The sequence below is a fragment of the Mesocricetus auratus genome, unplaced genomic scaffold (assembly GCF_017639785.1).
Source record: "Mesocricetus auratus isolate SY011 unplaced genomic scaffold, BCM_Maur_2.0 Super-Scaffold_100013, whole genome shotgun sequence".
In the NCBI taxonomy this organism is placed as follows: Eukaryota; Metazoa; Chordata; class Mammalia; order Rodentia; family Cricetidae; genus Mesocricetus; species Mesocricetus auratus.
The window spans coordinates 37,553,808-37,672,643 of NW_024429196.1; the positions used below are offsets into that span (position 1 = coordinate 37,553,808).

At 43.1% G+C, this 118,836-nt stretch overlaps 2 protein-coding genes and 1 long non-coding RNA gene across 7 annotated transcripts; 1 reads left to right on the plus strand and 2 right to left on the minus strand.

Moving 5' to 3' along the window:
* Positions 1 to 858: 858 nt before the first annotated feature.
* On the minus strand, positions 859 to 45,662 carry LOC121143532. Of its 2 annotated transcripts, XR_005880767.1 has the most exons (4): positions 45,124 to 45,662; positions 34,961 to 35,040; positions 32,861 to 33,054; positions 29,959 to 32,013 (listed from the first exon to the last, which is right to left on the minus strand). It is a non-coding gene; the product is annotated as an uncharacterized LOC121143532 (long non-coding RNA). The 2 variants fall into 2 exon arrangements; XR_005880768.1 differs by lacking the exons at positions 29,959 to 32,013; positions 32,861 to 33,054; positions 34,961 to 35,040 and adding exons at positions 859 to 1,104; positions 2,663 to 2,800.
* Heatr1 (HEAT repeat containing 1) lies at positions 45,595 to 92,543 on the plus strand. 2 transcript variants are annotated; one of them, XM_021228188.2, is made up of 46 exons: positions 45,595 to 45,639; positions 45,794 to 45,922; positions 46,182 to 46,355; positions 46,838 to 47,054; positions 50,442 to 50,583; positions 52,621 to 52,722; positions 53,061 to 53,201; positions 54,068 to 54,279; positions 54,404 to 54,537; positions 55,708 to 55,810; positions 56,664 to 56,774; positions 57,623 to 57,740; positions 58,620 to 58,727; positions 59,334 to 59,429; positions 59,840 to 59,928; positions 61,816 to 62,027; positions 62,299 to 62,420; positions 63,331 to 63,522; positions 64,677 to 64,860; positions 65,000 to 65,136; positions 66,071 to 66,263; positions 69,064 to 69,233; positions 69,613 to 69,771; positions 71,369 to 71,611; positions 71,954 to 72,085; positions 76,178 to 76,281; positions 76,429 to 76,572; positions 77,164 to 77,282; positions 77,376 to 77,497; positions 78,226 to 78,354; positions 79,708 to 79,938; positions 80,768 to 80,894; positions 81,417 to 81,577; positions 83,563 to 83,609; positions 84,219 to 84,342; positions 84,980 to 85,120; positions 85,818 to 86,110; positions 86,761 to 86,911; positions 87,979 to 88,137; positions 88,291 to 88,425; positions 88,565 to 88,669; positions 88,751 to 88,919; positions 89,444 to 89,598; positions 90,118 to 90,276; positions 91,381 to 91,489; positions 92,244 to 92,543. In XM_021228188.2, exons 3-46 carry the CDS (start codon positions 46,214 to 46,216, stop codon positions 92,330 to 92,332), a joined length of 6,432 nt encoding a protein of 2,143 aa, XP_021083847.1. In that variant the 5' UTR covers positions 45,595 to 45,639; positions 45,794 to 45,922; positions 46,182 to 46,213; the 3' UTR covers positions 92,333 to 92,543. The 2 variants fall into 2 exon arrangements, with proteins under 2 accessions (XP_021083847.1, XP_005071842.1); XM_005071785.4 differs by having other exon boundaries at positions 45,794 to 45,912.
* On the minus strand, positions 90,565 to 115,214 carry Lgals8 (galectin 8). Of its 3 annotated transcripts, none has more exons than XM_040755601.1 (9): positions 115,149 to 115,214; positions 109,577 to 109,723; positions 106,520 to 106,608; positions 105,010 to 105,220; positions 103,488 to 103,607; positions 100,997 to 101,023; positions 100,191 to 100,279; positions 98,242 to 98,407; positions 90,565 to 94,690 (listed from the first exon to the last, which is right to left on the minus strand). In XM_040755601.1, exons 2-9 carry the CDS (start codon positions 109,616 to 109,618, stop codon positions 94,541 to 94,543), a joined length of 894 nt encoding a protein of 297 aa, XP_040611535.1. In that variant the 5' UTR covers positions 109,619 to 109,723; positions 115,149 to 115,214; the 3' UTR covers positions 90,565 to 94,540. The 3 variants fall into 3 exon arrangements, with proteins under 3 accessions (XP_040611535.1, XP_012970109.1, XP_021083848.1); XM_013114655.3 differs by lacking the exon at positions 115,149 to 115,214 and adding an exon at positions 111,763 to 111,869; XM_021228189.2 differs by lacking the exon at positions 115,149 to 115,214 and adding an exon at positions 111,555 to 111,712.
* Positions 115,215 to 118,836: the final 3,622 nt, after the last annotated feature.

The window sequence follows — 118,836 nt, forward strand, 5'->3', positions numbered from 1 at the left end:
ACTCCAGAGGCAAGCAGGTGAGTGGCCTTTATCTGCCAGGTCCTCCCACACAACTCTTTGTAAAGGATTTTTTTACTACCCTGTCCAAATTTCAATTGTCTCCTTTGGCTCAAAAACTCCAGGAAAATTTAAATTTACCCCCAAAATACAGCAAATGTCCATGTATAAGGGGTCAATTAAGTTATTTATAGAAAAATCTCTAAACTTAGACATTAATGACTTAGAAATAAAAAGCCAGTTACAAAACTTATTTTGGTTTGTATGTTCACTCATGAACATAGATATCACTCATATAATCACTTGATTAGATACATCAAGTCTGGTATATTAGCTCATGTCTGTAAACTCAGCGCTCGGAAGGCTGATGCTGGAGTATTGCCAGGAGTTGAAGACCAACCTAGTCTACCTAGTGAGTTCTAGGCCAGTCTGAACCACAGAATGAGACCTTGTCTTAAAAAGGAAGAGAAAGAAGGGGGAAGCTAAGATAGAATAAAGAAGAGAAGAGGGAGAAAAAGAGGGAGTAATGAAAGAAGGAAGGGAAGGAAAGGAAAAGTAATAAAATTCTACCCAACTATAAAAAGTCTGTATTTGGAAGAAAACATCCCAACTCATCAACCAACCATGGGGAGGAAGTGGGGGAGGATAGGGGGTGGACAGATTCCAGGCTTTTGTCATTGATTTCAAACAATCTTTACTATTTGTTTTGTTCTGGGTCTAGCACAGGTTACATTTATACTAAATGGCAACATCTCTTACTCCATCTGTGCCCCTGCCAGCTCAGGGAACAATGATTTATCGAGAACTGAACACAGCATCTATCTGAGTAGTTCAAGTTTGCATTTGATGTTTCATCCACCCACAGAGGCTTCTATTGAACTTGCAGTCAGTTAAGATACCTGGGTCCTTTCCCAAACCCAGAAAGAGCGTGGGTAAAGTAACAAAAGATAAAACCAAGCCAATTATTGTTACTTACTGTTGAGAACAAACTTAAAACAACAGGAAATCCTTGACATTTCCGCAGCCTTTGCTATGTCAACCCACCTTCTCTTTTCTGTTGGTGATGTTTATAATTTTTCTTGAGTTGCTTCTGGGTTCACAGCCCCCCTTTAAAAAGAAGAGAAAACATAGGTGGGTGGAGTGCAGACCCGATTTTAATTGCTCTTTGAGGTGCTTTAATTTGTTGGTTTTTTATTTTTATAATTGTATACATGGATGGAATACTTGCCCTAATCTTACAAGTATTCAACGTTAACAGAGATTTGTGACTGCTTCCGGAATTTTTCTATAAATATTGAGGCATAAATACTATTTTCGTAAAGCAAATGCAGTTAAACAATAGTAACTATTGTGCAATTTCCTTTTGGGATGTGACTGTGTATTGGATATCATTCTATGTCATCCCACATGGGTCATTATGGTTTGTGAAATGAGCCCCATGGGCTCATGTGTTCGAGCACTTGGTCCCCAGCTGGTACTGTTTGCAGAAAACTTAGGCGGTAGAGTTTCACTTGAAGGCTATAGTGCATTCCCACTTCCAGCTCTGTGGCTCTGCGGCCAGCAAGTCAGATTCCAAGCTACTGCCACCATGCCTTCCCCACCAGGAGAGACTGGTGTTCTAAGAGCCCACAGGGCAGAATGAATCCTTTCTCCTTTTAGTTCCTTCTGTTGGGTACTTTGTCACCAAGATGGGATGAGTAGCCAATACACAGGTCACACTTTGTATAAGCAACACTGTTGCAGTACTGTTTGTTGACTGTCTCTTTGCCTATTGGCCCTTGTGCGGATAGAGACAGGGGTAAGAACAGTGGTGACAGAGTGGAAAGAAGAAGGAATTACAGTTTATCCTGAAGTTTCACAAGACAGGGAGTTTCCAAAGTCCATCTAATCAAAAGTCATGTTCCCCAGTCTGTCCTGGTTTACTCTTCTGCTGCTGTGTTAAGATCATAACTAGAAGAAGCTCAGGAAGAAAGGGTTTATTTGATCACAGTCCATCACTAAGGGAAGCCAGACCAGGAACTATGAAGGAACGCTGCTTAGTGACTTGTTCCCTGGCTCATGTTATCTAGTCTTTTTATATAACTCATGCCTATCTGCTTAGGAATGGCACCACCCACAGTGGGCTGGGCCCTCCTGCATCAATTTGCAATCAAGAAAATGCCCCACAGACATGCCTACAGAGCTTCTCTCCTCCCAAATTGTGTCAACTTAGCAAAGGTTAGCCACCAGAGTCCCCTATGCCTAGATAGCCATTTGAACCAAGAGATTCTATACAAAGAATGTTGCCATTGTTTCTGCAGATGACCTTAGCATGTTAGCAAGGCCCTATGCCAGATACTCCCAGAAGTCTCCTCCATTTGCTCAGCCCATCCAGATACCAGCTCCATGTCCTGGGTTCCTTCATTTCCTGTATCTGTGTTAGTCCACCAAAGCTTCTGGACTCTTCATCTCTATCTGACTCTATTCCCTTCGTTTTCCATTTTGGCAAATTTAAATATCTGTAGAGGAGACCTTGTCCTTGTTGTAGTTGTCCAAAATCCACCCTGACTAGGTAGCTAGAAGAATATGCTTGTTCCTATGGGCTTATGGCTAGATGGCATTCACTGTTAAATTGTCTATTCAAAAAGATCTTTATTCATTACTGTCCTGTTGCCATGATAAATACCATGATCAAGGCAACTTATAGAAGGCGACTTCTTTGGGAATGTGGTTCCAGCGTGATAACAGTCCATTATAGCAGCAAGCAGTAGGCATGGCAGCAGGAACAGAAGCTGAGTTCACGTCTTGACTTGCAAATGCAAAGCTGAAAGCAAACAAGAAATGACACGAGAGGCTGTTAATCGCATAGCCTGCTCTCAGTGACATACTTTCTGTAGCAGAACTGTACCTCCCATCCCTTTCCCAATGGTGCCACCAACTTACCACCAAGTTTTCAAATTCCTGAGACTACGGGGATTACCTCTTTGTTGAAACCACCACGCCATCTCCATTTGCACCAATTGCTTTATTTGGACAATGTCTGAGATAGACATAGTAGGTTATTTGCTTCTTTGTTTAGTTCTTCGATAATGGGATTTTGTTTAGGCTTTTATAAAGTGTAAAATATAGGTAGGTGAAATGCAGGAAGTCAGAAGACAAAGAACTGAGAATAATGCCATAAGAGGAGGAAGAAAGGGAAGAGGTCAAAGACCTGTACCTAGCCTCACAAGATGTTTAAGAGGGGAGTTTCTGAGAAAAGCATCTGCATGTGACTTCTGTGGCTGTGTGGATGTTATAGAGCACTCTCACAGAAGCCCAGATGGCCAACATCAATTGTTCAGCATACTTTTTTTGTGCAGCCAAAAGACCCAGTGACCATAATATATATGAGTCTGCTGCTATGTAACATGGTGTACTGTTTCACAGTGCACTGTTTGTCCTATAAGTAGAAGTACACTCTAGAATAACAAAAAAAATCATGGAGTAGGAACACTGCCATTTACTATCAAGTGTAATATGTAGTATGCAATTGTATGTTCTACTCTTAACATTATTGATAGCACAGTTACATTATTTACAACAGAATCACTACAACACACCAGTAATGTGTTAGGCTAAGATGATAAAATGACTATTGTATTACTAGGATATAGGAATCTTTTATCTCTCTTATGATCTCATTGGGCCACCATAGGATATATGATCCATTGTTGGCTAGACTGTTATTAAGTGGTACATATATGTATTTTTTAAGTTTGACTAGAACATGGGTAGTAACTAGAATAGTCCCTTAAAAACATCCTTGGAGGTGAAGAGGATAGAGGGAAGGAAGTGGGCCTGAGTGACATTTGGAAGGCAGAAGATATGGATAAGTTTTGATAGATTCTATGGAGGTGCAGGAAAACAGTGGAAGGTCTCAAGGCTTCCTTCTAAATTCCTAACATGTCCAGTGGGTAGACACATCATTCTCTGAGATGACACAGGGAAAAGAGCTCACACGGAAGTATGCAGGAGGGTTGATGGAGACAGAGAATGGTGATTGTAGACATCTTCAACAGTTGCACGCTGTGTTGAGGAACCTGTTCATTCCCAATGAGCAAGCACATGAAGGGAGTATTTTCTCATCTGTGACACAAAACCCGAGAAAAGTGACTTAAGGGAAGAAGGGCTTATTTGGGCTCATGATTTAAAAGTGAAGTTCAGCACAGGGAAGGCATGACAGTGTGGCTCATGCTTGTGGCAGTGGGAACATGAGGCTACCTGTTCACACCTTAGCAGACCAGAAAGCAGAAAGTGCACCAGAGGCTTAGCTGGGAATACAAACTTCAATGTTCACCCCTACAAATCCACTTCCTCCTGGTAGGCCCAACTTACTAAAGATTCTACAATTTCCCAAAACAAACACTACCATCTGAGGATCATGTGTTCAAACATGAAACTCTGGTGGTATTTCATATCCAAGCCATGACTAGCCCAGTTTTAGCCAGGAGAACAATTGGGCTAGAAGAAAGGATTGATTCAGGAAGTATCTGACCTGGTGGATGAGACTGATCATTGAGTACAGGCTGTTTAGGTATGCCCACATACATGAAATTGCAAGCACAGTGCACACTTGTCACTGGTAGAGAGTAGAAACTGCCATTACTTGTTCTAAGTATAAACAGAATACATGGATCTACTGAGTGTAAGGAAAGCCGTTTCTCTTTAGCAGGAGGTCTGAATTTTTACTTTTCTGTATGAGTGACTGCATGTATGTATGTATGTATGTGTGCTACACATGTGCCTAGTGTCCCCAGAGATAGGAAGGGGGCGTTAGATCCCCCTCAAACTGGAGTTACAGATGGTTGGGTGCTGTCAACTGAACCTAGGTCCTCTACAAAAGCAGCAAGTGTTCTTAACGACTGAGCCATCTCTCTAGCCCCTGTTTCTGGTTTGGTGGAATTGCTTGACAGAGGATCTTAGATATACAAAACTAGCTTCAAAATACATATGTAGCTGAGGATAACCTTGAACTCTTGATACCCCTGCCTCCACCTCCTGAGTCCTGGGATTACAGGCATTGTGTCACCACATCCAGTTTTGAAGTGTTGGGAATCAAGCCCGGGGCTTCCTGCATGCCAGGCAAGCACTGTACTACTCCCTGAGCCGTGCCCCAGATCTCTACTTAGTCTTCTTTTCTAGCTTTATTCCTAATCTGGCATTGAGTAACAGATTTTCACTGTCCCTCTTTCATTTGTATACAGATATGCTGGCTCTCTGGAAAGTAATAAAATTGTTAGCAACTTTTATTTCCTTTTTCCAAGAGAAAACTTCAAGCACATCTTTCAAATATCAGTTACACTGTGTGTTGCTTTCTGAGTCTCTCTTTAAGAGCCTGAGATTCTAAATGGAAAGAAGCTGGGCAGTAAAGGAAGCCTGAAGAACACTTACTGCACGGCAATTAAGGGTCTGCTGGGGAGATCCGGCAATGATAAACAGATAAGATGATTCAGGTTTGTAGTAGTTGTCCTAGTGACAGAAAGTCATGTTCCGAGTCCCCCTATAGTTCAATCCTTAAGACAGTTCAACTGAAAATATGACAAATGCTCAGAAGTAAAAGGTCTGATAGAATCTGAGGACTCTTCTAGCAGTGGACGGGTACATTCCCATTTGAAATCTTACTTTATTTTTAAGAATAAAATCATACTTTATTTTATGTATAGCAATATAATTTGTATATTAAATAATTCTATAATAAGATGGTAGGATATATCTTAAAACAGAAGAAAAAAATAAAAATTCAGGTTACAAAGCTCCTCCTCTAATAACAGATTTTTTAAAATCACTGTTTCTAAGTGGGTCAAAGTGACAAATATATCCAGTGACTAGTCATGTCTAATTCCTGTTGCATTAACAGCTGGTAGAATTAAAAAGAACATCCAACTCCCAGTCACTGCTTCAAAGGATAACACTTGTTGGGCTCTTTCAGAAACTTCAAAATGATTCTAACTACTTCAATATACAGAAAGTTGAATTCATAGCCCCAGCATAGGGAATGGGAAGGAGGAGGAAGCAATGCAGAGTCAAAACTAGAAAAAATGCTCACCCAATGTCCTTTTCCATGACCCATGTGTACTTTTCCCTGCACCTGCCCTTCCCCATCACCTGCTATCACCCTCCCGAAGAGTTCTTTCTAAATTGTGTTTTATCCACATCTGCAGTGTTTTATACAGCATAGGCTAGGATCCACATATGAGGGAGTACACGCGGTGCTTTCCTTTCTGGGTTTGGGTCACCTTGTTGAATATTATACTTTGCACTTCACCGAAAAAGCACTTTGTGCTTGGGGGAACTGTCTAAGGTCCAAAGTTCTTCAAGAGCCAAGCATCCTATTTTTGCTATCCACCAATTTTCAGTGTTAGAAAGCAAAATATTTGCTACTTTTCCTGTCTCTGGGACAAAACACCTACAGAAACAATTTAGGGAAAAGATTTATTTTAGTCCACAGTTTCAAAGCAGAGAAGATGTAGCTGCACTCATGGCAGGAGGAGTGACTCAGTAGATATGGCACAGGAATTCCGGGGTTGCTACCCCCCCCCAAGGGGACCAGGAAGAAGAGAAAGATCCTGCTGTAACTGGGACCAAGCAGCGCCCCCAAACAGTACCACAATCTGAGGGCCAAGTGAGCCTGTGCAGGATGTTTCACACTGAAAACATGGCAGAGCTGTAACTTCTAGGTTATATCCGGAATCTTCGGACTCTGTCACTGTGAAGATAAAGATCCTGAGATTGAGTGCTTAAGGTGCCTCCTCAGCTCTAGCCATTATCAGGGGTTGGAGAGGCAGGATGTGGTGGCAGAAGAGAACTGACATCTCAGCCAAGCTGACTCAGGCTCTGGTCCTTCTGGTCTGATTTCAGACAGCTTTTGGTACCACTCTGGGCTAGACATGCAGAAAATGAAAATCCAGGCTTGACAATCTCTAATGCTATTTGAAGTGCAAGCATTTTATGAGGATTAACATTATCTGAACTTTTCTAAAACTCATTCATTCATTTTGTGTGTGTGTGTGTGAGAGAGAGAGAGAGACAGACAGACAGACACAGAGAGAGAAAGAGACAGACAGATAGACACACACAGAGACAGACAGACAGACAGAGAGAACACATGCGGAAGTCAGAGGAAAACTTTTTGGGGATTGGTTCTCTCCTTCTATCGTATGGGTTCCGGGGATCAAAGTGAGGTTGTCAAGCTTATCTGTGAGTGCCTTTACTCACTGAGCCACTCACCAATCCAAACATGATCCTTAACCCAAAAGAGTGTGTGTGTGTGTGTGTGTGTGTGTGTGTGTGTGTGTGTGTGTGTGTGTGTGGTGTGGAGGCCAGAGGACAATTGTGTGAATCGATTCTCTCTTCCTAACATGTGCGTCCTGGAAATCAGACTCAGGTCCATCTGACTTGGCAGCAAATATTTTTACAGCTATCAGTACAGCCCCCCACCTACTTTTGAGATTCATACTTTGCAAATATTTCTCCTATTTGCTGGCTTAACTTCTCTGTGCCTTTTACAGAACAAAGGTGCTTAAATCTTAATGAAACCCAACTTCTATTTTTTCTTCAGTTGTTTGCAATTGTGATGACCTATCTAAAAAATCAATATAACCTAGATTTTCTCCTACTTTATCTTCTAGGAGTTTTACAGTTTAATACTTTATTCTTAAATGTTTGCTACATTTCATTCTTGTTAACATTCAGTATGATCTCCCATATTAATTATTTGTTAGCATTTTATACTCTGTGTTGCTCTCTGGAAATCAGGCTTTTTATCTCATTTTCAGTCTGGCATGATTTTTCATTACTTTCCTGTTGCTATTTCTTTGGTAGGAAGCTACTATAGCATCTGCATTGTTGGCTGCCACTGGTGGTGGTGACTTCTTCAGTCATTAGCATATTATGCAATTAGTAAGTGATTACATTTTCCTCATTTACAAATGAGAAGAGCTCAGGCCCTGAGAGCAATGCACTCACTCAGTGTGTGTCTGACTCCAGGAAGCCAGCACAGCTGAGAAGCTGTGAAGACTCATCCAGGGTCCCTGGGATGCAGCCCTCAAAGAAAGCACAGTGTTCCCAGAGAGTTTGCGCTGGTCTTATGCTATTAATGAAGCTGCCCTCAGCCTTTTTCAGACTAACACATATGGTGACAGGTGGAGGGACTACAAATAGCCTTGGCCTGAGAATGGAAAAAATGATAAGCCATGGCCAAGCCTTCAAAGTGACTTCGTGACAGGAATGCAAGAGGCAGACATGGGGCTGCAGAGCAGCAGGCGTCCCGTGGAGCAGAGAGTCCTTTGGGCTGCACCCACCCTCAGGTCTTCCCACCACTGAGATAGACAGTCCCAAGATGTGAGTTATGGGGTGCTGAGTCCAGTGTGTCTCGTGAATATACTCCTTCCCAGTAATACGTTCCTAAGTCCGTATGGTTCCACCCAAACTGGCCACTCTGTCTGTGTAGAGGGGGTGCACGCCTGTGTGGAGGCACTCATGCATGTTGCTCCTCAGATGCCATCCACCTTTCTTTTTCTTCCTTTCTTTTTGTTTTTGTTTGTTTTTTTGAGACAGGGTTTCTCTGTGTGCCTTTGAAGGCTGTCCTGGAACTAGGTCATGTAGACCAGGCTGGTCTCGAACTCACAGAGATCTGCCTGCCTCTGCCTCCATAGTGCTGGGATTAAAGGCGTGAGCCACCACTGCTAGACTCTTTCTTTTTTTCTTTTTCTTCGTTTTCCTTTTTGAAACAGGCTCTTACTGTTAGAGTTCACATATTAGGCTAGACTGACAGGCTGGTGAGACCTGAGGAACCATCTGTCCTTTCCTCCTCAGCTCCGGGATTACAAGCACACGCCACCATGCTCAGGTAGCATTTCGTTTTGTCCATTTATTTATGTATTTATTTATTTACTTATTTGTTTGGTGTGTGTGTGTGTTCTGGGGATCAAACTCAGGTGGTCAGGCTTGGTGACAAGTATCTTTCCCACTGAGCTATTTTTCCAGTCCCACCAACTTTTTTAAACATGGGCTTTGGGGGTGGAACTTGTCCTTATACTTGCAAGACAAGTACTACAACTATTTTGTCTCTCCCCATCCTCAAATGAGACACTTTGAACAGGACATTTCCTGGGATAACCAGCCTGACTGCTTTAGAGCTGGGATCTGAGGCTACAGGCCCTGGAGGGGAACAACTCCGTCCACCTGTTAGCCAGCTCATGTTACCTGATGGCTGGGTGAGGAGAACGGAGAGGGGATTTAGGAGTCCTGGGTTTAAATCTCAGCTCCACTTGTCGACTCATTGAACACTTCTGGCATTTGGATTTCCTCATTTTTAAAATTGGGATATGATCTGGCTTTACAGGCAAGGTGACTGTGAGTGAATAACCAATGAAAATGAAACGTCTGATACTGTCTCCTCAGCAGGAAGAAGAGCTGAATACAATCCACCCCTCCTCCTGCCTCACCTTGCTCTAGTGTCCTCATAACTAAGGGCGTCTTTATGTGGTTAGGTCACAGGATACCAAAGCCTGATTCTATTCTGAAGTTCATCACATTAGTTGTTGTCTGTGGCAGGGATTGTCGAACTTGAGCATGTGGTATAATCACTTGGGAAAGAGGAAGCAAGCTTGTTAAAACATAGGTGGAGATCTTCCTGTGTACGTCCAAATATGAGTAAGGGGTCACATGTGTGAGGGGGTACACTTGTGGAGGCCAGAGGTCAACCTCTTGTTTCTCAGGAGCAGACTACAGTTTTGCTATTATTTATTTTTATTAGTGTTCATGTGTATGATGTGGGCATTTAAAGGTCCAAGGAAACTTCTAAAGTTGGGTCTGTCCTTCCACCTCTGTGTGGGTTCTTGGCATTGAACTTAGGTCGTCAGGCTTGCACAGGAGGCCCCACTGAGTCATCTTGGCATTGAACTTAGGTCGTCAGGCTTGCACAGGAGGCCCCACTGAGTCATCTTGCTGGCCATGTCCACACTTGGCTTTTATATATGTGGAGGCTGGAGAGCCAAGCTTGGGTCCTCCTGTTTGTATGGCAAACACCTTACCAGCTGAACCATCATCCAGCCCAAAATTGAGCACTTCTGCCAAGTTCCCAACATGCTCCATACTCCTGTCCTGGAATCTGGCTTTACAGCCAGTAGATCTGGGGAGCAAACTAATCAATGGAGGGATGGCTTTGGGTACTTACTCCTGTTCCAGGCATCCTTTTTGTGTGCAACTGGTGCAAGACCAGAGCTCCCTCCCTTCGTCCCAGTGACACAGGACACTCTGATAACTGACAACCTGAGGTCTTCCTTCCACAGCCAGGGCCTCACTCTATGGCCAGGCTTCTCTGGAACTCACTTTATATCCCAGGTTATACCTTCCTGCCTTTCTCTCCTGAATGCACCCTCCCCCCCATCTCACCCTTAAAATCCTTAGTCAAAGTAAGACATTCCTTATTTTTATTTTTCACTGAGCCCTGGCAATTAGTTAGCTGGTTCTATTGGTAGTTTTAGCCATTAAAACAAAACAAACAACAGCAAAACCACCCTTAAGGTAAGTGAGAAATTGTTATTTTCAAAAGGATCCTTAAACATGACTAAGAACCTTCAAGTTACTTCTTCAAGTTACTTCTACCCAAAGAAACCCACTCCCCCTTTTAGTTACCAGTGCCTTAGCTATCAGCTAACCCACCAGGCCAAGGCCTGGATCAAAAACAGGACAGAAGGACAGAGTATGATCTAGTTCCTCCCTCCCTCCCTCCCACCCTCTCTCTCCCTCTCTCTCCCTCTCCCTCTCCCTCTCTCTCTCTCTACCCCTCAAGTCCCAAACAGGCACATCTTCCTTCAGGTCCTCAGCCAACAATGCATGAGCAGGTTTTCCCAGGATTTCTAGCAGAGATGTCTGTATTTTTAAACAGAATACTCCCAGGAAGAAGCACAGTATTATACTTGAAGGTGGAGGCCTTCCCCCTCTAACTCACTGAATATAGAACACTCTTCACCCAGCTGCTCTGCTGCCCTGCCCCAATCCTGTCCTTAAGAGGTTAGAGCCTCAGTGCTTAACCTGGAAACACACCAAGGAAGACTCTCGCAGCACAGCTAAGCTGACGTGAGCAGTCAAGATTGGAGACTCTTACCAACAATCTGAAGACATCCATATCTTTTTTTAGGATGGGTTTTCCTACCCTGGCACTCCTCTCTGGCTTGCTTTCCCTTCAGTCAGAGCTGATAATAGCGCTTGGTTTTATATAGCCCTGGGGTTGTGAGTGTCGACAGCATTGGGAAATATGAACCCCAAAAGCATTTGTATAGCTTCTTCCCAGTGCTTGACATTTCACATATGGAAACAGGCAACCTAGACAAGCTTTACCAGAAGGATATAAAGGACAGGAAATGCATGAGCCATTACCCAAGGTAACATTTATTAGATGTGTTGTTCTTTTGTAAAAGTTTAAAAATTAGGAAAGGCCAAGGTGCGAGATGGAACCGGGACCAACACGATGGAGCACAAGCCATAGAGAGTACATGAACCATGGTTTATCACAGCGGCGGGAGAGCAAGAGGGGGGAGGCAGACATGAGAAACGAGAAGAGGGGGGGTAGAGAGAAAAAGACTTAAGAGTATGGAGAGTGTAAGAGAGTGGAGAGAGTGGAGAGAGTGGAGAGAGAGAAGAGAGTGGAGAGAGCCACCACGAGGAGTTGATCATGTTAAAGGGGAAGCTTGCACATGCGTACTGAGTCATTGCAGTCCCATAACCAGCGATGTATCCATGACACAGTGGCATGCCACTGTGCGTGCCCCGCCTGTTGCCAGGGGGTGGGGTCAGTATGATGCCGGAAGCTCCAACAAGATGTAACAACAACAACAACAAAATCCGATGTGATAGGCAAGGGTCACTAGGACAAACTCACTGAGAGCTAGTGAGTCGGCTAGTATGGGGGATCCTGGTTCTTCCTAGTCAAGACTGCCAGAATGATGGTTTCACAAGACTAGAGAGGAAAAAATGTTAACTTTCACCCACCACGGAGAAACCACTAGAAAAGTAACAAGTGATAGAACCCTCTCCTCACAGTTCCACGGTTTGCAACCAGGAGACAGTAACTAGAATAGGAGACCCCTTCCTTGGCATGCTTCACAGCCACAAGCCAGAAAGTTGTCATCATCCTGGTATAAATCTGTAAAGTCCCTGAAGCAAATGGTGTGCTTTGGGGCCAGGGAGCCCTAAAGAGAGGCTGTGGTCCCTAGGGACATGATGCAAATAGTGTGCCCCGGGGGCTGGGCAGCCCTAAAGAGAGGCTGCAGTCCCTAAGGACCTACAATTGGAGGATCTTAGGCAGATCTGTCACAGAGCTTCTGTCTCCTTTCTAAAAGCTACTACAGGTCATTGTCAAGAATTAACACATGTTGGGGCTGGAGAGATGGCTCAGCTATTAAAACCACTTGTTACTCTTCCAGAGGACCTGGTTTTAATTCCCAGTAACCACATGGTGGCTCACAACCATCTGTAATCTCTCTCTCTCTCTCTCTCTCTCTCTCTCTCTCTCTCTCTCTCTCTCTCTCTCTCTCTCTCTCTCTTTCTCTCTCTCACACACACACACACACACACAAACATATTGCATGTTCATCTTGACAGGACTATGGAAGGACTCCATAAGCCAAGAATTGACATGGCAGCAGGAGCATGGGGTGGCAGAGAAATAAATGCTGGTGTCAGCTGTGAGGAGCCGCCCTCGCTATCGCTATTGCCGTTAGAAGATGGCGCTGACATCCACTGTCAGTTGGAGTTAACTGTCGCTGTCAGTTGGAGTTAACTGTCGCTGTCAGTTGGAGTTAACTGTCGCTGTCAGTTGGAGTTAACTGTCGCTGTCAGTTAGAGTTAACTGTCGCTGTCAGTTGGAGTTAACCGTTTAAACTGTGCCTCTCCCGTGACGTCATCTGGGGTGATGTGCAAACCACCAATCCCGGCTCTACACATCTCACTCGGAGCTCCTAGGCTTATATAAGGGGCTGGGTTTCTTAGCTTGGGGTCTCCCTCTAAGAAGCTGATCATCTATCTCTCAAGATGCATTAAAGCTTTACTGCAGAAGGATCCGAGTGTTCTGCGTCGTTCTTGCTGGCGAGACGGTAGCGCGGGACATCTGGTGCCGAAACCCGGGAACTCTTCAACATCGCCGGCGCCGCGGGAGACCCCTCGGAAAACGGGGCGGATTCAGAACTGCAGGGACGTAGGTTCAGAGAGGTATGCTTTATCCTGAACAACCCTTTCTCGACTTTGGCCTTAGTTTGTCATCACCGTGGGACGGGTCAGTGGAGGCTTTGGTGCTAGTCCTGTTTGTCCTTCTCCTTCATCGTGGCTGGTGCTGACAGAACGGCGCTGTCCGTCTGGCGCTGTCCATCTGGCGCTGTCCATCTGGCGCTGTCAGTCTGGTGCTGTCAGTCTGGTGCTGTCAGTCTGGTGCTGTCAGTCTGGTGCTGTCAGTCTGGTAACGGAGTTGAGCGCGTTTTTTAGATAAGCTGTCAGCGCGATGGGGTCGTCACAGTCAGTGGTTACAGCCTTACAGACTGTGCTAAAACAAAGAGATCTTAAAATTGCACCACGAACACTTCAAAATTTTGTGAAGGAGGTAGATAGAGTGGCACCATGGTATGCTTGTTCCGGGTCCCTCACTGTGGCCTCATGGAACAAGCTAGGTAAAGAACTAGACAGGAAGCATGCAGAAGGAGATCTCTGCTTAGGTACCAAAGCCATTTGGAAGCTAGTTAAAAACTGCTTGGAGGATGAGGCCTGTCACCCTGCTATAATAGAAAGTCAGGGAACCTTAGAGGAAGTTCAGGATAGCATGTCAGAAACTGAACGGAGTGAGAGAATGGGAGCTCGCAAAAGAAAAGACATGTCTAAGAAAAAAGGCCCTCCCCAGGAAGTTAAGAAAGGGGGAGAGAAAGAAGGGAGTTATCATTCACCCCTTAACAAATCTAAGAAAAAGAAAAAGCCAGAATCTAGTCTATACCCTGCAGTAGAGCTAGAAGCCTTGGAGCTAGATAATTCTGATTCTGACACTCTGGATTCTAGCGAAGAAGGTGGTCTAGAGGAGGAGGTGGCACGGTATGAGGAAAAAGATATCACCCTGATAGACACCGGCCACTGAAAACAAAAATGAATGTGAGGCCACCGCCTATAAATCCGGCGGGCTCACGCCTCTCAGCGCCTCCGCCATATGAGCTTCGGCTGAATACTGGTACTGACTCCTTTTTACCTTTAGAGGAACGGAGAAAAATACAAATGGCTTTTCCAGTATTCGAGAATGTGGAAGGCGGAAGAGTACATACCCCCGTAGATTACAATCAAATTAAAGAATTGGCCGAATCCGTTCGTAATTATGGGGTCAATGCTAACTTTACCACATTACAGGTGGAAAGGCTTGCTAATTTTGCCATGACTCCCACTGACTGGCAAACGACAGTGAAAGCAGTGCTTCCCAACATGGGACAATACATGGAATGGAAGGCGCTCTGGTATGATGCAGCCCAGGCACAAGCTAGAGTTAATGCCACGGCTGAAGATGAGAATCAGAGGCAGTGGACATTTGAAATGCTGACAGGTCAGGGTCAACATGCCCTTAATCAAACCAACTACATCTGGGGCGTCTATGGTCAGGTGTCGGCCGCCGCTATTAAAGCATGGAAGGCCCTCACAAAAGGGGAGAGTCCAGTGGACACCTTACAAAGATTGTCCAAGGACCCCAAGAGCCATTTTCAGACTTTGTGGCCAGAATGACAGAGGCCGCCAGTCGCATCTTTGGTGATTCAGAACAAGCTATGCCCCTGATTGAGCAACTTGTCTATGAACAAGCAACCCAGGAATGTCGAGCGGCTATCGCCCTCGCAAAAGCAAAGGTTTACAAGATTGGCTCAGAGTGTGCAGGGAGCTGGGGGACCCCTAACCAATGCAGGACTAGCTGCCGCCATTTTACAAACGCACAGGTATAGAGATTTATCTAATCGAAAAGCTTGTTTTAATTGTGGGAGAATGGGGCACCTTAAGAAAGATTGTCAAGCCCCTGAAAGAACAAGAGAATCGAAGCTTTGCTATCGTTGTGGTAAAGGTTATCATAGGGCTAGCGAATGCAGGTCAGTCCGGGATGTAAAAGGGAGGCTTCTGCCCCCTATTGAAGAATCCAAGGTACCCCAATCAAAAACGGGTCACGGGGCCCATGGTCCCAGGGCCCTCAGAAATATGGGAACCAATTTCAGAAAAGCAATCAAGAGGAAGTAGAGGTTTCCGAGGAACCTCCGGAATGGACTTGCGTGCCGCCTCCGACTTCTTACTCATGCCCCAAATGAATGTTCAACCGGTCCCAGTCCATTCCCTGGACCTTTGCCCCCTGCCACCATTGGGCTTATTCTGGGCCGTGGCTCCTTAACTTTACAGGGACTCATTATATATCCTGGGATTGTTGACCCATATCATAAAGAGGAGATTCAAGTTCTCTGTTCTAGCCCTCGGGGTGTATTTTCTATAAAGCAGGGAGATAGAATTGCACAACTGGTGTTGCTGCCCTCCCTCGGGGATGGAGAAACCTACACTTTACAAAAAAGGGCTATGGGATCTTCTGGAAGTGATTCAGCCTATCTGGCTATACCCCTAAATGAGAGACCTACAATAAAATTGTTAATTAATGGAAAAGAATTTGAAGGGATAATGGATTCGGGAGCAGACAAAAGCATTATTTCACTCCATTGGTGGCCGAAGTCTTGGCCCACTGTTGTTTCATCTCATTCTCTACAAGGTCTTGGATACCAGTCCTCTCCTGCCATCAGTGCCTCAGCCTTAACCTGGCGGGATGCTGAAGGCAAACAGGGATGTTTTACCCCCTATGTGTTGCCACTCCCTGTAAATTTATGGGGACGAGATGTGTTACAAGCCATGGGCATGACCCTAACTAATGAATACTCCCCCAGGCATCAGCCATTATGGCAAAGATGGGGTATACAAATGGTAGAGGCTTGGGTAGGCAAGAACAAGGCAGAATAAAACCCATTACACAACACGGAAATCGGGGTAGAAAAGGACTGGGTTTTATTTAGGGGCCGTTGAGGCTTCACGACCCATACCATGGAAAACAGAGGAGCCGTTATGGGTCTCTCAATGGCCTCTATCCTCTGAAAAATTAGAGGCTGTCACAAGATTAGTGCAAGAACAGGAACGGCTGGGGCATCTAGAGCCTTCTACCTCCCCATGGAATACACCAATTTTTGTTATTAAGAAGAAATCTGGGAAGTGGAGATTACTCCACGACCTGCGGGCCATTAACAATCAGATGCATCTTTTTGGCCCTGTTCAAAGAGGCCTTCCTTTGCTTTCTGCACTTCCTCAAGATTGGAAGCTTATTATTATAGATATTAAGGATTGTTTCTTCTCTATTCCACTTTACCCACGGGATAGACCAAGGTTTGCCTTCACTATCCCTTCTCTTAATCATATGGAACCAGACAAGAGATTTCAGTGGAAGGTACTGCCGCAAGGCATGGCCAATAGCCCAACAATATGTCAGCTATATGTGCAGGAGGCTTTGGAGCCAATTAGGAAGCAATTTACATCTTTAATCGTTATCCATTATATGGACGATATTCTTATTTGTCACAAAGAGTTAGATGTTTTACAAAAGGCTTTTCCCATGCTGGTGGCTGAATTAAAACAGTGGGGATTAGAGATTGCCTCAGAAAAGGTTCAAATTGCAGATACAGGCCTCTTTTTGGGCTCAAAGATTACTCCCAAAAATATAGTTCCTCAGAAAATAGAAATTCGCAAAGACCACTTACAAACATTAAATGATTTTCAGAAACTTCTGGGAGATATAAATTGGTTGAGGCCCTTTTTAAAAATTCCATCTGCTGATCTAAAACCCTCTTCGATCTCCTGGAGGGTGAGCCTCATATCTCCTCACCCAGAAAATTTACCCCTGCCGCCCACCGAGCCTTACAGATGGTGGAAGAGGCCTTACAGGAAGCACAATTACAACGAATTGAGGAGTCACTACCTTTTAATCTGTGTGTTTTTAAGACAGCTCAATTGCCAACTGCAGTCCTGTGGCAACATGGACCATTACTTTGGATTCATCCAAATGCTTCCCCTGCTAAGATTATTGACTGGTACCCTGATGCTGTTGCACAGCTCGCGCTTCGCGGAATAAAAGCAGCTGTTACACATTTTGGCAGGGATCCTGATTCCTTGATTGTGCCTTATACTGCTGCACAAGTTCAGACCTTGGCAGCCACATCTAGTGATTGGGCAGTTTTAGTTACTTCCTTTTCAGGACAAATTGATAATCATTTTCCAAAGCATCCAATTTTACAGTTTGCCCTAAACCAGGCTATAGTGTTTCCACAAGTGACAGCTAAAGACCCACTCCCAGATGGGACTGTGGTGTACACTGATGGATCAAAAACTGGTATGGGAGCTTATGTGGTCAAGGATAGGGTTATATCTAAACAATATAATGAAACTTCACCTCAAGTTGTAGAATGTCTGATAGTACTGGAGGTTCTTGAGGCTTTTCCAGGACCCCTCAATATTGTATCAGATTCCTCTTATGTGGTTAATGCAGTTAATCTCCTTGAGATAGCTGGAATAATAAGATCCTCCAGCAGAGTTGCTAACATCTTTCAGAAGATACAAGCTGCCTTGTTAAATAGGAGATTTCCTGTTTTCATTACCCATGTCCGAGCACATTCTGGACTCCCAGGTCCCATGTCCTTAGGGAATGACTTAGCGGACAAGGCTACAAAGCTGGTGGCCGCTGCCTTGTCTACCCATGCACAAGCAGCAAAAGAATTCCATAAGCGCTTTCATGTGACGGCTGAGACCTTGCGCCGTCGTTTTGCTCTATCCAGGAAAGAGGCTAGGGAAATTGTTACTCAATGCCAGAATTGCTGCGAATTCTTACCTACTCCCCACATGGGAATAAACCCACGTGGCATTAGACCATTGCAGATGTGGCAGATGGATGTTACTCATATTCCCTCTTTTGGAAGGCTTCAATATGTTCATGTTTCTGTTGACACCTGTTCTGGCGTAATGTTTGCCACACCCCTAACAGGGGAAAAGGCCTCATATGTGATTCAACATTGCCTTGAGGCCTGGAGTGCTTGGGGAAAACCCAGAATTTTAAAAACAGACAATGGACCAGCATATACCTCTCAAAAATTCCGACAGTTTTGTCGGCAAATGGATGTTACCCATCTAACTGGCCTACCTTATAACCCTCAAGGACAGGGCATTGTGGAACGTGCCCATCGTACACTCAAATCATATCTGATTAAACAAAAGGGGAGTATTGAGGATGTTCTACCCTCGGTACCAAGAGTTGCTGTATCCATGGCACTTTTTACCCTTAATTTCTTGAACTGTGATGCCCAAGGCCACACTGCGGCTGATCGCCACAGTTTAGAGCCTGATAGGCCAAAAGAAATGGTAAAATGGAAAGATGTCTTGACTGATCTCTGGAAAGGCCCGGATCCTATTCTTATAAGATCCAGGGGAGCTGTGTGTGTTTTTCCACAGGAGGAAGAAAACCCCCTGTGGATCCCTGAAAGACTCACTCGAAGAGCTCCTTCACAACTCCAGAATAAGAAGGATGGAGGCCAAGTGGGTGATGAAGACTCTCCTACTCGGGATGATGGTTCCTAGTATGATGGGAGAGTTACGGTGGGCCATCATGTCTACCTTCCCCCTACCGATGCCAGTGATGCAGAATGCCCAGGTGTTCCCTAGATTTTTCACAAATAATAGAGAGTTGGGGCTTGCCTTTTTGCCTTTAGATCCTCAGATACAGAGTTTTCAGGATGAGAGAACCTTGTCATTAGTAGGAAGCTTGTGCTTTACTGTGATTTCTTCATTAAAGGATAATTTTATTCATATGGATCCAGAAAGATCTAATGCTAATCCTTTTGAATTAATGGAAGCTGTACTGATCTTTCTCCTATGATAGTGAGAAGGGACAGATTACTTTTGATTGGAAAGGGGCATTAGGCAACAGTCTGAGTGAGGGACAGAGCTCTGGATCATCTGATTGGTCCTCCTCCAATGTTAAGTATACCCCTTTTAAGAGAACTAATTATTCAGCTGCCCTTTATTTGGGTTGTGAGTAATGATACCTTAGGTAAGAATCAGAAAGAAATAAATTGTTCTGCTTAGAATTGTTTTTATGCATTATGCTGGGATGCTATTAAGCACCCTTTTGCTTTGGTAATGCGCATGCCTCGATTTATTCCAGCTCCTGTTGAGGCGCCAAGTAATTTGAGTTTGTTTAGGGAAAAGCGAGATTTTTGGGATCTCTGCTATTATTGTGGGCCTGATAGCCACCGCCGCGGTTACTGCTTCGGTTACCGCTCGGCCCTTGCACTTTCTGCCACTGTGCAGACAACTCAAACCATTAATGAACTATAGGCCACTGTGACCATGGTCCTAGATAAACAGGCCACTGCCAATTCTCAGATACAAGGAGGCCTGATGTTGGTAAACCAACAGATTAATTTGGTTCAGGAACAATTGGATATATTGTGGCAGATGGCCAAATTGGGATGTGAACAAAGTTGCCTGGCCTTTGTGTCACTTAGTACAATATGAGAATTTTACAAGAGCAGCTAACCTGTCAAAAGCTCTGTCTCAACATTTATTACAGAATTGGACTTTTGAGTTTGAGCAGACACTCCGTGAGTTGAGAATGGCGATCCTGCAAGTGAATTCGACGCATCTGGATCTTTCTCTGATGGAAGACCTCTCCCCTGGATTTCATCTGCATTTTCTTATTTTAAGGAATGGGTGGGGGTAGGATCATTTAGCCTAGTTCTCTGCTGTGGAATAGTGTTGATGCTTTGGATGGTGTGTACGCTCAGAGCCCAAACAAAAGGAGAAAGTGGTGGTGGCACAAGCACTTGCTGCCTTAGAACACGGAGCATCCCCTGACATTTGGTTAACCATGTTAAAGCAATAGGTCGCTGGCCTCCCAGCTCTTGCACCCCACGAGGCTAGTCTCATTGCACGGGATAGAGTGGGTAGGCTTCAGCAGCCCAAGGAGTTGCAAGGCTAAGCACTGCACAGGAGAGGTCTGCGGTATAACGACTTTCTCCTGGGAGATAAGTCATCTTGCATGAAGGTTCTATGTCATGATCTCCTTCCCCCAGAAAAAAGACATCGGACTGGTCAGGACTTCCTCTGGGGATAAGACCCTGGAGAGGAGCTTTGTACATGTTCCGAATTTGCACATGGGGATTTGACCTCTATCTCCACTCCAAAGTTGTGGGTGTCCTATTGCTTCAAAAATAAATGAATAGGGGGAGATGTGAGGAGCCGCCTCGCTATCGCTATTGCCGTTAGAAGATGGCGCTGACATCCACTGTCAGTTGGAGTTAACTGTCGCTGTCAGTTGGAGTTAACTGTCGCTGTCAGTTGGAGTTAACTGTCGCTGTCAGTTGGAGTTAACTGTCGCTGTCAGTTGGAGTTAACTGTCGCTGTCAGTTGGAGTTAACCGTTTAAACTGTGCCTCTCCCGTGACGTCATCTGGGGTGATGTGCAAACCACCAATCCCGGCTCTACACATCTCACTCGGAGCTCCTAGGCTTATATAAGGGGCTGGGTTTCTTAGCTTGGGGTCTCCCTCTAAGAAGCTGATCATCTATCTCTCAAGATGCATTAAAGCTTTACTGCAGAAGGATCCGAGTGTTCTGCGTCGTTCTTGCTGGCGAGACGGTAGCGCGGGACTTGGGGTCTCCCTCTAAGAAGCTGATCATCTATCTCTCAAGATGCATTAAAGCTTTACTGCAGAAGGATCCGAGTGTTCTGCGTCGTTCTTGCTGGCGAGACGGTAGCGCGGGACAGTCAGCCTTGTTTTATCTTTTCTTCCCTTTTCATTCAGTCCAGGATCCCAGCTCATGGGTTGGTGCTGCCCACGTTTGAAATAGGTCTTACCTCCTCAGTTAAACATCTCTGGAAATGCTTTCACACACACACATACACAGAGATGTATCTCCTAGGTGACTCCAAGCCCAGTCAAGTTCACAATGAAAATTAACTATTATGAAGAACCAAAATTAGCTGGGCATTGATGGCACATACCTTTAATCTCAGCACTTGGGAGGCAGAGGCAGGTGGATCTCTGTGAGTTCAAGACCAGCTTGATCTACAGAGTGAGTTCCAGGACAGCCTCCAAAGCCACAGAGAAACCCTGTCTTGAAAAACAAAACAACAACAACAACAAAACCTCAAAAAATTATCTTGACTATCTTTAGTTCTCTTAGTAATTACTTGCTCTCAACCTCAGCCACTAAGCTAATGTTTTTATGATTATGCAGAAACACCTTTGGAATGTACTACTTAGCAGGACACTAATTTCCACCAATCTTTTTTTAATGGTTTTGATTTGTGGTTTTGCTTTGAGACAGGGTCTCACTATGTAGCTCTGTCTGACCTGGAACTCACTGTATAGAACAGGCTGGTCTCAAAATCACAGAGATCTGCCTGCTGCTTCCCAAGTACTGGGATTAAAGGCATGCACTACTACATCAATCTAACTTTCATCAATCTTACAGCTAAGAAACCAACCAGATAGCATCTGAAATTTTTAGGAGCAATTGGGGAGAAGTAGGTGTCACAAACCTACAGCTGACATCTGAAGAGAGCCACAGGCTTGTGGGACTAAGCACTTAAGCATCAGTCCTGTGCTAGCTTTGGTTGGCATCTGAACAGCATGGATCTATGGGACACAATAGTCTTTGCTTTTCTTATTGCTGTGACAAAACACTTGAAGGCCTTATTTTGACTCATACAGTCCATCACAGCAAGGGAGTTATGATGCAGGAGCTTGAGGCAGCTGGTCACATTGCTCCTGCAGCCAGGAACCAGACAGAGAGGGATGCTGGTGCTCCACCTGCTTTCTTCTTTTTGTCTTCAGTCCAGAACCCGGCCATGGGAAGGTGCCACTCACAGCTATGAGGGGTCTTCCCACCTGGCTAACCTCACTTAGATAATTCTTCATGGCCTTTCCCAGTGGCTTGTCTCCCAAGTACATCTAGATTCTGTTGAGTTCACCATCAATATTAACTATCACTAGCAGCCAACTGCTATGAACAAGGTCTTGGAGAATTGTTTGAGTGTAGGGTGTCAATCCCCCATATGCTGGGTAGCAAAAGTGTTTTATGTAATAGCAAGGGGTTGGAGTGTTTGTCTATAGACGCTCAAGTTGAGGCAAGTGCCAAGGTCAAAGCCCCAGGTTCTGTACATGAGAAGAATAATATGGTTTATATTAAGCAAAAAATGAGAATTCTTACAAACTCTGCTCTTTCCAAAAAATGATCATGCTTGATTTAGAATAAAGTGATATCAACTATATCAAAATAACTGAAACAAAAACACAAACTCTTAAAAACACATTGCTTTGCTAGGTCACACTTAATGGGTTATAAGGATTAAATAAACACTGAATTTCTTAATTCTTTGCCACCAGTGGTAGTTGATATCTGAAGATAGGTGTTCATCAGAAGGTTGTGGTGGTTTGAACAAAAAAGTTCCTCAAGCTTATATATTTGAGCATTGGGTTCCCAGACAGTTGTGCTGTTTTTGAGGGTTATAGAGCCCTAGGGGGTAGAGCCTTGCTGGAGGAAGTACATCACTAGAAATAGGGTTCTGAGGTTTATTGCTGACCCTACTTCCTGTTCTCTCTCTTCACTTCCTGTGTGGGGGTGAACTCTTTGCTATTCAAACATTCTAGAAACCTGGTGCTGGTTTTCTCACAAGAACAGAAGAATGGCTGTTACTGCTGCATCTTGAAATGTCTCCAGCAGACTGTGTTTGAGTACTTGGTTCCCAGCTGGTGATGCTGTTTTGGGAAGTTGCTGAACCATTGGGAGATGGCGCTAGGCTGAGCCTCTGAGATTATACCAGCCTCTAGGTCTGGTCTAGCTCTAAGTTATCTGAGCTACCAAGGTGTGAAGTGTTTCCACCTCATACTCCAGCTGCCATGAACTTCTCCGTGCCTTCCCCACCATTTTAGGGAAACCAGGGACTGAACAAAATCATTCCTCTCTTAAGACATTTTTTTTTATTTTGTCAATTGTTTGTCGCAGTGATAAGTAAAGTAACACATGAGGAAAGGCAAACATATCCTAGTATTTATAGCAAGATAGTTCAGAAGGACTGTAGCTGTAGCTCAGTTGTTTATCCAGCATACAGGAGGCCCTGAGTTCCATCTTTGGCAGTGTACATAATGGTGTGGTGGCAGTTACCTTTAATCTTTACACTTTAGAGGTAGAGACAAGAATATTAGAAATGCAAGGTCATCCTTGGCTACATAGTCAAGGCTAGCTTGACTACATGAGACTTTCATTCAAAAAAAGATAGACAGATAGATAGATAGATAGGTTCAGACCTGGGATCCATATAGTGGAAGGAGAGGACTCCCTCAAGTTGTCCTTTGACATCCACACTCTCACCATGTATCCTGTTCTTTATCCCTCTTCTGTCTCTGTCTCTGTCTCTCTCTCACACACACACACCCACACCCACACACACTTCATCCAGTCAGCCATTGATCAATTAAATGTAATAAAAAGAAAAGAGTACCTGCTATGTTCCCATTTCCACTTTTGGGTTTGATTCTGTATTTATGCAACTAAATGGCCAGATGAAATGTTGTTTTCACAACTAAGAAATTTCTTCTGGGCAGTTCTGTCCTCTATGGGGATTTTTCCTTCTCTGCTTTAAGAATTCAAAGGTCCATGGCTCAAACAAATGTCTACATTTTTGTGCTTTACCTTCTCTTCAAGTCTTTATCCCAACCTCACAGGCAAGGGAGGGCATGGAGCATAACAATGAGCTGGGATGTGGTTGGTGGGAGGATGCCTCTACTTCTGGTTTCCAGCTTTGCTCCAAGCTCCATGTTTTACAAAATTGTTATTTATCACTTTATTTTTGTGTGTATGCGTGTGTATTATTTGTGCTCATATATACATGTGTTTGAGGCCAAGGTTGACATCCGTTATCTTCCTTGGTTGCTCTCTATTTTGGGGATTTTTGTTTGTTTGCTTGCTTGCTTGTTTGGTTTTGGTTTTCCGAGACAGGGTTTTTCTCTCTCTATAACAGTCCCGACTGGTGGAACTCACTCTGTAGACCAGGCTGGCCTTGAACTCAGAGATCCACCTGCTTCTGCCTCAGGTGTGCACCATCAATCACCACCTGGCTCTATGTTATTTTTTGAGACAGGGTCTCTCTCTGAACCTGGAGTTCCCTAATTAGCTAGACTGGCTGGCCAATGGCTCCAGGGATCCACTTGTCTCCACCCTCTCCACAGCTAGGGTTGCAGGTGTGTATCATGTCTGACTTCATGTGGGTCAGAGAGATTGAACTCAGGACTTTGTGCTTGTAAGGCAGACACATTACTGAGTGAGCCATGTCCTCAGGGACCCCACTGCCTTTCATCTGCTTAGCCATCTCTGTTCTGATGACATGGTTGATGACATCCATGTTTACCCACTAAATCTTCACTAGCCCCAAGGCTCAGTGAGTCCTGGGTTCTTAGCCACACTGTTGTCAGCATTTAATTATGTCCACATCATTCACTTTACTCTCAGCCCTTTAGCTGCTTCCTGATAACTGTGAGAAAGTTCACAGGGGCAGCAATGGGCCCAATAGCCAAGAACTTGTGCCACCTCCCAATCTAATTTTCCCTGACGGTTTCTAGGGTCTTCTCAAAACATCAGGGACACTGTGATCACACAGGCAAAGCGTCCTTTGGGATTTGGAGGTAGCAAATATCCTAGTGGTTGCCTCCTCCAAACCCCTAGAACTACATCAACCCCCGCCCCACCCCCACACCCCCACCCCCGCTGGAAAATCTCTGATCCCTGTTGTTAGGAAAGAGGGCAATGAAATTTAAATTTAGCATGTGAGGCTGTGGATCACCCTATCTCTGTTTCTGAGAAACAACTGTTTACTATTCTAACACTCCAGAAACCTGGCAACAGCTCCTGGCTGGCAAGGGTAAGCTCCCCAGCTCGGGAGCAGCTGTGCTTGAAAGCGACCCCTGCCCCGGGGCCCTCCCCACAACACCAGTGGCATGTCTGAGTTAGGAGGGGTCCAGACCTAGAACTTTGAGGGCCACAGAAGGCAGACAGGCCCTATTTTTGATGATCTGCGGATTATTGAGAAAGGAAATTCCAAACAGTCCATGGGGCTCTGTAGGAGATCTCTGTCGCCTGCCATCTCGAGATCCTTGTCTCTCTGATTCTATTTTTGTATTTCCCTCTGAGGGGACGTTTATGGGGCTGAAACTGAAAAGCCATGAAATGGAAGTGGTGGTCGTAAGGAGATGTTCCTGGGTGGGAAAGTGGGGGCTGCCAGGCCTGCTTCCACACTGCAGACGGCGGGAACTCCAGAGCACAGGGACTCCTAATGCTTGGAAATTGAGTATTTAAATACTATTGTCACTTGCTGCAGGGAACTGGGATGTGGGCTACCGTCATATGGGGACTGATGCAAGTTTGTCACTAAGTACCAAGAAACTGCCTTGTTTGCATTTTCGGTTGGCTACATCAACCCCAAACAAAGCCCTCTGCTTACACCCGCCTCTTAAGTCACACACATAGCACGTGATACTAGGTGCTAGAGCAGGGTCATTAGACAGTAGGGGCAAACAGTAATGTTATCTCTACAAGTGACATTCTGGACACGCCATGCCTCGTGATCCCTGAGGCTAAAATGAGACTCCAGCAGTGGGGAGGAATGGAAAGTGGTGACGTGAGCCACCTGAGTGACACTGTAACCTCGGATGATGCTGGTGGCCAGGGCTATATAAGCTGAAGAGGACAGAGCTGAATGCATATGATGATGTCATGAGATGAGGATGCTGGTGTGATTCTCTGTCTTGGGAGTCTTCCCTGGCAAGCCTACTCTCATGGAGAAAGGGAAGTAAGGCTGTACCAACATGTGATGTTGGAAATATGCTTTGGAAGAACATGCTTATGCATTTAAAGGGTGAATTTGTTTTGGTAAAATTTGTCCAGCACAGTACAGCTGCCTATGTATTCACTTTCAACATTTGCACACAGTCAACCAGCCAACATATGCCTATTGTCATACTATGATGAAGGCACTGAAATAGGATTAGACAAGTACATGATGCAAAAACAGACTTGGAACCTTTCCAAAGACAATTCATAAGCTAGCGAGAGGACAAACATGTGAAGAGTCATTTCATGTAGACACATATGTGAGTATTTACAGGCTTGTCTTGCAGGAGAGGGAACACATTAAGGGATACCTATATGAACTGTTCTTACGGAAGATACATCATAGCATTAGTAGAATGCTATTTCCCCTCAGAATTCTGCAAACCAAGGCAGGATTCTAGCACCTTCTTTTTATTTATTTGGTTTTTTTTGAGACAGGGTTTCTCCGTGTAACAGCTATGGCTGTCCTGGAACTTTCTCTGTGGACTAGGCTCACCTCAAACTTAGAGACTCACTTGCCTCTGCCTCATGCGGACTGGGATTAAAGGTATGTGTCACCATTGCCTGGCAACAGTGTCTTTTTAATAGGCAGAAATTTGTTGCTAGTATAACAAAACTAGGGACTGGAGACATGACTCAGTGGTTAAGAGCACTAGCTGCTCTTCCAAAAAACCCAGGTTGAATTCCTGTCACCACATGGTGGCTCACAACCATCTGCAAATCTATTTCCAGGAGATCCTTTGCTCTCTTCTGGTCTATGTAGGCACCAGGCACCTATGGTACACAAACATAAATGCAGCCAAGATATCCAAACACATAAAATAAGATAATAAAAATATAACAAAAAGGTGAGATATGCTAAAAATTAACAAATTCTGTAAGCTTTTAAAAATAGATTTTCATATTATGCCTTTAATTCCAGTACTTGGGAGACAGAGGCAGACAGACCTGAGTGAGTTTGAGGTTGGCCTAGTCCACAAAGTGAGTTCCAGGACACCCAGGGCTATTACACAGAGAAACCCTGTCTCAAAAAAACAAAATACATACATGTGTATTATTTATTTTGTGTGTGTGTGTGTGTGTGTGTGTGTGTGTGTGTGGTGTGTGTGTGTGTGTGTGTGTGCAGGTACACCATGGTGTACAAGTCAGAGGATAAATTGTAGTAGTCCATTCTCTCCTTCCACCTTGTGGGTCAGTTCCAGGATTGAACTCAGGCTGTCAAACTTGGCAAGAAACATCTTTATTCACTGAGCCATCTCCCATGCCCATGACTGATATATTTAAAAATTTTTAAACCTACATTTATTTATTTAGTGTGGGTACGTGTACCACAGTGCTTGTGGAGGTCAGAAGACAACTTACAAGAGACTCAGGATAGGGGTCCCTGAAATCAAACACCTTTACCCAATGAGCCATCTGCCCTGGCCATGAATGATATTTTTTTTTCAGATGTTTGCATAAGGTCAGCAGGCAATACTGTCTTGTCTCACAATGAATTCCACAGGGATAATAAAGAAAAGAAGGCTGTCCTTTAAGAATTAATCATTTGTGAGGTAACCCAGTCACAAAAAGACAAACATGGTATGTACTCACTCATATATGGATTTTAGACATGGATCAGGATAGTGACAGTTTGCACTTCCACTGACAGAGAGTCTGGGAAACAGGAAAGAACCTAAGAGAGATATGCATGGTACCCCAGAGAAGAGGAATGAGGCAAGATCTTCTGAACAGATTGGGAACACGGTGAGGGGTGGGGGGGGGGAGTGGGAGCTGGGAAGAAGAGAGGGGAAGAAGAGGAAGAGAGAGTAGGTCATGGGGGAACAGGAAGGTTGAGTGGGGGGTAGAATAGGGGGAAGAGGGAATCATAGGTTAGAAGGCAGATCTGGCACCAGTGTGACCTCTAGTGATCTAAAGGGATGACACCAACTGGCAAGCTAAACAATAATGGAGAGACCACCTTAAATGGCCATTCCTGATAATGAACTTGATGTCTAAAACCATCCTGGAGCTTTCATCCAGTGACTGAGGGAAGCAGAGGCAAACACCCACAGTTAAACACTGAACAGAACCCATGGAACCCAGTGACAGAGAGAGAGAGGAGCGATGAGCAAATTAGCAAAGAATGGGCTGGCAAAAACAGCAGAGGCAGCTGATCTGAACAGGGGAGAGTTCTTGGACCCCAGACCGACAGCTGGGAGGCCAGAAAGGGACTGATCCAGACCCCCTGAGTGTGAGAGTCAGTGAGGAGGCCTGGGCAACCTATGGGGCGCTGGGTAGTGGATCAGTGTTTATCCCTGGCATACAAACAGACATCGTGTGTCCATAACACAAAGAGGGATGCTCTCTCAGCCTGGACTCTTAGGGGAGTGCCTGGACCCTGCCTTGAGTGAAATGACAGACTCTAGATATCCCCTATGTGGAAGGAATTGGCAATAGGGTGGGAGGCTGGGGGGGATGGTGGGGGAGTGCGGGAGGAGGGGAGGAAGAGGGAACTGGGATTGACATGTAAAGCAAGCTATTTAAAATTAAAATAATAAAATTAAAAAATTTTTAAAAAGATTTAATCATTTGTGACTCTTTGCCCCTGGTTGATTTCTCTTCCACCCCATCCTCTTCCAGGTCTAACTGGGTCTGAATAGGGAAGCTAAATGCAAATCACATACAGCCAAAGTGCAGTGCAGGACCGAGTCTAGCAACTACAGGACAACGGAAATGGGTTGCCATGAGAACACCATTGAAGGAAAAGAAGAGTGTGTTGGCAACTCTCCGTATCACCAAGATCAAATACCTCAAAGAGGCAACTTAGGGGAAGGGCTCCCTGTGGCTCACCATCAGACAGGCTTCAGTATGAAATGTCCTCCACAGGCCCGTGTGTCAGGACACTTGGTCAACAGCTGGAGCTGCTGATCTGGGACATTGGGGCTGAGCTGGTGGAATAGGGAGCCCTGTATTGGTGGTAGTCCTCATGTTCTGGCCATTGTGCTCTCTGTTTTCTGGTTTGCTGAGGTGTGAAGAGTACTTGCTGCATATTCCTGCACCCTGAATTCATGCATGCCTCTCCCTCCATGGTGAACCACACCCTCTCACGCCCTGTTAGTCAAAACCAAGCCCTTCTTCTCTTCAATTGCCTCTGTCAGAGACTTTGTTACTACTGTAAAAGTAAACTGGCGGTGTAGAAGACTGCGATCCTGCCCAGAGGACTGCAGAAACAGACATGGGCTTTTGATTTCCTGTGTTGTGTGTGTCTTTCTCTTGCTTCTGCAATGCACAGTATCTGGTACACCTTTCATTCATTGTGACACACATCCTTTTGCAATCTGGGCCCATTTTCCTATTAGCAGTGTTTGTAACTCTTTTTCATCCCAGCAATACTCCTCCCACCCCCGCCACATTCAAGCCATCACACCACTTCTATTTGTGTTCATGCTACTTCTGTCAATTTTTACTTTTTATATTGTAGCAAATATACATAATAAAAGCCTTTTTTGGGACAGTGTTTCTCTGTGTAGCCTTGGCTGTCCTGGAGCTAGCTAGCTCTGTAGATCAGGCTAGCCTTGAACTCAGAGATCTGCCTGACTCTGCCTCCTGAGTGCTGGGATTAAAGGTATGTGCTACTATACTCAGCTCATAATAAAAATCTAAACTATTACAAGTATAGCTTAGTATTATTAAGTATACTCATGTTATATATCCATTATTACTATCTACCTCATAACTTGTGTGTTATAAAATAATAACATGATCTGAGGAGATGGCCCACGAGTGGTTAAGAGCACTGAGGACCACCAGGGTTTGGTCACAGCATCCACATGGTGGTCCACAACCACCTATAACTCCAGCTCTAGAGGATCCAGTTCTCTTCTCTGGCTTTCATAAACTGCTACACACACATGGTGCATATAGGCACAAACATACACATAAAATAATAAATAATGAATCTTTAAATAAGAACTCATTTCTCCTCCCTGCCCCCCCAGACCCTGACAGCCTCCAGTCTTCACCTGCTTGCTCTTAAAAGAACTTGATTCCTACAGGTGTCCTTGTGAGTGGGATCACAGGATAGTTTTCCCTCTGTATATTAGCCCAGTATCATAGTTTGAATTTCACAGTCTCATGAAATGTCTCCCATAGGCTCGGGTGTTTGGGCACCTAGACCCCAGCAAGTGATGCAGTTTTGGAAGATTTTTTTTGTGACGTGGAGGCTCTCTGGAGGAAATGGGTTACTGGGGGTGGTCTTTGAGATTGTTTTTGACTCACCCTCACTTTCTATTCACTCTCCACTTCCTGTTCTGACAAGATGTGAGGAGGTAAAGAGCCCCAGATCACACTGCTGCCACCAGGGCACCACCTGCCACACTGCCCTTCCCCATACGATGGGCTGTATCACCTCAGATACAGTGAACCCTTCAGTTAATTCCTGTCAGGTATTGATCACAGTAGCATGCAAGTTGTGTCTTGTCACGGGAAGTTAAAATGTGGCAACAGGAACTTTCCACACCGTGATGAAAAATCTCCTTGCAAAGCTCACAAGAATAGCAGGCACCAGTCTAGCATGGTACAGGACTTATGGTCACCCACAGCCCTTCTGCTGCGACCCCACCATTGTTCTGTCAGCTCGTCTTCGCTGTTCTATCATCTCTACACATCCCCTCCAGCGTTCTCCTCCCCGACCCCACAGCGGCTGCACATGAGCTGTGCTCTCCTTAGCAGCTGCTCACCGTGAGATGCTCATTTTGATGACAGTTATCTATGGAAGCCATCTACTTTTCCAGTGCTTTGATAAAGTACCCTGGCAAGAAAGCAACTTAAGGAAGGTGAGGCTTATGTTAGGTGACAGTTTCAGGGTCCAGTTTGTCATGACAATGAAGTCAGAGCAGCTTGAAGCAGCTGGTCACAATGTGTCTGCAGTCTGAAGAGAGCCTTGAACACCTGGAGCTGCTCATCTTCTTTCTCCATCTGTACGATCCAGGATTTCAGCCAGGGAATGGTGCCCCCCACAGGGGGCAGATCCCTTCTCCTCAGTTAATATGATCAAGACCGTCCCCACAGGCCCATCTTTCAGGTGATTCTAGATTGATTCTGTCAAATTGACACAGTAACCATCCTACATAACATGTCAAACCAACTTCAAACGTAACACAGAAACTACTTATTGTTTCTTATGCTTCTGTGAGTTGAATGGACAATAAGATTTTAGTCAGGGCTTGTCTGTGTTGTGATAGTCACTGACATGCTGAGGGTCTTGGCTCTGACCCTCTGCTGGGGAACCTTGGCTCTCCTCATCTATAGCACCAAGAAAGTAGTTCATAAACACCCCTAACTCCAGTTCCAGGGTATCTAACACCCTGTTCTAACTTCTGCATATACATGCTCACAGATAAAACACTCACACACACACACACAATAAAATTAATTAATATAAAACAGACTCCATCACAACCCGATGGAAGAAGTGTGCCAGGACAAAAGAAACTATTGTGTGCCATATTTATGGCAAAATATCCTACCAGGCCCCACTCCCTCTCTTTCCTCGTCTTCTCCCCATCTCGATCCTTGCAGAGTCTCTGTTCCAAACTTGGAGCATCATAGGCCCAGGATTCAGAAACATGCCTGAGTCTCTCTCAATGTGTCTTCAGCTTTACCTTTGACTTCTGTTCTGTGTATGTGGGTTTCCACATTGTTCATGGGAGCTAAACTTGACCTCTTGTCCCTCCTGAAGTAAAGTGACTATTACCATAGTTAATACTTACCAAACTCATTCTCCATATGAGACAAACCTTGGGAGCTCTGTATTATTTCTATTTTGTAAACAAGGTAGCTGAGATCCAGATGTGCCATTGGGAGGCAGGGGCAGCAGTAAATGGCAGCTTTACAACCTGAGCCGGTTGTCTGTGCTAAACCTGTCTGTGTAGCTCTGCTCTGTTCTGAGCAACTTCATTCTTCCTGGCTGTGGTGCTGTGTAGCTTTCATTGTTCACCTGTGCCTGAGGCTACTTTGCATTCCTGGGTCTTCTGCCTGGCATCTGGGTGTAGCACAAAAAATAAAAACCCAGAGACAGATATTGGCTTCAAGCTTCAAGCTGAAAGTAAGAGAAGCAAAGCAGGCAAGCCAGTAGTGTTACCTCTACCAAACTGAAATGGCAATCCTGTTTCCATGAGTCCTCAAAGGCAAATGCTGTCAGATCCTGTCTCCTCCTGCCTTATAGTCTTTTCTCTGCTCCACTGTATCACTCCTGTCTCCACCTCCCCAGTGTTGGGATTAAAGGTGTGAGCTCTGTTACTCTTTACTTTTGTGTAGGCCAGGGAGGCCTTGAACTAACAGAGATCCATCTGCCTGTCTCTTGAGTCCTGGAATTAGAGGTGTGTGCCATCACTGCCTGGCTAGCTAGTGTGGCTGCTGGGTTTAAGCTATGTATCACCATTGCCTGACCTCTATGGCTTGTGGCTAGCTTTGCTTTCTGTACCCTCAGGCAAGCTTTAATAAATCATAAATAATATATCACCACATCTGGGTCTTGCTACATACTAACTGCTGCCTAAGGCTGCCTCTGTCTTTTTTCTCTTTAAATAAAAATTTAAAAAGCATTCTATTAGCATACACATTGTATATAGAAAAATAGAATGCATAGCTTGAAGATTTTTTTCCTCACAAAGTGAGCACATTTTATCACCCAAATCCAGAAAGAGACCATCACAGGAGTCTATAAACCCCTCACCCTGCCTATTAACTTCCTAGCCCTGCTGCACAGGTTAGTTCTTTAAGGGCACTAGCAGTCTTTGACTTTATCACATGTGTAAAATTAAGCCATGTGCGTCCTTCTGTGTCTGATGCCTGTTACTCATCAGGGTGCTCTTGGGAAGCCTAATTACCTGCAGAGCAATGGAGTGTTGGTTCACTGCTGAGCAGGATTCTAATGTGTGGCATTCCAAGAACACGTGTCCATTCTTCTGCTGGATATCTGGCCTGGCTCTGGGTCAAGATGATACAAATGATGCTGTTGTGGGTCTTTTTTAGGCATATCTTCTGGTCATATACATCCATATTTCTGTTCTGAACAGCACACCTGAGAGTTTAAGTAATTGTGAAACAATAATTTAACAAAGTATCTGTACCAATGTGCATTTGTACCAGCAGTGTATTAGATTTTTTTTCTGAGATAGGACCTCACTATGTCATCCTGGCTGACCTGGAACTCTCTAGGTAGATCAGACTGGCCTGAGACTCAGAGATTTGCCTGCCTCTACTTCCTGAGTGCTATGATTAGAGGTGTGAGCTACCATGCCCAGCTCATATGCTAGTCTGTATGTCTCTCTCTCCTGCCTCTCTCCATCTCTCTCTTCTCTTTCTTTTTTCCCCATGGGGATGAAACCTGGGGCTTCATGCATTCTTGAAAAGCACAGAGTTTCAATCCCAGACCCTGCCAATCTCTCTTGTATCAGCCATGCTTGTCAGGTATAGTGAAACCCCACTGTGGCTTTGATTAATGGGCAAAGCCTAATGTAGAGAACATTATTGTTGTTTTAATGACTGTTTAGGTATCTTGCTCATTTTCCTACTGGTGTGTGTGTGTGTGTGTGTGTGTGTGTGTGTGTTTGCCTAGGTCTCAGGAAATGCATATACCTAGAAATGTGCTCAAGATGGACTATACAAGGATTTCTTGTGTTTAAAGAAAAGTCAGCATTCCTTAGGAATTTGTTTTCTGTCTGACAAAAGGAGTCATTTCCCTTGCCCCTGACAGAAGATATATATGGTTCATATATCTATGGCAACTATCAGTATATCAAAGTCCATGCTAACCTCCAGGCTCCCACAGTCCTTATTCACAAGTATGTACTAAACATTTCTTTCTTTCTTTCTTTCTTTCTTTCTTTCTTTCTTTTGGTTTTTCAAGACAGGGTTTCTCTGTGGCTTTGGAGGCTGTCCTGGAACTTGCTCTGTAGACCAGGTTGGCCTCGAACTCATAGAGATCCGCCTGCCTCTGCCTCCCAAGTGCTGGGATTAAAGTGTACTATACATTTCTAACCCATGCTAGCATCCTGACATCTCCCATCCCCAATTCTATCATAAATTCCTAGGCATGCTCCAGCTCACAAGCTTCCCTCCCTAGCTGTTCATCCTCCTTATAACCTGCATGATTTTTCCACTTTCCTAGCACTGGCCATGTCTGGTCTGGTTTTTTTGTTTGTTTGTTTGCTTGTTTTATTCTCTCTGCTCTGGACATTTCCAGAAGCCTCTGGATATTTTCTCTCTCTTGTCCACAATAAAACCTTCCCCCCTAATAATGGAGTGGTCGTTTTAGTAGTTTCGTTATTGCATCCCCTAACATACACACATGCATATGCAAATACACAAACATGCACACATACACGTATGAATATATGTATATAATTTGGGACACTTTCTTAAATATTCTCATCATGAAGCATTTGTTAGGTATATGAATTACAATGATTTTTTCCATATCCTGTAGCTTACCCTCATATACTTTTGTTCTTGCTGTTTTGTTTTTTGTATGCGGGGTTGTTTTTGTTTTTGTTTTGTTTTGTTTTTTGAAACAGGGTCTCATGTATCACAAGCTGGCCTTAAACTTACTATGTAGCCAAAAAGATGTTCTTGAACTTCCGGTCCTCCTGACTTTACGTCTCAAGTGCTGGATTTTCGGCATGCACTACCATGCTGGTTTACAAATTGATATTGATTGAACCCAGAGTCTCATGAATTCTAGGCAAGCACCCTACCAACTGAGCTAATCCTCAGCACCCCTGTATATCTTTTCTTGGTGTCTTGGACAAGCTTATCTTCTAAGTATCATTACTCTTAGATTGTGAGTTGCTGATGTCTACTTCCCAACAGAATTATGCCATTTCCTCTGGGCCCTCTATAATGCTCGCTGATGCCCCTGTCTTCAGGACAACACCTCATATGCACCGAATGCCCTTGGCATTCAATGTGCCTGTTCCGGGACCAACCTTTCCCAAGGGGCAGATCTGGTTTCAGGTTCTGGCACCTTGCAATCTTCTCAGGCTTCTCTGGAGTGGCCAATGGTGTTCTGAAAGTAAGTTTAAGAGGTCTAATCAACCGATTTCTAAGTGAACTTTTGGAATGTTTGACTAGGCGATGGATATTACTGTGTGTTCTAGCTCTTTCTGTCTTACTCATCCAGCATCAGGAACTTCTAACCAAAAAGGGCTGAAACATTAAAGCAGAATTGTGAGTCATTTACTGATTTACATAGTAAGTTCCAAAAAAAGGAGAATATGCATGTTTATTAACTGTATTCATATTTAACAAGATATAACTATATTTTAAAATTTTTGTTTCATTTTAGGTGTATGAGCTTTTTGCCTACATATATGTCTGTGTACCATCTGTATGTCTGGTACCTTGAAAGGCCAGAAGAGGGTATTGGATCCGCTGGAACTGGAGCTACAGAAGGTTGTGAGCTGCCCTGTGAATGCTGAGAAACAAAACCTGGTTCTGTGAAAAGGCTCCGGTGCTCTGAACCACTGAGCCCTCTCTCTGCCCCTGTAACTTAAAAAATCTGACATCCCACACAATAGGATGATAATGGTCTGTTCCTGGCTCTGGAATGTTGGCTTGTTAAAGACTTCCAGAAATAGAATTAGTGCATTAATTGGAATGCACATATGTCAAGCTCCAGACAATTGTTTCTAAATTGCTTCCTAAAGGGTACTAATGACTTACCGTAGTACTGGTAATGTGTTAAAATATATCTTTGTCAGAAACAAGTAATATTACTTTGAATAATATTATTAAATATTGAATGATTATACATTGATAAATATTACAATTAATTAAAATAATTATAATTAGTAAATATTTCTCTCTGTATTTTTCACTTGGACTTTTCCTTTTTTTTCCTGGTTTTTTAAGACAGGGTCTCTCTGTGTAGCCCTGGCTGTCCTGGAACTCACTCTGAGATCAGACTGGCCTCAAATCTAGAGACCCACTTGCCTCTGCCTCCTGAGTGATGGAATTAAAGACTTGCACCACCACCACCCAGCTACTTAAATGTTTTCTAGTTTAGTATATGTAACTAACATTCCTGGCTGTCTTGGAACTTACTCTATAGGCCCGGCTGGCCTTGAACCCAGACATCTGCCTGCTTCTGCCTCCTGAGTACTGAGATTAAAGGTATGGACTGCCATGCCCAGCTTGTATTTAACTTTTTAAAGATATGGAACATATATAATAAACCATTTATTATCCTTAGCTGCCAGTTCTAAAATCTATGTCAGTTCTGGTCTTTCTCAATTAATCAATAATAAACATTTGTTGTGGCACAATTCAACAAAAGTTAACATAGTATGAGACAGAGATAAGAGAAGAAAGGGACTAGGGCTACTCACACCTATAATTTAATGGGTTTGTTTTTTAAATTAATTTTTATTTAAATTAAAAGCAATCTTATTTTACATACCAATCCCAGTTCCCTCTTCCTCCTGTCTGCCCATCTCCCCATCCCCCCCACTCCACCCCCCCATCCACTCCTCAGAGAGGGTGAGACCTCCCATGGGGGATCAACAAAGTCATCATTTGGGGCAGGACCTAGGCCTTCCCTTGTGTATCTAGGCTGAGAGAGTGTCCCTCCATAGGGAATTGGCTCCCAAAGCCCATTAGTGCACTAGGGATATATACTGATTCCACTGCCAGAGGCCTGGTTCTGTCGTATGCATGTTCCCCAGCTGTCAGTCTGGAGTCCGTGAGCTCCCATTTGTTCGGGTCAGCTGTTTCTGTGAGTTTCCCAGCATGGTCTTGACTCATTTGCTCATCACTACTCTACAACTGGATTCAATAAGGTATCTTGTGAGTCTACTGACCACCCAGAGGGTCCGGAAAAGGTGCTTTAGTGCCATCTGCTGGTCTCCAGAGGTATAACTGGTGCCTCTTGCTATTGTGTATTTCCAAATTTTTTTCTTAAAAAACAAACAACAAGGTCAAAACTTAAAATAATTATCTTAAAAGTAAAATATTATATGGATATTGTGAAAATGCCTTTAATCTCAGAACTTGTGAATGGGTGCAGGGATCAAGAATTCAAAGCTAGCCTGGGCTACATAAGACTTGGACTTTTTTTTTTTTTAAGTAAAATATTCCAAAAGTTGGGAAAAGATTTGCTTTCGTGTTTCCATTTTCAATTTATTTTATTGATATTAAGAATTTCCCACAACAATAAACGACCAGAGCCATTAAAACTGATACTGCTGGGTTTTATTGCCAAGCTCTAGTTTTATCTATTGCTTCTACTACTATTATATTTTGAAATATGAGACATTGTATTATTTTTACCATTTTAAAATGTTTTCAACTTCTAGCTCCCTAGAAACTGGTTTCAAAACAGTCTAAAAAGTAATTTTTAGTGACAAGACTATATAGGTGCTCAGATTCATAGTAACATGAATAAATTCTCCATCTTCTAGTTACATATATTTAGCACTTGACCAAAATGTAGACTTTACATTTTGAGTTTACTTTGCTAATGATATTCCTCCTTCTCATTCTTTCTCCCTTTCCTCCTCTCCCTCTCTTCCCTTCTCTTTTCCTCACCTCCCTCCCCTTCTATCTCCTTTCCTTTCTTTTAAAAAACAGCCTCAGTGTCTCAGGGTGCCTTCAACCCTGCTGTGCAGCAGAGGATGAGCTTGAACTCCTAACCCCTCGGCCTCCACTTCTTTGATTACAGGCATGTGTCACTGAGCCCAGTTAATCTCATTTCTTTTTTCAATAATAGATGAAGTTGGGTAGGTAAAAAAAAAAATGTGTCTGAGGCCAAGCCTGACAGCCTGAGTTCTGTCTCCTCAACATTTGCAAAGACTGGCATACTCCCCCACCCCCACACATGTAACAGGGCCCCAGACCTTAGCACAACTGACTCCATGATGGAAGTGGCATTCAGGCTGTAAAACTCAGCATGTAGACAGCACCATCTACCAAAACTAAAACAAAGGTCTAATCCATCCAAGTCCACAGCTCTGGGAAAGTCTCTAATGCACTAACCTTGCTTTTTAGCTTCTGTAGATCCACTTCTGGCTAACTGTTCTTCTTAACAGAGGTGTGTCAACCCAGAACATGGTTTTTGTAGTTAGAAGCTCACCCTGAGAAAGGCTCAGTGCTACACTGGGATCCTGAACACCTAGTGTAGTCTCTGGTCAGCTAATAAAGATTTTTCTATTGCCTTAAGCCTATGTCCAAGAAGTCTTCTCTGGTTATACCCCACAACAATAAACACACAACCATACCCACTCACATACACACTCACACACACATACACGCATATACACTCACACTCACATATACATAAATAAAAGTTTAAAAACAAATGTCTATGTGTTTAAGCTTCTTGGAAGCAGCTATTTTCCTGTCCTCACAAAAGAAGACAGGCTGGATGCTCCTGGGCTTGTGTTTTTCTGGACATGGTCTCAGGCTGCAGGGGTCTTAATTAGTATATTTTAGTGAGAAGGAGGGACTGGGGAACTAGTCACCTTTCCTTTCATAACATAACAGAGTCTGTAATAGTGGAAAACGATTTCTAAGAAGTTTCAAATATCCAGTTTCCAATCTCCCTATGTATTTCTGGCTTATGGTTGTGGATGTACTCAGACATTAAAGTAACATTCCCAGCAATGGGATGCAGCAGCTAAAGAATATTTAGCAATATTAAACAATTAGCATGACTCAACATTAAATAACAAAATTATAATTTATCATTGTGATGTTTCCTAAGATATTATTTATCAAGGACTAAAACTTTAGGTAATTTTATGGAAACTTTTGTCACTATCATCTGTATTTGACTTCTAGGAGAAAGAGATCTTGACATCTTTTATTTCAATTGTGTGAATGTGTGTGTTTGTGCACATGAGTGCAGGTGTCCTGGAGGCCAGAGGAGGGTGCTGGATGCCCTGGAGCTGGTGGGTAGAAATCCTACAAGGTGGGTGCTGGTTACTGAACTCAGGTCCTCCCAAAAGTTGTATGGAGACCTGACAAAAGTAGGGGGAAAGTTCTGTTCTTGTCTTTACAGAAAAACAGAAGCCCATCTTCAAGAAATCAAAAGATATCAAACATATAGATGCCTAAAGAACAGAGGATAGCTATCCAGAAAGAACCATCAAACAAAGAAGCATCTGATTTATGGTATCAATATGTATGCATGGTAAAATCGTTATACTAAACTTTATCTTCTTACTTCCCAGTACAGTCATAGTCCCAGTTCACATAAATATCAAAACTGGCTTTGGGGTTGGATTTGGCCCTCCTTCTCCAAGTTCAAACATGTTGTTTAAATAAAAGTCAGAGTTTCTGTTTCATATCAAAAGGCCGCTTGATGTAAGACAGAAGAAAGCAAAATCTAGGACTACTATTGTCTTAACTCTGTTTTCTCTCTAAAATCCCAATTTCCTTCATACTTATTTTCATCCTTATTGTTACCTTTCCCTGAGTGCTTATGTATTAAAGTTGAACCTTCTGTGCTGATATTAAGTCTTCCACAGTGAACAAAAAATTTCCTAACAGCAATCTTTGGACTTTCCGGAAAGAAGATGGGCCCCCCTTCATTGATTCCACTTGATGTCTTTGAACTAGTAAACACCACCCTAAGACCAGTTTGGGACTATACTGCTCTAGACAATTCCAACTAGCTAGCTGAAATGGTGCACCTTCTTATTACATCGTGACCAGAACTTCAGATAAGAACTTCAGTCAAGCATCTCCTGCCACACAGAGACTAGCTACAAATGTTACGAGACGTTTAGACTTTTCATTGCTTTATTTTTTTTCTACAGGCTCCTATGGAGTCATTGTCACCCCATTTCAGCAGGAAGAAATTCTAAGAAAACGACACCCCCTTTCCCTACAGTTGGAATTAAGGATTTTTTTTCTTCTCTCATTGCTGAGAAAGGGATAATTATCATCTGCTTAGGATTGGTTTTAAGATGTGTAGGGTTGAGTGAGTCTCAGGCTCAGGTATCTCTTTTAGACAAGTATGAGATGGGTATGGTTAGGATGGGATATAGGTAGATTAACATATCTTATTGTGTAATGCAGAAATATTAAGCAACACAAAATAGGGATGTCCTATGATATTTTATTGAGGGAGAAATCACTTACGTGAAAAGCCAAGAAAGCTGAGAACCAAAGGTCCGCAGGCTGCTCTCTGGGCTGCAACCAGAACGCAAAGAGGAAGCATCTCCTCCCCCTTGCTCTTTTATCCCCTGTATGTTCTATGTACCTGTGACCACACCCAAACGGGAGTGAACTAATTTTAGCAACTATTAGCTATAGAAAACTTAAATTATTAGATTCTTGTATGTTGACTGTATAGGGTCTTCTTTCTGTTTACAATGTCTTGCACACAAATATAAAACTAACTTTATGAATATACATTTTGTATATTGATAAAACTCAGGATATTTTATCATATTGCACTTTACAGTTCTACCTCTAGTTAAGACATTTCAGTTCTGTTATTGAGAATTATATATATGTATATAGTTACATTTTTGAAGTCATTGTCTTTGCTAAATTATTTTGGAAGTTTTATCCATTGAGCAACTATGTTTCTCAGGATTACAGATGATAGTTACCCATGTCTCATAATACCTATGAGGTTAGTCAGACATAGATATTTGATCTTCAAACACTTCAAAGATCTGCAGAATATGGCATTTAAATGTTTTAATATTAGTACTCCGTTGACATGAGACACTATTGCTCCTAACAGCATTGAGCTATTCCCAAGAGTATGTTGGGCACCGATGACACTCCTTCTGGAGTTCATTCTCCCCTCCACTACTGGCCTCTTGGACAAAGAACTGCCTCCACCTCAACAGTTAACTTTGACTTGCTGTCCTATTGTGCTTGCAGAAGATATACTTAGAGACTGCTGAACCCTGCCAAGTCAGGGTAAGACAGTCTTTCAACCTCCCTGCATCTATCTGTGTTGGTCAGTCAGTTACACTAGGCCTTAGCTAAAGCCAGTCAAAGCTGGTTGCCCCTACACTGCTGACACTTTGGATGACTGTCCAGGTAACATGCTGTTTCTGTCTTCACTTGCATCTGTTGGAAGTTGCTTGGTTGCACTTCCTGCCTACCCAAGTATTGTTATCTCCCTTCTCAGGTCTTTGATGAGATTGAAGATTAAACTGTCACAATTATTGTTCTCTCTTCCTAGATAGAAATATTAAGTACGAGACTTAAACTTTCCAGTTTAGGACAACTTCATAGTAATCATGCCTTTATCCTAGAACTGGATATGTAGTTCATGCTAATCTCTCTATGATGCTTCACTGACAGTAGGTTTTACCTTTCCTTCTCCTAGAGCATACTTGATATTTGCTATCATTGTATCTAGTTTTGTATCAAGACTAAACCTTCTTCTTAAGACTAAAAGGGGAATTGTAGTGAGATATTCACACACACACACACACACATATACACACACACACAAATGGGTATGGCCACAGGTGCGGACATGACTGGTTAAAAGGACTGAACTGGGGCTAGGAAGCCTCTTCTTCAGGTCACAGAGAGCATCCGGTAGCAGAGTCTGCGTGTTTGGAGTGGGAGCCCGCAGCTGTCATTTATTTCCTGTGTAAGTTATTTTCTACTAATAAGTCCAATTCATCTTACTAATTAAGCATCCTGATTTCCACGTGCAATAGAGGGGGGTTAGTGCTGGGGGATCAAACCTGGAGCCTCACCTAGGTATGGTTTAAAAGAAAACTATGATTCCCAGGTACTGTGAAGATCTTTTCCTATAGTCTTCCTTCCTCACCCTAGTATCCCTTTGACTGATCCAAGACCCATCTCTCTGAAAACTGGCTGGCCATGCCAGGGAATCAGGAAGGCAAATTCATGCAAGAACACCATGATCAAGTAGGTTCACCCCAAGGATGTAGGGATGGTTTTATATACATACATACATATATATATATGTAAAACCAATAAAATAAAGGCAGTTTACAGCAAGCTCATAGCCAATATCAACTTAAATGGAGAGAAATTCAAGGCAATTCCACAAAATCAGGAACAAGACAAGGTTGTTCACTCTCTCTATGCCTATTCAACACAGAACTTGAAGTCTTAGCTAGAGCAATAAGATAACTGGAGGAGATCAAGGGGATACAAATAGGAAGGGAAGATGTCAAAGTATCTTTATTTGCAGACAATATGAGGATATACATGAGCCTAAAAATCCCACCAGAAGCTGGGCGGTGGTGGCACACGCCTTTAATCCCAGCACACAAGAGGCAGAGGCAGACGGATCTCTGTGAGTTCGAGGCCAGCCTGGTCTATAGAGTGAGTTCCAGGACAGCCAAGCTACACAGAGAAACTCTGTCTCCAAAAAACAACAAAAACAAACAAACAAAAAATGGAATACAGATCTAAGAGAGAATTCTCAGAAGTGGAAACATAAATGGCTCAGAAGCACTTAAAGACATGTTCAACATCCTTAGCCACCAAGGAAATGCAAACCAAGATTTTATCTTACATCAGTCAGAAAGACCCAGATCAACAAAACAAATGACAGTTCATGTTGGTAAGGACGTGGAATAAGGGGGGCATTCATGCATTGCTGGTGGGATGCGAACTTGTACAGTCGCTACAGAAATCAGTGTGACTGCTCTCCAGAAAGCTGGGAATAGATCTAACTCAAAATCCAACTATACAACTTGTGGTGGGTTGAATAAAAATGGCCCCCATGAAATTCTCAGGTAAATGTGTGGGATTAGAAAAAAATCATCCTGAGTGAAGTGACCCAGGCCCTCAAAGACAAAAATGGTATATATTCACTTATATGTGGATGTTAGCTACTAAATTTTCAGTATGCAGGCTACTATCCATATAACAATAGAGGTTAGGTATGGAGTAAGGGACTACAAAGAAGGGTTGGATTACCCTATGAAGGGGAAACAGAATAGATAGCTATGGATGGATGGGGTGGGGTAGAATTCAAACAGGAGGATAAAAAAGGGAGAGGGAGGGAAGACTGGGGTGAGGTAGGAAATACAGGGAGGGACACTAAAACTAAAGCCCATTTCAATGGTTATATGGAAACCTAATACAGTAGAAGTTTCCTAAAATACATATATGAAGGTAATTTAAATGGAATCATCAAATAATGGGAGTAATGAAGTCCCATCTGGACATCTCTCATTACCAAATGAAGTCTCCAGTCCCAGGAATAAGTTACATCTAATCAAGTCATTGGTCAAAGGAGCCCCACGGGAACCCCCAAACAACCCAAGCTAGTACCAAGGCTATTGGTTGCTCTCCACAAACTGGCAGTAATGTGCTATTGCTGAAGACAACATCTACACAACTCATTGAACAAGGCTCTATGGTGCCTACATAGGGCCTTCACCACTACAGACTAGTGTTCATGGTACTGGAAGGTACTCTGCACAGTACCAAAGGAGAAAGTTAAACATCAACCCAACTACAAACCCTTCAATCTACAATGGTGACCTGTCTGCAAGATGTGGAAGCAACCACCCAACGTCTGGTTGGATTTAGGGGGCAGTCCACGAGATGGATCCCATGCCTGACACTGCTCAGGCGGCCAAGAACCTGGGACTAGATAGGTAACTAGGGGAAAATCAACTACAACTGTGCTAATACATACATATATATGTATTACAATTACATTATATAAATATTGTATAGATATATAGTAAGTAGTATATATGCACACATAAATAGAGATAGACAGATCAATAAAATGACTCCTAAAGACATTCTGTTATACTCATAGTTCAGTGTTCTTGCTCAGCCATCATCAGAGAAACTTCCAATACAGAGACCCATAGCTGGACAATGTGTAGAGAGTGAGAGATCTCCAAGACTCACTACTAAATGGAATGTCTCTATCTAACCCCTTCCCTCAGGGAACCCTGCAGGAAGGAGGTGAAAAGAGTAAGAGCCAGACGGAATGGAGGCACAGGTCTGGGCCAGATGGGCTCCTAGTACTGAGAGAGGAAGGACACAAGACCCCTCCCCCCAGCCAGAAGCTATCTTCCATTGAATTGATACTCACAAATGAAGAATTAGTTTTCTAGTTTCTCTAGTGGGGTCAAACTCACTATGCAAACTGTAGGGGAAAGAGACCAGCCAAAGAAACACACCCTGAGCAGCGCCAAAAGAAACACACTTTGGCCCTGAAGCCAGAGCCAAATCTGCACCTAAGCAGAAAACCAACCAATCTCTGAGCAGGGAAAACGAACCAATCCTTGAGCAGAAAACCAACCAACCCTTTAGCATGAGATCTAGCCAACCTGAGCTCAGGGACTGAAAATCTGACCCTAGAAATCTGACTCTCTGGAAACTTTGTCCCTAAGAAGCCCTATATAAACCCTGCTTCTGTGATGAGCAAATTGACAAAGAATGGGCTGGCAAAAACAGCAGAGACAGCTGATCCGAACAGGGGAGAGCTCTTGGACCCCAGAGCGACAGCTGCGAGGCCAGCATGGGACTGATCCAGACCCCCTAAATGTGAGAGTCAATGAGGAGGCCTGGACAACCTATGGGGCCCTGAGCAGTGGATCAGTGTTTATCCCTTGAATACTAATAGACATCGTGTGTCCATAACACAAAGAGGGATGCTCTCTCTGCCTGGACTCTTAGGGAAGTGCCTGGACCCTACCCTGAATGAAATGACAGACTCTAGATATTCCTTATGTGGAAGGAATTGGCAATAGGGTGGGAGGATGGGGGGGGGGATGGTGGGAGGGAGTGCGGGAGGAGGGGAGGGAGAGGGAACTGGGCTTGACATGTAAAACAAGCTATTTAAAATTAAAATAATAATAAAAAAATAAACCCTGCTTCTGTTCAGTTTGCTGCTGTCTTCTTCCACCCTGGCAGAGGCAGCCACTTTCCCGGGTTTTGGCTGAGCTCTGTGAGTTTGTGGCCAGCCTGGTCTACAGAGCGAGTTACAGGACAGTCAGGACTGTTACACAGAGAAACCCTGATTCGAGCCTCCCTCCCTCGCCAAAAAAAGTCATTATTTCAAATAGTAATAAAAAGGAACAAGAAAAATACCACCCCCTAGAAATGCAGACAAAGTAAAAGTGATAAAGTTGTTGTCACTGGCTGAGCGTGGCGAGTGTTCAGTACTTACAAGTCAACCAGACAACCAGACTGCATTGGTGTCAGCTGCTCATCCCAGGTTTGTCCCTGCGTCGTGTAGCATGTGACAAACTCAGGTGAAGAATTTGAGGAGGTTCCTACAGAGGAGGAGTAGGAGGCGTGGTGCAGAGATCTGTACTCCGGCAAGGCAGCTTTCCGCGCCTCAGCTCCTGGCTGGCTGGATAAGCATCTTGTGAATGAACCATCCCGGCTACTTGCCCAAAAAAACTCCAAAAGGCGGTTCAGATACTGAATCCCAGACCTTAGCCTAGGGGCACACAGCAAGACCGGGCGTGACAGCAGGAATTCCGAGCTGCAAGCTCTAAGACCAAGGGCGGGGGACGAGCTCCGAGAGGGGCGTGGCTCAAGAGTGAGGTTTTGGGGAAAGGCCACTAAGGGGGGGAGGGTAGGGATTGTGGGCGTGGCTTAGTAAAATACACAACGAGGGGCGTGGGATAAAGGTGGGGTCTTGAAGAGAGGAGAGGATGGAAGGCGGAGCTTCAAAGAGGTGCGCGGGACGAGGGAAGGGCTTCGAGGATCAGGCGGGTGGAGGGGGAAGTAGGTGGGGGATTAAATAACCCACACGAGGCTGACTTTGTGTCGGGGAGGCGTGGCTATCGTATCGCATTTCCTACAAACATGTCCGTCTTCTCTTGCCGTAGTACGAAACCGGAAGTTCCTGTGAGGAGAGCTATAGAGTTCCGGGATCGTGCCGGCACCATGTGGGAGCTCCTCTGAAGAGTTGTTGGTTGTCGATTCCTGCCGATATTCCGAGTTTAGGGTGAGGAGGAGTACGTTCTGGCCAGGAGCGGCCGTAGCCTGGGACGGGTAGCCAGGGTGGGCTCTGCAGCCGTGGTCCCCGCCTGCGGAAACATGACTGCCGAGATGTAGTTTAATGCTGTTACCGTGGTGATTGAGCTTCGGGGGTTCTGGGGTGCCTGGGCGGCGGGTTTCTGTGTCTTAGAAAGTGCTGAGTGCGGTGTTGTCTGTGCTGCCAAGTTAAGTCACTTTAAGTTTCGAAAAAAAACTTTCCACGATGTTTGTTCTTAGCCCGTGTTTTGAGACATCCTCTCCTTTGCAAGATGACGTCCTTAGCCCAGCAACTCCAACGACTCGCCCTCCCTCAAACTGATCCCAGCCTCCTAACTAGACATGAAGTTGCCTCTCTGTTGTTTGACCCTAAGGAAGCGGCCACCATCGACAGGGACACCGCCTTTGCCATCGGTGAGCTCCCTTTCACTTAGCAAAGTTCCGGGAGCAATGGTATTGGGGACTTTTTCTGTGCGTGGTTCGCTTCCTGAACAGATTCTAACTTGATTTGTCTCGTTAAGGATGGGAAAAAAGCAATCATGCTAGATGCTTGAATGTATTTATAAGTAGTGGTATCTAAAATCTCACAAAGCAACTAATATGTAAAAAGGAAGAAAAGGAGAACTGAGGCGATGAATGAGGTGTGGGAGGAGTCTTCCAGAACGTAGTGTATTTATAATAGTTATTAAAAAGAGGAGTCGGGCTGGAGTTCTTGACGTGAAGTACTTTCTTTACTCATAGTGAGTGAGATCAGATTTATCTTATGCATAAAAACTAGAACCAACGTTTGAGAGTGCACTGCACATTGTAACGGTTCTAGGACTTAGGGGTAAGGAAAGCTGTAGAACATCTGTTGAGTTTGCTCACAAGGAAGTCCTAAGTGACTCTTCTTCTAGGATGCACTGGCCTGGAGGAGCTTCTTGGAATTGACCCCGCCTTTGAACAGTTTGAAGCACCATTGTTCAGCCAGCTAGCAAAAACCTTGGAGCGCAGCGTTCAGACCAAAGCAGTGAACAAACAACTGGATGAAAACATTTCATTGTTCCTCATTCACCTGTCTCCTTACTTCCTGCTTAAGCCAGCCCAGAAGTGTCTGGAATGGTTGATTCACAGGTAGCTAACCATGTTAATCCGTTACAAACTTAAATAGTTGCAATATTTGTTAAGGCTGTGTTGTTAGCTGAAACTGACTTAGAAGATTAATATGATGTCTAGAATGTGAAGTGAACATACTCTTATATTAAACATACTGATCTTGAGTGAAATGTCTTATTTAGTGTTTAGGTTTTTGGTTTTGTGGTATGTGTTTGTTTTTGAGACTGGGTCTCACTGTGTATCTCTGGTTGATCTCAAACTCGCAGACATCTGTCCCTTCCTCCCCAGTGCTGGGATTCAAGGTATATGTCATCACTCTTGTGTAGTTATTTATGATTTATTAAAGCTTGACTGAGGATTCAGTCACCTTTAATCCTTGGACTCAGGATTAAGAGATAGACAGATTTCTGTTAGTCCAAGGTTACCCAGATCTACACAAGAGTGAATCAGTCTAAAAGAGAATTATAGCTCACACCTTTAATACCAACATTAGGGAGGTATGTAAGACAGAAGCAAGCTATCTCCAGCCATGCTGAGGAGAATTTACAGTCTGAGGCTTGGTGAAAACTCCTAAAGAAAGAATTAGCACATTCAGCCTGAGGTAGAGGTAAGAAGCTAGTGGCTAACTGCTTTACTCTTCTGATATCCAGATTGAAGCTTGAACCCCAATATCAGTCTCCTGGGTCTTTTATTTATTAGTGTCTAGTTTTGTTTTGGGGATAGGGTCTCATTATACAGCTTAAGCTGATTTTTAGTTTTTTCTCTAACTTTTCTTTTTTCAGGATGTTTCTTTGTAGCCCTGACTTGCCTAGAACTGTAAATCGGGCTAATTTCAAAAATCATGAATTTGCCTGCTTTTGCCTCCCAAGTTCTAAGATTAAGGCTTTGAACTCTTGCGTCTACCTCAGTACTGTGGTAATAGGTGTGTGCTATCAGACCAGACTTAACTTTTATTAATTCTAAGGAACAATGTACTTTGCCATTGCAGATTCATTCACAAGGTCAAAACTATTAAATTTATTTCATACCACACTAGAGGTTAAGATTATCCTTGAAAATATCAACCCAAATCAAGTAGTATTAGTGACATGTATTAAACATGTACATAACAGGCCCTGTACTAAGCCCTGTGGATACTAGGAACCAAACTTTTGACCTCTTCATGTAACTTTTATTCAGCAAACTTTGTTAAGTGTGATAAAAACATCTGTAGGATGCTGGGCGGTGGTAGGACATGCGTTTAATCTAGAGGCAGGAGGATCTCAGTGAGTTCAAGGCCAGCCTGGTCTACAAAGTAAGTTCCATGATAGCTAGAGCTGTTACACAGAGAAACCCTGACTCAAAAATACAAAACAAACTCCGAAAAACCAATAACAACAACAAAAAACATCTGTAGGTTGTCCTTGGTGACTGTCTTTAAATGTATGTCTTAATAAAAGTTTACACAAGATTTAGAGAGGTAGCTATGCCAGGATTTGTTGAGAAAGTTTCATGCAAGTAGTGTCTTGGTTAATATTAAAGGCTGTATAAAATTAGTAGAAGGCAAGGTCTAGCACTATTAAAAGTATCTAGGAGCTAAAGAAATGACGGAGTGGTGAAACCTGCTTCCTCTTTTCAAAGAGGGATTAGGTGGGGTTCTCAGCACTTAGAGGCCACTTACTGTTGGGATGTACAATCACACTGTGAACCCCACGTTTGCATTTACATTAATTAAATAAAATTAACTTTGGATCAGAAAGTAATCACAGCCTCAGAGGGCACCTGGGAGAGAGACACACACAGGAAGTAGAGAGGGACTTAGAGTATCATAGGTTTTTCTGGTTTGATGAAGTGAAAACGACTCTTTCAGAGGTGCTAGCAAGGAGGGAAGGATAGCTAGTTGCGACCCAGCCTCTCCAAACTAGCAGGTTTTTACTCCAGCCTTTTATAAATCAAATGATAGAGATTTAGTTAAAGCTACCTTTAGAGGCAGTGACAGCAGGTGCCTGTGGGAACAGGGTTCCCTCCAGCCCACTGCCTTAGTGGCCATGTGGCCATGTGGCTCGCTGCTAGAGTAGCTTCCAGAGCCACACTTGCTGGCTGAATAGCAGTAGGTTAAGGTGCAGCCACTGTGCCAAAGGTAAAACAACTACCTGTAACTCCAGTTCCATGGGATCCAGTGCCCTCTGACCTTTGTGAGCAAGTATATGCAGGTGGTGCACAGGCTCATGTGGGCGCTACATACAACCTTTTTTTTTTTAGTACATGTAAAAGCGTGGAACAGCTTAGACAGTAGGAGTGGTCTCAGTAGGTGGAAAGAATCAGGAAAAGCACTAGAAGAAAGCTGGATTATGTAGATTGGGAAGGGTTCCGTGAACCTGACAGAAATAATAAATGCTTCTTAACATTCTTATCATAGAGGGGCTGGGAACTAGCTTTTTCAAGTTCATATACAATTTGTATGTGTCTGTCATCCTTTTTTTTGGTATCTGAAGAAATTAATATGATTTTATTTCTTTTCAAAACAGGAAAACTGGAAGCTGTCCTTTAACTAGCTCTTGTAGACCAGGCTGGCCTCGAACTCACAGAGATCCACCTGCCTCTGCCTCCCTAATGCTGGGATTAACAGACCTGGCCATCCTAGAACTCACTTTGTAGACTAGGCTGGCCTCGAACTGTCTGCCTTTGGCCCTGAGTGCTGGGATTAAAGGCGTGCGCCACCACCGCCCGGCAATGTGATTTTATTAATCTTTTGGTTTTCATGGGGTGTAGTGGTTTAGTCCCAGCACTTGGGAGGCAGAGACGGGCAGATCTCTTAAGTTCAATACCAGCCTGGGCTACAGAGCAAGTTCCAGGACAGCCAGGGCTACACAGAGTAACTCTGTCTTGAAAAAAACAACCAAAATTGTTATTATTATTATTTTTTTTTATTATTATTATTATTAAAATATGGTGGTTAGGAAAGCTGTAGAAGGCTAGGAACACAGATAAGCTCCACCAGTTGTCTAGTTAGCCAGTTAGTTTTCTGTGGTTTGATGATGGTCACACAGTTTCATTGAAGTTGAAAGCGAATAACATTCAAAATGTTATTGCTTCAGAATTGATTGAACTATGTTGAATCAAACTTAAATACTAAGTAGAGGGTTTATCATCTACATGCTGTTTATCTGGTTGTACTTCATTGAGACAGGATCTGGCCCTTTTGGAAACATGTGCCTGCCAGGCATGCTGATGCACTCTTGGGAAGCACAGACAGGTGGATCTCCTGTGAGTTTCTCTGATGCAAGGCCATCCTGGTCTGGTCTGCATAGCTAGGTTAATGCCACACAGGACTACACAGTGAGATTGTGTCAAAAGAAAGAACAAAAGCAAGTGCCTGTGAATTTTGTATTTTGTGTTGACTTAATTGTTTCATATTTTTCTTAGGTTCCACATCCATCTTTACAATCCTGATAGTCTCATTGCTTGTGTTCTGCCATACCATGAGACACGGGTATTTGTGAGGGTGATACAACTTCTCAAAATTAGTAATCCAAAACACAAGTGGTTTTGGCTGTCTCCTGTTAAGGTAAGATTTTTAAATGCCATATTTATTCATGTATATAATTCTTATACATCATGATTAAGGTGTTTTTTTGTTTTTGTCTTGTTTTTGCTTTTTTTTGTTGTTGTTTTCTTTTGAGACAGGGTCTCATTATGAAGCCCTGGCTGTCCTCAACTCAAAGAGATCCATCACCTTCCTCCCTAGTTGCTTGGCTAGTTTTGTTTTAGGGGTAGGGTCTCACTATACAGCCCAAGCTATTTTTTAACTTTATCACTTTGAGAAAAGTTCTTTCTGTATAGCCCTGCCTGGCCTGGCTATACAGCTATGTGGACCAGGCTGACCTCAGAGTCACAGATCTTCAGGCAGCAAGAGCTAATGGCAGATGGTGTAAAGCCAGCAATCAGAAGGAACAAGAGGAAAAGAATGGGGAGTTTGGAATTCAGTTTAATTTAATTTGAGAAAAGTAAAGCTCTTAGTGATCCTGGGGATAGTCTAGTATTTTCTATACCATTTGTTTCCTAGCTTCCTGTTGAAACTCTTACTAATGACATCTAGTATTTATTTAGTACCTGACATTAGACTAGACATTTTACATCATGCTGTCTTGGAGTCTTATGAACTCTTTATAGAGGTGAGGACAGATACAGCAAATTGAAGCTACTTATTAGAGTTCTTATAACTAAAGTTGTAATAACCCTACTCTTTGCACTGTATAGTGCTACTTTGCATTTGTAATTTTGGTACCAAAGAAATTTTTAAAAAGATTGGAGGAATGTAACTCTTAAAATACTTGTACAAATTAAAGGGATAAGAGCCAGGCGGTGGGCCGGGCATTGGTGGTGCACACCTTTAATCCCAGCACTTGGGAGGCAGAGGCAGGCGGATCTCTGTGAGTTCGAGGCCAGCCTGGTCTACCGAGCGAGTTCCAGGACAGTCTCCAAAACATTACAGAGAAACCCTGTCTCGAAAAACTAAAAAAAAGAGCCAGGCGGTGGTGGCACATGCCTTTAGTCCCAGCACTCAGGGACAGAGGCAGATAGTTCGAGGCCAGCCTAGTCTACAAACTAAGTTCTAGGATGGCCAGGTCTGTTACACAGAGAAACCCTGTCTCAAAAAGCCAAAAAGAAAAACAGGGGGAGATAAGGATAACTTGAAAGCATCAGGAAATTGTTAAAATTGAATATGGTGTTTGAAATGAAGGAATAATTACCCGAGAAGAAGGGCCTAGTAAGATCTGTCTGCAACAGAGACTAGAAGGAAGTATGCAATTGTCACAGGCAGGAACTCTATTGCATGAGTGTGCTGACGGGGCTGGGAGACAGCCGATTAGGGTGAAAGCAGACCATGGGCCTGCACCAAGAGCTAGTGACACGTGGTAGCTAAAGTTAGCAGTCAGAAGTAGTGAGAGGGATGGAATCCCCAGTTTTGAATTAAAAAGATTTCAGAAGCTGGATGTGAATTAGTCAGGCTAACTAGAATTCATAAAGTCTAGCCTGTGCTAAAGCTGCCTTTTCCGGCATTCATGCTACTCACAAAATCAAGACCATTTTGTACTGGCCTTCCACAGACTTTACCATCTAGAAACTCTTTCCAAGTAGCCAAGCCTCAGTCTCCCATTAAAGGTTACTTGCAGTTTTCATTTAATTGTTTTGTTAATGTTTATTTACAGGCCATGGGCAGTAGTAGTTAGTGGGGAAAGCAGTATAGGTTGGCCAGGGTCTGGGTCTGTTTCTGCTATTAGAATATTGTGAGGCAGAGACAGAACAATGCTATCTTGACTCAAAAACCAAATCCTATTGTAGAATGATTAAGAGCTAAAAAATTGAGATTAAATATATACATAAGCGACACATTATGAGTTCCTCTCCCTTCACCCTACTCTTTGGAGTTTCTAGAATTTCTAAGAAATTACATGTTAATCTCATCAGCACCAGCAATGAGGAGAAGTTGTATCTGTATGGATGACCTGCCATGATATACACATGTTACTAGATAGATAGTTGGGGTAGCAGTCAGGTGGCAGTTGTTTCTAATAGTTTGTTTTTTTTTTGTCAATAACAGCAATCTGGAGTGCCCTTAGCTAGAGGAACTTTGGTCACCCATTGCTACAAAGACCTTGGATTTATGGATTTTATTTGCAGCCTGGTAACCAAATCTGTGAAGGTGAGCCATGAGTGTGTTGTTGAGTGTGTGAACTCATAAAATGATTGCTGGATCTGAGAAAGGAAACATATTCAGTGGAACTTGGAAGAAGTTCCTATGTTGAATTGTCTGCTCTTGGGGTGCATGAGCAGGAGGGGAGTCAGTCTTTTCACCAAAAGGTATTTTCTTCAAAAATAAATTTGTCTATTGCTTGTCAAATTCCAGCTATAGTGATTATTCAATAGAAACTATCTAATAATGTCAGGAAGCTTGTCATCCTCACCCAGTGTTGCATATGATACTTAAAGAGCCAGAGTGCTTCAAAAGAGCCTCCACATGTGTTGTGTTCCCTATTTCAGGCATTCGCTGAGTATCCAGGAAGCTCAGCTCAGCTGAGAGTGCTCTTGGCCTTCTATGCTTCCACCATTGTGTCTGCTCTGGTGGCTGCTGAGAACCTATCAGACAGTGTGGTCGCCAAACTATTTCCGTACATCCAAAAGGTTAGTCAAGTAAATCATTTTATACATAAAGGAAATCGCTTGCTTTTGAAAATTTCATGGAGAAACTCAAGTTTTTAAATTGGTGATTTATTTCGAGTGGTTGATTCAATCTTTAGGTTAAAAAAGAAGACTTCAGTTATTAAACGGGAATCTAATAAATGTTAACTTTCTATGTCCTAGATTACTATTTTCAATACAATACAGTTTTTACTCCCTTCCAAAGACGTAAGCTTACAGGTCAAGCAGAGATTGTTGCCTTGTTGGGATGTGTAGTAGATGTCTGAGTGAGGAGGCTTTTCTGAAGTTCATCCCTTCTCATCCTATGATTTGTTTCTTCCCCATGTCCACATAGGAAAGGAAGTGAAATGAACACCTTGATTGTCCACGTCTTAAGATTCATTGGCTGTCAGTGTACATTAGCTTTTATTGATCTTTTTTAACTTGTGTGAGCCTGTTCTATTCTTCTACCATGTGTGCCTTGAGGATTGAACTTAGATCGTCAGGCATGGTGCCAAGTACCTATACCCACCAGCCATCTTGCTAACCTTAGGTTGTTTGTTTTTGTTCTTTGAGAGTATTTTGTAGTGTGGACCACACTGATTTTGAACTCATGTTCATTCTGTCTCTGCCTCCTGGGTGCTGTGACAACTGGCTTAAAATTTGTTTTTTGTCTTATACATGGAAACAAAAGGATTGTGCATAACTGTGGTATACCATGTGATATTTCAATATGTGCATTTACTATGTTTAACATCTAAATCAGGGCAAACATTGACATTTCTAATTTGTTGCACTTAAGTAACATGTTAAGTAGAAGAACATAATTCTATATTTTGTCATTTTCCTTATATTTTATGAATATTTAGGGTTTGAAATCATCTTTACCAGATTATAGAGCTGCCACCTACATGATAATCTGTCAGATTTCTGTGAAAGTAACGATGGAAGATAGCTTTGTGAACTCACTGGCATCTCAGCTCATCAGAACATTGACCAAGGTTCCTTCTCAGGTCAAGGATGGATTAGGTTGCCTGATAATTCTCTTACAGCGACAGAAGCCCGAAGCCCTTGGGAAAAAGTATGTATTGTTTTATAGTGGGAAGCTAGTGAAGTTGCTTTGAATAATTTTTGGTAAGATATACTGCTTTTTAAATTGCTGCCTGTCTAATTTGTCGATGTCACACTTACTTACTTCTTTACAGACCATTTCCTCACTTGTGTAGTGTTCCAGATCTTATAGAGCTGCTTCATGGGATCTCCGAAAGCTATGATGTCAGTCCTCTTCTGCACTACATGCTTCCCCATCTGGTTGCTTCCATTGTTCAGCACATTGCGGGTATGTGATTTGCATTTGGACCTAAAAGCTTCCTAAGTTCCAACTGTCTTCAAATAGGACAGACACTTTAAACTATTTAGAATTTCTTGTATTCAGTTGTTTCTATGTAACTTGTCCATTAAGTGAGAACTCTTTGGGCAGGTTCACTGAAGGGAGGCCCGTCGTTCTGAGAAATTTCTCAGGATTCTGTTCTTTACATAGGCTCTATAAAATAAACCTTTGCTTCCCATCTAGATACTTAATGATCTCTAGTGTTTCATTTACAGTAAAGATCCAGCTGCCAGAAAGTAAGCCAAGATTTCATACATAAAAATCCAAATTGTTAAAGAAAGTGATGATTTACATTATTTCTCTTTGATTCAATAAACAGAAAAGAAAGTAAATACTTGGTTCTGTGGCTGCTTAGAGAATACTAACAAAACAAAAGTTAAGTTTGAAAACTAAGAAAAAATCTCTAAAATTATGTTAAGTCTGTTATAAAAAGGTTTACACAACCAAGTCTTGACTTAAAGCTTTCATTCCAGTAAAGTCGGAGATGGCATCCTTGGTTTAGTCAGGAGGCACTGACATGAAAGCTTAGCCTGTTCTCAGAGATCTCGGTTATAGCCCCACTTCACTAACTTTTAGTGTGCTCTGGGCAAACTATGTAATTTTTGCACTTCTATTTTATTCTTGATTCTTGTATCATGATTATGTTTATCAAAAGTATAGAGAATTTCAGGTGAAAGACAAATGAGAGTAATGTACACCAAAATGGCTTGAAAACTGAGCATTACTCAATAGAATAGACATTTGAATATAGGTAAAAGGAGGCTGGGGAGATGACTCAGCAGTTAAGAGCTCGTACTGCCCTTGCCTAGGACCCTGGTTAAGTATCCAGCCCCACACTGGACAGTTCATAGCTCTCTCTGACTCCAGTTCCAGGGATCTGATGTCCTCTGGCCTCCACAGGCATCTGCATCTATCTGGCACACATGAGCTCAATGCAAGCACACAGTCATATACATAAGTAAACAAATATTTTTTAAAGATAATCAGTAAAAAGCTAGAGATATTAGCATATGTTTTAAAGTTATTAATAGAAAAGTTTTCCACTGTAAGTAAATTTAATCATAAGCATACCAAAGAGAATATCCCTAACTCAGCTTTCATCTCTGTGTACATATTAAGGAGAAGAAACTGAAGGAATTGATGGTCAGATCTACAAGAGACACTTAGAAGAAATACTTAGAAAAATACCACTGATGAACAACTTAGATCACATACTGGCTAGGTAAGGTTGCTGTTAACATGCTTCTGATTTGCATATTTATGACTAAGTATTCATTTCAGGATTCATCAGTAGTATTCTAGTTCACTTTTTAATGTACTTTGTTTGCACTGCCTGTCATTTCACTAATTTGGGGGTATTGAAATTTAACAACTGACAGCAAAAAATGCATAAGTAAATTTCTCTTGATTATCTTTAGTGCTTATAGAAGAAAATGAGTAGTAGCCCAGCTAAATTTGAGTTGTAACAAAGATTACAGGTGTTTAAATTTTTCTATTAATGAATGGGCTGGAGTGCCTCAAATTGCACATCAAAGATGATACTCAGTAAATGTTGCCGAGTCTTAATATTTAGAGTAGGTATGCAATGGAAATTATTTCCTTCTTTTCTCTGAAAGCCATTTCTGTCTCCCCATTTCCATTTCCTGTTTGATTGATGCTTTGATGTGGTGAATAGAATGTTTAGGTGTTGTAGTTAGACATAGGTTGGAATCTGGCTTTACACCACTTCAGTAAGAATAGTAAAGCCAGTCCTCCTGGGTCTGTTTTTGCCATTATGTTAGGTGAGAAAGAAGCCTGCCTGCAGGTGTGCCTCATGTATGCTTGGAGGCTTAATTTACATGCTGGAATCAGAATGTAAAATTTAAATTTACAGCCCTCATCCACTCTTTCTGGCATAGAAAGGGTTACTACACTTGATTTCTGTTTGGTGCTGTTTTCATTTGACCAGAAGCAAAATTTCTTTCCTATGGAGGTGTGATAATTAGAGAGATTATTTGTAAAGCACTTAGCACATACATAGCAGGGATTCCATGAATAATAACCCATGTCTGCTGGTATTCTGCTTTCTTTTGCAGCCTTCTTTTTGAAGAGTATATTTCATACAGTTCCCAGGAGGAAACCCATGCTAGTGAAATAGCTCTACTTAATGAGCAGTTCCTTCCACTTATCAGACTCTTAGAAAGCAAGTAAGTTGGGTGGGTGTTCATCTTTAGAATTGATCTTTTCTGCAAAGGACAACTTGCAAGTTGTGTCTTAAAGTGATGGATTGCAGAAAGGGACAGTATATTTAGAATGAATTATATCGAAAGACAAAAGGAAATAGTGGTTGTGGAGGGTCTGTGGTCATTATGATTGTTTTAAACTAGAGACTTTTTTATTGTCCTCATAGTGACTGTTGGGTTGGGGGCATGCAAATAATGGAAGACAGACCACTGAAGTCTATGAAACCAGAAGCAAACTTTATTCCAGAAATCACCTCTGGGCAGAAAAAGATTACTAGTTAACTGGGACCACAACCAGAGTTCAGGCTTCTGAAACTGCAGTGGGAGTGGGTTTGGGCCCCCTTTTTATAGTAAGAAGTAAGCATCAGGCATGGGGCAAAAGAAATTTTACAATCTTGAGGTAAGACAACATTACATTGTCTTAATGGTGTTTGCAGAAGCCTGCAGCTTTTCTAACCTAGCTGGGAAAGACACACAACAATACTAGGGAGACACTCACATAAGAACAACTATTAAACATTAACCTTGGTCCACAGCAGTTGTGGACCGTAATGGGCAGGGGTGTTATCATTAAAAGTTAACCCCTGGCTGCTGACAGAGGTGCTGGCTGTAAGGCAAAAAGCCATTGCTAAAAGTTAACAAAGCTGTTAGCTGTCAATTCTTTTTTCTATAAGTTTATAATATATTCCTATATTTCTAGACCCTTCGGTAATAGACTTGATCAATATTTGCCTTTATGTATAGTATGTATTTTGTACATGTAGTATTTATTAGCTTTATCAAGAATACTGAAAACTGTAATTCCTTCCTAGATACCCCAAAACATTAGATGTTGTATTAGAGGAACACCTAAAAGAAATTACAGGCCTTAAAAAGCAGGAGCTTTTCCACCAGTTTATCTCTCTTTCTACAAGTGGAGGAAAGTATCAGGTAGGTTGTCCTTTTCCCAGCACAGCTAAGACAGGAAGCGGTATTGTGGTTATCTGAAGAGGATCAGGCAATCATTTCCTGCTTCTCTCCATCTTTGAAAAAATCACAAAGCTGAGGATTTATACAGTTTATGTAGTTACTAGAAACAGAGCTCTGGGGCAGGAATCATAACTGGAGAAAAATGCAATATCCAGAAAACATTGGGAATTTCATATGATGTTGATTGTCACCAATGGGTGGCTTCACAGACTTCCAGCATGCCTTATCACCCTACATGTGCATCTACCAGTGCAAGAGCCTGCAGTCACATGATCATGACTGTGATAAATCTTAAGACATTTTCTGGTGATTCAAGCCTAAATACTAAGAAACTTGATCAGTTCTTATAATTAGCCTTGAAAATGAATATTATAAAGATAAAGGCACTTTTCTCCTGCAATTGGGCTATTTTAGTGGTGTTGCCTTTCTAAATCAAGTAGATAGATAGATGTCCTTTGTAGTTTGATATTATACGTCAGGTAAGCTGCCACTAGTTTGAGCATTTCTTTGTGATTTTCTGGGTTGTAGTGTCTTCAGTGAGGTCCAACTTAGTAATGTCACTTAGAATTATATATCATAAAAAGTGCTGAGTTACACTGTGATGCTAAACTGAACCCACTCATCCACCCACACAAGTACACAGAACACACTATGTACAACATGCATGTTTTCATGTGTCGTAACTCATACTGTGTTGTAGAGATGAACTTACTTTTCTGTTTCTATGTTTAGATGGTTGTTGCACAGCATATTGGGCAGTGTGAGGTGTTTTCTGTTTTCATTTTAGGTTATATATTACACGGATTAAGTGAAATGATTTAATTGTCATGTTGGACTTAGTTTTTAGAGGACTCTGACACATCTTTGATGCTCAGTTTGAATCATCCCCTGGCTCCTGTGAGACTTCTGGCCATTAACCACCTGAAGACTGTCATTAAAACAGCAAAGGTTTGTGTCTGATAGCCTTTACTTTCCATTTTTCCCTTTATAATGACCAGCCTCATTCTAGAATAAGAAATTGGAATTGCTGTCAAGAATTTATATTGTATAGTTACAGATAAGTCAAATTTTACTCTTTTTAGTTCTTTCAGAATATCTGCCTTGTTGAGTTTTGGGGTTTTGTTTGCTTTGTTTTATATTGTCATATTTTAAGGGTTGTAGTTAATTTTTTAAATTACATTGTTTATTTTGTGCCTGTGCATGTATGCCAAGTGTTTGCACAGTGGTCAAAGAAAAATTTGTGGGCCAGAGGACCACCATGTGAGTATGGTAATTGAACTCAAATTGTCAGGTGTGGTGGCAAGGGCCTTCACCCACAGAGCCATTATCTCACTGGCCTATCATCTCTCTCTGGGCTCTCTATTTTAGCAAGGTCAACTCTTTAATTAAAAAGATGACCTTTAAATTGCACATGCTGCATTCAGAAGACTGGTTCTGATCTGTTGTGCTCTCAGAGCTGGGCCAGGTCTCCACACTGCTGTTCCCAGGTGTCTTTTCCATTGGAAAAGTTTATGAGCTTTGTTGCAGCCGTTGATTTGCTTTTCTCTTGCTCAGGAGGGCATTGATGAGACTTTCATTAAAGAAGCTATTCTAACTCGATTGGGTGATGATAATGTAGACATCATTTTGTCAGCTCTGAGTGCTTTTGAGGTGAGTAAATGTATTCTGTGTGCAAGTTTTGTTTGTATTTAGTTTTTCTCACATGGTGCTTGACTCTAGGCAGGAATGTTAGTTCATTAAGCATAGTCTGGTGATGAGTCTCAAAGTCATAGCCAGACCGCACAGTTTGCTGGGTAAGGAAGTACTACAGAAAGGAAACATGCTTTGTGAGTTCTTGTATTGTTGTAAGAGCTTTGTCAGCAGCTAGGCTCCTAAGACCAAGTGAGTCACGAATGCCACTTTTGAGAAATTGTTCTCTTAAGTAAAAGAAATCGAACAAGAGTCACATTCTCATAGAAAAGATGTTCTACTGGGATTCTTTAAAGAAATCATTTACAATTAATTGAAAAAATATTTTAAATATTTGACAGGTAAATATTGACTTGTGTTTTCCCTTATAGATTTTCCAGCAACACTTCAGTGTAGAGGAGACCATTTCGCATCTTCTGAATCTCTTCCAGAGGGCAGAACTTTCAAAGAATAAGGGGTGGTATGTGCTTGTTCTCCTGTGTTCCTGCTGTGTGATAAGGGGTGGTATGTGCTTGTTCTCCTGTGTTCCTGCTTAGGGTGGTGCGTGCTTGTTCTATGTTCATGCTGTGTGATAGGGGTGGTGTGTGCTTGTTCTCCTGTGTTCATGCTGTGTGATAAGGGGTGGTGTGTGCTTGTTTTCCTGTATTCATGCTCTGTGTGTCAGTGAAACTCTTAAGTTCACACTGCTTCTCTTCCTTTTTGATGAAGGACTTTAATAACGTAGTGATTGACCCTTTGCTCAGGATTGTAGAACAGAGCTTTTAAAAAGTTTGTTATTTGTGTGTGTGTGTGTGTGTGTGTTGTGTGCCTGCTTACACTTGGTGATTTTTTGGAGTCAGTTCTATGTTTTCATCTTCCCCAGCATCTGGGAATTGAACTCAGGTGTCGAGGCCTGTGTAGCAGCTGCTTTGGTCTGTGAGCCATCTCACCAGCCCCGGTGGAACAGACCTTAGTGGAATACTCTCTTGAACTGTAAAATATCTGATTGATTATTTGTTATTTGAATGCTATTTTCTATGCTTGAGCTTCTATAAAGTAAAATACAAAAGTATATAATGTAAGATATAATATTAAAGTCAAGTGTGGTGGCACATGCCTTTAATCGTAGCACTAAAGAGGCAGAGGCAGGTGAAGTTCTTTGAGTTCAAGGCCAACCTGGTCTTCAGAGTAAGTTCCAAGACAGCCAGAGGAACATGAGTGAGAGCTTGTCTCGAAAGAAAGAAAGAAAGATATAATATTAAATTTTGAGAAGTAGGTTAGGAAAAGTTTTCTAATTCTATTTGTAATTAAATCAAATAAAATAAACTAGCTTAAAAGTTTGTAACACATTCTTAAGAATATGATGAGCTATGAGTATTTTGTTTTAGGTTTTTGTTTTACAAGGAAAAATGACAGGTCTGGAGAACATGAGAAGGTGTCTTGTGTAGTTTTTTGTCTGTCAGTTGCTGATACATTGTAGCATTTAGGTTTGATTACATAGGGGAGGGGGGGAGAGAGAGAGAGAGAGAGAGAGAGAGAGAGAGAGAGAGAGAGAGAGAGAGAGAGAGAGAGAGAGAGAGAGAGAGAGAGAGAGATGCTTTTATAGTTTGAGAATTTTATGCATGGATACAATATATTTTGATCATATTCATTCCACTGCTTCTAGATCCACCCTTTATCTCCTCACCTCCTCCCAGTTTTGTAGGTTTACCTCCTTCCTTTATAACCTTCCAAGTCGAATATGTGCTGCCCATATACACATGGGTGTGGGACCATCCAATGGATTATGGTTCATCTAGCAGGGGCCACACCCTTAATGAACACTGTCTCTCCCTTTCCCAGAATAGATATGCCTTTCATTTAATTTATGTGATGTAATGTGTAGGGGTGTTTTGCCTCCACGTATTTCTGTGTACCACATAAATGTCTGGTGCCTGTGGGGGCCAGAAGAGGGTGTTAGAGTCCCCAGAAGTGTCGTTACCACTGGTTAAATTGCGGTGTGGGTGCTGGGAACACAAGCCAGATCTTCTGGAAGAGCAGCCAGTGTTCTTAGCTGCTGAGCCATCTTTCCAGTTCAGGGTTACATGCATGAGTGAATCTGAATCTCTACTGTAGTGGGGCTGAGATATCTGATGTAATATATTTTTGTCACAGGTAAGGTTTTTGTTTTTTAAGATATCTCATAAGACACAATTATTGGCTAGATAACTCCTTTATTGGCATGAATTTGAGGTTGTGTCCTGGTACTCTCTGAGCAATATTTTTGTTAGGAGACCAGGTAAGCTATTGCCAATTGAGCCAGAACAGTGTGATAATGAATTCTGTTAACTTGAAGTCTCTGAAACAAGTATGTTGTCATGTCTTCCAGGTACAGGGTGCTTGAGCTAGCAGCAAACATACTAATTAAAGAAGAGGTACTAAGTAAAAATGATCAGTTGTCAAATCAGGTGGCTGTCCAGCTGTTGCCTTTTATGGTCATTACTAATGATGACATAGAGTCTCCTGATATGAAAATTGCTGTACATTTGTCAAAATCAGGAATCTGCTCTCTGCATCCTCTATTAAGAGGCTGGAAAGAAGGTAAGAAAGCCAGTTGTTAGATAAAACAAGTATCTATTTTATAAAGAAGATAAATCAGTTAAAATTTGGCTGTCTTTGCTGTTTGCAGTTATATTTATTATATGTCAGCATGATATTTTTTGTTTTTACTAAGTGGCTCATAGACAAATTCAGACTTGGGTTAAAAAGGAAAATAAAAAACAAGCCTCTGAAGAGAATTTTATCTAAATTTACCTAATTCTTTAGATGAATGCCACTGATATAGACCTGTCTGTGTTTAAATTTTTTATAGCTCTTGAAAATATTATTAAAAGCAGAAAGTCAAGAGAAATAATTGGTGTAGGAAATCAGAAGATGGTCCAGGTACTGACCAGCAATTTAAGTTCAGGAGACCGCTCTTCAGCGCTGAAGCTGGTAGGTGTGCCGTCTACCTCTACGCTGTGCTTTCTTCTCATGCTCGTTAGGCGCCCAGTTCTGTCCTACCAGACCTTTTTTCTGTCTTTTTGTTGTTGTTCCATTCTTTTTGTTTGTTTCTTTTTCAAGGCAGGGTTTCTCTGTGTGTGACTTTGGCTGTCCTGGAGTAGCTCTGTAGACCAGACTGGCATCAAACTCACAGAGATCCTCCTGCCTCTGCCTCCTGAGTGCTGGGATTAAAGGCGTGCGCCACCAACGCCTGGCATTGTTGTTCCATTCTTAAACAACTGTTTAACTTTGAATAAATACAAAGATAGTTTTGGGTATTCCTTTGAGGGTCATGGCTGAAGCTGACCTGGAACTCAGTATATAGCCCAGGTTGACCTTGGATTCCTGATATTCCTGCCTCAATCTCCCAACTGCTGGGATTATAAACTTGTACAACCACTAATTTAGCAAGTTCTACAGATCGTTGAAGTCCTTACTGTTTACATCATTTTTTGAACTAGTGAGAAACTTTGTTCTTTTTCATCTTCATTTTTCCTAATTTATATTTAAAATATTCAAGTCTTTCATTGTTAATGTAGCAAAATGAAATTAAAAGAAAATACTTTTGTAAACCTTTTAATGGTATTAGGTGTCTGATTTACTGATTTTGTTGCTGTTTGTATTTTTAAGTATGTGGTTTAAATGCGTTAACTTGTCAAGTGTATTTATGTACAAACTTATCAAGTATATTTATGTACATTTTAATTTCTGAGTGTTTGCATAATTACTTAGTAATCAGTGTTTACTGCTTTTTAAAAGGCTGTTTGTTATCTCATGTTATACATGATGCACAGATAGGCCTAAGATAGATAGAAGTTTGTCCTGGGAAGATCATAATTAACCAGTATGTTTATTTCCCAAGGTGGAAGAGTTAATAAGTGCTGGGGAAAAGGAGTCCTACAACTTGAAGCAGAAAGTGACATTTCATGTGATTGTGTCTGCACTTATCTCTTACTGTTCATCCTTCAGAGAAACCTGCTTTCCGTGTGCTTTACGGGTGTTCAGTTTATTGCAGAAAAAAGTAGAGAAGCTCAAAAGCATCATCACTGCTGTGGTAAGGAGCCAGTGTCTACAGAAAGCTGAGTACTTGAGTGAAGTTCACCAAGGCCTGTTGATCCCGGCAGAGCTGAAGCCCGGAAGCTGAGCTCTTGTTCTGGATCTAGTTGGGGGAGTGGGAAGCAGTGATTTTAGACAAGGTACTCTCGTGCTTTTGCAGCAAATTTATTCAAATCACAAGATTTTAAGGTTGGAAGGTTTTATGTCAGGTCATTATCCAAGTTTCACTTATAACTACTCTGATAATGGCAAACTCACTTCCATAGTTAGTGCTTGGGCAAAACTTGTTAGAGTATTTATTGAAAGCATATTCTGTGTATTATTTTAATTTATACACATTGTTGTTTTGTCTGCATATATGTGTGAGGGTGTCAGATCTTGGAATTACAGACAGTTGTGAGCTACTGTGTGGGTGCTAGGAATCGAAACCAGGTACTCTGGAAAAGCAGTCAGTTCTCTTAACCTGCTGAGCCATCTCTCCAGCCCTCTGTGTATTTAAAATGCTGAGTGTTCTGCTAGGTCTGACTGTATCTGACTTGCTATTGTCTCTGACAGTGTTACTAAAGGTCATGTTTCCATTTGTACCTAGTGCCCTGTTTTGAGTTAATAAGATTGGTTTAGTATCTGCTGTTTGCAGCAGTAGTTATCTTTTAAGCTTCAAAGGGCTGCCCATTACAGGATTTGCTAAGTGAGTTACGCTTTCTTCATATTTATGTATACTCTTGGTATTTTTATAAATTCTAGTTGTAGTCATTGGTAGCTAAAATTATGTGAACTTAGTGTGCTTCTTCATACTTTAAAAAGTGGCTCAAGTGAGCCCCTCATAACATCTGACTGTCTTTTGTGAGGTGCAGCAACTGGAGCTGCATTTGTCCTTGGTGTTAGCAGTGTAGAGCAGTTGTGTTCTATTTGTGTTCTATTTGGTGCAGGTGTTGGGTTGTTTCACATTGCTCTATTAGTGCCTTTCTGAGGACTGAGCACCTTTTTAGCTGTAGCAGCTTATCCATCCATATACACTTGCAAACAGTCTGTATGCCATCGTTAATCCACTCTCCCTACTAGAGTATGCACATCTGCCGCAGCCTATGCATAGAGCACATGTTTGGAACTACTTCCAGGATGTACTAGTTTCTGTTTCCATTAATGTTGCAGGAAATTCCCCCAGAGTGGCATCTGGAACTGATGCTGAACAGAGGATTGCCAGAGGAGCTATGGACGCATTATGTACAGCAGCTCCGCTGTGCCCAGAGGGTTGCTGTGGAGGACTCAGTTTTACTTGTGTTTTCCCTGAAATGTTTTATTTTTGCACTAAAGGCTCCAAAATCTTTTCCTACAGGTAAGACACACATGGATCTTTAAATGTGATGCAACACTAGTTCTTAACTCTGTAATTCACCTTCACTTAAATGAAAAGTTCCCTCAGCATGCTCATGTAGGTTTACCTATTGATTCTCTTTGTCACTGTGTCATTGCAGGTGCTACATGGTGGAATCCTGAGCAGCTAGATGATGATAGCAGACATTACCTGCACTTGCTCATCGGTGTCTTTGAAATGCTGCTCAATATTTCTGATGCCATGCATTCCAGGGTTCTGATGAGGCTTATAATGAAGGTATTTGGCACTCTTCTCACGGGCATTTCTGTTGTAGGTAGTGTAGGCTATTTCATTACTACAGTTTAATACTAATGGAAGTACATTTTGTAGCAGTGAAGAGAGTGTGCTGACAAACATGCCCTCTAAAGCAGTACATTGAGTAGAGAATAACATTGCCCTATTTCTGTTGATGGGCTAGTGTGTTTAAGAATCACAGCAGCAGGCTGGAGAATGGCTCTGAGGTTAAGAGCACTGGCTGCTCTTCCAGAGGTCCTGAGTTCAATTCCCAGCAACTACATGATGGTTCACAATCATCTGTTAATGAGATCTGGTGTCCTCTTCTGGCCTGTAGGCATACATGCAGGCAGAAAATCTTACACTAAATCTTACACTAAATGATAACTAAATCTTTAGAAAAATCAAAGGAGCCCAGTATGTTTGCATTTTAAATGCTATTTATAGGTGAGGAAAACTGGCTAAGCGCTCGAAGATGATATATGATATTCAGGAGACAAAGAGTCACTCCTGAAACTTATCCTGGACTTTATTGCCTACATACTGAGAGCAGTGTGTTCTTGTCCTTGTCTGACTTACTCTTTCCGTAATATTTAGTGTTGCTGGCATTGCTCCTGCCTTCAGGGTGCTTTATTAGGAAAGTTTCCCAGGGCCCGATTTTGCCTTGGTTTTTAATTAGTGTTGTTCCCACACACACACTTTTTTGTTGTTGTTATTCATTGCTTTCAAGTGCAAGGTTATAGTAAGGTTTCTTGAATATCATTCTTCAATGACATCCTTCTAAATGGTTAAAATTCCAAATATTGAAGAAGTGATTCAACAAGGCACATGTCATTAAATCACTCATGTCTTGTTGTTGTACATTAATAAAAAGATCTGGGGGCATTTTATCTGGGCAAGAATTAGACTTCACTTTGTTTTGCTTTCTTTTGATTAGGTACATCTACAAGATGTTCTTCAGTTGTTCAAGTTCTTTTCTGTTTTGTGGACCTATGGTTCTAGCCTTTCAAATCCACTTAACTGCACGGTGAAGTCAGAGCTGCAGACTCAGGCTCTTTACATAGGCTCGGTGATGCTTTCTTCTCAGAATACACAGTATAAACAAAAGCTGGCATCTACTACATCTCCAGGTATGGCAAATCACATTTTTAATTAGTACATTATAGACATATAGTATATTAAGAAGTATAGCATATAATCTTATATTTAGTTGTATGGAGATAACATAATTTTTAAAATAACTGGCTCAGTGTGTGGGGGCAGTGATGCTGAGGGTAAAAGCACTTGCTACCAAGCCTTTTAATGACTTGAGTTTAATCTTGGACCCACATGGTGCAAGGAGAGAACTGACTCCTGAAAGTTGTCCTCTGACCTCTACACTCAGCACAATAGTGACCACACACCACCACTTATACATACAGAGACAGGTGTGGTGGCACACGCCTTTAATCCCAGCACTTGGGAGGCAGAGGCAGTTGGATCTCTGAGTTCAAGGCCAGCCTGGTCTACAGAGCAAGCTCCAGAACAGCCTGATCTACACAGAGAAGGCATATATACTTTTTTAGGAATCAGTATTTGAACTTGGTACGCATTTTCCATGCTTTACATCAGAGGCAGTGGGTAGTCCCTACACAATGTATGTCACTCTACAAACAGGACTAAAGATTTCACTTGTTCACTAGTGTTACTATAACAGGCTTCCTGCTGCTCTTGCTCTCTTGTGATCTGTCTCTTCCCCTGCGTAAGTATTTTGAACTTCTGCTGTCTAGACTGTTGCAGAACTTCTCAAAACACTGGGAAAATGTACTTGTTCCATTTAGAAGCTTAAATCCTGACAGTAGAGGCTTCTTAGGATAGCACCAGTCCTCTCTGTGAGTGTGCTGTGCTTCTAGACATTTCTGTGTGAGAGGAGTCCAGGAAATACTGGCTGGCATCTTTTTGCTTTGTTCTTTGTTTGAGATGGGATCTTTTGGGTTGTCCTTATCATTCAGGCTGTCCTAGAGCTCACTATGTAGCTCAGTCATATCTACAACAGTACCCCTGTTGTCTCAGCCTTCCAAGAGCTGAGATGAAAGGTTGTGAGCCACCACCGCCAGCCTTATTTTAACATACTTAGGAAAGTGGTACAACATTCAAAAGTAAAAGGTACTGTAAGGGCTGGAGAGATGGCTCAGCTGTTAAGAGCACTTGCTGCTCTTGCAGAGGACCCAGGTTCAGTTCTCAGCACCCACATGGTGGCTCACAACTGCCTGTAACTCCTGTTCCAGTGGATCCGACACCCTCTTTTCTGACATATGGGTACAAGCATGCACATGCTGCATATACTAAAGCATGTATGCCAAACACCCATACACATTAAAAAGAAATAAGTTAACAAGTCTAGAAAAATCAATGAAATACGCTTTCAATGCAAATAAGATTAATTGGAGGAATTGTGTCATATATATTGTTAAAATGCAAAGACATTCCAAGAAGCTGTTTTCTTAAGTTGTGTAGATTTAACATATTTTGGGTTCCTCAAACTTGACTTAGATATGGTGCCCTTTTTTTTTTTTTTTTTTTGGTTTTTGAGACAGGGTTTTTCTGTAGCTTTGGAGGCTGTCCTGGAACTCTGTAGACTAGGCTGGTCTCGAACTCACAGAGACCCACCTTCCTCTGCCTCCTGAGTGCTGGGATTATAGGCGTGTGCCACCAACGCCCGGCCAATGTGGTGCCCTTTGTAATAGCACTTTGAATGTCGTAAGACATTTTTTAAAGTTCTACTTCACTATACAGGGAAATTGTTCTTTTGGCTGGAAGCTGCCTCTTGAATGAATTTTAATTTTTCTGCTATTTGCTTCTGGCATTGTTTTGTAAAGTAACCTTGGTGCACCTGAGAAAGATTTATAGCTTTCATAGTGTAAGTGTTAGGAATAAAGTGTGAGGAGCCTTGGCAGATTCCATGGCAGGTGAGGGTGGCTGAGGCGGGGAGACAAACGTGCTAGGCAGTCAAAAGTGAGAAGTTTTGGAGGAAAGAGAGACGAGGCAAAGAGGCACACAGAGAGAGGACAGAAGAGAAGAGGAAGACAGGAAAAGTCCTGTCTGCCACAGGGGAACAGCGGGAAAGAGAGAGTAAGTGGGCAGAGATCTTTCTTTTAAAGGGGCTGTTTGCACCTGGGCTGACCAGGGTACTAAGTGCATCCTGCCAGGTGATAGACAGGTCAGCATAATGCCTGAATCCTACAGTGAGAGATCTACAGACAAATCTGAAAGCTTGCCAAGCTCCTCGTTGCATTCTAGAAGTGAATATTCACATTGATCATTTCTTTTTTTGTTTGTTTGTGGTGACACACACCTTTAATTCCAGCACTTTGGGAGGCAAAAGCAGGCAGATCTCTTTGAGTTAGAGGCTAGTGTGGTCTACAAGAGCTAACTCCAGGACAGGCTCCAAAGCTACACAGAGAAACCCTGTCTTAAAAGACTAAAAAATAAAATAAAAATAGTAAAGATGCAATTGAGATACTTGTGTACCTATTAGAGTATATGCACTTTGAGATGAGGTGACAGTTGACAAAGAAAAGATGTACTGGGCTCATTTGCATGTGTTGAGAAAACATGGCCATTTTTCTGAATTAACTAGGCAGTGAACAGTCTTCAGAGGAGGGAGTCTGAGAGTGAACTGTGTGTGTGTGTGTGTGTGTGTGTGTGTGTGTGTGTGTGTGTGTGTGTGTGTGTGTGTGTGTGTGTGTGTGGTGCCAGTGATGGTAACCAGGCTAGATGTATTGGGAGTCTGAGAGTGAACTGTGTGTGTGTGTGTGTGTGTGTGTGTGTGTGTGTGTGGTGCCAGTGATGGTAACCAGGCTAGATGTATTGTATGTGACTGAGCTGTGCTCCCAGCCCCAAAAAGAAACCTACCACCTTTGACATTGTTTTCTTCCCTCTTTGGTTTAGTCGTGCCATCTCTACTCCTCAGTCTGGGAAGCCCTGTAAAAGAAGTCCGCAGAGCTGCTGTTCAGTGTCTCCAGGCCCTCAGTGGAGTAGCCTCGAAGTTTCAGCTGGTGATAGAACACCTGGTTCCTAAGGCTGAGGAGATCACTTCAGATGCTACCTATGTGGTTCAGGTAGACTACTGTTAAAGACGGTTGAGACAGAGGGACTGTGGAACAGGAACAGCTTGCTCCCTTCCTGTAACTTGTAGGAATTTGGGCTAATCCACTAATTTAAAAGTTTGTGTCAGCAACTGCAGTCTTTCTGCCATTTTTCAAAAGAACACATATTGTGTTCAATTCTGCTGTCCTTTCCCTGCATGAAAGACTAAAGTCCGGCCTTCTACAATGAGCTAGCTGTTGGATACTGATACTCTTTTCAGTTTGAACATTATTTGAAGAGAGATTAAAAGATGAAAGCAGTGTCATTTCATATGGAAAAGATTTCCATAATTAGAACAGTAGTCTTTTTTACCCCCTTTTAATGCAGTTTTCTTTCTTTCTGCTATCCTAGGATTTGGCTACATTATTTGGTGAACTACAAAGAGAAGAGAAACAGAAATCATATCAGAGGTTATCTGAAACCCTGAGAAGCCTTCTTCACTGCATTTATGGCTGCCCATCTTACGTGGCAAAGGACTTGATGAAAGTATTTCAAGATGTGAACAGTGAGGTATGAGTGCTTTACACAGGATGCAGTGGATTGTATGTTCTGTAGGACTTTCCGGAGAAGTTCTTCATAATTTGGAAGGAAGAATTATAGAGCAAATAAGGATACAGGATACAAAAAGCACATATTATAAATGCCCATTCATGCCGGACGGTGGTGGCACACTTTAATCCCAGCACTCGGGAGGCAGAGGCAGGTGGATCTCTGTGAGTTCGAGGCCAGCCTGGACCAACAGCCTCCAAAACAAAACAGAGAAACCCTGTCTCGTAAAACCAAAAAAAAAAAAAAAGTATGTTATCTCTCATCAGCTTGACTTCAAATGTTTGTGCCCATGTTTTTTTTTGTTTTTTTTGTTTTTTTTGTTTTTTTACTAATTTACCTTTTACATTCCAATCCCAGTTCTCCTTGTTGTGTCCATGGTTTTTTGTTGTTGTTTTGTTTTTGTTTTTGGACACAGGGTTTCTCTGCAGCTTTGGGGCCTGACCTGGAACTCAATCTTTAGACCAGGCTGGCCTCGAACTCACAGGAATCCGCCTGCCTCTGTCTCCCAAGTGCTGGGACTAAAAGTGTGCACCACCACTGCCCAGCTTGTTTCCATGTTTTAAGGAGAAATCGCCTACAAAGAATTTTTTCTCATTTATAAAATCCATGGGTTCATGTATTTTTTTTGGAAGGAAAAGCACAGCCTCTGTTATGTCCTATGATGTGAAAGAAATGTCAGGTCTGACCAGGAGAGTTTTAGCTCCCTTCTTTCCACTGCCTTGAATGCCCATGTTCCCCTTCACTCATGACTGACCACAGATTCAGAGAATTTAAATGAGTACAATGGAATAAATTTATTTGATTTATATTTTTTTCAGTTATCAGACCTGAGTTGTTTCTGGTATCATTTACAACTTAACAAACTTCTTCTACAAAGGAGAAGTTCATGTCTTCTGGTTCATTCAACCAGGCTCAGATTGCTAATGTTTGGAAGAAAAATTTTGTCTGTTTTTCTTGTCCTTCTTTCCTAAACAAAACAGCATGATTATTATAATTAACCTAGAGGTGATTAAAAACTTTTGGAAAGCTGTGATTAGTTTATATATGCACATTATGCTGTGTTATATGAAGAGCTTCAGTATCCAAGGTTTTGTTTACGGAGTAGCTATGGACACTACTCTGCAGATATCAAGAAACAACTCTGTGGTCCATCTTGCAAGTTGCTCAGATCTGCCACTCTGAGGAGAGCAGTCACAGAGAATATGTAACCAGATGATTATGGCTGTTGTCAGTGAACAAGTTAAAAAGAACAGGACATCATGGGATTTGTCAGACAAGCCATGATTTGCTTGGTGGCTTATGGTTTAATTATTAAAACCTTTACATACCTCATTTGAATTAATGCTAGTTATACCAAATTGGAAATGGTGGTTGAAGGAAATGCAGTACTTTAGCAAATGCCAAACTATTGCTGTACTGATAATTTAGTTTATAATTTCTGTTCTCAGAATATCTTCTGCTCCTGTAAAGAATGTAGGGAACTGTCAGGTGAGCTGTCAGAACAGACCTTAGCAAAACATGAGCCTCTATTACTACTAATAACCGTCTCTGTCTTCAGATGGTACTTGCCCAGCTGCTGCCTATGGTCGAGCAACTCCTAGAGAAGGTGGAGAAGGAGCCCACAGCTGTCCTGAAAGACGAGGCCATTGTTTTGCATCTCACTCTGGGAAAATACAATGAGTATTCGGCTTCACTTTTACATAAAGACTCAAAGAGTCTAGACCTGTTTATAAAAGCTGTGCACACAACCAAGGATCTTCACCCAGGAATGTCAACCATACAGATTATTGCTCTTGAAAAGGTCAGTGACTTCCTTCAGAACCCCAAGCTTGATCATGCATATAGAGAGTTGTAAGTTATTAATGGGTTGAACATGCTTTTAAAGGCACAAGATAAAGTTTACCTCCTGAACAAAAGTTACATGCAGATCATTAAAAAGAATTACATTTAAAATCTGACAAGATGGCTCCACAGGTAAAGTTGCTTGCCACCCAAACCTGACAACTTGAGTTTGATCCTCAGAACCCATAGTGAAAGAGAACTGATTCCCAAAAGTCCTCTGACCTCAACATGCATGCATTACACACACACAATAATAAGTAATAGTTTTTAAGCATCACATTTATTTTTTTCCTGCTCCTAGATTACAAAGCCATTTTTTGCAGCTATATCAGATGGGAAGGTGCAGCAGAAGCTTCTGTGTGTGCTGTTTGACTTACTGGTGAACTGCAAAAACTCGCATTGTGTTCAGACAGTTGGCAGTGTTTTTAAAGGGGTAAGTTGCAAAATTTGTAACTTGTAACTATTTAGTCTTTTCCAGTTGACAAAGTATATAACTATGGTGCATTTTACAGTGTTCCTTTGGGGTTGGATTTCACTGTTAACAAGAGTCATAGAAAAGTATGTGCTAAAGAGGTATAAAATCCAAATCATGTCTTCACCATTTTCCTTTTTTTTGTGTGTATGTTTTTGAATCTTTAAATTTTCGTAGATTATACAGTGCATCTTAATCATATCCACATCCTACTTCTTTTGACTCCCCCGCTGTCCCTACCAATATATGTTCTTAACTGTTTCAAGCCCTCTTTTAAAAAAGAAACAATCTACTGCATCCCATTAGTTCTGCCCATATGTAAATGGGTGTGGGGACATACACTGGGCATAGGCAACCTGCTAATGGCACCCCTTCCTCAGAAGCCATTAGCTGTCATAGCTCCTCAGCCAGGCATGGGGCCTCAGGACCCCCTTCCCCTCTATGCTGACATTTTAAAAATTTTCTTTGGTTTTTTGAAACAGGGTTTTTTTGTGTATCCTTGGCTGTCCTGAAACTAGCTCTATAGACCAGGCTGGCCTTGAACTCATAGAGATCCGTTAGCCTCTGCCTCCCGAGTGCTGGGATTAAAGTTGTGTGCCGCCGCCACCACCTGATCTTCGTGCTGAAATTTTTCACAGGCATGATACTGTGCACGTAACCACAGCTGCCATGAGTTCACGTGGAGAGGACCGCATTCCACAGTGTTCTCCATCTTTCCCGTCTTAGATTATTTCTGCCCACTACCACAGTGTTGCCTCAGCCCTGTTTTGTATGGGGCAGGTTAGTATAGATGTCGCATCTATGGCTGAACATTCAGTCTTACTCTCAGTATGCTGAACGCGCGCGTGCAACAATAAGGTTAATGAAATTTAGGGCTGGAGAGATGGCTTCAGTAATTAAAAGCACTTGTTGCTCTTCCAGAAGACCTGGGTTTGATTTCCAGAACCCACATTGCTGCTCACAACAGTTTGTAACTCTGGTTCCAGGGCGTCAGACACCTTCTTCTGGCTTGTACAAACACCAGACATGTAGGTGGTACAAAGACGTACATGTTGGCAAAAACCCATACACATAAAATACTTACCTTAAAAAATGATGAAATTATAGTATCCAGATTTAGCTCTCAATTTTTTTTTTGTTTTGTTTTTTTGTTTTTTGAGATAGGGTTTCTCTGTGTAACAGCTCTGACTGTCCTAGAATTCATTCCATAGACCAGGATGGCCTTGAACTCAGATCTGTCTGCCTCTGCCTCCCAAATTCTGGGATTAAAGGTGTACACCACCACTGCCCAGCTATCTCTAAAATCTTTAGCAGATTTATTTCCTCTTTTTCTTTGGGGAAGTATTTTAAAGTAAGTCTGCAACATTTAATTTCCATCTCTATGCATGTCAGTTTTCACCTTTTTGGTTTTTCAAGACAGGGTTTCTCTGTTTTGTTTTGGAGCCTGTCCTGAAACTTACTCGGTAGACCAGGCTGGTCTCGAACTCACAGAGATCCACCTGCCTCTGCCTCCCAAGTGCTGGGATTAAAGGTGTGCGCCACCAATGCCCGGCTAGTTTTCACCTTTTAAATGACCATTTTCTCACAATAACTATAACATACCTGGAAAAATGACAGTAATTCCTTGATATCATTTAATACTCAGTCCATAGCATATGAATATCTCACAAACACTTTTGACAGTTATTTTCTTTGAATTGGATCCAAATATTTACTTGTGGTATCAGAACTTTTTTGGGGGGGAAAGAGAGTTCTTGATTCTACCCCATATCTAAAGAGTCTTGGAGTGTGAATCTGTTACTCTTTTCCAGTTGGTGAGAATATGTCTGTTTTGGCATGTGGAGCCAGGGTGTTTTCCACACTGAGGGATGAATGTGGAATTGTGAGGTGCCTGTAACAAACCCAGGACCCTCTAGAAAGCAATTATATGCTAGCAAGAGGGCTCGGCCAAGATGAACCTCCAAGTTAGATTCATGTTGGCAAGTGTGGTGTTGGCTTTGGTTGGAACCATCCTCCCTCCTGCTTTTTTGAGGTAACAACATCAGATAGTAGGAGAACATGACAGCTGCAGATCCAGAATCCCATTCTAGCCCTTCAGTTAAAGGAACACCTTCTGCTTCTAATTTTTATTTTTAAAGAAATGGGTATAATTAGAATTATAGAGATAGCTTTTTTTCTGTCTTATCCCATTTATTAAAGAAACAGTAAGAAAAGATACAATGCAGGAAAAACACCAACCATCCTTCACATCAGGCTGAATGAAGCACAGTGATTTTTCCCTTTCATCCCTCCACCCCACCCTAATTCCCCAGTTCCCATCCATATCAGTTTAAGCTTTGAGGTTCTTTGAATGGGAGTACCGGTGGAGAGGGAGCTGGATGATCAGAGGAGCCTTAAATCTGGCCACCTAAGTCCCAGGAGAAAGGAGCTGCAGGCCTAGTAAAGCAGAAATGTGGTGGGGTCTGTGACAGTGAGTGTCCACCTCCCCATTCTGTGTTCAAGCCCCCAGGGAAAGGTCTGGCAGTAGAACATGACCAGGTCCAGGGTGTCCAGGTCAAAGTTACTGAAGCATGGTCAGCTCACCAATGCAGCATCATCAGATAGCAAGTGAGCCAGTTCTCCAATGGTGAGCGGGCAATTAGGACCTGCAGGCCAATGAATCCCTGAGGAAAAGTCCACAAGAACAATTCAAGAAACTAGTAAGAAAAAAGAGGCCGAAAGCTGTGGGACAAAAGCACAGCAGGCTTCCAGAAGGCCAGAGACCCTTTTTCTTGAGGCCAGGATCATCCCTGTCTGCCATAGGCCCTGTCTCACAAATAACATTTGCCTTCAGTCAAGAAAAAAGCAGAGAAAAAAGAATGCTCATTTGAACTTGAGCCCCAGCTATGTTCTTCAGACTGTAGCTCCAGATCTACTCTTTTATCTAAGAACAGCCCCAACCCAGAACCACAGTGCTTGTAAAACAAAGTGGCCCTGGAAGAAAAATGGTATTTAAGGGGGTAACATTCCATTTGGATACATTGCAGCCATTGGATCCCCTGGTCTGGGGAAAGCAGCTGGATTTGAACCAAGTAGGCTGCCTACCCTAAGAAATGGGACCACAGTCTTGGTTACAGGGCCATTCATCCTTGGAAAGGAAGCTGGGTTAAGACGCAGGGTTCTTGTTGTCCTTGCAAAAGGAGCTGGGTTGATGTCCACAGGGCCTGCTGGAGAAGAGCCAAGGTGCCCAGCGGCTGACCTCGGGAAAGCAACCTGACCAGGGCCTAATGGACCAGCAGGTCGTGGGAAGGCAGCTGGACTTGGACCCTGAAGGCCAGTGGTCCTTGGAGGGTTAGCTAGAGATAGCATTTTAGCAGACTTCAAATATAGTATAATGATAATAAATTCTTTTAAATTGAGACCCAGGCCAAACGAGACCATTATAAGATGTTTCAAAGGTTGTGAAATGGAACACATTACTCTAATTACTCAGTAAACAGTAGACTAGTATCTGCACATGAAATATTTGTAAGCCAAAGGTTTATACACACTTAATTCCTACCACTTGGAAGGGTGAGGCAGGAGGATCACAAGTTCAAGGCCAGCCTGGGCTCCATACTGAGACCCTATTTCCAAAAATCCAAAACCAGACAAACAAAAGAAGACTTATTTTCAAGTATGCCATATCAGTTAAAGATAAACTCAACCTTGGCTGTAAGGCAAGTGTGATTACCAAAATACTCAATTGCACACATCTTTGTACTTGTGATATTAAGTAAATATCATATGATGATACATGCTGAGATGAGTAGATTTCCAAGGTAGCAGAATAGTCTATTAAATTGAGTATTTGGAAACATCCTAAATAATGAATACAAAGTCATTAGTAGTGTTTGTATTTGGGGATTGAGCAGGTCTCAAGTGGCATAATGGCATTCATTGACCTGTGTAATCCTGTTTATTAAAGTAGTATTTTGATCTTACTTTATTTTAAAGTTGATAATTTAATTACAACTATTGTTTTAATCTTTTTTTCAGTGAATTATATCACTAGCCATTCTTTCAATATTTCAGATTTCTGTTGATGCCGAACAAATCAGAATAGAACTGGAGCCTCGAGATAAAGCTAAATCTTTGGGCACAATTCAGCAAACCAGAAGGCAAAAAATGCAACAAAAGTAAGAGCTCTGAACACACCAAGGGGCCTGATCTTGTTCCTTTCGGCTCTAACTACTCTGATTGTGGTTTCTAGATAGCCACCACTTTTGCATGAACAGGCAAAATAGTGTTTGTATTTTCAACTTTTTGTCTCCTCTTTTGAACAGAAAATCACAAGATGTAGAATCTGTCCAAGAAGTTGAGGGCCCTTACTGGCAGAGAGTCACCCTCATTCTGGAGTTACTACAACACAAGAAGAAGCTCAAAAGCCCTCAGATTCTGATTCCAACTCTCTTTAACTTGCTGTCAAGGTAATGGCTTGGCTTTGATCTGTAAGATAATGGGGTGTTAAAAATTTGCCTTGTAGATTTATCTTCCTCTTTGGGGATACTCTTCTTGTTTACACCATCTGTCCATTAAAGGAAGTTGAAGTACTGTAGTTGAAATACTGAAGAATGGTTTTAGTTACCCATTACCGATTTCTGTAGCTGACCTCCTCTGTTGTGTAGTAACTGACTTAGTCTTTCTGCCTGCTTTCCTGCTTAACTTGCAGTGTAATATCTAGGCCACCGTCCGTTGTATTTTAAGGGTGCTGTATTTTAGTTGTAAATTGCTAGAAAGCATAGCAGTAGAGTTTGCCACTGAGTACGGTGTGTGCTGTCATTTGAGAAGTAAAGTAGTTCTCCACATTGTTAGAAAGTTGCAAGTAGGTTAGTGGAAAGTATATAGAGAGGAGAGAGACAATCTGATATAGTACTTGGTTGGCTAGAAATCTTATATGTTAGTTTGTTTAATGATAGTATTTTCTTTACTCCTTATTGAGTAAGTTCTGGACAGTAGTTGTTAATGTGACTGGATTAATTTTTGCATTCCTAAATGTTTCTTTTCTGGGGTTCCTGAAGGTGTTTAGAACCTTTGTCATCGGAGCAGGGGAACATGGAATACACCAAGCAATTAATTCTGAGTTGTTTGCTCAACATCTGCCAAAAGCTCTCACCAGATGGTGGCAGAGTACCTAAAGGTATGTGCGTGGTGGAGGGAAGGGCAGAGGAACTATCTGCTTTGCACATGAGTGTGTCAGCCTCTTAGACCTTTTCCTTTCCCTCCACTGTAGACGTCATAGATGAGGAGAAGTTCAATGTAGAATTGATAGTGCAGTGTATCCGCCTCTCGGAGATGCCGCAGACTCACCACCATGCCCTTCTACTCTTGGGCACTGTTGCTGGGATATTCCCGGTAAGTGAAAGGTGTAAGACTTGAGTGACTGTTTTAGGGCTTTTCTTCCATGGAAATGCATTGGTGTGTACTGACTTTAGTTCATTAGACAGAGGGTTGGGGCTCAGTGGTAGATCTTTTGTCTGGCAGATGTTAAGACCCTGGTTTTGGTTCCCATTGTTGCCAAAAAAAAAAAAAAAAAAAGGAAGCAGCAGTTTCAGTTAGTAAAGTAAAAATGGCAGTAACTTTTCTCAGCTGGATGGTGTGAGATTAGTTCCTCATATAATATCTGACACATAGTAACTACTAGGAAGATTAGCCAGCCAGTCCCCAGAAGATCTTAAGCAGACAAGACAAAAAGATGAGTTTGATTGTCATCTAGCTCATGAAGAAGTGACAGCCATCCCAGTGTAGAACTCCTAGCCACTGCAGTGGATGCAAAGTGTGTTTTATCATTTTGACACCACAGGCTCCCAGTTATGGATGGTGCTGCATATCTCTTTATTCTTAGGTACTTTGACCATTTGTATGTTTGAAAACTTAAGATCTACCTATTTTTGTGTGTTTTTATTTCTGGTGATATAGGGCATTAACACTGAGCAGGCGCTCTGCTGTTGAGCTATAGCCCTAGCCCCAGACCCTTGCCTTATTTTTGAGGAAAGATAGTTCTGGTTTTATTAGTGATTTTTTAAAAATAAACCTTCAGTATTTAAAATAGAAAAATGATGACAATTTGTGCTTTATTTCAGGATAAAGTTCTTCACAATATCATGTCTATCTTCACATTCATGGGAGCCAATGTCATGCGCCTAGATGATGCTTATAGTTTTCAAGTTATTAGCAAGACAGTGAAAATGGTCATTCCAGCACTTATTCAGGTAAGCTGTTTGGATACCACCATTATTGTTACTTTTTTAATTTTTTACTATTTTTGTGTAAATGCCAGTTTGGAAGCACTCAGATTCTTCTGTGTCCTGAATTTTACAAAGGTAAAGCCAACAAATGGGCTTACAAGTTAACAAAATGGTTAAATTTATATTGACTGTTTTATAATTTGATAATGAACTTTTTAGATCAAGAATATAATAAAGGAAAAATAGGAGCTGGGTGGTGGTGGCACATGCCATTAATCCCAGCACTCTGGGAGGCAAACACAGGTGAATCTCTGTGGTCTACAAGAGCTAGTTCCAGGACGGCCTCCAAAACAATACAGAGAAACCCTGTCTTGAAAAACAACAACAACAACAAAAAAAAAAAAATTAGGAAAGAACTTTTACAGCTACAATGTCAAATTATTAGATTGCGATTTAACACAGGTTTTTACAGTGTGGTCTGAGAGCCAAAACTCAGAATGTAGTCTTTGCTAGTGAGAGACAAATATGAAAAATGAAAAGGAGCTTCATACAAAAAAGGGTGGTTATTTGTTACCCCCACTTTTTAATATCATTTGTCATGCTTTTGACTGTTCTGGAGATAAATATATTCACATTGTTTCCTTTTAATTCATGGTGTCAGTTTGGAGTTTCCTGTGTTCACTACATCAATATCTGTGGGGTGTATGCCTAACGTATGTTTCTGTGTGTATACACACATTGTTTGCCAAAGGAATAAGTAAATGCTAAAGAGTTGAGAATAAGGAAATGTCTGCATGGTCTAAGAACCAGAAAAAATCATAAGAAGCAGGATTTGAACCAATAAAAGGGAGGGCAGTGTTTGTACTGAAATATGAGAGCCATCTGTAGTATGGGAAAGAGTGTATGCACTGTGTGTGTGTGTGAAGAGGGGCAATGCAGGTTAGCAGGGAATTGTTGACATTATTAGAGGGCATTGGGGGTTAGTCTTTCAGTTCTTTAATTCATTCTCTCACTCGGTCACTTTGTTTTAATCGTGGGTACCAGAGTAAAATGTGTTGAGCTTGGCTCTGGAAGCAGTGGGAAGCTATTGGCTTTCTCTGTGCTGTGCTTTCTTAGATTCTGCCCATACGAGGATGCTCTGCAGCTGTCTGTCATTTCCTGCCTCCTGTTCCTTGTGTGTGCATCTTGTTTTATACAGATGGTAACTCCGGGGAGACAAAGCCAGCACCTTATGTGTGCTGTATCACCTCAGAGCCAAGTAATACCTGAGATAGACAGACACTCCCTGAGCTTTCATTGAGAGGCCTAATCCCTCTGCAAGCTGCTTTTGAAGAAGGTTGTTTGTGCTTACTCAGTTCCCTGCTTGATCTTTTGCAGTCTGATACTGGAGACTCTCTAGAAGTCACTAGAAATGTTGAAGAGATTGTGGTGAAAATCATTGGTGTATTTGTGGATGCACTTCCACACGTGCCGGAGCACAGGCGCCTGCCCATCCTTGTTCAGCTTGTTGACACACTAGGTGCAGAAAAATTCCTGTGGATTCTCCTCGTCCTGCTTTTTGAGCAGTATGTCACTAAAACAGTGCTGGTGGCTGCTTATGGAGAAAAGGTCTGAATATTGGTGGGATGATAAAGAAGGAATGGGGTGGTATCACATGGGCTTTGGGGTATTGTTTAGCTTACGTATGGAACCAGCCTGCTTAATGTGCATTATTTGGCAGTACTTGTCCAGAAGCCTTTTCAAAATAGTTTCTGATTTTCTTTTCTTTTTTAAAAGATGTATTTCTTATATATTCAGTATTCTGCCTTCATGTATTCCTGCAGGCCAGAAGAAGGCACCAGATCTCATTACAGATGGTTGTGAGCCACCATGTGGTTGCTGGGAATTGAACTCAGGATCTTTGGAAGAGCAGACAGTGCTCTTAACCACTGAGCCATCTCTCCAGCCCCCAGTTTCTGGTTTTCTTTAAGCTTTTAGAATGTGTAAACCCAGACATCTTTAAATAGCAACTGGCCCTTGACTTTTTCTAAGAAATGAGTCTGGAGCCTCGCCAGTGGTTCTCTTTTAAGCCCAGCAGAGTGAGATGTTGAAACAGGGTCTCTGAAAACTGCCTGCCGTGGCTAGGAGAACCTAGCGGGTCATTTGGAAGAGTCAGAGTTTACAGATCCAAAATTGATGGTCCTGGAAAAAGGCAAACACCTCTTGTACCTCAGCCATCCTGTGATGTTCCTCTGAGGTCTTGCTGCATGGTGTCCTGGGCTCCTGTATAGTTCTTTAAATAGCTGCTTTACTGCAGGAGTTCACAACTCTCATCTGGTGACAGCTCGTAGGGAAAAGCACCTTCTACTGAAGGATGTGTTCTGGGTGTGTCCTTAATGTATGCTTACTGTGTGCTTGTTGGGCAGTTTTGTGACCTTTCCCCTTTCTTTCCAAACAGGATGCTATTTTAGAGGCAGACACTGAGTTCTGGATTTCCGTCTGTTGTGAATTCAGTGTCCAGCATCAGATCCAGAGCTTGATGCATATCCTCCAGTATCTAGAAAAGCTACCAGAGGAAAAAGAAGGTAAGCACAGGTCAGAGGTTGGTTACCATCTTATCTGAGAGCTGAGGAAGAGCAGAAAGAATGGGGCAGCCCTTGGAACCCTAGTGTAGCCATAGAAAGCCAAGAACTATGGATTTTAAGTGGTGTACCAGAGACCCCTGACCACTGTACCTCTAACACTCTTAGCTATAATGGAAGTTTGAAGTTCTGAGATACACATCTTAAGCTTTTAGACCAGTGTTTCAGGTGGAGGTGTCCTTCTTCAGCCTCTGGGCTTTAGCCCTCAGGATCTCGTCCAGAGCCAGGATGTCTGATTGTCTCCACTTTCCTGTTTTGTTGTATTTTCCTGCTTTGGCTGACCCACTCTCCTCAGGCCTGTTGGTGAATGTGCTCACATTGCTCCCTGCTCTGGCAGTTTGCTATCCTAACCAAGCACAGTTCCCTTTGAGACGGTGTTCCGCTCACCATGCTACACCAAAAGCTAAGTGGGCAAATTAGTCCTTGAAGATGAATAAAGTTATCTATTTTGTTGCTGTTTTTCAGAAGCTACTCCCAAGACAGTATCTAGTAAGAATGAAGTACAAGAAGAAATGTTACCAATTTTTAAGGTGGACACTCACACAAGCAAGCAACTTCGGCATTTTAAATATTTATCAGTGTCCTTCATGGCCCAGCTCCTGGCTTCTAATCATTTCCTTAAAAAGGTGATGTGTTCTTTAAGTGTGTTTATGCTAAACGTGATCTTGCTTTTGCCAAAGAACAGTGTTTAAGCTTGGCAAATGTCTTGTGAACTGAGGCATGCCTAGAAAGATAATGGAAGAACAGTACACTTCTCCATGCAGACCTGTTGGACACTATCCACCAGAGGTGAGACCCAGTCAGGATGCGCTCAGCAGAAGCACATGAGGATGCACTCCCCAGTTAACTTTTTAAAAAATGACCTTGATGTGGGGAGGCTTAAGCAAAATGCTAGAGAAAGAGTAATCAGATGAGTCAGTAGACTGACCACCAAACTGAGAAATACACCTATGTGGAGGTAGACAGGAAAAATAGCAGGTTTACAAACCACAAAGAAAACTGTTCAAGTACTAATGCTGGCAGGGTTTGTTTCTATTTACAGGGAAAAGTGGGTCTGCTTTCACATCATGAACATCAAATAATTTTAGATATAGTAGAAACTCTGATGTGAAAAGCAGCACCTAGAACCTTTAAAAGAAAAGCAAGGAGAACAATATTGTGATCAAAGGAGAAATAATTTTTCTTTCAAACTTTGATTCAACAAAATACTACCATAAGCAAAGTAGAAAGAAAGCTACAGGCTTAGATTATTGCATTTTGTAGGTAAACATGTTTCCATTACAACACTCGCAGAAAATAGAGTTTTGTTTACAAGGAAGCACAAATGGCTAGTTAGTACTTGGTACATTCAAGTGCCCTAGTGAGCAAAGCACGAAATGTAGGCTGAATGAGAAGCCACCTTGTTGCTAACCAAAGGGGCAGAAATGGCAAAGCCGTTCACACCAAGAGATGCAAGGCTACAGACAAGACGTGCAGTGGTGGATAGTGTGTGTGTGCATAGGCAGCCACTTCAGAAAACAAGCATTTGGGAGATTGCAGTGGGGTCAGAGGTGAGTAAAGCCTGCCCAGATGCTTAGGAGATATAAAAACGTTCTCAAACTTTATTAGTGCAGAACATCCCTAATCTGAACTTGGCAGAAATGCTTGAAAACTTTTGAAACTACTTGCTTGACACTGTATGTAGGAAATTGCACACCTGACCTCATGTGTCAGGTCACCATCAAAACAGAAGCACACGAGAAATACAGCATGAAATTACCTTCATGCAATAAAGTAATTTCATGTTTAGACATGTGTCCCATCACTATCATTTGTATGCAAATTTTCCAAAATTAAAAAAAATTGAAGTTGAAACAGGTCTCATCTCAAGCATTTTAGGTAAGGGGTGGTATTCAATCTATGAGAGGAAAAAGTGGACATTAATTATCTAGCAGTAGAGGGAAATGATTAAATGTATCTACAGAGGAACAGCGTGTATCACTGGACTGAAGATACTAGAACAAGATTGGTTTCCAAACACTGGTCTTAATAATCTGATGTATGTGCTGTATAGAAACTTTTGGTTTGGTTTGGATTTTTGGAGAGGTTGGGGTTTTTTTGTTTGTTTGTTTGGTTGGTTGACTGGTTTTTGAGACAGGGTTTCTCTGCCATTAAGTTTCTAAACAGAGCCTAGTCTCTACAGCACAAATTCCAGGACATTCAGGCCAGCCTCCAGAGTGCTAGGATTTAAGGCATGTGCTGCACTGCCCAGGCTCGTTTAGAAACTTAATGACAGAATCGGGCTGCCTTTGGTCTGGTACAGGAAGGGTGGACCAGGCAGCAGTTACATGGTGGACCATAGCTGTTTCCATATCTGGATGGGCTCACAGGGTCAGATTTCCATAAAAGAAGCATTGCTCGCTGCTGTGTTTTTCTGAATCTTAACTTTGCTTTGTAGATATGCAAACCCAATTAAGTGACTGCAGCCAATGAAGGTGATCTGAACTTAATTAACCTGTAACTTGATAAGTTTCAGGGGAAGGTTTGTGGAAATAGTCTGTTTCTTTAACCTACGTCAAATGACTTCATCATCAGCATCTATACTATTCTCATGAGCTTCTTTCATTTGTAGGTGGTTGAAAGTGGTGGTCCTAAGATCCTACACGGCTTTGAGCAGAGGTATGTTTGTTCTTTTTTTACTTTTTGGGAATAATTCAGACTTGCAGAGGTGTAAATAGAAAAAAGCCTTCCTGCCAGCCTGGTTCCAGAGCCACATCAGTCCCAAATAAACACACAAGAGGCTATATTAATTATGAAGCTGTTGGCCTTGCTTGTTTCTTACTGGCTAGCTCTGACTTAAGTATTTATCCCATAATTACTAATCTAAGCATTTCTCTTACTGGAGAGGTTTCTGGGCTTCCTACCCCATGGCATTACATCTTGACTCTCTGTGTTTCTGCTTCCCAGAGTTCTCCTGGACTCCTAGTCCCACCTATCTTGGTTCCCTATTGGCCAAAAACAGTGCTTTATTGACAGATACATAGGATTTCCCCCAACACAGAGGAACTGGAAGAACGTAACAGACACACTGACCACGTTTACTGCCACTTTGCACAAGCTTTTTCATTCTGGCTGAAGATATTATTTGCCCTGAATACCTTGCTCCAAACCAGAGTGAAGATTCCCTGGACTGCTTATCCTCTATCTAGTGATGACCCTGCCTCTTCTGTCCCTCTGAAGTAATTCTAAAATACTTAGTTGCCTTTTCTGAGCGTGTCTCTGTTTTAGGTTGCTAGAAATAGTACTGGGCTACATTAACACAGTAGCACAGTCTATGGAAAAGAACGCAGACAAACTGACTGTGAAGTTTTGGCGAGCCCTACTCAGCAAATCTTACGACATGCTGGATAAGGTAGTCTTTCACTTTTCTCCTTAGTTATGTTTGTTGCTAGTTTTTATGCCATTGCAGGATTATTTAATTTAAACTTCCACTTTTAACAATACACTTACATCTTTTCTTGATATGAGAAAGATCATTTTTCTTGTTGGGACCTCTGAATGTCTAGAAACAAACTTGTCTGAAAAGTGTTTCCCTACCAGTGATGAGAACATGCGCCTCAGTAAATCTGATGAAGCATTGATCATGTATATGTAATGTTCTGCTTTACTCAAATGGGATAATATAAAAGCCCACTTAGATGTAATACATAAATAATTGGCTTTAAAGTTAGGGCATGGCCTGGAGCCGTTTACTTGCTTTTAGTGTGGGATTTTCAGTTTTGTGTGTGATTAGTAATAACTAATTGAGAACTGTGGTAAGAATTATATAAGAAAGCATGTATGAATATGACTGGTACCACAGAGCTTATAAAAAACAAGAGTATGAGTTGTATATTGTGATATATGCCTTTAGTCCCAGCACTCAAATCTGAGTTCAAGGCCAGCTTGGACTACATAGGTATACTTTCTGTCAAAATAATAAAAACTCTGTATTACAGAATTGACTTTCTCTTTCTCCCCTTTTGTGTTAAATGTTCCCTTCTCTATAGGTCAATGCCTTACTGCCCACAGAAACATTTGTCTCTGTGGTTAGAGGGCTGGTGGGCAACCCCCTGCCATCTGTTCGTAGGAAAGCTCTTGATCTTTTGAATAACAAGCTGCAGCAGAACACATTCTGGAAGAAGAAAACAGTAAGTTTGCAAACCCATATCCCTCCCTCTGCTTGTTACAGAGCTGCATCTAACTCCCCAAACAGTTCTCAGGTACACCATTTAAAGTAAGTGGAAGGATATTGCTATCTGGGTTGGCATACTGTGTTTATGAGAGAGAGACGGAGACAGAGATATGTTGTTCATTCTCATGCTATAGATGTGTTAAAGAAGGTCAGAGGATGGGATTCAGCTCAATGCACTTCTGCTTGCTGTGACCGTGCAGCATATTTTGATGTTTTCTCATTGGGATGCTATGTATGGATCAGAAGTAGGTCAGACAGCATATTTATTTGCTTAGCAGTAAGGAACGTAGATGGAATTAGGCCTAGTGACACTTAGGAGACCAAGACAAGAGACTCTGAAGTTCAGGCCCTGTCCAGACTGCATAGTAGTTCAAGATCAGTCTGGGCAGCTTAGTGAGACCCTGTCTTAAAAGTCAAATGCAAAAAGAGGGCTGGTGGACCTCCATGATAGAACACTTATTTAACATGATCAAGACCCTAGCTAATGTTGCTACACTGGGTACTGGGGAGGAACAGACACTCAAATGTAGCTGTGTGGCTTGGGACTTAGTCTGCATTTTGATCAGATCAAACAGACCAAAGCAGGGAAGATAAGAAAGGAGACTGGGCCTTCTTGTGGTTCTGATAATTGGTCATTTTGGCTGCCTCTTTAGGTTCACGGCTTTCTAAAACTGGTTCCAGTCCTTCTGGCCATTGTGCAGCATAAGAAAAAAGAGGAAGAAGACGAACAAGCGATTAACAGACAGACAGCCCTGTACACCCTAAAGCTCCTATGCAAGAACTTTGGAGCAGAGAACCGAGAGCCTTTCATACCAGTTCTGAGTGCTGCAGTGCAGCTGATAGCACCAGAGAAAAAAGAGGAGAAAAATGTCCTGGGAAGCGCCCTGCTATGCATAGCAGAGGTGACCTCCACTTTGGAAGCGCTGGCCATCCCTCAGCTTCCCAGGTACCTTGGAGCAGGAGCCACTACAGCAGTAACGGGGAAATGCCTTTCGGACTTTGTGGCTTCTTGAATAGAAAGTACATGAAAATAAGACTCATGAAAGAATTGATCTTCTCAGTGGAAAGTGCACCATTACCGTGACCTTCAGACACATTGCTTGGTGATGTTCTTCCTTTGTGGCATCAGTGTGCTTGGGGCGCCATGGTGTAACTCCCCATTGAGAAGCATGGCCAGAGCAGCCTTTTGCTGCCACAGCGGGAAGCACCATGCTCTGACTCTGCTGTTGGCTATGACAATAACCAGCTGTGCAGCTATGGCTGGTTACTTATCTTAAAACCCTACCATCTATGATGCTGGGGTATTTCCTCAGGGTTTCTCTTATAGGGCTTGCCATACTTTGTACACAGTCTTGACACCTAGCACATGTTCTGTAATTGAAAAACATTCTTCAGTAGTTACCAGTGTGTCAGCACTGTTGGCACCAAGGATTTCTTGCACAGAGTAGTGTAAAATATGTAGGCAGTATTCGGCATGCTGTGGGTTTCAGTGTTGTAGCAAGCACAGCTGGCTGAGGGCTTTCTTCATGTCCCCAGCTTCCTTCAGTGTGTGTCTGAGGTGCAAAGCTGCTCTAATGCACTGTTCCTTCTTGCCAGTCTGATGCCATCGCTGCTGACAGCCATGAAGAACACCAGTGAGTTGGTCCACAGCGAGGTCTGCCTGCTCAGTGTCCTGGCTGCCCTGCACAAAGTTGTTGAGACTCTCCCACACTTCATCAGCCCCTACCTGGAAGGACTGCTGACCCAGGTAGGCTTTGCTCAACTATGATTTGCTACACAGGGTGGCAAGGGAAACTGTTTTACCCACTCAGTCCTTTTACTGGCTCCTTTTTCATTACTGTGAGACACTATTCTGTTTGTTGAATATGTGTCTTTCTCTCATGGTCCCTTCTGCTTCATCATGGAACTAACAGGCAAGGGTCCTTTTTTTTTTTTAGTAGGGTGACTCTGTTTTTCAGCAGTATAGAATGTATTGCTTTTATTTACCTCAGATCTTTGGGAATGGCAGACAGAGTGCCTACTGTTACTTTCGGAAACCAGTATGCTGTGGTTTTGATGGGAAAGCTTTCTTAACTGTAAGGTATTTCATACAGTGGGCTTCCTCCACTATAGGGTGTCCGTCAGCACACGCTAGGCAAGTGGCATTTTTGATTGAAAATACCCATGAGTGTCAGCCTCGTGTTGACAGGGGTTATTACCATTCTAATGTGTGATCAATTGCCATTTGTAAAGCTGAGTCTTGACTGTCGTTGTGCTAGTGACTTGACATTCACCAACCTGGGGCTCAGCATTGGTGTCTCTCTCTCTCTCTCTCTCTCTCTTTTTTTTTTTTTTTTGTTTTTGTTTTTTTTTGTTTTGTTTTGTTTTTGTTTTTGTTTTTACGAGACAGGGTTTCTCTGTATTGTTTTGGAGGCTGTCGGTCCAGCCCGGCCTCGAACTCACAGAGATCCGCCTGCCTCTGCCTCCCGAGTGCTGGGATTAAAGGCGTGCGCCACCACCGCCCAGCAGAGTTGCTGTCTCTTACAAGGGAGCTGGGCTGCTGGGATCATCCTAAGCTGTTTTTGTCGAGGAAAACATTAGTTGGAGGAAAACCATCATCAGGCCCAGAGCCTTTGTGTGTCTGTGCTCGTTGTTCACCCTCCCAGCTTCCAGTTAGGATGAGCGTCTACGAGTTTTATCTGCAGACAGTCAGTTTGCTCTAAAATCCCATGCTCTGTCACGTGAGCTGACTGCATGCCATCACCCAGCCTTTCTGTGAGAGTGGTTGTCAGCCCAGTCCAGTGCCCTCAGGCACTGTTTTTCATGTTCCTACAGGTGATTCACCTAGAGAAAATCACTAGCGAAATGGGTCCTGCCTCACAAGCTAACATCCGCCTGACATCTCTTAAAAAGACCCTAGCCACTACGCTCTCACCTCGAGTTCTACTGCCAGCCATTAGCAAGACTTTCAAGCAGATCCAGAAGAGCTGGAAGGTGAGGTCATGTTGACTGTTGGACTTTGGAGGGAGAAGGTGGTACTAAAATGTGGGATGTTCCCTTCTGCAATCATGGCATCATTCACCTCCTATGAGGATGTACTAAGCTCTAAGACAAATAAAATTTTATTCTTTGCTGCATTCATGGTAGAATCACATGGGCCCATTTATGAGCATCTTGCAAGAGCACATTGGGGTGATGAAGAAGGAAGAGCTCTTGTCTCACCAATCTGAACTGACAACCTTTTTCCTGGGTGCCCTGGACTTCCGGGCACAGCACTCAGAGGTGAGCTGGTCTCTACTCCCCATGCCCTAAAGCTGTCATCTCCCTGTCTGTGCAAGAGGCAGATAAACATCAGCTCTGCAGCATTTGTCCTTGCCAAAGCATTTAGGCCACGCTGTCTAATTAGTTCCTTCATTTTCAGGATGATCTAGAGGAAGTTGGGAAAACGGAAAGTTGGATCATTGACTGTCTAGTGGCCATGGTGGTGAAGCTCTCAGAGGTCACATTCAGGCCTCTCTTCTTCAAGGTGAGGCTACTTCCCTGCATCTCCTGCTTACTGTAAGTAGTAGGGCAAGTAGATGACATCGCTGTTCTCTCATGGTTGTAGCTGTATGATTGGGCCAAGACACAAGATGCCCCGAAGGACAGGCTGCTGACATTTTACAATCTGACCAACTGCATTGCTGAGAAATTGAAAGGCCTTTTCACTCTGTTTGCTGGCCACTTGGTGAAACCTTTTGCAGACACCTTGAACCAAGTAAACATCTCCAAAACAGGTTGGTAACTCCTTTGGGCCAACCCTGTGTGTCTGACATGGGCAGTTAGCATGAGACGTGGAGCTCAGAAAAGACTTAAATGTCCCTTGGCTTTTCTGCTAAGGATGGTGAAGTTTTACTTTATTGTATTTTCTATTAGAACAAACAGTAGTCAGTTGACACAGAGAAAGAATAAAGTGGAATTATTACTCATTATTGGTAATGACTTTGTAATAGTAAATTTGAGACTGGAGACAGTTCGTTGGTAGAGTGTTTTCCTGATATAGGTGAGATTGTGGGTTCCATCCCTGGGTTTGGATTGGTCTATCCCCAGCTAGTAAGCAGCTGAAGTGACTGAACTTGCCCAACTAAGCATCGCAGTCTTCACTGTGAAGAAGAGCCCCATATCTGAAAGGCCAGTTTGTAGTTCCACCTTTTACAGCTTCTAGGTCATTTCCAGTCTCTTCAGATTGTAATTGTGGCAGTGTTCCTACACACCAGGAACTGAGTCGTGTTTTCCACTTGTACTCTTTCCCTGCATGCAGATGAAGCGTTTTTTGACTCTGAACAGGACCCTGAAAAGTGCTGCTTGTTGTTGCAGTTTATCTTAAACTGCTTGTACAAGATCTTCCTTTTCGACACCCAGAATTTCATGAGCAAAGAGCGAGCAGAAGCCTTGATGATGCCCCTAGTGGATCAGGTAACCTCCTGGATAGTCTGGTCACTGCCTGGACTGGTATTTGCAGTTTTGTGTGTGCTACATGGTAGCTAGCAAGGCTTTTTTATAAGGTGTTTTTTTAGGGGAGAGATCCATTATGAAAATATTATGCAAAAATGGATTTTCATGGAATGATTTGTCTTCATTGTGGTATTCATTGAGTTATACTTGGGAATTTTTCAAAAGGAAAGAAATAGGATTTCATTGTGTTTATCCATTGAGAAGTTATGTTCACCATCAACTGAACCTCACTGGGCATGGTTGCCCCCACAGGAAAGTACCCCTCCCAAATCTTCCAGAGAGAGTGCTTGATGCTAAGGCCTTTTGTAGTTATTTGAGCTCCAGAGGGAAGAAATTGGCTATAGAGACAAAATTAGGGTAGGGGAACCTACTTTTTGAGCCTGCTAATGTTATGAAAGGTAGTAAAACACACACCAAGGGTGTGTTCCTGCACAAGGAAAATGTGGTCTATTGCTTACACCCATGTGTCTCTCTTCCCAGCTGGAAAATAGGCTTGGAGGAGAAGAGCGGTTCCAAGAACGGGTGACAAAGCACCTAGTACCCTGCATCGCACAATTCTCTGTGGCCGTGGCAGATGACTCCATGTGGAAACCCCTCAACTACCAGATTCTGCTGAAGACAAGAGACTCCTCCCCTAAGGTGAGGACGTATGTGGGTCACAGTCTCTGAAACGGGAAGCTGCATCCCCCATGGGTGTGACCTGAATGCCCACCTATAGGTATAGATACCAGCCCCAGGGCACTGACAGGGAGATCCTGGCCCTAGGCCTCATATCTAGAGGTCTGAGCTACTGTATAATATAGATTTCTAGCCTTTATAAAGAATTCCTGGGCTGGGGAAGATAGATAGCTCAGTTGATGAAATGCTTGTTGTGCAAGCACATGAATCAAGTTTCATCTCCAGAACCCACATAAAAAGCCAGCATGCTGGTGTAAAAAGCAGACTTTTATTACATTTATTAGGCGTTCTTACACAGTAGCAGAAACAAATTTATTTTAGTATTTTGATTACATATTAAGAAAATCTTGATTAAATATATTTTATTCTGAAAATTATTCCAAATTAGAAAAAGGACTGTTTTATTTCAGTAGCCTGCTGTCAATACCTCATGTCACTTGCATTGCTCATGATAGGCAAGAAATGATGAAACACCCAAACTCTTATTCAGTGCTGAAATTAGACTAGCCAGGTGGTGTCTTGGCCATACAGGGGCTGTGAGGTATGGCCGACGCCTTCCATCACCACGTTGGTACTATCTCTGGCAATCCAACAGACTATCCCCAGTTTAGTTACATTTATGACTCCCTTAAGTTTGCATGTGTTATTAGGGTGGGGCATGCACTTGCCGTCACACAGGTGTGGAGGTCAGAGGCCAACTTGCAAGAGTCAGTGTCTCCTTCCCTCATTATGTGGTCCTGAGGACTGAACTCAGGCCACCAGGCTTGGTGGCAAGCGCCTTTACCCACTGAGCCGTCTTACTGGCTCTTGCTTTTTGTTATGTTTTGGTTTTTGTAAAGGAAAACACAATCTTTTTTTTTTTTCACATTTTAAAGTGCTACAGTGCTAGAACACAGTGAAAAACACTGGTAAGTAGATTACCCGCATCCTAAGTAGCCCTCACATGGGCACATAGTGTGTGTGTATGGTGTACACTGAGCGATCACAGTGAGGGTGTCAGTCAGGTCAGGTCTTACGGTAGGGGACAGATGAAACAGTCTCCTTCTTGATACCTGTTCCTTCCAGGTGCGGTTTGCAGCCTTGATTACTGTCTTAGCAGTGGCTGAAAAGCTGAGAGAGAATTACATTGTTCTGCTTCCAGAGTCCATTCCTTTTCTAGCAGAATTGATGGAAGGTAAGTCTGAAGCATTATAATAAACAATGATGCAGAATCCTGTGGCTGTAGGCTCCCTGACACAGATCTGTTTGTTGAGTCCTCTCTGCCATGCCTGGGGCACAAGTCAGGAAGCTGTCACCTCACAGTCACTAAGAGCAGCTTGCAGTGTGTTACTGCTCATGTGGGCCATGGTATTATTTATGAAATAACTTCAAATATTCACATGAGTCATTGTCTGTGCCATCATGTTATAATCAGTGGTCCACTGGAATGCTGAGCTATACTTACTGGTACTCGGTGTTAGGTGCTGACATAATCTTACAGTGGGTTCACACTGCCCCTCTAAGAAACTAGGAACTTGGAAAGCTAAAGACGTTGCTAATAGCACTAAATGGCAGGTGAAGCTGCTTTCAGCAGGGATTCACCTCTCATCGACATGCCTCTGCATTGTCCCTCCCAGTGCCTTCATAGTAATGGGGATGGTGAGGAAGGAGAGGTACGTTTGTGTCTCACTGGCTGGACATCTGGCCAGAAACATGCTCTGTTATGTCTGGTGTTAGCAAGGGCTGTGGGAGCTCCTGGAGCTTGGATTTGAATGTGGCCCCTTTCTTGTGGCTTGGTCCTCTTTGGCAGCGACAAGAACATGCCTGTGGAGGAGTGGGGGTCGGTGAGGGAGGACCTCAGGTCCTAGTCTGCTGGATGCTTCTGTGCGCAGTGGCTGTTAGGCAGGACGGCTGCAGGCACACTCCTAATTCTGGGTCTTGTCTGTCAGATGAATGTGAGGAAGTGGAGCATCAGTGCCAGAAGACCATCCAGCAACTGGAGGCCGTGCTGGGCGAGCCGCTGCAGAGCTACTTCTGAAGCAGAATCCACCTGCAGCTGGTGCTCTGTCACAGAGTTCATCCTCATGTTCTTACGTGGTGGGTGTGGTGCCATATTACTTTTGGTACTTTCACATCTGCCGATATGTAATGTTTTTACAAAATCCCTACCTGTCTGGACTCCCACAGAAGCTTCTCCTGCCTTTTGTACAGAGCTGCTAAGGAGTAAATAGAATAGTGTTTTATACAAACTGTCTGGTATTTGTCTTTGTTCTGGCTGGTGTTCCAGATGAGACTGGTGTGTTTGGTACCTGAGACGTGGTGCTTCTCTGAAGCACGGGATCTCACTGTTTGTCTGTGGTATAAGTAGTGGTCTGGGTCAAGGAAAAGGCCCCCTGCAGCAGCATTCAGGCTGTGCTGTTTCCATTGTTTGGGAAACAGCCACACCTATCTGACAGCTCTGGGGAAGGACAGCAATGCCATTGACGGTTTTGTAGTTCTATCTGCTACTGTTACAGTGAGGCTGAAAATGAGAGTTCAAATAGAATTAAGCCAGTTTGCCTTCAGTATCTACAGCATGGAAGACCTATTCCAGAGAGTATTCATTCTAATTTAATATAAAACTTTAATGTAGGATTATGACAAACAAAAAGGTCATTTTGCATTTTAGAGATAAAAACTTAGAAATATACAATGAAACATCTCACAGCTTAAATTCCAGCAGCTTTTTTTAAAGACCAAGAATCTAAGAATTAAGATTGATTCTATTCAAAATCAGTCTTCATAGTTTTGTGTAAAACAGAAATGAAAATAATGGGTTTTTATTTTCCCCGAGTGCGTTTCAGAGCTGGGGAATTCTAGAGCCTTCTGGGTTCCCCAGATTGCCCAGTTACACACACCACCCCATATCTAGAGCCTCTTGGGCTCCCGACAGATTGTCCGGCTCTACATACAACTCCCCATAGCTTGAGTTTTTCAGTAGTTGGCATAATGGATTTCCATAAAAGGAATGAAGGGCTAGCAGTTGCTGCATTGAGCACTTCCTAAAAAGTAAGAAATGGTGACGGTATTATTTCCTATGTAAGAATACATCTGTCTGGGAGAACTGGCTGTGCATACTCCTAAGCCCTGGCAAAATTCTATCCTGTGGTTTAGTCATAAAATGACCTGATGAAATTAGCTCATCTCCCTCCCAACACCATATCTGTAACAAGATCAGAACCGTAAAGACTTTACCTAGGGCTTCTCCCAGCTCCAGTCAAATAATTGAAGCTATAGGAGTGTGGCAGTTGAATTTGCTGATGCAAGTTGACTTAGCAGACAGAGCAGTGTCTGATCTCACTGCTGATGTAGACAGACATGTCTGTCTTCAGGGGCAAGGGCTGGTTTACACTCCAACTCAAGCTTAACATTACTCCTGTGTAGGTTTTGCTTTGATAGTGCCTGTTCTATACATTCACTAAGTCTCATCCTGATGTCAGTTACGCAAGAAGGTTTAACAAACTGCATTTATCCATTCCCTACACACTTTGCCACAGGCACACACAGACTTGAGAGCCAGTAAGCAGAAATCTGCTTGGAGCAGAACACTTGTTCTAATTCAGTTTTGGGGGGTTTTTGCCTCAATTTTTCTGCCATGTTCAGCATATTAATTATTTTATAAAGCTTAAAGCAACGACAGCTAAATAAGTGTTATACAGTCATATAAGATGTGATAGGATGTGGATTATGAAAAGGATTACTGAGGAAGTAATGTTTTCCATCCATTAGTATGTTTTTCTGACCTTAACTACAAATGCCCCCTAATGGGGTTAATGCAATGTCAGCAGAAAGACCCTACAGTGGGGGGTCATGGGCGGGTGAGTGCCAGAAAACAGGGACCACACTGGTTCTGGGCACCTGTGTCTATGCCCAACTCAGAGAATATACACAGGGAATATACCTTCCATCCCCATTAATTAGTATATTAGAGTAGGCAGGCACTTTAATATTTGCTGAATGTGGTTTTATAATACGGGACCCTATGTGCAGAGCCTCACCAGTGGTAAGCTGGGATTGCCCCAGATTTGTTCCTCTAAACATAGAGGTAGCCACACTGCATGGCCAGGCCTGAGATACCAGATAGAACTTGACTTTGTATGAGCTCAACTTAACAACATAAACAATGTGGTGAAAGCCAGATGCATTTGACATGGCCAGTATCACATAAGCCATTTTGTATTTTATGGTTTGGTGGCAATCATGGTAGCTACCAGCTCCTTACATCCAGCAAACGGATATCACCATCAACTGCTAATGTGTCAATACTGCTTAGCTCTTTAAATCTGTGTTTGTACTCCAGGCTATGCACACCGTTTATCGCAACCTTGAATTCTCGGACATCACAGTAAATTATCATCTGAAAAGAAAGGAGATACACCATCAGTAGCTGCCCTTCGTTTTAAATTTTATGTTTCTTCTATAGTAACAGACGGTCAAAAGGAAAACCATTTGGCTTGCTTTGAGCTTGGAGATGTTTCCCCAGCCTTCTACCTTTGATTCCCCTTCTGAGTGACTTCACAGGCAACCCAAATCCCAATGTACCATGTGGCATCTCCTTCAGCCCACTGTGTCTCACCAGGTGCCCCCGTGCCGTGTCTCCCCCCCCCCCCCAATTCTGATCCTGGCTTTTAGAAGACTGGGAAGTGTCTCTCCTTGTGGTATCTGGGAATTAACAGAAAGTTGCTGATCACTGCCCCTACCCATTCCCTGAGAAACAGCCTGACTATCCTGCCTCAATGCTAGGGTCTTGGCCATGTCAACTGATGACATTCCAACAGCTCAGGACACTTGGTAAGGAGAGCAGTTACTCAATAATCCTGACTCTGTCCTCAATCAGAACATATTGGCCTCTATACCTGTTTTGAAACAGCTTGTCAGTGCTTGCCACAGTGAAGCCTTTAGAAGTCCCGCATAGTCTGGCTTTGGACTGGCCGCATTCCCAGAGATAAGACTAGAGTACCAAACTCGAATTTACAAAGAACCTTGTTATGGTTCTATTCTTTAGATGGTAGCAATGGGAAAAGCTCCCACAGGAAGTCAGGACAAGGGGCAAGTGAGCACAAAACGTAATTGACTAAACCAAAGTAATGCTACACGGGGAACTGGGGATTACCTATTACTTGAGGTATCTCCCCAAGAATGAGGGAGATCCCAAGTTCAACTAGTTAGAAGGGATCTTAGGTGACATATACTTAACAAATCTCAAATCATAATTCAATCTCCTATTGTATAGCACAACAGAAAAGGGGTGGAGATGCCTGGCAAGAAGCCAGATGCAATCCTAGCAAGTTCCCCCCTGTTGTATCAATAAATGTAAAAGCAACAAGTGAAAACACTGCAGCAAAGCACAGACAGGAAGAAGGCATGTGACCTGCAGGGTGTGTCTCCTAGAAGAGGAAGTGAAATAGCAGAGAGACAACCCCACCCCACCCCCACCAGTGACCACAGAACAGCTGGGAAAACAATTTTCTGGCTCAAATTCTGCTTGCTCTGGTCCGGGGCCTTCAAAGAGCTGGAGGTAGCCAGACTGTGGCCAGGCCTAACAGCATCCATATAGTGAAGTTGATGATCTGTGAGCTCCACTTGATGCACTGACAGATGTTTTAACACAGCCAGTGTCACAAGCTGTTTTGTATTTGAACAGCATATCAATGCAATCCAATAGTGACTTAGATTTTAAGACAGAGCTGGGGTGGTAGTTTAGTGACTCGGTGTGCTTGCCTGTGAGGCCCAGCATGACTAGTTTTAAAAAGAGTGGGGCTGGAGATGGCTCAGTGGATAAGCGCACTTGCTGTTCAAGTGAGTGTGAGTCCTAAGACTCAAGTAAAAAGCTGGGCCTCCCAAGCACCTGTAACCTATGGCATGCCAGGGGAGTGCTTACAGGATCCCTGGGGATTGCTGACTGCTAACAGCTCCAGGTTCACTGAGAAACTTAAAAGCATTGGACGGTAGAGCAGGCCTATGCACACAAATGTCACACACACACAGACTTCGAGTAGGTGAATTTGAAATGCAAGGTGCTGTTTAATTGAAAAGAACGGCATAGTGGAAAGATCTACAAGAACCTGGGAAAGCATCCTGAAGTCACATTTGATACAGTCTATCACTGTGGTAGGCTAACAGCAGCATGGGGGTAATCACTGTTGCAGCACGAAAGCTCACAAGGGAAGCAAGTCCAAGTACTAAAGATTTGTAGTGTCCCCGCCTGCCTCCCTGACCCCTCGCTGAGCCAGCCTAAAAGCTCTGTGCCCACAGAAAAAGATCTGGAATGCACTCCCTCTAATTCTTTTTTTTTTTACAGGTTTGTGTTAGTTTTGATTATTTGTGGGGTATGTGCACGTGAGTGCAGGTATTAGATTGCATAGAGCTGAAGTTTCAGGGATTTGTGAACCACCCAATGTGGGTGCTGACTGGAAACTGAATTTAGATCTTCTGTAAGAACAGAACACACTCTTAACCACTGAACCATCTCTCCAGCCCCTGCTTCTTCTAATTTTAATAGCATTATCTAAATTATGAGTCAAATTGGAGGTAAATAAAAATTTCATTTTTCTGTTTTTCAGCATTATTTGAGTTTTGACACCTTTTCATTTCAGCATCATAGATTGAGGCCAAGTTATTCCACTGTTTTCCTCTCAGCCACAAGGACCAGTTTGTTTTTAGAGGTACCCACCCAACTGTCTCCGTCCTGTGTACCTCAGGTTACCCCATACACCTTGGCCCCTGCCAATCACAAACCCTGAGCCACACCTCCCTCTTCTAGTGACTTGTTCAAGTGCCCTACACCTGACCTTCCAGATCGTACTCAGCCTTCTGAATTCACAAACAATACCCACACCTTCAAGGAACCTGCCATGTCTGGTCCACATCTACCCACCCTCCAAGCACTAGGGTGCTTCCTTATGCCAGAACTTGGGAAATAATGTGACTGTCACGTTGAGATATTCTGGTCAACTTGGCATTAGTGCTTTAACAACCAGTTGAATGAGTCCCTGAGAATTCTTAATAGTTTCAGCATGTGAGTTTAAAATGTAAAGCCTGACCTAAACTAATGATCCTGAAGGACCATGAGAGGTAGTCACCTAAGCCAGTGACCAGTCTAGCCAGCCACCTAGCATTTACATCCCAAGGAGACATCACTCTCCAATCAGAAAGCACCCCAGAAAAGGTGGCTTTGGGAAAAGCCATGTGTTAACATAATGCATACTGGGGACTAGAAACTTCACGCCTTCTGGTTCCAAGGGTCTTGTGTACTATTCTTTAACTACCTACCAACAGGACCAGCTTTTAGAAAGAAATACTGCCATCTGGAACTGTGGAGGTCATGAACAGTACAAGTACACACTTACAGGGTTCCCATGTATCTACTTACAAATGCGTATGTGGGGCTGGGGGGACGACTCAGTAGAAAAAGCGCTTTGCAGGGGACATGAGTTAAGTGAAACTCTGGGTGTGGTGGTATGTACTGTTACTCCCAGTGCTGGGATGCAGAGATGTAGATCCTAAGGCTTGTTGGCTAACCTAGCCAATTGGTGAGCTCTGGGCTCAGTAAGAGCTACAGAAAAAGGCATAACATCAACCTAGCAGCAACACACACGCACATGCACTTATGCCAAAAAGAGTAGATCTGTATTTCCAGTCCTGAGACAAAGTTCCTGTCAGAACTCCTTGTGGTTACACAAATGTCAACATGACAACTGTCAAGTATTCTGGGATGTCGAGTGTACTGGCCCCACTGTTTATACCAATGGCCTGTGTTCAAATTTCAACCTCCACAGTGGGTGAATAGCACACAATCCCTACACAGAGGGTTGGGTTTGATTTCAATAAAAGTTATTTACCATGTTCTGAGGATTCCTTTGTCCTGTCCCATTGCAAAACAAAGCAAAACAAAAACTATAATCTTACCTCAAAGTACATTCCAGGACTAAATGGGAAGCAAGTAATATTTTTCTCCTCTTCTCCCCAGGCATCCTGAAGAAAGGAATTTCTTACAAATGCTTTCATGTTCAGGCGTGGGTTCAAGTGTAGAGCGATGTCCCTTGATTTCCCTGCCACTAGGTCAACGTTAAAGCTGTAAGAGAAAGGAAAAAAACCTTAGACTGGAAATACAGTTCTAGCTACAAACCATGCACATGGGAACGTGGGGGAGGGGATTCCAATTCTGAATATGCATGCCACTAACACATTTGCAACATGAGACCAGGATCAGTGCTGAAGCTGAGGTGCAGCTGAGCTACAGCTGGGGGTTCAGAACAAGTAAATCAGGTAAGTACTTCAGGTAGGACTCCGGGACCCTCAATGCAAGCATTCTCCAATCAATTCCACATGTTCCCTTTTTGAAAGCATGCTACTACCTAGGAAATAGATCTCATTTCAAAAGCATTCAAGAATATGGACATCTTGGAAAAAGGTGTGTGTGTGTGAGTGAGAGAGAGAGAGAGAGAGAGAGAGAGAGAGAGAGATACATGGGGGTGGGTATACACACAAGCCAGACATTGGGTATCTTCCAATACTGCTAACTCATTTTTAAAGATTAATTTTATTATTTTTAATTATACATACATGCATAGCTATGTGCATGTACATGCAGGTGCCAGTGGAGGCCAGAAGAGGGCACCAGATCCCCTGAAGCAGGAGTTAGTGGAGGCTGTGAACTGCTTGACATTGGTGCTGGAAACTGACCTCTGCAACAAAAGCTGCACAACTTTTTAATCACAGCATCTCTCTAGCCCTTCTGTCTTATTTTTTTTCTTTTTTGAGACAGGTGCCCTCGGGATCCTCCTGTCTGCCTCCCACATGCTGAATTAGGCTTGCACTACCACTGCCCGACTCAGAGGAGATTTTTTTTTTTTTTTTTTTTTTTGGTTTTTCGAGACAGGGTTTCTCTGTATTGTTTTGGAGGCTGTCCTGGAACTCGCTCTATAGACCAGGCTGGCTTCCAAACCACAGAGATCCACCTGCCTCTGCCTCCCAAGTGCTGGGATAAAGGGCGTGCACCACCAACGCCCAGCTCAGAGGAGCAGACTGTTGTGTATCACAGAAGGGAACCCTCATTTGGGTGTGACAGGATGACTGTCCTGGCAGAAGTGAAGGTATTGTAAAGAGGGATTTGTGTCCCTCATCCACCAGACCACTGAAATCATGGACCCCAAGAAATAGGGATTTCCCAAGAATCGCATGCTAGGAGAAGGAAACAGCACTCATCAGAGTGGGAACTTGTTGCCTGGAAAAATATCTGAAACTTGTAAGACTACCTTGTGGGATGAGACTAGTGGTGGCGGGGCCACGCCCTGACTGGGACCGCTGAGATTACAGCTCCTTGGCCCTCTATTTAAACTTTAACTGTGCCACAGGACCCTGCAAATGCACGCCAGTGGTCACTGGTCCTTTTTGTCGCTCTTCCCCATTTCTTCCTGCATTGAATAAATTCTTTTTCCCCATTTCTTCCTGCATTGAATAAATTCTTTTTCTGCGTTGAATAACTCCTTTTTCTGCATCAAATAACTCCTTTTTCTGCACTGAATAACTCCTGCTTTCCACTGTTAATTTCAATGGCTCCTTCATTGGCTTTTCATTGATTCCTTGAGGATGGATAGCTGAACTTGGCTTCTTGGGGTATGGACTGTGACCCCATGTTTGGTACACTGAGGCTGTCCTAGGCAAGAGGAGCCTTGTGACCAAAAATTCCACCTACCTGACCAAAAGGGGGCCCAGCCAGAAGCTGTCCCTAGTCCCGACTCTGCCAAGAGCTCTTTAGTGGGACCTTGCACTGCCATGGTCCCTCCTTTCAGGAAAGCACACCCGCTCCAACACCCCCCAAGTCCACAAGGCAACAGTGAAGCAGCAATACTGACCCTTTGGCATTTGTATTCACTTCTCCTTTAATGACAACGGTTCGTCCAGGGCCCATGGAGGCATTTAACCTTGCTTCAAATGGCAGGCTCTGAAAAGAGCTCACAGTCAGAATGAGGCAATCTTCAGGCAAGGACCTTATGGGAAAATTCCTAACAACACAGTGGGTCAAGAGTCTGTGGACCCCAGGAGGGGACAGACCGTTGCTTTTATTTCAGCTGGGTACCATGCGAAGCTGCTCTTGGCTAACAGGACACTCACATGGTGATTGTTTTCATAGCATGGGTGACACCTGATAGGAGACATTGCTGCAGAGCTATCTAAGGTCTAATGGGACCGGCAACCCATGTGAGTGGTTCAGACACATGCCTGAGGACATGTCTGACCAGGGAAAGCACAATGGGAGGGGCCGCCCTGGGCTTCTGGGAGTTGTAGCAGTTAATTAGAACTTAATTTTTTTTTTTTGGTGGGGGAGGTCAAGACAGGGTTTCTGCCTTTGCCTCCCAAGTGCTGGGATTAAAGGCATGTGCCACCACCACCCAGCATTAGAATTTAATGTCTATACAGAGTTAAACTGTTGGTTCTTCAAACCTTAGACAAACAGCTGGGGGGAGAGGTTAGAGTGAGTGACAGTTCAGTCTACGCAGTTCCGGGTATGATTTTAGAAGACTCTCCCCTATTACCAGTTACAGGAAACAGTTCTAAAGTAAAGTGTGGAAAGAATGCAGCTGCCTTTAAGGCTTAATTGTTCATGTTTTGGGTCGTTTATAAAATGTCCCACAAGGACTAACCAAGCAAAAGGACTTACCAAATGTGCTTTGCCAGACTTACACACCTGGTGGGAGAGAAAGAAAAGTGAGCACAACCTTCTGGGCAGACTGTCAGGTTTGCAAGGAGCAGCCTGCTGAGGTGTCATGTATCAGTGCCATCGCCTTGGTGTGACACAGGCACCGTGCTTCGTGACAGGTGCTGTGGGGCTTATGAACTAGAACGAAGTCCGGCGTCCTTCATGTGAATACTTTAGCATCCACAATAATGGTTGCTCAAAGGTTTACATGTGAACTTCAAACATGTCTTACCTATCCTCCCCAAGAGCCCTCCAAATACTGGAGGCATGGATGTGCAGAGGTGTAAGGCATTGCTTTCTCCAAAGCAGTAAAACGTCAATTTTAAAACCGCTCTTGTTGCCACCAAGGGGCAGAGTTCATCTACAGTGCACTTGGTGTTCGGGATTTGCAAATGCTTCTTTCCAATGCTTCTTAAGAACTCAGGGTGACAAAGTGCTTTTTACATGACCACAGAGTAGTAGCCATTTAACTAGCAGGTTACATGTTACAAAAATACAGTGCCCAAGACCATAAAACAGTATGCTCCTTGGTTCTTAAATGGCTGCTTCTGTCCTGACCTCACATTAAAAACTTAAGTTGTGAAGCTGGGGAGACAGCTCAGTTGGCACGGTGCTTGCTATGCACACATGCAAGCCAGGCATGGGAGTTGCACACTTGTAACCCCAGTGCTGGAAAGGCAGAGAAAGGAGGAGCTCTAGGGCAAGCTGACCAGCCAGTCTAGCCAATGGGTGAGTCCCAGGCTCAGTGAGATACCCTGTCTCAAAAAACTAAGGTGGAAGTGTTAGGGAGGTGGCCCAGAGGCTAAGGCACTTGCAGAGCACAAGGACTGGAGTTGACATCCTCAGCACCCATATAAATGCCGGCCCAGCATGGAGGCCTGCCTATAATCCTAGCACAAGACAGATCTCTGCAGCAAGCTGGCTACTTAGACTAGCTGAATTGGCAAGCTCTGGGTTCAACTAAGAAACTCTGCCTCAAAATGCTGAGAACGATCAAGGAAGACATCTAGCGTCTACTTCTGGCTTTCACACACATGCCAACACACACGTGAATATGTATACACATGCATATACTGCACACATATACATGCAAAAATAATTTTTAAAAAGATGTATAGCTATTGGGACTGGAGAGATGGCTCAGAGGTTAAGAGCATTCCAGAGAACCTGAGTTCGATTCCCAGCAACCACATGGTGGTTCACAACCATCTGTAATGAGATCTGCACCCTCTTCTGACTTTCTGGCATACAGACAGACACTGTATAAAATAAATAAATCTAAAAAATGTTTTTTTAAAAAGATATAGAGCAATTGATAAAGACTTCCAGAGTTGACCCTGGCCTCCATGTACATGTACACACATGTACACATGTACCTACACACACATGAATGAATACAGAAAACTCAATTTCAAAAACTAAATAAGCCTTCCTTCCACTGAATGTAACAAGAACTTTTTGTTTGTTTGTTTTGCTTTTCAAGACATGGTTTCTCTGTATTGCTTTGGAGGCTATCCTGGAGCTCGCTCTGTAGACCAGGTTGGCCTTGAACTCACAGAGATCTCCTGCCTCTGCCTCCTGAGTGCTGGGATTAAAGGCGTGTACCACCAATGCCTGACCTTAACATTTTTTAACTGCTGGTTCATAGACAGAATATTTACATTCTCTACTTATCTGTGTCAGTCTCAGGGCAGATGTTCCCATACTCTATAAATCCTACAAAAAGATCATAGATTAACTTTAACATCATCAGATTCTTTTTAAAATAGTGAGCATAATAAAAAAAAAATCAGTGACACCAAGCATGGAAAACCACTGAGAATTATGATTTTAAAAAATGCAACTGAGCCGGGCGTTGGTGGCGCATGCCCATAATCCCAGCACTCAGGAGGCAGAGGCAGGCGAATCTCTGTGAGTTCAAGGCCAACCTGGTCTACAGAGCGAGCTCCACGACAGCCTCCAAAACAGAGAAACCCTGTCTCAGAAAAAAAAAAAAAAAACTGAAGAAAAAATGCAGCTGAACACTGGGGAACCACCTGAAACTGACCAGTTTTCAAGAACAAGATCTGATGCTAATAGGATCATGAGCACACAAACAGTTGGGCACAGCTGCCAAGGGTGTGAACTGTTCACATTGGCAACAACTATCAGTATCAAGAAACTTAAATTCCAATACTTAGAAAACTGTCTTACAGAAATATTTATTTGCTACCACGGACAAGAAATACACACTAACCAGCTAAAAAGACATTCATTTTGCAAGCTCACTCTAGATTGGGGTCCCACAAACAGCAAAAGCCTGGTTAAGTGAGCAGGACCCAAGTGGTCTGAAATATATGTTACTTTTTCCTCAATGGGAGATGTAAATTAAAGAAAATTCCTACCAGTAGGTCTGACTGAATGTGAAAACGCTGTCCCCAAAGACCCCAGGTATGTGTGGAAGGGCACTTACCGAGCTGAAGCTGAACCCAATGGAGTGAATATTCACTTTGCCATAGATGCCCAGTGTGTCTATCTTCTCTGGGTCAATCCTATGGGCATACAGCAGAGCGTGCTTTCCATTCACAGCCACCTGCACAGACACAGAAGGTAGCGCCCTCAGAGCACGTTAACAGAGCTTAGCCAAATACAATGTCTCCTTACAGGCGGGAGTGGAGCTGTGGTAGAACATTTGCCCCACCCAGACGTCATCTCCAGCACCACAGAAATGAGTGAGTGAATGAATGAATGAAATGTTTTCTTAGGTTTATTTGCCCACAGATCTCTACTTACATTGTGGCTGAAAGCAGCCGCCACCACACTAGCAGAAATCCTGAACTTTTTGAGTCTTGTCTGATTAAGCACCTGGGTCATCATCTTTCCAGGCATATACATTTGGAAATACGTGTGTGCCACATGTGTCCATCTGTGAGTGTGCCCAAGAGATAGCCATGCTCAGGGCCCCAAGGGTCACACATGAGGTCTGGAAGCCTGGGAGGCAGCTTAGCTCTGCCAAATTGCTGCCCAGCCCTCTTTGAGGGCTACACTGTGACAGAGCCAACCTATATGGAAACCACAAGTATGTGCTGACTTCACAAAGTGAGAGCACACAGCAGTCGGGCGTGGTGGCGCATGCCTTTTATCCCAGCCCTCAGGAGGCAGAGGCAGGTGGGTCTCTGTGAGTTTGAGACCAGCCTGGTCTACAAAGTGAGTTCCAGGAAACCCTGCCTCAAAAACAAACAACAAAAGCACACAGTGAGCTTTCTGATTTATCTGAGATTTCTTATCTCTAAATTGTAAAGACCTTACTCAATGGGCTGAAGCTGTGCAGGGTGGTACAATGTCATCTGTGAGTCCTCTGCACAGTGCCTCCTAAAGCCAGGTGCTGTGTCACAGTCCAGGAGGGAGACATAAACAGCCCACAGCAGGACCCACAGCACATATACAACAAGCCCAGGCAACATGGTGGGTACAGCTACTCTGATCAAGACTGAAGGGGAGAAGAGCAAATTGAGGAGTGCAGGGGATTCCAGAGAGCAACGTCCCACTGGGACCTAACCAAAATATGCACACACTCCCGGAGCTGGAGGATCTCTGGTTCACAAGCCCTCTGTGGGTTTGAGGGCTGGCACTCAAAGGACCTTCTGGAGCCAAAGTGCAGCCCAGGAAACCAGTGGCTGTGTTCACAAGACCCCAGAGCCCTACAGCAGTATCTGGCTATGACACTGGGCCTGCCCTGGCCACCAACAATCTTCTCGTGTAGATTTTCCTACACCTTTGGTGGGGGTTTTTATAATCCACTACCCTAACAATAACACGATGCTGTGTGGATCCAGAGCTTAACCCTCCTAGAAGAAAGAAGACCTGACAAAGAGTATGTGTTCTGGACCTGTGTTTCCATGTGGACAGGGAATGACGAATCTGATGCCTCCAGTCACCTCAGAGTGGCCCCAAGCTTGCTCGCTAGCACTCACCTTGTCTCTCTCAGCACCTACCTGGAATTTGTTCTTGAGCACCATGATCACGATCTCGAAGGACTTTTCTTTTTGGAAGGGCATGTCGTAGGTGATCTCCTCCCAGCCCCATTTCTCATTTGTCAGCGTGTTGCAAACAATGCAGTTGGACCTTTTGAAGCGAGGATTAAAGTGGAAGGCCACGTCAGCCCTCGGCTTCAGGCTGTTGCCATGCTGCAAGTCCACCTGGAATCTGGGCGATGGCAGAGAAGAACCACATAAGCAAGTAAAGGCGAGTCTTGGGGAAAGTAAGATGCCTTCCTGCATCCACAGCACCTACAGGGCAGCCTGCCCATCTTCCCCTTCCTCCTTCCTCAGTAACACAGCCCACAGTCAGATAAGACCTTTCCTTTCCTAACTGCCCTGGATCCTGGCCTGTCTGTCAGCACAAGTTTGCTGATGATCAGAAAGCAAGTTCCAGGGAGACTTCAGGCCCAGGAGTCTGTTCAGAGTGAGCGGCACCTGATCTTCATCCACACCTGCTCCTCGCCCCCACCCCTGCTGCACACAGACCTCCAGCATGAAAGTGAGGGTGCATTTTAGCTAAGCATCACCACAAGTTGATGGGTAGAACTGACTACAAAGCTCTGGGGTCTCTCTGAGACCATTTCCACATACTTAAATCAATGATGTAAGTCACTCAGAACTGAACTCAACTCTGACAGACGCGACCTGCAATGGTTACTCTTCCTTGTCTACCTGACTGCATTTTGAGTCACCTAGGAGACACAGCCCTTGGTGTGTCTATGAGAGCATTTTCCAGAGAGGTGTGACGGAGGAGGGAGACCCATCCTGAACGTGGGCAGCACCACCCATAGAGTAGAGTCCCTGACTGAATACAAGAGAAGAAAGGAGACAGTGAGCTGAGTGCCAGCCATTCATCTCTCACCTTCCTGACCAGGGACACAATGTGGTCAGCTGCCTCCAGACCCTGCCACCATAGAAGACGTGCTCTTATTCTCTACTGAGATGGACTGGACCCTCAAACCACAAGCTAAAATGAACTCTTCTTCCTTTTGTTGCTTCTCTCAGTAACAAGAAAAGGAACCGACACATCCTGAGTTTATGCCCAAAGCAGACACTCGGCAAAGCCGCCAAGACTGTCTTGAGAGATACCGTGACAGGTCCTGTTATCGAACAACCCCCTTTTTCTGTCAGTGCATCTGTGTATATTGAAACCAAACTTACAGCAATGATATAAAAAACCAGTAACCAGTTTGGCATGGTGGCACACGCCTTTAACCCCATAGCACGTAGGAGGCAGAGGAAGGTGGATCTCTGTGAGTTTGAGGACAGCCTGAATTTCAGGACAGCCAGGGCTATGTAGAGACCCTGTCTCAAAACAAAATAAGAAACTCCAGTAACCTTCACCCTGTTACTCATCCCCCTCACAGCTCAGCAGGGCTGCTAGTGAAACAGCAGCAGGCCTCACAGCATCAAAGTGGCCTCTCCACAGTCACTGGCAGACTTCCACAAGACACAATGATCTTACCTGTCCACATCATTAGGAATATGTCCACGGATTACAATCAAAGAGCCAGGCTTCAGTTGCTCAGAAATGGTGCCAACATAGGGGATTGTCTGAGGGAAAGAAATTTGACAAATGTATTTTCATAAATTCAGTTACAAGGCAATTATAAGCAAACTCAGTGACTAATGGAGGCTAGTAACAGATGACATTGAACTTCTGACTCTCCTGCCTCTCTGCCTCCCAAGTAGGGACTGCAGGTAGGCACCATGCCCAGCTCACAACCTGTACTTTTAAAGGTTGAATAGAGATGATGAGTAAGATACTGTAGTAGATTAAGAACTGAGAGTGAGACAGAGTGCTGCCCTTGAAACACTGGCCCCTAACTGGGGCCTACACCTGTGCTACCAAGAAAACACCTGTAGCTTTCACCTGGGTGTCTGCAGTACTCCTGTGAGTGAGACAGACAGTGCCTATGTTGACCAACACCGGATAAAATCCCCAAGTGTTCAGAGTCTCCCCAACACAATCCCACGTGGAGGCTCTAAAGGGCCCAGGGGCATGTGCTGACTCTGCCCCTGAGCCTCTTAGTCTGGCAGAGCTGCTCCCTGCCCTTTGGCTGCAACAACTCAACAGCCACGATCATAAACTTGTGCTGGTGACTCAGCACACTTGGTGTGGCCTTAGGGACCTGGTTCCAGAAGCAGCCATTTCTCAGTTCCAGTTGGGGCTAACGGTGGCGAGTGGTTTATGAATGAGGAGCAGCAGCCAGCCAGACTCATGTTTACTAACTTCTTGGCCAGCTGGAAGTCGAGCGCCTTCAGCTCTCCACAAGCCAGGTGTGGCAGCTCAACTTGCAGTCTCAGCAGCTGAGAAGCAGAGGCAAAAGACTGATGCAGGACGGAGACAGTCTGGGATACAAAGTGAGATGCCAGCTCTCAGCTAAACAAAGACAAGTGTGCCAAAAACAACTACAGAACCTATGGGAAGATGATGAAGTTCCCAAAGATTCCACGTGACAGCATCTCTGGTGTAAAATGAAGACATCTTTCATATTACTCACTCAATTTGAATGGAGAAGAGTGAGTCTGGCTTTTAATTCTTCAGATTCTTTCAGTGAAACTAATGAAAAAAATAAGCCAAATAGGAAAAAAGATACCACCAGATATACAAAGTGTACTTTGTTCTTCCCAAGAAGTGTTTTAACATGGACAGAGCTTGCACCAGTCTGGACCATGAACACTAAAACATTCACGAGGTCAAAATGAAAAGTAACAGTTCCTGTCTTCATCACACCAATTACAGAAGAACAAATCATATGCATATACACCCACAAACACATACACTTACCACGTACACATATACACACATGCACTCTCATATGCATGCATACACATGCTCAGACATGTACACACTTACATATACACAGAAGCCTGGTCTTGTTTGTTTCTTTCCAATCCACAACCTTGAGATGTTTTTAACTATAACATAATGCAGTCACTTTAAATGTCTTCACTAGTGTCAAATTTTGTAGACCTTCCTTTTTGAACCCTTTGTCACATAAGGCTATTTCTCCCCAAAACTCAGCTTGTTTGGCATGGTGTTAACCCTTTCTTTCCTTATGACACTATGAAGGTTAGGGACTCTTAGCAGCAGCCTGAACTGCACAATAAGCTTTGCATGGGCTCTCGCCACTGGTTCCCGACATTTCCCCTGCTTCAGAGGGGAAGCCTGGACATTAACTCTTGTGAACAGTTATCATTTCAAAAAGAAGACAAAAATCCAGGTGTGGCAGAATAGACCAGTCTAGAACCCCAGCACTAGGGCTGAGGCAGGAGGATTCCAAGTCTGAGCTCAGACTGAACAGCAATCAAATCAAACAAAAAGCCTAACAAATGAACAGTGAAGGGGTGGAGATGTGGCTTAGTGGTAGAATACACCCAAATCACGAAGCCATAGGTTCTACCAGACAGACAGAGAGATAGACAGATAGACAGATAGATAGATAGACAGACAGATAGATGATATACAAACAGAGGTGGAGCTTTTCTTTTGTCCCAGCTGTCTGGTCTCAATTAATCACACAAAAGCTTGTATTAACTATAAAATATTCAGCCTATAGTTCAGGCTTATTACTAACCAGCTCTTACTATTTAAATTAACCCATTTCTATTTATCTACATTTTGACACATGGTTTCATGGCTTAACCTCTTCTCTAGAATGTCTTCTTCCTCTAGTGACTGGCTTACATCTCTCCCAACTCTGCCCCACTTTCTGCCTGTATCTCTGTTTGGTTTTCCCATCTAACCTCATTCTGTCTGGCTACAGGCCAATTTAGCTTTATTATTAACCAACGAGAGGAATATAAATCACAGCATACAGAAAGATTATTGCATAGCACAGACAGAACAAAAAGATGGTAGACAGAGATAGAGAGATGGGAAGGAAGGAAGGAGCGATTACCAAGCCAGTAAGATAGCTCAACAGGTCATGGTGCCTGCTGCCAGATCTGACTACCTGAGTTCAACTCTGGGACCCAAATGGTAGGATAGAACTTCCCAAAAGTGGACATGGACCTTCCCTTCAATGTGTGTGCTGCGGCATCAAGGTATATGCATGTACACATATTACAGATGCAGTAAATAAAAATGTAAAAAAAAAAAGCAAGAAGGAACAGCTATGTAGAATAAGAAATTCATTTTTCTTTAAAAGTTATGCTTTTAAGGTCTGAGACATGCCTCCCCCGGGGCCCTTAAATTATCTGTCCCCCAGTTCTCATCACCTTGTACTGTCATTGTTCCCCACACACACCTGAAAACAAGAGTCCCTTCTACTTTTTTTAAATTATCTGTCCCCCAGTTCTCATCACCTTGTACTGTCATTGTTCCCCACACACCTGAAAACGAGAGTCCCTTCTACTTTTCAGCCAGTACCCATCACAGTGTCAATCTCCCAAAGAAATGTCATATATACTAATGGAATTGTGTTCATGTCTGGCCCCCAATGGATAATTATAACTTGAGTGCATTTTTGGTTAGTCTTACTATAGGCAAAAAAAAGATTTGCTAAAAATCTATTACCGGGTTATAGATGATATTTTGCAGGTTGTTTAAGGACAACATTGTTCTTTTCCAACTTATTATTGATATTGCTGATTGGAGTCTCTCTTCTTTATATAAGGCTTTACCCACGTTTCCTTTAAAGAATACTCAAATTGAAAACCTGCCCTGTGTAAAAGCAAAACAGAAAATCAAGAATGTATAATTTTTCTTCACATCAAACTTTCATATGCAAATTATATTACCTTACCAATAGTTACCAAATAACAGAATATTAGTATAACCAAAGACCTACCCTATATTTTTTCCTTTTTTCTTTTCTTTTCTGTTTCTTTCTTTTTCTTTTTCTTTTTTTTTTGAGACAGGGTTTCTCTGCATAGGTTTGACCGTTCTGGAACTCACTCTGTAGATTGGGCTGGCCTTGAACTCAGAGATCCTTCTGCCTCTGCCTCCCAAGTGCTGGGATTAAAGGCATGCATCACTACTGCCTGTCTTTTACATTCTTCATAAGGTATTTGTACATGAAATAATTTTAAATTATCAGTGTAAAAAGGTTTTTTTTTTTGGTCTTTGTTTTTGGTTTTTCGAGACAGGGTTTCTCTGTATTGCTTTGGAGGCTGTCCTGGAACTTGCTCTGAAGACCAGGGTGGCCTTGAACTCATAGAGATCTACCTGCCTCTGCCACTGCCTCCCAAGTGCTGGGATTAAAGGCGTGTGTCACCAACACAGGCAAAAGTATTTTTAAAAACATAAGAAAGCCGGGCAGTGGTGGTGCCTTGGGTTCAATCTTCAACACCAAAAAAAGGTGGGGAAAGGGCTTGGGGGTTGTCTAATATACTCAAGGTCCTGGGTTCAGTCCCTAACACAAAAACAGTGCAAAACCCTAAACTACAAAAATGGCAAATACCATATGAAAATATTCATTTAACTTTTCCTGTTTGTAGAAAAAGCAAGAATCACATCATACGACTGCCCTGAGGATTAACAAGCTTAAATAGTGGAAAACAGCTCAGTATGTGTTAGCTATTAAGATGGCTCTTCTTCTTTAATCCCAGCACTTGGGAGGCAGAGGCAGGCGGATCTCTGTGAGTTCGAGGCCAGCCTGGTCTACAAGAGCTAGTTCCAGGACAGCCTCCAAAGCCACAGAGAAATCCTGTCTCAAAAAACAAAAACAACAACAACAACAAAAAAAGATGGCTCTTCTTCACTTAGCCAAATTAAGTCAGTCGGAGGTGGGGTGGGGAAGTCTAGCCACCCCCCTGAATACTACATACAATGTTCTGCACCAGCCTGGTTTTTAAAGATATCTCCACTATGCCTTTCCCAGTAATACATTGTACTCCCTCTAAGACTGATGACTCAAACCAGAACCAAGCCAGAAAACGAAACTAGAATTTCCTGCAGTTTACTTCCTACAGTTCTGTCTGGCTGTACGACATAAGGCGCTCGCCAACTCTTGTTAGTTTTTACTGGGAAAAGAAAATTGGATCTTTCTTGATTATACTCTAAAAGACAAACCTAGACCCCTACCTAGTATTTGCCATTAACTATCAATTTATTCAAAACTTCTGAACCTTTAGTTCTGTTCCATGCAATTCAGGAAGCAGGAACTAGAGCAAAAAGGAGACAAGAATTGCCATCGCCACATCCATAATTGATATCCTGCCCAGAGAGAGATCCAGATGGTCTAGGCTGGTATTAAATAACTAGTCCCCGAAGTCTCCGGGCAAGTCTTACCATCCCAGCCAATAGAAGCCATCGCTTAGATTTTACGATGTGCCCCAAACCCAGAGACCTTGCGTTTTCCCCACGTTCAACTTTGGGGTCGAATGACTCAACATCCTAAAGTGCGTGTATGGGATCACAAAGTGTGGCAGAGCTGTCAATCAACTGTCCCAGGGTCTGTCATTCTTGGGGATCCAGGTGACGCTCGCCCTTCCCTTTCCCCGGCTGGGGATGAAGACCACGTCCGGGGAGGCGCGGAGCGGAGAGGCCTCACCCGGGGCTGGCAGCGCTGTCCTGATACTCCGGTCGGAAGACCAAGCCTCAACCCACGACCACCTCCCGGTACCCGGTGCCCAGAGCCCAGTGCGTGCGTCGGGATGGGGTCGGCGGGCCGGCGAGTCCGCACTCGAACCACCCTTCGGATTCCTATCTGGAGACCGTGACATTCCGATGCCCCTAAGCCCGGCGTCGCCCGAACTCACCCCAGCCCGATGCTAGTAGGCACTGCGCTCTGACGTGTCCCCTGCAGGACACCGTCCGGGTTCTCCACGCGACTACAGGCTGCGGGCGGGGTTAGTCCCGGGCCGTTTCAGCGCGCACGACGCCAGGGGCGGGGCGTCCGAGTGCTGTGAGCCAGGGCGAGGGGGTCTTCCTGCCACCCATGCCTACTACTGGCTGACTGTGGGAGTTAGGAGTCTGAGTTTTGTTCGGGGCTGGGGTGTGGCTTACCTATCGTGCTGGAAGCCCCCAGGTTGATTTTTAACCAACTCTACACAAACTGGTCGAGGTGCATTGCCTGTAATCCCAGTTCTTTCGAAGTGGCAGGAGGATCATAAATTCAAGGTCATCCTGGAGATCTTTTGGGGGAAATTAAGGAGTTCTGGGTCACCCTGGGACACACACTGTATTTCAAGGGTGATAAAAATGCATTTAAAGAGTAATTGTGGGCGGATGTGTTTGGGGCCAGGGTCCTCCTCCGTGTATCTCCTTTGCAGCCTTAGGAATGCTGCGAGCCAATCGGCATTTAGCGCCTCTCCTTTTTGCCGGTAACTCACCCGAGAAGTGGAGAAAATCGGTTCAGTATTGCCCCATCTGTAAGCAGTGAGTGGCCTGGATGTGCCAACATTGGGACTCACTAAGTAGTGCGATTTTTTGTTTTGTTTTGTTTTGTTTTTTGTTTTTCGAGACAGGGTTTCTCTGAATTGTTTTGGAGGCTGTCGGTCCAGCCCGGCCTCGAACTCACAGAGATCTGCCTGCCTCTGCCTCCTGAGTGCTGGGATTAAAGGCGTGCGCCACCACCGCCAGGCAAGTGGTGCGATTTCTTAGGGAACAGTTTGGACAGTGTGGTGCTCGATTCTGAGCAGAGTAGATGGCCAATAAACAATTGCACAGTCAGGGGCTTGCACTGCCGACAGTTTGGCCTGCTTTCTACAAACAGAAATGCAAATAAAAACGTAGAGTACGTGGAGCTGCTGCCTAGTCTTGGTGTGCTGAAGGGCTCAAGTTATGTTCTCTTCTTGACTTTTGCCCGTGTTTGTTTTTGAAAGACATGTTTGAAATGGTCATTTGTTGTTTTTCTCCTCTGGTTGCGCGTTTTATTTTGCTTTGAACTTGAATTCATTCCAAGCCTCTTAGCAGCAACCTCATGTTGATTCCTTGTTACTTTTTCCTCTTTCTTCCTCTTGTTCGTTTTTAAAATTTGATTCACTCCTCAAGATTCTACTTAAATAGCTGAATTTAATCCTTGATGTACACTGCCTTAACGTTGTAGTTTTTGTTAGGTGTGGTGGGCTTCTAACTATACTTCGAGTTTTAAGTTGAGAAAGGGAATTTGCTGTACACATTCCCAATACCTTGTGTAAGTCCTCTAAAGAAATAGGTCCCTAGACCTTGGATTGAATGCTACATTATTGGTAAGTGAAGAGCAATTGAATATCCAGCTTTGCCTGAGCCTGCTGCTTCTTCACAAGGCTAAAGGTAAATACAAGGTAAATAAATTCACCTCAATGTGGGATGCATTTCAGATTGTAGAAATAGCTAGTGCAAAGCCCCGGGGCTCTTGAGAGCCCCTGCATGCTCTCAGAACCAAAATCCTCAGCTTGCTGAAGCTGGCAGTGAGAGGAAGGTGACATGAGGTCATGGGAATGTGGCCTCGGAGCACAGATAGGAAAAAACAGCCTTGACCAGAGCCCTGAGGAGAAAATCCAGGAAGAGAGAAAGTAGGAGCAGCTGTGGCGACCTGCTGGGGATGACTATGGGAATGCAAAGGAGAGCACACAGATGTGCTAAATTCTCTGAGGGGTCAAATAACACAAACAGGGTCAATGGACATAGCAGCAGAGGTCACTGGGAACTGACTTTGAAGTAGTGAAGACATGAGAGGTTAAATGGTGGAAATAGCCTTAAACATTGAAAACCATTCTGCTGGGAAGAACTGAGAAACAGCACCATAGCAAGGGAATGAACGGTGTTCACTGGGGCTGGAGAGATGCCTCAGAAGTTTAGAATATACATGGTGCTTGTAGAAGACCTCAATTCAGTTCCCAGCACCTACAATGTAGTTCACAATCAGTTGCAACTCTAGGTCCAAAGAATGGTACTCTCTTCTGGCCTCTGTGTGTGTGTGTGTGTGTGTGTGTGTGTGTGTGTGTGTGTGTGTGTGTGTCACACACAATACACACAAATGCAATCATACAAACTTTTTTTTTTAAGATTTTGAAGGGTGGTTATTTTTGAGATGCTGCAGTTCTGTGTAGCCCAGGCTAGCTTTGAACTCTTCATTCCTCCTGCTTCATTCTCCCAAGTACTAAGATTATATGTGCATTCAACTTTGCTTTTATTTTAAGAGACAATACAACAGTGGTGGCTTTAAGACTTTGTAACCAGGAACCACACTGAGAACTGTTTCCACTGTGACTTTATGTTTCAGTGAAAAAACCAAGTTTTCATAAACTCACTCTGGGATTGATCTGTCCATTTTTTAAAAAAATGCTATTTGTGTACACACATGGTGCATGGACATATGTGTAGGCAAACATATAAAATAAAAATCTTTTTTTTAAGGTTAAAAATGCAGCCAGGAGGTGGTGGCACACACCTTTAACCCCAGAACTCAGGAGGCAGAAGCAGGTAGAGCTCTGAATTTGAGGCCAGCCTGGTCTACAGAGTGAGTTCCAGGACATCCAGGGCTATACAGAGAAACCCTGTCTCAAAAAACAACAAACAAAAACCCAAAAGGCTACAAATGCCATTTATAATCCATTAAAACGTTGGTAAGATCCACTAGTAACTAGTGAGTTGTAGCCAGAAGTCCAAGAACACTTACTGAAGCTTAAAGTCTGCTCATCCCAGCTATGACAGCCAATTTGTACTTTCCCACTTGGGTCAGGACAAGACTCTTCACTAAGAAAATAAGCAAGTACTCCCTCTTAGGTCTTTTTTGTCTTGAAAGCCAGATGTAAAACATTTACCATCATGTGGCTGACTACCAAGATGTCTGTGGAGTCCAGAGCGTCACCTTGGATGTCAGTTCTCCAGAGACATCCACCTTGCTTTTTGAGACAAGGTGTCTCGTCAGGACCTGGAGCTTTTGGATTTGGCTAGACTGTCTGGCCTGCACCCCGTGAGAGATCCTGCTGTCTCTGCCAGTGATGGGATTACAAGCACACACCACCACACCTGGCTTTTTATATGGATATTAAGGTCACGAAGGCCCTCATGTGTGACAGGCGCTTTACTGACACCTGTCTCCCTGGCTCAAAATTCTTTCGCTTTGACCAGATGTCTCCCATACTTGTGTAGTATCACCCAGGAGCACTGAACCTCTTCTCCCGCCAACCAGGCCTCTGTTCAGACTCACAAAGCTTACCTCTTATGTTCTACAGGTTTCATGGCCCATGCCTTAGTGTTTCAGCTGAGAGAAGCAAGCTTCTAGAACTGGTTATATCATAAGATAATAGAATCTTAGGGATGGGAGAGATCTTATGAAAAGTGTAAATTAAAGTCGCACCTCCTGAAGGATGGCACATTGTCCTATTTCTTAAAGTATTTCCCCCTGAGTATCTTCAAGGCTACACCATGCTAGTACTACAAAATACTGAAGTGTTTGATGTGGGAAAATGTGCTGAAATTGTATAAATTTAAAAGCCAAACAACAAGATACTATAAAAGAATATAAAGATTTCTATTCTCTGTACAGTAGTGTATATACATATATATAAAGAGAGACCCAAGATGGGTGCTCCCTAGAGGTAGGATAGTACAAAAAATGGACTTTTCTGGAGCTTAAAGTTTCTCAGAGTCAGGCTGTTGTTACACATACATTCATTTATTCCTGCTAGGTTACTGAGGTTCATTAAAAGGATTCCCTCAGCAACCCAGTACTGAATTAGACCTGGTCAGACAATCTACTTCTAGCTTGTGTTTATACAGCTCATTGTAGTGATGAATGAGACACTAATAATAAATTCAGTGGTAGGTTCAAGCAGATCAGAGCTCAATGTGATTTTTCAAACACAACAGTATTTTTATTTTATATTTATCTTTGTGTGTGCATGCATGCACGCGGGCACGCATACTCACACACGCGCGGACACGCACGTGCACATGGGTGTGGATAACCTTCGAGGCCAGAAGAGGGCACCAGATCCCCTGGAGCTGAAATTACAAGTGTTTCCAAGCCCATTAAATGTAGATACTGGAAACCAAACTCTGGTTCTCTGTGAGAGCAAGAAACATTCTTAACCACTGAACAATCTCTCCAAATGCCCCTAAGACCTCTTTTTAAAACCTCATAAGTTGGCCAGGCGTTTGGTGGTGCACGCCTTTAATCCCAGCACTTAGGAGGCAGAGGCAGGCAGATCTCTGTGAGTTCGAGGCCAGCCTGATCTCTAAGAGCTAGTTCCAGGACAGCCTCCAAAGCCACAGAGAAACCCTGTCTCGAAAACAAAATAACCAAACAACAGACGTGAGAGGGAAGCTGAAGTGTAGCTGAAGTTAATGGCTTATGGTGGGAGTGGGGTCGGGGAAGGACTCAGTCCCCCTTAGGAGAAGTTTGACCATTGTGGTGGTTTGAAAGAAAACGGCCCCCAAAGGGGGTGGCACTATTGGGAGATGTGTCTTGTTAAAGGAAGGGCTGCATGTGAGATTTACTTAAATCCCAGTAGATGACTAAGTGGGTAAAGGCTCTTGCTGCCAAGCCTGCTGACCTGCCTTCAATTCCTGGGACCCACGTGGAAGAGGGAGAGAACCTACTCCTGCAAGTTGCCTACCTCTGACTGCCAGAGTACACACGCCATAGACACTAAACAAATAGATAACAAATAAATAAATGACTGGGCAGATGACCCAGCAGTTAAGAGCACTGACAGCTTTTCTAGAGGACCTGACTTTAATTCCCAACACCCACGTGGCAGCACACAACTGTCTGTAACTCCAGGAGACCGGACACCTTCTTCTGTTCCACAGGATCCTGAACTCACATGAAGTATTTAAATCACACAAGCCTGCATACATATACATACACATACAAATAAAAGATAAATAAAAAGATGCTGAGAGAGAGACCTGGGAGACTGCTACTAGGTATGGTGGTTTGAATGTAAGTGGCCCCCATAATCTCATAGGCTGTGGCACTATTAGGAGATATGGATTTGTTGGAGTGAGTATGGCCTTCTTGGAAGAAATGTGTCAAAGCAGGGACTGACTTTGAGGTTTCCTATGCTCAGAACACTGCCCAGCATCTCAGTTGACTTCCTGTTGCTTGCAAGATGTAGGATTCTCAGCTACTGCTCCAGCACCATGTCTGCCTTCACGCTGCCATGCTCCCCATCATTATGATAACGAACTGAACCTCTGAACTGTAAGCGAGCCACCACAGTTGAATGTTTTCTTTACGAGTTGCCATAGGCATGGTGTCTCTTCACAGCAGTAGAAACCATAACTGAGACACCATGTGATCTGTGTGTCTTCACTTTCTTACTCTGTAGGACACAATGCAGCAGAAAGCTGGAGCTAGGCTTGTAGAAAGCTGCTGGTGGCCCAGGTCGACTGGGGTCTAATTGTTGGGCGTGGCTCCGTAAGACTCTTGAGGTGGGGTTTCTAAAGAAACGATTATCTTATTTTTGTTATTTGACACAGGGTCTCATTCTGTAACCAAGGCTAACCTGGAACTAACTAAGTTCCTCAGCCTCCTGAGTGCTGGGATTACAGCTGTGAGCTATTACACCTGCTAAGAACGAACCTTGGAGGGGAGCAGGGACTTAATGACACTGCCGTTTCTCCCCTGATAATTCACCCAAAAGGCAAGGTTCTAACATCTGTCTCCTACTAGGATAACGTATCATTCTGATTTCTCTGTATTTATTAATTAGCTGAATTCTTGCCTTTGGGCTCAGGCTCCCTCAGGATCCTCTGCATCTGAATTGTAGGCATTTCATCCTTGCCATCAGGTGTGTCTAGTAAATCTCTAACATTTCTGTTCTTGGTGTTCATTGGGAGGGCACAGTGGAATTCCTGGTCCCATGGTGTCAGGGATTTTGTTTTTCCCACAAGGACTTTTTTTGTTTAGAGAGCCTAGGCTGCCATTATACACATTTTTATCCTCTACCAAAGCCCACACTAAATTTCCCGAAGGGAAAAGCTTTGATGAGATCGAGAACCATTAGGAATGAAAGTTTAAAAGGTGCTGGACAAGTGTGGTCTATCTGCAATGCTGAAATGTTGGAACTCTGTCAAATGGCAATAGTCACCAAGTTGTGGTCCATGCCATGTCCCTTCCTGTTGATCCATATGCCCTCTTTCACTGTATTCTCAATGACGTAAACAAGTTAATAAATAATGGATGGATAGATGGGTAGGTGGATGGATGGACAAACGAATGAAAATGTCCAGCTGTTCATTGACTTTTAATTTCATTGGAACTAGATATTTTCTCCCTCAAATTCCTGCCCCCACCCCGCCATGTCCCCAGCCTCCTATTATTTCCAACTCAGGGCAGGCAGCTCCTGTCTGACTGCCTGCCAACTGACTGGAAAAAACAAAACACAAAATGAATCTTGGAAAGAATAAAACTCACCCAGATACTTTAGCTCAAGGGTTAGTGTTTTTAGAGAGTTTATTACTGTCTGTGTGTTTGGTGAGAGTGTGTATGGTGTGTGTATGTGTATGATATGTGTGTGTATGGAATATATGTGTATTATGTGTGTGCATGATGTGTCTGTGGTGTGTATGTGTATGATGTGTGTGTCGTGTGTATGTGTATGATGTGTGTGTATGGGGTGTGAGTGTGTGCGCACACCTGCTGTGGTGAACATGGAGAGGTCAGAGGGCAGCTTTGTGGACTCGTTTCTCTCCTCCAACCTTTACTCGGGTTTCCCCAATCAAACTCAGATTGTCATGCTTATTCAGAAAGGATTTGCACCTGGTGAATCATCTCACTGCCGTATTCATTACTCTCTCTCTCTCTCTCTCTCTCTCTCTCTCTCTCTCTCTCTCTCTCTCTCTCTCTCTCTCTCCTCTCTTCTCTCTCTCTCTCTCTGTGTGTACACATGCACATG

Excerpts from the sequence above, each read along its gene's own strand:
- Heatr1 (XM_021228188.2), top strand. The coding sequence starts at position 46,214 with ATGACGTCCTTAGCCCAGCAACTCCAACGACTCGCCCTCCCTCAAACT. Across the intron at positions 55,811-56,663 it reads TTAGATCACATACTGGCTAG|CCTTCTTTTTGAAGAGTATA; the intron begins GTAAGGTTGCTG and ends TTTCTTTTGCAG. Across the intron at positions 80,895-81,416 it reads GCTACCAGAGGAAAAAGAAG|AAGCTACTCCCAAGACAGTA; the intron begins GTAAGCACAGGT and ends GCTGTTTTTCAG.
- Lgals8 (XM_040755601.1), bottom strand. The coding sequence starts at position 109,618 with ATGTTGTCCTTAAACAACCTGCAAAATATCATCTATAACCCG. Across the intron at positions 101,024-103,487 it reads TTGGGTTCAGCTTCAGCTCG|GTGTGTAAGTCTGGCAAAGC; the intron begins GTAAGTGCCCTT and ends CTCTCCCACCAG. Across the intron at positions 98,408-100,190 it reads GTGAATACAAATGCCAAAGG|CTTTAACGTTGACCTAGTGG; the intron begins GTCAGTATTGCT and ends TTTCTCTTACAG.